General features: G+C 32.7%; 10 protein-coding genes and 3 long non-coding RNA genes across 15 annotated transcripts; 8 read left to right on the forward strand and 5 right to left on the reverse strand.

Annotated features, from left to right (window-relative positions):
* The first annotated feature begins 1,159 nt into the window (after window positions 1–1,159).
* LOC123892748 lies at window positions 1,160–2,200 on the forward strand. Of its 2 annotated transcripts, none has more exons than XR_006803273.1 (3): window positions 1,160–1,242; window positions 1,817–1,885; window positions 2,083–2,200. It is a non-coding gene; the product is annotated as an uncharacterized LOC123892748 (long non-coding RNA). The 2 variants fall into 2 exon arrangements; XR_006803274.1 differs by having other exon boundaries at window positions 2,066–2,115.
* A 7,563-nt stretch (window positions 2,201–9,763) lies between these two features.
* On the reverse strand, window positions 9,764–12,623 carry LOC123890521 (cytochrome b561 and DOMON domain-containing protein At3g25290). Its single transcript, XM_045940146.1, has 3 exons — window positions 11,824–12,623; window positions 11,030–11,284; window positions 9,764–10,253 (listed from the first exon to the last, which is right to left on the reverse strand). Exons 1-3 carry the CDS (start codon window positions 12,436–12,438, stop codon window positions 9,990–9,992), a joined length of 1,134 nt encoding a protein of 377 aa, XP_045796102.1. The 5' UTR covers window positions 12,439–12,623; the 3' UTR covers window positions 9,764–9,989.
* Window positions 12,624–15,741: 3,118 nt separating this feature from the next.
* LOC123892023 (protein NRT1/ PTR FAMILY 4.2-like) lies at window positions 15,742–23,191 on the reverse strand. Its single transcript, XM_045941878.1, has 6 exons — window positions 23,102–23,191; window positions 22,219–22,324; window positions 20,931–21,148; window positions 17,929–18,348; window positions 17,421–17,527; window positions 15,742–16,531 (listed from the first exon to the last, which is right to left on the reverse strand). Exons 1-6 carry the CDS (start codon window positions 23,189–23,191, stop codon window positions 15,784–15,786), a joined length of 1,689 nt encoding a protein of 562 aa, XP_045797834.1. The 3' UTR covers window positions 15,742–15,783.
* A 4,326-nt stretch (window positions 23,192–27,517) lies between these two features.
* On the forward strand, window positions 27,518–32,243 carry LOC123892024 (beta-glucosidase 13-like; the record flags this gene model as incomplete). The annotated part of the gene is made up of 15 exons (XM_045941879.1): window positions 27,518–27,611; window positions 28,092–28,141; window positions 28,265–28,390; window positions 28,519–28,591; window positions 29,213–29,271; window positions 29,526–29,601; window positions 29,883–29,960; window positions 30,081–30,168; window positions 30,296–30,536; window positions 30,636–30,751; window positions 30,884–31,098; window positions 31,300–31,334; window positions 31,429–31,531; window positions 31,669–31,759; window positions 32,057–32,243. Coding segments are annotated over 15 exons (1,632 nt in total), but the record flags the coding sequence as incomplete, so codon positions are not given.
* Window positions 32,244–36,834: 4,591 nt separating this feature from the next.
* LOC123891251 lies at window positions 36,835–38,685 on the reverse strand. The gene is made up of 2 exons (XM_045941093.1): window positions 37,202–38,685; window positions 36,835–36,953 (listed from the first exon to the last, which is right to left on the reverse strand). The coding sequence occupies exons 1-2, from the start codon at window positions 38,397–38,399 to the stop codon at window positions 36,928–36,930; spliced, it is 1,224 nt and encodes a 407-aa protein (XP_045797049.1). The 5' UTR covers window positions 38,400–38,685; the 3' UTR covers window positions 36,835–36,927.
* A 2,995-nt stretch (window positions 38,686–41,680) lies between these two features.
* LOC123891252 lies at window positions 41,681–42,176 on the reverse strand. Its single transcript, XR_006803038.1, has 2 exons — window positions 41,983–42,176; window positions 41,681–41,890 (listed from the first exon to the last, which is right to left on the reverse strand). It is a non-coding gene; the product is annotated as an uncharacterized LOC123891252 (long non-coding RNA).
* Window positions 42,177–49,606: 7,430 nt separating this feature from the next.
* On the reverse strand, window positions 49,607–52,101 carry LOC123891253. Of its 2 annotated transcripts, XR_006803040.1 has the most exons (3): window positions 51,957–52,091; window positions 51,732–51,864; window positions 49,607–49,666 (listed from the first exon to the last, which is right to left on the reverse strand). It is a non-coding gene; the product is annotated as an uncharacterized LOC123891253 (long non-coding RNA). The 2 variants fall into 2 exon arrangements; XR_006803039.1 differs by lacking the exon at window positions 49,607–49,666 and having other exon boundaries at window positions 51,648–51,864; window positions 51,957–52,101.
* A 3,179-nt stretch (window positions 52,102–55,280) lies between these two features.
* Window positions 55,281–70,520, forward strand: LOC123891309 (monocopper oxidase-like protein SKU5). The gene is made up of 9 exons (XM_045941146.1): window positions 55,281–55,614; window positions 57,657–57,766; window positions 57,849–58,119; window positions 58,199–58,337; window positions 67,949–68,309; window positions 68,966–69,331; window positions 69,435–69,513; window positions 69,627–69,823; window positions 70,188–70,520. The coding sequence occupies exons 1-9, from the start codon at window positions 55,477–55,479 to the stop codon at window positions 70,315–70,317; spliced, it is 1,791 nt and encodes a 596-aa protein (XP_045797102.1). The 5' UTR covers window positions 55,281–55,476; the 3' UTR covers window positions 70,318–70,520.
* Window positions 70,521–71,290: 770 nt separating this feature from the next.
* Window positions 71,291–76,990, forward strand: LOC123890008 (serine carboxypeptidase-like 20). Its single transcript, XM_045939547.1, has 14 exons — window positions 71,291–71,521; window positions 72,242–72,387; window positions 72,501–72,577; window positions 72,805–72,927; window positions 73,043–73,145; window positions 73,230–73,267; window positions 73,346–73,447; window positions 74,522–74,602; window positions 74,876–75,121; window positions 75,302–75,367; window positions 75,447–75,571; window positions 75,860–75,973; window positions 76,637–76,682; window positions 76,778–76,990. Exons 1-14 carry the CDS (start codon window positions 71,391–71,393, stop codon window positions 76,859–76,861), a joined length of 1,482 nt encoding a protein of 493 aa, XP_045795503.1. The 5' UTR covers window positions 71,291–71,390; the 3' UTR covers window positions 76,862–76,990.
* Window positions 76,991–77,966: 976 nt separating this feature from the next.
* On the forward strand, window positions 77,967–85,493 carry LOC123890006 (serine carboxypeptidase-like 20). The gene is made up of 14 exons (XM_045939545.1): window positions 77,967–78,097; window positions 78,374–78,519; window positions 80,192–80,268; window positions 80,390–80,512; window positions 80,615–80,717; window positions 80,807–80,844; window positions 81,110–81,232; window positions 81,309–81,389; window positions 81,479–81,727; window positions 82,996–83,061; window positions 83,190–83,311; window positions 83,603–83,716; window positions 85,266–85,311; window positions 85,410–85,493. The coding sequence occupies exons 1-14, from the start codon at window positions 77,967–77,969 to the stop codon at window positions 85,491–85,493; spliced, it is 1,503 nt and encodes a 500-aa protein (XP_045795501.1).
* A 1,204-nt stretch (window positions 85,494–86,697) lies between these two features.
* On the forward strand, window positions 86,698–91,656 carry LOC123890007 (serine carboxypeptidase-like 20). Its single transcript, XM_045939546.1, has 14 exons — window positions 86,698–86,828; window positions 87,254–87,399; window positions 87,844–87,920; window positions 88,186–88,308; window positions 88,409–88,511; window positions 88,596–88,633; window positions 88,721–88,822; window positions 88,942–89,022; window positions 89,115–89,363; window positions 90,260–90,325; window positions 90,445–90,566; window positions 90,842–90,955; window positions 91,429–91,474; window positions 91,573–91,656. The coding sequence occupies exons 1-14, from the start codon at window positions 86,698–86,700 to the stop codon at window positions 91,654–91,656; spliced, it is 1,482 nt and encodes a 493-aa protein (XP_045795502.1).
* Window positions 91,657–93,751: 2,095 nt separating this feature from the next.
* LOC123892479 (poly(A)-specific ribonuclease PARN-like) lies at window positions 93,752–99,565 on the forward strand. The gene is made up of 8 exons (XM_045942266.1): window positions 93,752–94,428; window positions 95,159–95,289; window positions 96,590–96,784; window positions 96,864–96,976; window positions 97,577–97,693; window positions 97,770–97,884; window positions 97,983–98,198; window positions 98,711–99,565. Exons 1-8 carry the CDS (start codon window positions 94,094–94,096, stop codon window positions 99,361–99,363), a joined length of 1,875 nt encoding a protein of 624 aa, XP_045798222.1. The 5' UTR covers window positions 93,752–94,093; the 3' UTR covers window positions 99,364–99,565.
* An 885-nt stretch (window positions 99,566–100,450) lies between these two features.
* LOC123890508 (glycine oxidase) lies at window positions 100,451–105,593 on the forward strand. Its single transcript, XM_045940131.1, has 9 exons — window positions 100,451–100,929; window positions 102,190–102,339; window positions 103,256–103,470; window positions 103,580–103,650; window positions 103,750–103,915; window positions 104,151–104,322; window positions 104,447–104,605; window positions 104,692–104,780; window positions 105,237–105,593. Exons 1-9 carry the CDS (start codon window positions 100,644–100,646, stop codon window positions 105,330–105,332), a joined length of 1,404 nt encoding a protein of 467 aa, XP_045796087.1. The 5' UTR covers window positions 100,451–100,643; the 3' UTR covers window positions 105,333–105,593.
* Window positions 105,594–111,154: the final 5,561 nt, after the last annotated feature.

A 111,154-nucleotide genomic window follows, 5' to 3' on the forward strand; every position in this document is an offset into this window, starting at 1 on the left:
TGGATAATGCTAATTCTGAGCTTTCACTGCAGTCCATTGGTTTTGTTGGTCCTGGACTTAGCCTCATTGGTTTAGCAACAGCAAAAAACCCCTCGGTTGCGTTGCTTCTGTTTGGCTTACATTAACCTTTGGCTTGAAATTGTTATGAACCTTTATTACATCACCCTGTGTGGCAGCCGGTAAAAGATAAATCTGGTAGCTATATGTTTGGTTTAGAATTTGGTAATTCCATTTGCTAGTATAGGAACTAAATTGGTGAGCTTCTATGTTGGACATTTGAACGAACCTATTTGAATATAATTGGCCAAGCTTTACTTTGGTGGTATTATAAACGCTGGCGAAACCCTTCAGTGGAATTTTATGGAACTTGGGCTAATACATACAACACATTGGAATTGACTATTAGATTATATGGAATTTTTACTATTGGTAGTGGTATGTATGACTATGGGTAAAATAGGGTGAAATATGTGCAAAATAGGGTGTATGCATGTGAATTTTTGTTCAATTTTTATATATTTTATTTTTTATGACACAATTTTCACCATAGTAATTATCAATTATATTTCAGTTGAATATAGGTGGTTTGAGGCAACATGTTGGACCGATTGACAAGTATTGCTATATTGTTAGCAACGATAGATGCAAGCTGAAAAAGTGTCGCCAGGAGCGTAAGAAGAGTTGCCCTGTTGTCCGAACCGGTAAGATCCAGTTTTGGCCGAATATTTTCTAAACTTCTAGTTGATGGATGTGGGGTTTACATGATGAGTTTGTTATGCATTGGTGTAGAAATGTCCTTTTGAAGCTATCCAGATTATCAACTTGCCAAAAGATTTGGACAAATATACCACTTACAGATATGGTCCTAATACTTGTAAGCTACACAGGTGTGTCATTTAGCCGTGTTTTCCTCAAAAGTCTGTTAATATGTTTTTCTTTGGCTTTTTATTAATAGAGTTTTAACGTAGGTTGCCGGTTCCAAGGCTGGGACAAGTGCTTGGTTTGGTTGGGACAATTGGAATTGGAAAGTTGAAGCCAAAACTTGGGACGTTTCACCGTAAGAACCAAAATTAGCCCCCTGTTTTTTTTTTCTTTTGTGGACACATGTTCTTGGTTTATTGCATTCATTTTAACTTTGCTTTTCGTTTGCAGAACCCCCCTGATTGGCAGGAAATTTTGACCTATTTTCGAGGATCTGAATTGCAGAGTTACTTTACTCGCATTCTAGAAGATGATTTGAAGGTGATGTCTATGTCCTTATTCAATATCATTATGTATATGTACATATGTAGAGATAGCTGGTGATGTCTATGTCCTTATTCAATATCATTATGTATATGTACATATGTAGAGATAGCTGGTGATGTCTATGTCCTTATTCAATATTATTAAGTACATATTTAGAGATAGCTTAATGATTTAGACTTGGTGACTGGGTGAACGAATGATTACACGTTTCTCTAATCTGTATTTTATACTTGGTATTTTTTTACTAATTGGTTTTTCTGTTTTCTTTTAATTGGACCATCTATCAATTATTATTTGATGTTATAGGTTATGAACCTAGTCTCGTAGAATTTCTTTAATTGAGAAGGGATATACTAATTCATAGTAATAGCATATCATGTTGACACTGACATTAACTGGAATATGATTGTGAATTGTGAGTGTGTATGGCAATGCTATATAGAAGTACCTATTGGTAGGTGATTCATAAGAAACTACAACATAGATACCAGTAATGTAAGTTCATTTTTGGTACTTGGTTATCATTGGATGCATGATTTTTGCTCTGACCTATGTCTATTTCATGCAGGCATTGTGTGCTCAGTCTTCTGTTGTTGGTATGAAAGGTGCTAGTTAGGCAGTGGAAGCTACGAATAAGGTAGCATAGTTTATGAATGTATGAAAGTTAGTTGACAGTATGAAAGCTGCTTGCTCTGTTGCACCAGCAAACATTAAGGAGGACTTGGATAATGACACAGACTCGGTTCAAAAATTGTTATGACTTAGCTGCTGTTTGGATAAATGATTCATTTACCATACATTAATTAACATATTGTAGTTATTTACATATTGTAGGTGTTCAATGATCCCACGGCATTAACAGAGGAGGAGTACGATTTGTGAGACCGTTGAGCAACTTGTTTTCTTGACCTATATAATCCTGAGGTAGATTATGATGATGCCGACGAGAAAGATTAGGAGCTAGCTAGGTTTGTGTGAAGTTACAATGGACTAGTTATGATGATGTTTTAATTTGTATTTTGAATGGATTAGTAGTAATTATTATGATGTTTTGTATTTTGGATTTCACTGGTTGTACTTTAATGACATTATTACAATACGTTGAATGTTGAATGTGGCTATGGATGTTGAATGTTGAATTTTAGTATTATGTTCTTGATGCAAGTTATGTTATATTGTTGGCATTGTGGGTTAGATTTTTTAGATAAAAAAAAAAAGGATTTAAAATATATATAAAAAAGCGCAGATTTTTCAAAAAAAATAAATAAATAAAGTTAAGATTTCACATCTGGTTGACTTGGTCAGATGTAAAAAGTCCAATTTAATTTTAAAAAAATAATATTTGATTTTCGCCTTGGTCAGAGGTAAAAAGTGCTTTTTTACATCTGACTACGCCAGATGTAAAATGTGTATACTTACTAAGTCTCGTGCGCCTACATCTGAAATTGTTCAGATGTAAAAAGTGGTTTTCGCCAGATGTAAAATAGCTTTTTTCTACTAGTGAATGTTACATTTATATCGGAGAACCTATGGTTGTTTTCAACTGGACATACCGTTCATTATGGAAATCGAGGATATACTTGAGAGAATAACAATTACTATACTTGAGAGAATATAATTACTATTATTTTCTAATGTAATCACAAAAAAATAGTTTTATGCATACTATTATTAAAAATTATATAACTTATTTTTGTTTTGTTGCTTAGTGTTTGTGTGTGTATGCACGCATGCATGCGTGGGTGTGTGCGTTAAAATAAATAAGTTATATAGTATGTATATAAAGTGTGTGAACTATTATTCTCGTGAACAAAACTCAGTTAGTAAAAATACTACATATAATATGTAGAGATCGAAATTCGAACATTGATATTATCCATTTTTTTCACTTAAAAAATAAAATTCTAGCAACTAAACAATTTAATATAAAAAAAGTGTGTGAACTATTCATCACAAACTAACAATTTATTAACAAAATTAACAAATTCTAACTAACTCGTAAGTTCGAACTAACTTCTAACTTTCTAAGTGACAAACTAGTCACTAGTCAATCATATTTCTATAAGGACCAACATTCACACTTCACCGTTGGAAGATACCTTAATCCAAATTAAATTAAATTAAATAAAGGACCACATGAAAAGTGGTACATTTGTCCTAAATTGAAAGCATGCTGTTGAATGAAAGGAACAATATATAGACATCGCTACATATATAGCATATAAATAAGTTAAATTAGATTATATACAAAATAATAAATAAATTGAACGAGAATGAGCTAAGAATGACGGAACAATGACTTCAGTGTATAAATATGTACATATGTTATAACTTGGATTTAAGTACAAAATTCTATATTTTGGTTATTTTTTAAGTAAAAAAGATTTACTAAGCATCAAGCGAGACACTCTAAAGTCTAATCCCAATTAGGTGACACCAAAACCTAACTATCCCACCAATCGTCATCAGTTGGTTCAGTGGTGATTGGCGCTGAATTTGGTAGGAAGGACCGCGGTTCGATCCACCGCAACTGCGATCGGGAGGGGTTAGAACCACTGATGCCAGAACTGACCCCCGACCAAATTAAACTGGTGGTGAAAAACCAAAAAAAAAAAAATACTAACTATCCCATATTATAAATTAAACAAAATATATTAGAGAAAACAAAAGAAAAATACAAACATAAGAGACAAACACAAAAACCCCATGAAGAAAAATAAAATCAACCGAACCTAAAGTAAAAAATGATCCTACCTATTTCGGCTAAATTCTTCTAAAATGAAACATGGTGAAAGTCCATGTATAATTTCTTTTTGTATAAATATAATTTTGAAGATGAAATGACTAATAAAAGAGACATTTATGGAAGTGTTTGAAATTTTAATATATTCAAAGACAAATATTACAACAAAGGCTAAATTGCAGTTTTGGCCCCCCACATTTCATAATTGTGCGATTTTGGTCCCCCACGTTTCAAATGTGCGATTTTGGCCCCCCACGTTTCAAATATGCGATTTTGGTCCCCCACATTTGCCCCATTTTGCATTTCTTGGTCCCCGTTGACTATTTTGACCAAAAAATTGATGACATGAAATATTTTTTACACGTGTCTTAATTGTATTGGCCAACCAAAATTTATTATTATTTTTAAAAAAAAAAATAATCAAGGAAAGGTCACGTGATTTTTTTTTTGGGGGGTTAATTTTTTTTTTTCGGCAATGTCCTTTTGTATAATGAATGAATATTTTGAATTTGAAATATTTTGAATTATGATTTTTTTGTTAAACCAATTAATGAGACCAAGTTTTTAGATTCTGGTTTTTCAATATAGCATAATCAATTCTTGAAACCAATTAATGAGAATTTGGTAGAAGCAAGTGCATCAACATAATATTTGTGGTGGAGAATAATGTTCTTGAAAAAGTCATGTGACCTATCCTTTTTTTTTTTAAAAAAAATAATAATAAATTTTGGTTGACCAATACAATTAAGACACGTGTAAAAAATATTCCATGTCATCAATTTTTTGGTCAAAATAGTCAACGGGGACCAAGAAATGCAAAAGAGGGCAAACGTGGGGGACCAAAATCGCACATTTGAAACGTGGGGGGCCAAAATCGCACAATTATGAAACGTGGGGGGCCAAAATCGCACATTTGAAACGTGGGGGGCCAAAATCGCACAATTATGAAACGTGGGGGGACAAAACTGCAATTTAGCCTACAACAAATTATACTTCTGAAAGCTAAAATAGTGGTTTATCCAATCAGAACGAGTTTTCCAATCTACTTTTAAGTCCCCAATAATAGACTCGAATTTTTAAAACTCACCACCACCAAAAAAGGAGTCACATTCAAATTTTTTATTACGTTAATCATGACTGATCGACGTTGTACATTACATTCAATAATATTATTGATTTATTAAATGTATATAATATTTGAATTATTAAAAATTATATGTTTGTATATAATAAATTCTTTAATACGTTAATCATGACTAATCGACGTTGTACATTACATTCAACGTCGATCAGTCATTGATTTATTAAATGTATTTAATATCATTTTTAAAACTCACCACCACCAAAAAAGGAGTCACATTCAAATTTTTTATTACGTTAATCATGACTGATCGACGTTGTACATTACATTCAATAATATTATTGATTTATTAAATGTATATAATATTTGAATTATTCAAAATTATATGTTTGTATATAATAAATTCTTTTGAATTATATGTATTGTATTGATTTATTAAAAATTTAGCCCAATTGTATTAAAATATCTTAAGACTTTAAAATATAATGTCGTGACAACACAATTATTATATATTTTTGTCATATAACTATTCTTTGATGTATTTACTTCATCGTCGTTATTCTTTCATTTCATTGTGGAAAAAGGGAAAACACCAAAAGTGTGACAACATCCTTTACACCCTTTGTGATTGGTATAGTATTGAAAAGACAAATTAAGCATTGCATGTTGTTGTCTATACTCTCGGAGATCATACCATCCATCCGTTATAGCATGAGAATAATTTTTTAAGTTGGTTAGAACCAATCAAAGCACAAACAAGAGTACAAGACCATGAAAGGCCAGATACTAAATACTAATAGATAGAATTCAAAAAAAGTATTCTATTTTTTACTATGGTTTTTGTTTTTTTTTTTGTTTTAAAGCAAATGGAGTGAGTGCAGATGGCAAGTCTACTTAAATTGGGGGATATAAAACACAATCCAACTACAAATAGTGGTTAAAAAATAACTTTATAATAGGTATAATCAGAAGCAAACTCACACTCACCACAAACACTACCTAACGAATCCGTGCACGAACTCGAAACCAGAATAGCAAAAAAATAAAATGTTGAGTACGATTTTACGATCGTAAGAAATGACGAATGAACTGGCCGCCAGCTGAAACAAATACACATATCAACAATCCCGGTGACAATACAACAAGTAGAAAAGGCTCTTTTGAGAGGGGTGACGCGACCCACTTTACCATCTTAAAGTTTATATTAGACAAGGAAAATTCTATGGTACTCTTGCCAAAACTTAATTTACCGCTACTATAAAAGATTTAACCAATGAAAAAGTAATTATTGTCCATATCATCATTTATATATTATATTTTAAAAGTTGATCAAATTAATTGTACATGTACATTATCTACGCAATTTAACCCTTATAAATCATACAAATTGTATTTTAATATTTAGTAATTTTAAAAATAAATTCATCTTATCCGGTAAATTAAAAACACAACCAATTCATCTTCATCTATGAAGAACAAATTGCGGTCGTCGGTGTCGGGTTCATCGTCATCCCGTATGTCAAAAACAACCAATTCAACAATTTATCTTCGACGATTTTGATGAATACTGAAAACACCGAGATAGTCACACATATACACACAATGAGTTTAAGAAAAAATTTAATGAATGGTTGAAGAAATTGGCAGAATATAATATGGTAGCCTACCTTCCCCTTTATAAGAGTAATAGGATTTCCTTAACTTTTTTCATAGGCATTTAAGAAGGGTTATTGTTCTCATTCTACATGTAACAACATATTAGTAACCGTTTTTTTTTTACAACATTAATAGCCATTTTAAATTAGAAACAATGTTTTTTTTTTTGTTGACAAAATTTAGTGTTTTTCTCTATTAGTTTTTGCTTGACTTGGTGCTCTGTTTCTAGAAGAAGAAAATCAAGTTTGATAAATCTATGGGTTTGATGAAGAAGAAAATTAAGCGGTGAAAAGTGCAAAATATAAATGTTTTGTGGTGTTAAATTATAAATTTGGTCAAATTTAATTGTTACAGCTTATCAAATAGGAGTACTATTACAGCATGTCAAGTAATCATTGGTCAATGCATTTTATTGTGTCGGCACATGCTAATCTTTCTATTGTACCGTAGAAGTCCCCGTTAGACAATCCTCAAATGATAAACAACTTTAAATTATTAAAAAAAAATGTTAGTAGTTTCGTGGGAGTGGAGATCAAAATAACCTTCGACCTCTTTATTATCTTTATGTCCTTTTCTTTTGTTTTGTTTTTGAGGTAATCGTTATGTTCCTTAACTCTCCAAACATGAGCCACCACCAAGTCATTATCATTATCAGCCTTTTTGTTAAATTATATTGAAATTTTCAGGGAATGGATTATCTCCATTCTACTTTTCACATTTTTCTCTCCATTCTTAATCCTAAACAATTAAAATAAATCATTTTTACTTTTTATTTATTTTAAGTATGATATTTAGGGTCCAAATTTAACAAGATGAATTTTCATGGGAGACAATCCACTCTCAAATTTTCATGATGATTATTTTTTTGCGTAACATATTTGTAGCTAGCTAGTAATGAGCATGCGTTCATGCATGGATCATATCACATGGGAATCTCATAAAAACTAAGGCTATGATTAAAAAGAAAGCAACAAAAGCAGAAATAATGAAAATTAAAGTATTAGTTGTAGTGATAAGGTACTATCATGATCGAAAGGGTCCATATATAACTAATATCATGGCCACTATAGAAATTATAAATCAACATGGTTCTCAATTATAATATATGGTTTGGTAACCAAATGTTTAACGTTAAGCAAAAGTGTAACACTTTTATTATCAATTTAATAATTATAAGGTCCCATAATATATGACCAAGCCAATACCCTTCATAACTTCCGACATTTCAAGAAAATTCTCAAAGAGCTTAGTTGATTGACATTTTTAATTTGAACTATGTGAGGCTTCATGACTACTCCATATTTAGATTTTTTAGGCTAATCAAGTATGTGAAAGTATTGATAAACATTTGTGATTGATTAGAATAATTACTATTAGCATCATATATAGTGGAGGTCAGTATCACGTAAAAGGATTAGCTTTACCAACTTTTACACAAACTTATAATTAGAATTAATTAGTTTAGAAGAGATAAGGGATTTAGCTAGGTTTGCCTGTTTTAGAAGTTTTTCAACAGAAATTAGTCACCGCTAAATATTGGTGAAAAATTTCGTACATTGAAAAAAAATCACATTGCTTGTGCTACCCTTATCAATTGATATTGTGCTAGTTGTTAAACCAACCACTTGGCTCATAAATCACCATTTTGAAATATTTTGTCAAGTGCGATCGACATTGTTGGTTTTGCCTTGAAAAATGAAGAAATCAGATTTTTGGTTGTTGTTGTTGGTCATCACACCAGGCTTGATGCATCCACGCCAGGTTCAGTGTTTTGCAGGATTTGGTGATGCTCTCTGGCATCTGCGCCAGGCTTGGGTCGGATTCATATATATATATACTCTGTTTCTTGTTCTTCAGCCGCCAGCTTATGATATAGAGAGAAAAATTGATTTTTTCTAGGGTTCTTCAACATCATAAAGGCTAAATAATTAGAGGGCTTCTCTTAGGTATTATCTAGGGATTAATAACTCATCTCTTTCATCTTGTAATCATTATCATTGAATCTCTTGGTCACGGGGAAAAATTCGGGAAAAAAGGTAGAAATAGGTAAAACTCTATTTCTTGTAACTCTTTGAGAGGATCTTTTGTAATCAAGAACAACAAGTTTGATAGTGGATCGGCGAGCTGCTCTCTCCCTAGAGTAGGTCACATTGACCGAACTGGGTAACAATTTTATTGTGTCCGTTTTCTTTCTGGCCGTTTATATTTCGATTTGTGATTATTATTGTCGTTCGCTTATTTGATTGCTTAATCGTAATTGATCCACACATCAAGATTATTGGTGTGATTTAATCGAATTCACGACAGACATGGTTTTAAAATCATTGAAAAAAGTACACATAATAAGACATGGTTTTAAAATCAAAATCAAGATTTTGGAGGTTTTCTCAAGGACATCAGAACCAAAACTTCTGTGGACAATTGACAAATTAACTGTATATGTTTACAATTTATTGCAATATCAACAATCATAATGTAATCTTAACTTTTCTTTTGTCTTAACCTTCTCGTGTTGGTAAATAAAATCTGATAAAAAATTATTGTACTCATAACTCAAATTTAAGTTATTCTGATTTAAATTTCTGTTCATTAACCATTTGATGTCAAAGCGATTGCAATTTAGATTTACTAAATAAAACAATATTAGTGATAGTTTGTTGAGCATGGATAAGGTTCTCATAAAGATAACTTGTAAGTTGTAACTATATCTATCCTACACCATTGCTAAAAAAGATAAATGAAATTCAGCACCACTATGTTTTTTTGTTTTTTACCGTCGGTATCCGGCCCACTGGACCGTCTAATTTGGTTTGAGAGTCAGTTCTGACATCAAGTGGTTCCGGCCCCCTCCCGATCACAGTTGAGGAGATTGAACTGTCGATCACACTTGACAAAATATTTCAAAACTTCAACGTCAATTAATACTGGACCAAAGTAACCATTGGTACCACTATGTTCCTTTTTGTTGCCTATTCCTACCAAAGATGAATTCTATGCGTATTGACATGAAAGACTAGCTTTAAATAAGGGATTAATTGCAATAATTGAACCATGAAAAAAGATTAATTAAGAAGCATAATTATATGCAGAGAAAACATGTTCAATCTTCTTGAAAACACACTCATGATAAAACTTTTCACTATGAGTTGCAAAGATAAAAAACGATCCAATCGAGAGAAAAGTATTACAAAATCAGAATCATATATGAGTTGCAAAGTTAAATTTGTGTCGATTCATTGTCGTTGTATCGATCGATCCATCTTAGGTTTTATTTGTGTTTTTAGATTTTCTCTTCAACACCAAAGTCCATGTTATAACTTCCATCACCACTGCAACTACAGCCAATGCAATAATCACTAGAATGTAAGCTGATCTCCATTTTTGGTCTGGATTCAAGATTTCAAAGCCTCTGAATATGTTTAAAATTCCTAGGAAGAGTATTGCGTATCCAAAACTATGGTGATATATGTTCCAGAAAAATCTGTATTTGTGATCCGGTTTTGGCCTTAGGAACAAAGCAAAAACCTGCGAAATAAAAACAAAGTTCATCAAAACAGAGAATTACTACAGCTAGCAAAATTCAACAATTTCAGTACGTCAGTGGTTACTGGATCGAGATGAAATGGTCCAGATTTTAATGAGCTAAAAATCTGGAACGTCTAATCTCTCGATCCAACTACCACTAACATGTCTAATGCGTGAAATCCAAATCCTTTCTTCACCTTTGGTGGTTAGACTCTTTTAGCCCGAATTTTTTTCATCATACACACATGAAACTTTCATTTTGTAAGACTTGTTTGTGAGTTGATTTTTGAAGAGGAAGTGAATGGATGACTAATTTTTCAATTATTTTAAAAAACATTTTATGGTGTTCTTAGTTTAAAAATGAAAAAATAAATCCGCCCCTCTAAAGCTCAACTCGCAAACAAAGTCTTTTATTTCTTTGATTAGGAACCGAAAAACATGGTTTTAGAAAAAAAAGTTTGCGACCGTGATTTAAGTTGCGAGTAAATTTTTTTATGTCTCACAATTGAGACTACGTTAGCTGCATTTGATTGTTATTTTTCACAAATATAAAAAATTGCATCGGGGAACCTGTGAGCCCATATGGTGAGTTCTCTTCTTTCAACCGAAATTTTCTATACGTATGATCCAGGAATCGAACCTTTTACCACATGCTTAAGAGGATCAAAACTCTTATCACTTGGTAATTTATTGTTGATACGCGACAGTAATTTAAAACTTTGTTGAAAAGTACCTTTTGAATTGTGAACTGTGACTAAATAAATACCATAAATTACCTGTATAGTGGCAAGACAAAAGAGGGTAATTCCAATATTGCGATGAACAGTGAATGTTATCCCTTCTGATTCACTTCCAAGTTTTATGCCAGATCCCCAACCAGCAACTCCAAGAACATAAGCAGTTAATTGACAACCAACATGAAGATAGAACCAAGCTGGATCAGCTGATGGAAAAGCTTTCACATATCTTGCAATGATTACTCCAAGGGGAAACAAAATACCCCAACTCAATGTATTTAGTATTCCATGAATCTGTCATATTTCAACAAAATCACACATTAAAATGTTGTCAAAAGACACATACAACCCAAAATGGTTGTTAGTGAAGGACAAATTTTATTCGAGAAAACTCAATTTAGAATTTTGACTAAAACAATAATTAATCAGACGTTTTTTATATCCCAACTTAATTCTGAATTATCAAAACTTTTTTCCCATAAAAACAGGAAGGCTAAGAAATTGAAATAAAAAAAATACAAGCTTAAGTTTCCAATCAAACTATTTTTTACGAAAGACATCTCAAAACAAGAATTATATTTTCCACCAAAAATAAAACAAGAATTATCAATATTTTCTAAAACCACCTCCTTTTTAAAAAATGACACACATTCATAACAATAATTTAATAATTAAAATAAAATAAAAACTAAAATCCTACACCAAAACAATCATTTTATAAGATTAAACTTCGAATTACCCGGTCAAAAAATATCAAAATTGAAACTAAAAAACATCCATTACTAAAAATAACACAAGAACAGAAAACTTATAAAAAAGAGCTAAAAACTCACATTTTTCTTCTTGGTGATAGGATCAACAGGACCAACACCAGAATCGCTACCTCCATTCAAGCTAAGTCTCCCTTTAGAATTCAAATTCGGCGGTTGAAAATCATGCGGAGCAATAAACCCTCCTGGCATGACGGTGGCACCCACCTGCCAAACATGGTTAACGGCGTCAACATTTACCGGAACCTTAACAGTTGCATAAATCTTCATCAAACCACCATCTTCCTCAGCTTTCATGTCCCAAACATCAAAAGACAATTTCCCAGGAACAATAATTTTATAAGATTTAAGGTCCAATGTTTTCATTGCCATCACGGTGTTATTCTTAAATGCCACAATTACCTGCGCCCCTGCCATTCCTGTGGCGGTTGGATTTATTCCCCAGCCAATCCAACCGCCCAGTGTAGGCGGGACCGCTGTAAAAACCACGGAGAGGGAAGAATTTGTTTTATCATAGGTGTAATGGAGGTAGGAATTGAGCACGGGAAGGTCTAAGCAATTTGCGTAGACCTTCGTTCCTGTTAATTTTTGAGTTGAACATGTTTGAGATGAAACCGTTGTTAAAAAAAGTGATAGAAGAAAAATGAAAATGGGAATGGAATTTGAAGGTGAAACCATTGTTGGGAAGAAAAACTGAGGGAGAACTCAGTTTTTCTTCGGTATTTTGATTAGTTTTTATGGCAATGTGTGCCTTTATATTGTGTTTGTTGGTTATAACAGAATTAAAAGATGAGTTGGTGAAGTTAATTATTATGAGGTTGGAATTGAAGGAAAGGGAATGATATGTAATATAAGGAATATGTGAATATATAGGGAAAAGGGATATATACATACATACACATCGTTACAACTATGCAAGACAAGAGTAATATTTTTGGTTACATTATTATTATTATTATTATTATTTTTTATCGTTCTTTTTCTATTTTAAGGTCTTTCTTTTTCTTTTATATATTTACAATACAGTCTTTAAATATTTGTATTAAAAATATTATTTTTTTCAAAAAAATCTACAAAAAATATTATTTGTAATAAAAGGGGCTAACATTAGACCTTTGAAAAGACAAAAAATGAAGAACAAAATTTTTCTTATCTTGTCATTTTCTTTTGCACTTTTTTTCCTTTACCGGGGTTTATCTCTAGGGTTTTACTGGTAAATTTTTTTGACGTAAATCGGATATCCTCTACACACAACTGCATAGACTAATTCCTCGAGCCTTGTGGGACCCAACTGGGCGACAAACTCTCCCTAAGAGATTTAATACTGATAAAATTGTTAATGAGAAAAATGTTGTCGATAATTATATTTGTACCATTGGGTATTGGCCTAGTCCCCCAAGCAATGTTTTAAAACCCGGACCGGTGATCGACCCGGCCAAGACACTGGGTCACTGGTTCACTGGTCGGACCAGTGGGTCACTGGTCAGACCGCATGACTATTGGCCCGACTTATAATAAAAATTTAAATATATTGACTTCAATTTCATAAAATTAAATTTAATAAAAAACATTTCCTTTGAAACTTGTTTTCAATAAAATTTCATGTATTTAAAAGAAAAAACACGATTATGCTATAATAATATTTTAAATAAATTAAAATATTTTATTGACTAAATTAAAATATTATTATATCATAATTTTGTTAGAACAACATAACAATATATTAGGTTAAAATAAAACGATGAATATATATATGTATGAAAATCAAATTTAAAATAACAAGGAAAAAAATGATCAATGCATTTATTAATACATGTCATGGTGTTTCTTAAATAATATTAAATATAATTCAATGATTTTCCTATGTAAAAGGCTTGAGTTCGATTCCCATGTGTAACATATTTGAAATGTTTTTGAAATTAATGTTTATTCTCTCCCCAAAACCGGTTCGGTTCGCGGGCGGGTTTCAACGGTTCGCGGTTCAACCAATGAACCGGCCGGTTCAAGGCGGGTTACCGCGGGTCATTTGCAGAACCGGTTCTGCAGCTTATCCGGACCGCTCATGCTACCGGTTCCCGGTCGGACCGGTCAGACCGGCCGGTCCGGTCCGGTTTTTAAAACTATGCCCCCAAGTCTCTTGTTTCTTTCTTATTTAATGATATTTTTTGGAGTGTTGTAAATGATTGGTGATGGTTGTGTGGTGTCAATATAGTTGAGATGTCATATCATCCGGGTAATTTCTAGATAAAAATATTTAGTTTAACGATATTAATATCATCAATTGGACAAAACCTTATGAACAATTTTTCATTTATAGGAACTAAAAATAAAAATTTAATATATTTAATACAACTGAACACATTTTTAAACCTTGTTTTTTTACTTATGTCAATTTTATGAATTTTGGTGGGAAAGACATCAAATTTACCTTATGTCAATTTTATGAATTTTATGAATTTTGGTGGGAAAGACATCAAATTTTATGAATTTTATTTTAATTATCAAAAGAATTATTTATCATAAAAAAATGGAGAAAATGAAAAATGAAAACTCACGATCAAAGGCAAGTCATCAAAATGGAAAATGATAATTAAAAACTCATGTTCCATGCGTGAAAGAAGGAAGGAAGGAAGCATATTGTGATTTTATTTGTATATTTATCCTTTTTTTATTTATTTTTTACGATGTTAAAATAATGTTTATATTTGATATATTATACCAAATGAATGAATATTCTGTTCTTAAAAAAAAAAGAATTATAAAAAAATTAAAACAAGTAAATATATAAATAAATATCCGTAACAAACTAACTAACCAATTTGAGTCAAAGAAAAGTAACTAACCAATACGGAAAATCCCATCCAGATAGAATGTTTGGGTGTTTGGACTTTGTCAACAACTCCATGAGAAGTGCTATAGCAACACACTCTTTAACAAATATATTCTAACACACTTTCTTTTATTGATTAAAATTTATATGAGTTTCATAAAAGTTATATGGGTCCACATTTTTTTATGGGACTCATGTGAATTTCAACCAATAAAAGAAAGTGTTAAGCAATACACCCACAGTTAGGAAAATTCTTTCATAGCCAAAAAACTACACACTTTATTGTTTTCATTGAAAAAAAATACGATCAATACACCCACAGCTAGGAAAATTCTTTCATAGCCACAAATATAAATATGAGGGGTTAAGTACATTCTCAAAACAAACAAAAATTAAAGAAAAAAGAAATGAAATGATATTGATTAATGTGATTATATTATTTTTGTTTTAAATTTTTGGATTAGTGTGTGTGCCTAAATAAAATATTATTTGGGTTTGTGCTTATGTAAGTCTTCCTCCCCACAGCTAATCCCATACCTCAATTTTTTTTCCCTTCAAGTTGTCTGGTGGCTAGAACTTCACCTTTTAAGGTGAATAAATAGAGTATCAAGGTTCGAATCCGGTCCCAACAATAATCTACAATGTCTCTTTCAATTGAGCTATGCTCATGGGGATATTTTTTTTTTAAATGCCACAATATATTTTGAAAAGATTTTACTCTCTTAATTTTGTTTTTACATTTTTTGGAATTACTTGTTATAGAAAAATCAAATTTTAAAATTTTTGAGATAAAATAAATTTATTTTGAAAACTAAATTTTGAATTTTCTCAACATAGTTTTTGTTGAAAACTTCAAATTCTGAATATCTAATATGATATATTAATATTTTCTCAAACATAGTTTTTGTCCAATGTATTAACAATACAATCAATCAAGTAAGAAATACAGAAAAACAAAAGGAGGCTAAGATTTTCTGAAATTCATTACAACAAACAAAACATATGAATAAATGAGTAACTCTTACGATATATAATAATCATAAAACACTAAACTATCTTAAGCCCAAATATTTATTCAAAAGGCACATTTACATGATTATAAACCACTAACATATTGTCCAACACAATGAACAATTCACTAAATTATTTTATTCAAAAGTCATTTTACTCCAACCTTAAATTTACCAAGAGATTTAATACCTCTTAGCAAAGTAAACATAAAGCATAAAATTTAAAACATTGATAACACAAAGAAGAGCATAAAAAAGATCCAACCTAGAATGATTCAAATCTTTTCCACCAAACCATTGCATACCAAATTTTCCACTAATTGCATTGCTTAAACTCACCAACAAAGAACTCAAGAACAATCCCATAGAACTTGAACACCAAGACAATGAAGTACAAATACTTCTCATACTTTCAGGTGCTTCCGAGTAGAAAAATTCAAGCATTCCTCCCAATGTAAGTGTATCACCTATTCCCAATAAAATGTATTGAAATGTTAACCAAAACACATGTAGTGTTTTCCCATTCTTGAATGCTTCAAGCCTCATTGATTCAATGATTGATGCCACAAACATTGATATTGATACTAATGCTAATCCAAGACCTATCCTAAAAAGTGGTTTGGAGAATTTGATGTTTGTTGTGTCTTTGTGTTTGTTTATTTTTTTGAATTGTTCAAATAGGATTATGAAAATTAGTGATATAAGGATTGGAATAACTGCTATTGATTGTGTAGGGATTGTTAAATTGTATAATTTTTTGTTCATGAGGTTTCCTTGTTGTACTGAGAATGTTAGGATTTGTGCTACACAACAGTTCATCATTATTGTTGTGACAAATATTGGGAGAAGTCCTAGGAATGTTTTTGTTTCTTTAACTTGTGAAACACTAATGTTGGAATCCATCAATGCTTTGTTTAGCGTGTGTTTGGTTCTGCGGCGGAGAGAATTGATTTTGGCAGAATTGATTCTGTAAAATTGATTCTGGCCAAAATTGATTTTAAGCTTAAGTGGTTTATGTTTGTATATATTCATGAAAAAGTGAGTTGAACAAAAAATTTGAGTGTAAAAATCAATTCTAGAATCAGAAGCTATGATTTCTAGCTTCAAGTAGAATCAATTCTGGAGGCAGAATCAATTCTACTTTTGAAAAACCAAACAAGTCAGAATCAATTCTACACGTCCAGAATCAATTCTGGATGCTCCAGAATTGAAACCAAACATACACTTAGAAACCTGCAAAATTATATCAATGTCATGTCAAAGGAGTCTATCCCTAAATTGTGGTACTCTTTGGATAAACGACTTAAATAATTGTTTATAGCATAATCTATTTCTATAATAAAATAAAATAAAGTTAAACTGTTTTCATATAAGTTCTAAATTGTTTTCATATTTTGTAGAACTTATGAAAATAAGCTGAAAACAACAATTATAAACATGTCACAAGCTGTTTCCAAAAGTTCTATCGCATAGTCTCACATGTACATATGTCATTTCCTAGGATCAAATAAGTCATTCCAATCACTTCAGTATTTCAATTGTGTAATTAACACGATAATCAAAAGATAATATAAAATCAAAGTACTTTCATATAAGCTATAATTTTTTTTATGGTCATTTCCTAGGATCAAATAAGTCAATCCAATCACTTCAGTATTTCAATTGTGTAATAAACACGATAATCAAAAGATAATATAAAGTCAAAGTACTTTCATATAAGCTATAATTTTTTTTACATCGAAGAGCTTATGAAAATAAGTTGTTTTATGAACATGCCATACTAGTATTTCATTTATGTAATCAAAAGATAAAGAGCTTACTTGAATTTATCACGAAATTGCTCTCTTTCAAGCAAATGCTCTGTGACATCATGATTCAAACTTCCAACTGTTGACACCGTTGTATTTCTAACTGAAGAAACTAATACCTAAAAATACAAAAGTACAAGAAATTTAATTTAGCGACTCTGAAAAATGTTAGGAACTCTCATGATTGCAAAATTTATTGGATCAATGAAATTCAATAAGGTCCCACCATTTTGATATATGACCAATTCCAAAAATAGTGAGACCTATATTTATTTCACTAAATAAGAGTGTTAGAAAATAAGTTTTTGTTTTTGGATATGACTCTATTCTAAAAGTTTAAGTTTTTGGATAATCGGTTATTTAAGATGGTATCAGAGCCTATTCATGAATCGTGGATAAGAATCTGATACCATTTTAAATAACCGATTATCCCAAAAATTTAAGCTGTTAAGATAGAGTCATATCAATAATTTTATATTGTTTATAACACGTTAACTTTTTCTTAATTTTTGTATATTGCAAAAATGTACATCACCTGAATGATCCGAGTTAAAGGACTTCCAGAAGGTATTTTATATCTATACAATGGAAAACCAGCCACAAAAGTGCACAATGCTAAACTCATAACAAAAACCATTATCATAAAATTTGTACTCCACCCATATTTTTGTTCAATTGGAACCATAACACTTGTTGACAAAAGTCCCCCTATGCATAAACAAAAGAAATACCAACTAAAGTAAGAGGAAATGAGGCTCTTATTGTTTTCATCAAGTTGATCACCACCATGTGCTGGCAAGGTAGCTCTGACACCACCAACTCCTATGGCTATAGCATAAAGTCCAATGTAAAGAAAAATAGCTTCAATAAATGATGGTGTTTGATTTTCTGGTGGTTGCAAATTAGGGTTTTGAGCTTGGTATGTGAGCATTAGTAGTCCCTGTATTTCAAAGAAAACAAATTGTATAAAATGACTAATGTAAGAATATTGCAACTTAAATTTTTTAATTGGATTTATATATATATATATATATATATATATATATATATATATATATGGGGGCTGCTAACTTAGACCCAGTTGGGTCTAAGTTAGCAAGGTGCACCTTTTCAGTTGGACAAAAATACCCATGTTTTTAATTTTTGAAAGAATAGAGCAACAGGGGCATTTTTGTAATTTACCCAATAGTACACGCGCCCCCACCTTCTTTTCCCACCCCCAGGACACGTGTCACGCTATTATTGGACAAAAATCACGCGCGTGCATCACACGCGCCGACAGGCGCGCGTGGGTGAAGGCCAAACGCGGAGAGAGAAAGCCTTTTGAAAAGGCAGGCCACGTGTCAGCATATGATTGGCTGCGTTAATTTTTTTCCATTTAATACTTTAAACTCGATTATTTCGTCGTAAATTAATTTTTTATTTTTTATTTTTTATACCAAAATTCATAATTTTTTTTTCTCTACAAATAGAGACTTGGTTCGTTTGATTTGGACACAGAAAAAAAAACCCAATTTTTCACTACCTTAATCTCATTTTTCACTACCTTACATCAACTCACTGAAACCATTCTACCAGAAAAATGGTTTCAGAGTACAAATCTCTGAAACCATTCTACAAGCTAAATGGTTTCAGAAGCAAATAACTAATAATCAACTTACTGAAACCATTCTACCAGCAAAATGGTTTCAGATTACAACTCTCTGAAACCATTGTACCAGATAAATGGTTTCAGAAGCAAACACAATTAATAAATTACTCACTGAAACCATTCTACCAGTAAAATGGTTTCAGAATACAACTATGTGAAACCATTCTACAAGCTAAATGGTTTCAGAAGCAAATAACTAATAATCAACTTACTGAAACCATTATACCAGCAAAATGGTTTCAGATTACAACTCTCTGAAACCATTGTACCGAATAAATGGTTTCAGAAGCAAACACAATTAATAAATTACTCATTGAAACTATTCTACCAGTAAAATGGTTTCAGAATACAACTATGTGCAACCATTCTACCAGTAAAATGGTTTCAGAAGCAAACATTAGTTTTTAATTACCGTTTTATCTCATTTAATTAACTAAAAATAGTTTCAGGTCTCCAAAAATTTCATAAAATATACCAAAAGTTCCAGAATATTATCTACTATTTTCCTGGTATAATGGTTTCAGTGAGTTGGTTGAGTGGTGCGTGTTAAATTACAACACACAAGTAACGTATTTAGTAGACAAAAAATGAGATTAAGGTAGTGAAAAATTGCGTTTTTTTTTCGGTGTCCAAATCAAACGAACCAAGTCTCTATTTGTAGACAAAAAAAAATTATGAATTTTGGTATAAAAATAAAAAAATTAAAAATTAATTTACAACGAAATAATTGAGTTCAAATTATTAAATGAACAAAAATCACGCCCAGCCAACCATTGTGTGACACGTGTCCTACTTTTAAAAAGCAAATTTTTCTCTCTCCAGGTTGTAATCCAGTGTGCCGCAGGCACTGGAATCTGATGGATCAGGATGATCTGGGCTGTCTGATTGATCAGACAGTCTTGATGAGATCAGATCTTGGCTGTCTGATGGAAATCAACGGTCTGTAACCATGGTCCTTCGGTACGCGAGCGACACTGGATCCGCGTCTATTAATGGTTTCAGAAGGTGGGGCGCGTGTACTGTTGGTGTAAAATTACAGAAATGCCCCTGTTGCTCTATTCTTTCAGAAATTAAAAGAATGGGTATTTTGGTCCAATTGAAAAGATGCACCTTGCTAACTTAGACCTAACTAGGGTCTATGTTAGAAAACCCCATATATATATATATATATATATATATATATATATATATATATATTTTTAGAGAATCATGAAGTAGATGGATGAACATTGTCACATTATAACAAAATAATTGGTGGGCCAGAGTTTGAACTTATCACTTGTAATTTATGGGTTGAACCCTATTGAAATTCTATATAAACCGGTGATATGGTTGAATTGGTGGTTATAAGTGGTGGGTAATCATCACTGAGCCTATTTTTTGATTTTTTTTTACACAAGCCTATCTTTTGATTGAGTTTGAATTCATCATTCAAATTCGAAGATGATATATATATATATATATATATATATATATATATATATATATATATATATATATATATATATATATATATATATATATATATATATATTGTTGACTATCGTATTTTGGATTATAAGGAAAGGTTGAAATTATTACATGCCAAATTTTCTATGTCTAGTCCGCTTAAGTCATTAGATAGAGATTAAACAACACAACGTAATTATGAAAAATTTAGAAATTAGAATTTCAATTGTCCGATTTTAATCTACAATTGAAATCATAGAGAAAATAATATATTTCTATGATGTATGTGCTATTGTAAGTCTATGATTCATGATTCAGAAGATAAAACATAACAATTTTGTTATTTGAACATCAAAATATCGAAGCACAAGCTACATATTTTTTACTAATTTATTGATCAAGAGAAGATGAGATTTCCATACCATCAACTGTAAGATACCAGAAATGACGAATACAGTGAATCTTGTTAAGTAAGAGTCACTAATAAACCCCCAAAAAATGCTGAGCAAAAAAGCTGTTCCCAAAAAGTTGGTAACCATGTTTGAAGATTCAGCAACTGAATAATGCATTGACTTTAGAAAGTAGTCAACCAAGGTTACTCCATTACATGAGGTAATCAAGCTCAGTAACATCTCTACAACTGCAGTTATAAAAGTGGTCGTTCATTATAAAGTAAATCTAAAATAATTTAGACTTAGAGTACTAATTTAGTCTATCTTTGTATTTTACTAGCCAAATAAGTATCCACTGATCAAGTCATAAAAATGTTAGGCATTTTGAAAAGTAGGAGGCTTGTGAATTAAAAAAATTGAGGAATCAAAATTGAATGTGAAGCGAAATTGGAGAACAATACAAAAAACACGCCCTTTAGCCATAGGCAAAATTGTAGCTAAAGGAGTCATAGATTGTGGCTAATAAACTTTACCACTTTAATTTTGAGGGTGGCTTATTCCGACGTTGTGAAATTTAGTCATGAATAAATTTGGTTTTTGCTGTGAAAATATAAAGCGTGGTAACAATTTTACAACCATAGTTATTTTTCAATTTGTGAGGAAATTTAGCAAAATTGAGAGGAAACTTAGTGAAATTGAGAGTGAAGGTTCAGAAAAATGAGTGAGAACGGAGAACGAAAAAAATCAGTTTACTTTAGCAACGGTTAAAGCTAGTATATTGATATATTTACCTACGGTCAATTTAACCGTGGTTAATATACTGTGGCTAAACATCAATTTTTTTTTGTAGTGGAAGCTTTCAAATTTTTTTAGTCAAAAAAGAAAATTTTTACTATCAAAGCATTTAATTTATTTAGTCAAAAATGAAAAGTTTGTATCAAAAATCAATTTTTTTTTTTGAGTAAAAAAATGATATACCTACTAGCTAAAGTTTTTTAATCTTTTTGAAAAACTTGTTTAATGAAAATATTAAATTTTAAGTCATACTTTTTTTTTTCTTTTCATTTTGATAAAATTTATCACAGATATTACTTAAGCAACATTCATGCCCCCTCTTGAGATTATTATTTAGAATGAAAAATTATGGTTAATAATGGAAACACTAATTGTCATTTGATAATTAATTCAGATTATGTGTCGAATTTTTTTTTATTTCAGATGAAATTCGAACCTTTAAAATTACAAAAATCAAATTTTTATAACTAATTTGACACCTTTTGAACAACTATGAAAATCAACAATGTGAAATTTGGCATACCACATGCAATGGCAGCAGGTCTTAGTCCTCCGTGCTTTCTTGTATCTGCCCTCTTGCCATGGTAGTCGATATATTCCTCACTTTCAATATTGCTAAGCTCCGAATCCTATACACATATTTCAAATTAAGTCAAAAAAAATTAGACAATATTTCACAAATGCAAAAAAAAAAAAAACACTAAGAAACATAAATTTTATATATATCCCAGAACATACACTACATGATAAGACAAATTAAAACTATAGAGCGTAATTATTATTTTTTTGACAAACTATAGTAAAGCATAAACATACCATGGGTGAATGAAAGATTATTATTGTTGTTACTTAATTAATGTGAGTTTTTTTTATCAAAGAACGACTAAAACATACCATGGTATTCTAATTGGAACATAATATATATTGATTCCCCTGCAAAAAGACGAAAGTTTAAATAAGAAAATAATTTATGAAAAACATTATAGCAGGAAAATTCATTGTACCATATCACTACTTCCTATTCCTATACTTATTAGAAGTTTTTTTCCTTTAAAATTTAAATTTTTGCCAAAATAACAAAATGTACATATTTGCTTTACAATTTTAAAGAAGAAACAAACAAGATTATCACAAGGTACTTTTGGACTTCTCCGGTAAAAAAAAATTTGGATCCTCTCATTTAAAAGTCTTTACATTAGGCTATCAAATTTTAATTTTTTTGTCAAGTAATCTAGTGAATAGAAATTTCACTTATAAGTAGATAAGTGGATGATCAGGGTTCGAACCTCACCCCCAGCATTTATAATGCAATATCATGCCAATTAAGTTAAGCTCACAAAACTTCTCTCAAATCTACGTGAATTCTTCCAATTTCTAAAAATCACTAATAGAAAACTGGCGATTACAGACGGAATTTCAGACAGATCTAAGACGAAATTCACACGGATTTGAGACGGAATATTACGTTGGCACGGATTTCGGACGGAATGGCTCATGTCCGAAAAAGCCTAGTGGCAAAATAAAATATTCCGTAGGAAATTCCGTCCCAACTTATTTCAGACGTATTTCGCACAAAATTTCGACAAAAAATCATACACCATATTTGTTTTGTATTGAACTTATTTCAGACGAATTTGAGACAGATTATAAATATGTTTCACACATATTTCACATGGATCAAAAATTTATTTCCACACGCATTTCAGACGGATTACTTATTTGTTTCACACAAAATTCAGACAGACTAAGTGTATTTAATGAGGTTTGATTCTGTGGAAAGATAACTCGATTACGGTAATTAATCTCTCTTTGTAACTCCAAATTTAGTGAGGTTTGATTCTGTGAAAAGATAACTCGATTACGGTCATTTCGGTATACGTTTAGTGAATTATTGATCCAAATTGAGTTGTGTACGACGCTTTGAAGTTGTGACTCGAAAACAGAATTTTAGGGGGGGCAAAATCCAAAAAATTATAAAACAGGGGGTAAAAGTCCGTGTTTTAAAACAAATGGGGTAAAATTCCGATTTAATTAAAACAAGGGGGTAAAACTGCATTTAAGCCTTTATATTATAATTAATCAACTTTTCACACAAATTTGTGAGAGAATATAAAAACATTTTTAGTAAAACAATAGACATAAATAGATTTTATAAATTTATTTATTGATTTTTCAAAATGACAAAATTTTAGTGTCTATTAGGACTAAAAGGAAACAAAAAACGACTTGGATAAAACAGGAAGTGTCTATTATGTTTTTGTTCTTCATTTACACTCAATCAATTCTTGTTCTACGGTATTTGGTGTAGAAAAAAATCAATATATATTGTAATTGAATCTTTGGAAATTAGATGAGTGAATTAATATACATTGCATTTAAGTGTTCCTCTAGCAGTTTGATCCAATCTCCGCGTGTGCTGGTTTTTTGTTGCTGCACATTCAATTCAGCCATTCATTCAAGCTAAGCTATCTATCGGTCTTCTACAAACCGGCGATGTTGACAGAACATATACGGGCTGAAGGGTCATCTTCCTTTCGCGGCGAGGAACGCGATGCCGGTATCCGTTTCTCCAAACGTTATCAAAGATTACTGTTCATCATCCGTGTCCAGATCTAAGTTATTCACGTTTGAGTTTTCTGGGTTGTTAAAAAAATGTGAAGGAAGAAGATTTTTATTTTATTTATTATTTTGATCGAGAAAGAAGAAGATTTTGATGGAGGAAGATTTGAGTTTTCTTCATGTATTAATGGTGAGAATGGGCAAGTGAAATGCAGCAAAAAGAAAAAAAGAAAAAAAAAATCATGTTGTTTGCAGATTTTTTTTAAAAAATAATAGAAAATGAATTAAAAAGTCACATGGACAAATATTTCTATGTGTCATTTATTAAATAAATAAAAGTTGAAATAAAAGCCACCGCATGTCATGTCATAAAAAATAAACAGGTAAATGATCATTTACCTCCCCGCAAAATAAGCAAATTTTCGTTTACCCTCTATGCAGATTTTTTTTCTGTTTACCCCCTGCAAAAAATAGATTCACTCATTTTGCCCCCTGTGTATAAAACAAGACATGTGATTGTGCAAATTTGCTGACGTGGCTTGTACACGTGGAAAAAAACATTTATATTTATTTTTAAATTCCACGTCAGATAATATTTTTTTCAAAAATAAAATTTTCCTACAAAATTAATAAAACGAATTTTTTTTTCCAAAATTAAAAGAAAATCCAACAAATAAAATTTATTTCCCTACAAAATTTTAAAAAATTCCTACAAATAGTTTTTTTTCGTACAAAATTATTATTTTTTTCCTAAAATAAAAAAACGAATTTTCATATTTTTCTCCCAAATAAAGTTTATTTTCAAAATAAAGATTTTAAAAATTTATTTTCAAATCTTTTTGATTTAAAAAACACAGAATCTTCGCCGGTTTGCTTCCACCGTCGTGATCATATTCGTCGTCGTCTTCTTCAATCACCGGAATCGTCTTCTACTTCGTTATTGTCTTCTGCTTCCTTCTATTTTTCTAGTTCTAGGACAAATGATTTTGGTATAAGAGGAAAACACGAATAAAACTTCGTTTTCTATTTTTTTTTAATTCAAAGAGATTAACAAAAAAATAATGTTTTGTTTTTGAAAAATAAAGATCGTGTTTTTTTTTAATTCAAAAAGATTTGAAAATAAATCTTTAAAATTTTTATTTTGAAAATAAACTTTATTTTGGAGTAAATATTTATTTTGGGAGCAAAATAAGAAAATTCATTTTTTTTTTGTTGGAAATTTTTTAAAATTCTTTGTAGGAAAAAAAAAATTATTTTTTTTGCAGGAAATTATTTTGTAGGAAAAAAAATTTATTTGTAGGATTTTTTTGGGAAAAAAAAATCCGCTTTTTTATTTTGTAGGAATTTTTTTTAAAAAAAAAAAATATTATCTGACGTGGAATTTAAAAAATAAATATTAATTATTTTTTCCACGTGTACAAGCTATGTCAGCAGATTTGCACATTCACATGTCCTGCTGTACACACGGGGGGCAAAATGAGTGAATCTATTTTTTGCAGGGGGTAAATGATCATTTACCCAAAATAAACCGTTAACAACTAACATGTGTCATGAGTGTCTAAAAGAGAAAAATCTTGACATTATGTGGAGGAATCCAAAAAATTATTTTTACAAGGGGTAAATTAAAAGTCGTTAACATTACAGGGAAAAGATTGTTAATATACTCATTCTTTTTTTTGGGTACAATATAATGACTTTCATTCTTTCTTAAAGAAGTTATTTTCACATATAGTTAGTTTGTCGATTTAGTGCGCATCATGTTGCTTGTGATCTTTGTGCGGTGTTGTTTTGCTTCCCATTTTGATGCGGTGCTTGTTCGATACAGATTGACAAATTCAACCAAAGACCATTATATACTATTAACACAGATGTTGTGAGTTTGTTCGCAGATTAAAAGTCACCTAGCATGCCATGTCATAAAAAATAAACAGTCAACAACCAACATGTGTCAGGAGGGTCTAAAAGAGAAAAATCTTGAAATTACGAGGGGGCCAGGAATCCAAAAAATTATTTTTACAAGGGTAAATAAAAATTCGCTAACATTACAGGGGGAAAGGATTGTTGCTATACTCATGCTTTTTTTGGGTACAATGACTCTCATTCTTTCTTAAAGAAGTTATTTTCACATATAGTTAATTCGTCGATTTAGTGCGCAGCGTGTTGTTGGTGATTTTTGTGGGGTGTTAATTTGCTTTCCCATTTTGCTGCGGTGTTTGTTCGATTCAGATTGACAAATTCAACCAAATGTCTTTTTATACTATTAACACAGATGTTGTGAGTTTGTTCGCAGATTAATAATTTTCAATTTTCAGCGATTTAGAATTTGTATTATTTGATGTATTCTACTGATTTGAATGAATGTCGGTTTTAGTCAAAAATAAATAAATAATAATTTGGGGGGATTTATATTTGCAAGAGCGAGGCTTAGAAAATAGGCCACAACATTTATTAGTAGAGATATAACAAAATATAGATACCAACTAATAAATATATTATAATAGTAACCGTAAAAAAAAAATATTATAATGGTAATGTAGATTTACTGAAATCTTCTGTGGTGATGATGATGATGATAATAATAGTAATAAGGGTCTTGTTAAGAAATATTTTATTCAAAAAGTTAAACATTATAATTTTCAATGCGTCGAGTTTACGTATTTTCATGATTTGTTTCTAAAAACTTACTATTAAAGGTGCTTAAAAAATGTCTTAAGAGCATTTGTTAGCATTTTTCTAATAATAATAATAATAATAGGGAACTAGCGAATCATACTTACGAATTACCCGAAACATAATAAAATAATGAAATCATTTTATATATGAAAATACACCAGAAACATCGAATTTTTAAAAATAAAAATCAAATAAAATTGACCACCACCACTCTCAAAAAATTGATTATTTTTCCAAAAAAAATCATAAATTCAACTGTATATTATTTTGAAGGAAAAAAATAGTAATGATGTACTTTGTTAACACAAAAAAAAATTTATTTTGATGGAAAGTTGATATATAGCACAATTTTTATTTGCCGAGATAAACAGATTCAAACAATACAATAATAGATTTTTGTTAGAATGATTAAAAATCTAGTCTGTTTTTTTTTTAAAAATAAAAAGTCATCTTATAAGTTGTCATAACCGTAGAAAGCTGTCTATACTTCTTTTTTTTGTTACAAAATGTAGACTCATTCTTTAACCTATATAAATGAAGTAAAATTGTGATTTCATTGCCATCTAATTTTCGTGTTCTCTTCGATACAAAAAATGGTTCAATTATCTTTGAAGATTTCTAAATCAATTCCAGCAATCTTGTTCCTTCTTTTTCTTTCCAACATTCCCGGTGAAGTACAAGGATGTATGTATTTTATTTTTTTGGTTGATGATCTTCTTCAAACTTTACATGAATGAATTTTTTTTTATTAATAAAAAATATAAATGTTTTAATGGTGAATAAATAGTAATATATCTTCAGCAACCCAATTTTGATATTGAAGTTGGAATTATAATATAGGGGACCAGTTGTGTCAAATAGATAATTAAGGAATTATAACTTTTAATTTACATATAAGTTAACTAGTATATATGTTGTTGTTTGGAATATAACTTTAAACTTCTTTATCAATCAATACACCATAAAAGGAGAGCTCATAGTTTTTTTATTTTATTAAGGTTAGTGACATATCTATAATGTGTGTTTATATATAAAAGAGTTAACATAGTATGAACCCTATAAAATGTCCACAAAAAAATGTACCAAAAAAAAAGTATGAACCCTAGCTATAAAAGAGAGTTAGTGTTTCCCACAACAATTAATTGTATTATGTTACTGTTACAGCTATTTTTCTCAAGCATAAACCAATACATCATGACTTCTCAGTTTCACAGGTACTCATGATTAAATTAATTTTAGACAGAGACACAAAATTGTGTCAAAACTCATTGATTTTAGTGTATGTATATATATTAATTAATTAATTAACATGATTTTATTGTTGAATTTATACATAGATTAGAGAAGCAACTACGACTAGTCCATACGATTCTATATTAAAATTTGTAAATTCTTCAAACTTTCCAAATCGGGCATCATTTCCAGATGGGTTTTTGTTTGGCGCCGGATCTTCTGCCCTTCAGGTACATGTTAACAATTGGTAGGCATATATAATGCCTCTTGTAATAAAATTTATAAGATATATAATAGCTTAATTGCTTAGTATTTTATAAGTTAATTTATTGATGATAAGTTTTTGGTAATGTAATAGATCGAAGGAGGATGTCATGAAGGAGGAAGAGGACTTGGTATATGGGATGACATAGTTTTTAACCAAAATAAAGGTTTGAAATATGTACTTATAGATGTTTCAATATGTACTAGGGAAAAAATTTAATCAGCTAAAGAAATTTAAAGATAAAGCCACAAACAAATTAATTTTATGATCATTTTATTATATGATACCTAATTTTAGTGGTTAATTCTATTTTTTCTAAAAAGGTTCTATGGCTCAGCTATAAAAAATACCAGATGTTTTAATTTATTTATTTTCCATAAAACCAAATAATGTTGTAATTAAATTCATAAAACAAAAGTTGAAAAAATTGGTTAAACTTTTGTACATTTACATCTTAAATACTGTTTATACAAATTCTAAATAAATAAAAAAGGTAATGTAAAATAAAATATAGCAAAAAAAAAATTAAAAGTGAATTCAAAAGCCGCAAAAAAAACTAGTTAGTGTTATTTTAATTTAATCTTAGTTTTTCTTAAAAAAAAACTAAAAGGAATGGTTTAATTGATTTTTCAACAAAGAATTGAACCTTACGTGATCATAAGGTCACTGGACCATAGAAGTTCCATTTTTTCATTCATCTTGAATATGTATTGTCTTTTTATTTTTAGATAGTTTATGTTTTAAACTTAATTAATAATTTATTTTTCCCTTTCATTTTAACAAGCAGGTGGATATGGACATTCTAATAAATTTGCAACAAAGATTGAACATTACAAGCGATATAAGGTGAGTTCATCGATTGTATTTTTTTTTTGGCACACGTTACATATTATAGATTTTTTTAGATAAGAATGAGGACTCATCTATCTCAAGCATTTATATCTTGATAGGGAACCAATAGAAAGGAAAATTATATGTGTCATTAAAATCTATATGGTGATTAATTTTATGTGTTTAATTGGTATATTCATTAAAATATCGTGATTATTATAATATCGTGATTAATTTTATGTGTTTAATTGGTATATATGGTCATATAGGAGGATGTGCAACATTTGAAGAGGCTTGGAGTGAATTCTTATAGAATGTCGATATCTTGGAATAGAATAATGCCAGGTAAAAGTTTTGAACTAAAATAATATTTATTCGTTCCTTTTTTTTTTTCAGTACATTATTCGTTCCTTTTTTATTTTGGAATATGTTACTTTATTTTTATTATTAATTAAATAAAATGATAATGTTTAAGTAGCACAAGACACCTCACATTGTCGGCAAGTATTCTTTAAACACTATTTCATATGGACAACAAATAATGTTTAAATATATTATTTTCTTTGCAATATTTGATAATACTAATATATATATTTTTTCTTCAATTTCAACAATCGATCATATAGATGGAACTTTGAATGGAGGTATAAATCAAGAAGGCATCAACTTTTACAACAATTTAATCAATGAGTTACTAAAAAATGGTACGAATTGAAGTATCTCATATTTATTGTAGTAATTAGAATCAATGAGAATTTTGTTTCAAATATATGCTACAAATTTAAGTATATTTTTGCTTACATGATACTTTCTTAAATGTGTAGGCATTGAACCATTTGTGGGTATTATGCACTTTGACTATCCATTGGCTCTTAAACAGAAGTTTGGCGGCTTCTTAAATCGCTCCATCGTGTAAATTTACCTTAATATTATCATATTTTATTTTCAATAAATTGATTTAACTTTAAAGTTAATCTAGACAAAGATTATGGAATTTCAACATACATATGCTTATATTTTTATAAAAATTGAATTTCAGAAAATATTACAAAGAGTATAGTGAATTTCTATTCAAAACCTATGGAGATAGAGTAAAACATTGGACTACATTCAATGAGGCAGAAGTTGTAGCTATATATCAATTCATGTTCAACATTGATCATATATCTACTGATCAGTCATGCCAAAATACTAAAATATGTACACAGTCATATATTATACTTCATAACTTCCTCCTAGCCCATGCTACAACATCAAAGTTATACAGAACAAAATTTCAAGTAAGACATATATTGAAATTTGCATGTTAGTAGTAGTAGTATCAAAAATAAATTAGAAATTTAAATATATATATATTTTCCATTAAATATTTGATATAGGCAATACAAGGGGGGGAAATAGGACTTGTTCTTTCATCGGGAAGATATGTTCCATACAGTTCAAAACCAGAGGATGTGATTGCTACTCAAAGACTAATGGATTTCTATTGGGGATGGTAAGTGAACTATACTTAACCTACAAACCACACACATTTTAGACTTTATCAATATTTTGATGTTACGCTACTTAAATTTTTAAATCATATTTTAAGGTTATATATGTAGCTAAATATTATTCTTACATGCAGGGTTCTAGATCCATTGTTCCGTGGGGATTATCCAAAAATAATGAAAAAGCTAGTGGACAATAGACTACCCAAATTCACTAAAAAGGAAAAACGCATGTTAAAAGGAAGCGCAAATTTTGTTGGGATCAATTATTATACTTCACATTTTGCTAGACATGAACCAAACAGAACCAAGATAATGTCTGACAATTATGATGCCTTAGCTGTTTCAGAAAGTAAGTTTCTTCTATAACTAAATTCTTGCTTTTTAAAAAAATATTAATTGGTATAAACGAACATCACTATAAAAATTGTCCTGGGGAGTTAACATAACACATCTAATAATTAAATTATGCTTATTTCATATGAATGAGAATTACAAGAAATTACAATGATTAATGGTTGATTAATTCTTGGTAATCGTTTCATAATTGCAGCTATTAACGCAGAAGGAAATACCCTTGGTTATAAGGTGATAAAATAGCAATAATAATTTAAAAGAGTGACATTTTCTACGGGAATAACATATTTAGTATATTTTTATTTTTTGTTCAAATATTTTGTAGGATCAATATGGTTGGATCGATGTTTACCCCGAAGGATTATATAATATGCTAGTCTACATTAAGAAAAAGTACAAAAATCCCAAAATTTACATCACTGAAAATGGTTGGTGGTTCATTTGAACATATTTACAGCATTATAACTAATATCAATAATTGTTATAAACAAAAACTAATATCAATAATTCATGTTACAAAATAGTCTAATCGGTATACTTTTTGTTAAATCTTATTTATGTGTAGGTACTCCTTCAAAACTCCCAAATCCATTGAGGGACGAACACCGAATAGCTTATGTTGCCGCACATATAAATGCTACCAAATCAGCAATTGAGTAAGTCTTTTTTAAAAGGAATACAATCGGTAATTCAATCCTGACAAGATAAAGTCTTGACCCAACATCATAAAAATAAAATAAATAAAAAAACCCACCTTTTACGAAGAGTTTCCTCCTTTAAATATTATAATTATTAGTTATAAATATACCCAATATCAAAAGACAGCCAAATTTTATGTGATCAAACCTAATAAATATCAATTTGAAAGAGTGTTGAATATGAAATGATGTGCTTCTATAACTTGTTATCACAAGAAATTAATCTTCAATATTTTTATATGCTTACAATGATAGTGATGGCGTGAACGTACGTGGTTACTTTGTGTGGTCAGCATTTGATACATTTGAATTTCAAGGGGGATATTCAGGAAATTGGGGGCTTTATCATGTTGACTTTAATGACAGTCTCAAGCGTATACCTACTGATACAGCTAAATGGTATAGCAAATATTTGACACACAATTTGATTGAGAAAAACTAACCAAAGAAAGCTCATCAACAAAATGGAGAAAAGGGAAGGACGTCTCAAATGAAAGTTGATTGTTAACAATATAATTTTATTTCATTAATTTTCATTTTGAATTTTAAAATGATTCGCATATGTAATTTGAATTGATATATACTAGTGGAGATACTCTTGCAATACACAAGTAGATATTCAATCATTTATATTTGTATTACATATAATTAATTTTTCAAAGATTGTGTAATGTTGCTTGAAAACATGTGCAAGTAAGTATACAATATAGCAAGTAATAAGAAAGATTATCGTACCTACAAGGATTGTCTAAGAGAGAACTTCAATCCATTTAATATATATACAAAATAGTTCTTAACTTATGAGCAAAAAGGTAACCAACCATCAAACATGCCTCAAGAGCTTTTCACTCATATAGGGGAATCTCACCCTCCATGGAACCCCATAAAACTTTGGTTTCATGAGAGGAACTGCTTTCCCAGGGTGCTCTTCTTCCGAGTACTTTTCATGTAATATTGCATGATTCAAAGTTTTTTTATTTTTTTATTTTTTTTTTATTTTTTATTTTTTTTTGCATGATTCAAAGTTAATAGCACATTAACATGGATGGGAACATATGGAAAATCTAACACAAACATGATTACAAGTGATTTTCATAAAATATTAGGAATCGTTAACATTATTATGCAGTATAGTAAGCAGTTATCGAGTGATTTAAGGGGGAGCCATCTGATTAATTAATTAGCAAGAAAGTTGTGAGCCCTAATGAAGAAAGGTAGTAAAAGTTTAGGGAATTAGGTTTCAAGAATAATCCCTTAGTGGCAGGGACGAATCCAGAAACTAACCAAACGCGAGGCTGACCATTTTTTTAAATAAATATTGCATAATATTTAATTGAAATTTATATAAGTAATTAAGGATTAAATTATACTAATATAAAACTATTTTACATTGATTTATTTATTAGAATTAATTTACACTATGATTATATATAGAAATTATAGTCTATTAATAATAATTTGTATAAAATAACAATTTAAATATATAGTATATACAACATTAAGAATGGGAGGGAGGGGCCAAAGCCCACCCTTGCCACCCCTTGAATCCGTCCCTGCTTAGTGGTTGATAATTATGGCATAAAGAGCAAGTAAAAATTAGGTTCAAACCAAAAAGTGAAATTGTTTCCTCTATGAATGTGATTTCAGGTTTCTCATTTCTATACTAGTAGACTATCAGTAAACATTACAAGTTGTAATTTACAACAGAGAAAAACCGATGAAAATGTCAGTAGTTATTTTTATCATTAACTAACAATAATTAACTTAAGGGTTAAGGCAAGAAAAAGGAACATTTTATTCACACAAGCCTACTTTCATATATATAGAGTACAAGCATGGAAAAAAAATGAAAAATACAGACAGATCTGAATTATTTTCTCGTCATCCCTATTATGTTTGGATAATGAAGTGTACAAAATGGAATACCTTACACTCCAAAATTACAAAATGTATAGAATGATATATAACTCGATGTATACCAAAATAAATAAACCTTTAAACAAAATCCTAAATAAAACTGCATATAACTGAAACCTTGTATTTCCATTTAGAATCTACATTGTGCATTGCAATTCAAGTTTAAACATGTCAAAATCACAAATTTGATGTGTCTCATCTGCAAACATGTTGAAAGGAATTGTTTTCCCGTGTCTTTTCCATTAATCTGTATCAATATAAATACAATGATCATGTGTGACCAACATAGAAGCCTATTAACTATACATCAATGAATTGCTTAAAATAGTTTAGGAAGGTATTGACTATTCTATGAATGGAAGAGATACAGATTTAATTACAAGAATATTCTAACAAATATTCTAGTCTATCACACCTCCGCAGTGGAAGCGGGAGGTTCCCGAACGCTGAGACTGGCCCGAAAATCATCAAAAAGTATGCGCGGCAGTCCTTTAGTAAATATGTCAGCAATCTGATGACGGGATGGGACATGAAGAACTCGAGCTTGACCGCGAGCGACCTTCTCGCGAACAAAGTGAATATCCATCTCGATGTGCTTCGTGCGTTGGTGTTGAACGGGGTTTCCGGAGAGGTATATGGCACTGACATTGTCACAATACACCAATGTGGCTTTTGGGATCGGAAAATGTAGTTCCAGGAGAAGATTTCGAATCCAGCATGACTCGGACACGACGTTGGCTACCCCTCTATATTCAGCTTCAGCACTAGAGCGAGAGAGAGTGGGTTGCCGTTTAGATGACCATGAGATAAGATTATCACCAAGGAAGACACAATAACCAGATGTTGAGCGCCTTGTGTCAGGACAGCCACCCCAATCAGCATCAGTGTAGGAAGTAAGACTAGAGATGGATGAAGGGTACATATGTAAGCCGAAATGCAGCGTACCTTGTAGATAGCGCAGAATGCGTTTTAGAGCATTCATGTGTTCTGTTTTCGGAGCATGCATGTGGAGGCATATCTGCTGGACAGCATATGAAATGTCTGGTCGAGTGAATGTGAGATACTGCAAAGCACCTGCAAGGCTCCGATAAAGAGTAGGGTCCTCAAATGGAACACCTGATGAGGCACTGAGTTTTTGTTTGGTGTCAACAGGTGTGGCGGACGGTTTGCAAGATGACATGCCGGCCCGATCAATGATCTCTGCTGCATAATTTTTCTGACAAAGAAATAGACCACCTGTATGTCTGGTTACTGCAATGCCTAAAAAATAGCTGAGAGGGCCCAAATCCTTCATGGCAAATTCAGAAGCAAGGAGCATCATGATGGACTTCCGAAGATCATCGGTGGATGTGGTGAGAATGATGTCATCTACATAGAGAAGAATGTATGCCATGTCTGTGCCTTTGCGGTAGATGAATAAGGAATGGTCGGTTTTGCTGTGATGAAAGCCTATAGTGGAGACATAGTCAGCAAATCGTTGGTACCACGCTCGAGGAGCCTGTTTGAGGCCGTATAGTGATTTTTTCAAAAGACATACATAGTCTGGATGAGCAGGATCCCGGAAACCCATGGGTTGATGCATATACACTGTCTCATGAAGATTGCCATGTAAAAAGGCATTCTGGACATCTAACTGATGAATGGGCCATGAGTTTGATAAGGCAATGCTGAGAACCGTCCGGATCGTGGCTGGTTTCACCACAGGGCTGAATGTTTCATCGCAATCTACTCCAGCTTTTTGAGACCTGCCATCACCAACAAGACGAGCCTTATAACGCTCAAATGAACCGTTAGATTTCTTTTTATGACGAAAAATCCACATTGAGCGAATAATATTAACATCACAAGGTCGTGGGACCAAATCCCACGTCTTATTTTTAATAAGAGCATCAAATTCTTCTTGCATGGCAGATTTCCAATGTGGGTCGGACAAGGCTAAATATGGATTTTTTGGAATGGGAGAAGGTAAAAGGTGATTGGCCGAGGTAGATAGGTTGAACATGCGTTTGGGTTTTGAAATGCCATGCATGCTGCGTGTCGTTATGGTCCTTGCGGGTTGGTGAGTTGGCTGGTCATTTGATGGAGGGGGGGCAGTGGGACTGATGGGATGTGAAACATGGTTATTGTTGGGGTAAGTAGTTTGGGCTAGGACTGGAGGGTTGGCTGCAATGGGCTGGGAAATTTGATTTTGCCAGTGATGTATGCGGGAAGGATGTAGAGTATCATCTAAAAAATCATATGCAGTATTAGAGGGTAAATGTAACTTGCTAAAGGGAAATTGTGTTTCATCAAATACTACATGCCGTGAAATAATTATTTTTCTGTTTGACAAATCATAACATTTGTATCCTCTGTGATTGGACGGGTAGCCCAAGAAAACACATGGGGTAGAGCGAGCTTGTAATTTATGGATACTGGTAGAAGGAAACAATGGATAGCATAAACAACCAAAAACTCGGAGGTGTGTATAAGTGGGATCCCGGTGATACAAGATCTGAGTAGGTGACTTGTGATTTAGAGATTTATGTGGGAGAATGTTTAACAGATAAGTTGCCATTTGAAGAGCATGATGCCAAAAAGAAGTGGGCATTGAAGAATTGACAAGAAGAGTGCGAATCATGTTATTTATGGTGCGTATTTTTCGTTCCGCTTTACCATTCTGAGAAGAAGTGTGCGGGCAAGAGAAACGAAAAATAAGACCGTTAGCATCGCAGTATTTTCTAAAATACTCATTGTCAAATTCACGTCCATTGTCACATTGAAAACATTTGATGGTTTTATCAAATTGGGTTTTAATGAGAGAACCCAGGGATGAAAAAATAGAGTAGACTTGTGATTTTTTGCTAATAGGAAAAGTCCACAAAAAATTAGAGTAATCATCCAAGAATAAAACATAATATTTATGCCCAGCGGTGCTTAAAATAGGAGAAGTCCATAAATCGCTATGCATAATATCAAATGGCATTAAAGTATGAGATTGAGATGCATAAAATGGCAATTTAACATGTTTCCCAAAAATACAAGAGTCACAAACAGAATTGGAAATGAAATTGTTACAATCAATTAACTTATTTTTGCTAAGAGATCGCAAAACAGATGAACTCGGGTGTCCGAGGCGATGGTGCCATAAACTGGACGTAAGAGCTGCAAAAGTAGATGGAAGGGAAACTGCATAATTATTCGTGATGGGATAAAGATCCCCAATACTATCACACCTCATTAGTGGCATCCCCGTCTGAAAATCATTCACAGAGAATCCAAAAGGGTCAAAAGTAATAGAAACATTATTGTCAATAGTAAGACGTCGCACAGAAATTAAATTTTTAATAATTTGCGGGGCATGTAGGACATTTTGTAGTTTTAAAGGTTTTGTAGATGTGGAAAGGGTTGATTGTCCATAACCACGAATTGGAATTTGTTGTCCACTGCCAACAATAATATTTTGATTTGAATTACTCATATTAGAATAAGACGAGAGATTACCTTGTGATGCCGTCATATGAGAGGTTGCTCCAGTATCCATATACCATTGGCCATCGGGAGAATTGAGGGACATGGTGTGCAAGGCAGCTTCAATATCCGTGGGTGCTAGAGAAGGAGTGCTGGCTGCATAGGCTTGCGGACGTGGACCTAATAGCCCTGGTTGCTTTGGAGGACCACTTGGGCGAGTCCATTGAGAAGAAGGATATGGGCAAGGAGGAAGTGCCCATGGTGGTGACATCCAACCCCATTGATACTGCTGCCAGGGAGCGGGAGGAGACTGCCATGGTGAGGTGTTGGCTTGTTGGGACGGTTGACCACCGCCACGTCCGCCGCCACGTTGACCACGTCCGCCGTTTCTACCGTAATTGCTGCGGTTTTTATGAGCAGAATTCCGGCTGTTATTCTTCTTACCGCCGCGGTTATCATTGTAGGAGGATGGTTCAACAAGGTCCTTTGGTTGTGTCGCAACCATCGCAGCCTGTGCGCCGGTAGCCGCCATCTTAATTAGACCGGCTTCCTCAAGGATAAGCATAGAGCGGGCCTGATAAAATTCTGGAAGAGTTTTGCTTTGCCGAATAAGTGTACCGACCCCTTTGTATGCATCGGTGAGTCCGGAGACAAGTTGGAGAACGAGTCGCTGTTTGGAGACAGGGGCTCCAACATTCTTCAATTGGTCAGACAGCGTTTTGAGTCGCTGACAGTAGGCGGAAGCAGTGGGAAAATCTTCCATGCGAACGGAGGAAAACTCCTGCTCGAGAGTGACTGCGCGAGCGTTTTGATTGTCCTGGAAGATGTTGGTCAATCGATTCCAGGCCTCCATGGCAGTGGAGTCTGGTTCAATGATGGTAGCCAACAGATCGCTGGAGATAGTGGAATAAATCCACTGTAGAACTGTTGCATCAAGAGTTGCCCACAGCTCTTGCTCATCATCAGTTTCAGGTGTCTTCGTTTCCTTGCCTGGTGCGGGAGGAATGATGTGATGAAGGACCTTATGAGAGCGAGCATGAATTTTGAAAAGTTCAACCCAAGTACCAAATTGAACGTTTTCCATCTCAAGAACAATGGGGATGTGGTTCTTGATGTTGGTTACGGCGAGAGCCGGATGGAAGGGGTTCTTTGGTGAAGAAGAGGGCTGCGATGTAGGAATAGCAGCATGGTTTGGGGTTGACATAGTGGGGTCAGGGGTTGGGATTGACATGATAGTGGATGGAGAAAAAGAAACAGAAAGAAAATCGTGTAACAGAAGGTTGAGAGGCTAAATTCTGTAACCTAGGTCTCTTGATACCATGAAAGGAATTGTTTTCCCGTGTCTTTTCCATTAATCTGTATCAATATAAATACAATGATCATGTGTGACCAACATAGAAGCCTATTAACTATACATCAATGAATTGCTTAAAATAGTTTAGGAAGGTATTGACTATTCTATGAATGGAAGAGATACAGATTTAATTACAAGAATATTCTAACAAATATTCTAGTCTATCACATGTTAATCAAGTGTTTCCTCAAAAGGATGAGATTGAGCTGCTAGTTTACCATAATTATTCTCCACCTACTGGAATTGGTTTTGAGCTTGTTTTTCTTGCCACTGTTGGATTGTCCATGCTTTTATATGATCCATGATAGACTAGAATATTTGTTAGAATATTCTTGTAATTAAATCTGTATCTCTTCCATTCATAGAATAGTCAATACCTTCCTAAACTATTTTAAGCAATTCATTGATGTATAGTTAATAGGCTTCTATGTTGGTCACACATGATCATTGTATTTATATTGATACAGATTAATGGAAAAGACACGGGAAAACAATTCCTTTCAATCCATATGTTAACTATACTGGTAGTACTCGTGGTGATCTATCTGAGAGTTATTCTGATTTTGGAAGTATATGCTAACCACATGCTTCCAATTTTGGGGAGGATACTGTTGCCAAGTGCTATTGATTTTAGTATTTGGCTCAAGAGTGATAACTTTAGTGATCAACTAGATGCACTTAATTCCAAACACTATTTTATGGTTGTGCACATTGGAATATATACATTGCTTATGAATTATGACATGAAAAATTGGGGTTTATGGCAAGCTAGTGAGTATTTGCTTATGAAGCAAGACTCTTTTGTCGGCATCTTCCAACTTTATCAACTTGTTGCCGTGACAATGAATGCTTTTAATACCTTCCTCCAGCCAACTAAGCATAGAGGGAGCTTATGCTATTTCATTTACAGTGATATCTACTCTTGTGATTAGACCAGCTTATGCTATTTCATTTACAGTGATATCTACTGAATTCCAATGTAGTAACCTCAACCAACTTCCACTCAACGTGTCATTTTGCATTCCAAATTGTTTATTTCTTCAAGAAATCCATACTTGATTTTGGAGTGGTCCTTGAGTCTGTCTTGACATGTATCATACCATACTTTGATCTTGAGGACAAGATCATTTTTAGAGGGGTTTGTTGTAACACCCAAACCAGTGACGGAGCCAGAAATATTGAGCAGTGGGGGCAATCGAACTATGATTATAGTCCATAAAAGATCGGTGATTATAGTCCATAAAAGTGGGGGCAATCGTAATATATTTTGAACATAAAGATGTTCGACATAATAGATGAACACATCATAAACACAAAAGAGTCACAATATTAACATTAACATGAACATAAATTTATGAATAAAAAATGAAATAGAAATTTTTTTGGAGGATGAAAACAATTTATTTTTATTTTTAAGAACTAAAATAAAATTATTATTTCAAATAATTAATAAGTGGATTTAATTTAGTTATAAAATACTATATTATAGAAGGATGTTTAAAAAATTTGAAGCTAAATAAATAAAAAATAAAATAAGAAACACATGCGGGTATAAAGGTTAATTATGTGGGTGGACATGTATTGTATAAGATGCGGTATCAAGAATTTCAAAAATTAGTGGGGGCTCATGCCTGCATAGGAGCCAACGTAGCTCCGTCCCTGACCCAAACCCATTATTTAAGTAATTCTACTTTTATTAAATCTTTTTCAAAGTACGCAAAGGAAAAGTCGAAAGTTATCTATAAAACATTAGTTCTAGGTATTACACTCATCTAGTCATCTTTACAAAAATACTACTAATGTATTTAATTTAGTAAAACCGTGTTTATACAAAATAAATTCCCTCTATGAAAAGATACATTTTTCCAAATAAATACAATAAGTCCTAAAGACTCTATACACTAAGTACACCTTTTTCCTGTGTCACAATCAGAGTGGAGCTTCGTCGGGGTCTCGACATCGATAAACACATCAAAAAGTATGAGATTTATACATTTTACTCAAACTCACACACACCCACATGTTCTTGAGCAAACATCTACAAATTCTCTCTTTAAACCCCATAAATTCATTCATATCATTTGTTAAGAGTTTGATAAACATGTTAGGATCAACAGATCTCATTTTCTATAAGAAAAAACCCACAACCCAAAACGAAAATGAGTGAAAGAGTTTGGGAATGGGGGAATCGACATCCTCCCCTCTTTATGACAACTCACAAATATGCAATCTATTAATTAAACACTTAAATAGCGAATAATAAAATCGGGTCGTTACATTGGTAATGATAGGATCTATGTTGTGTTGGTTCATTGCTTGATGACAAATGTTTTACAATGAGAGAACTAATGATGAGATCAAGGATGTTAAAGTTGAAAAGCTAAGAAAGACTAAACATGAGAAGATTATGTTGTATTGGGGTACTACCAACATTGGTAATAACAAGCTCTTGGTCCTAGAATTTATCCCAAATAGGATCTTTAATATTATGTTGTATTGGGGTACTACCAAGTATATAATTGCTATTCATGTTGCAGATGGAGTTGCTTATTTGCATCATAATTTTGTCCACAAGCATGTAATATCTAACAAAGTACTTGATGCAGAATTTGAAACAAAGGTAGAAGGTTTTGAAGTTGTCAAAATTGTTACTTCTGTAAGCAAAGGGGTAGAATCTGTGTATGTGACAACGAGATTATATGGCTATGGATGTTGTTATGGCTATGGCTATGGATGTTGTTAAGGTTATATATGTCCGGTTATTGAAAAACTATTTGAGACCGTCAATATGAAAGATCTAGTCATTTTATGTATTAAGATAGATATGATAAACATATTGATGTAAACACAAATAAGAGTGACTTTGCATTTAGCTATACATACTTCTAAGAATTATTTTGTATGAGTATTTGAATATTAAATAAAAGAATTCAATGTTTTTCGAGAAATTAAATTTTTCATAATACAATTAGTTAGACCCAAATTTTAAATTCAACCTTAGACTATCAAAATCTAAGAAACATCCCCTATAATTTGATTTTTTGCAGCGCCTGTTTTTGTTACAGGTCGTTGGCAAAGACTGTCTTTCTAGAAGAAATGTAGTTTTGCCAACGACTTGTAACAAAAACAGGCGTTGCCCAAAATCAAATTTCTTGTAGTGATATATAAAATATGCTTATTCATTATAGGTCTTTGAATATATTAGTATTATATATTCAAAGAATATTTGACGTACATATGCTTTTAAAGATCTATGATAAAATCGGGAATAAAGGTATATTCATAGCAACGTTCTTCCATGCACTTCAGTAATTCAGGAATATCATCTACGTATAGTTTAGCGCAATCTTCATCGGTATCACACTCTTCTGTAATGTACAATAAGAATAAGGAAATATTATCAAAATGGGTGAAATATTGTGCATAAAATAAACAAAAAATAATGTGAGAATAAGCTTACTAAGACCAACGACTACAATGATAAAAAGGGAAACAAAAAGGATCACAATATACGCAAACTTGAGAGTTTCAGCCATCTTTTCATGTTTGTATGTAACAAATATAAACGGGTTTGATTACTTTATATAGTAAAACTTTTTGTTATGTTTACATCAATTAAGTAGTTTTTAATGATTATGTTGTTGCTGTGTCAAAAAAAATGATTATGTTGTTGCTATAAGTCATTTTTAAAATTCGAATAATTCTTAAATGTCTCTAAAGTACCCTGATGAATAATAATTGTCCCTTTATTAGCTCATAGAATATATATTTTTTAACACAAGCTCATAGAATATATATATATATATATATATATATATATATATATATATATATATATATATATATATATGGGGGCTGCTAATTTAGACCCAGTTGGGTCTAAATTAGCAAGGTGCACCTTTTGAGTTGGACAAAAATACCCATTTTTTATTTTTTTGGAAGAATAGAGCAACAGGGGCATTTCTGTAATTTTACGCAACAGTACACGCACCCCCCACTTCTTTTTTCCCCCCCAGGACACGTGGCAGCGCGTTATTTGACAAAAGCCAAGCGCGTGCATCACACGCGCCGACAGGCGCGCGTGGGTGAAGGCCACACGCGGAGAGAGAAAGCTTTTAAAAAGGAAAGGCCACGTGTCACATTTTAATTGGCTGCGTTAATTTTTTTTCATTTTATGCTTTAAACTCGATTATTTCGTCGTAAATTAATTTTTTATTTTTTAATTTTTATACCAAAATTCATAATTTTTTTTTCTCTACAAATAGAGACTTGGTTTGTTTGATTTGGACACCGAAAAAAAAACGCAATTTTTCACTACTTTAAACTCGATTATTTCGTCGTAAATTAATTTTTTATTTTTTATTTTTTATACCAAAATTCATAATTTTTTTTTTCTACAAATAGAGACTTGGTTCGTTTGATTTGGACACAGAAAAAAAAACTCAATTTTTCACTACCTTAATCTCATCAAATAACTAATAATCAACTTACTGAAACCATTTTACCAGCAAAATGGTTTCAGTTTACAACTCTCTGAAACCATTCTACCAGATAAATGGTTTCAGAAGCAAACACAATTAATAAATTACTCACTGAAACCATTCTACCAGTAAAATGGTTTCAGAATACAACTATGTGCAACCATTCTACAAGGTAAATGGTTTCAGAAGCAAATAACTAATAATCTACTTACTGAAACCATTCTACCAGCAAAATGGTTTCAGATTACAACTCTCTGAAACCATTGTACCAGATAAATGGTTTCAGAAGCAAACACAATTAATAAATTACTCACTGAAACCATTCTACCAGTAAAATGGTTTCAGAATACAACTATGTGCAACCATTCTACAAGCTAAATGGTTTCAGAAGCAAATAACTAATAATCAACTTACTGAAACCATTCTACCAGCAAAATGGTTTCAGATTACAACTCTCTGAAACCATTGTACCAGATAAATGGTTTCAGAAGCAAACATTAGTTTTTAATTATCGTTTTATCTCATTTAAGGTAGTGAAAAATTGCGTTTTTTTTTTCGGTGTCCAAATCGAACGAACCAAATCTCTATTTGTAGGAAAAAAAATTATGAATTTTGGTATAAAAAATAAAAAATTAATTTACGACGAAATAATCGAGTTTAAAGTAGTGAAAAATTGCGTTTTTTTTTCGGTGTTCAAATCAAACAAACCAAGTCTCTATTTGTAGAGAAAAAAAAATTATGAATTTTGGTATAAAAATTAATAAATAAAAAATTAATTTACGACGAAATAATCGAGTTTAAAGCATAAAATGGAAAAAATCACGCAGACCCATTCATATGCTGACACGTGGCTGCCTTTTTCAAAAGTAAAATTTTCTCTCTCCAGCTTATAATCTAGTGTGGCGCAGACAAGATGGGAGGATGATCTGGGCTGTCTGATCAATCAGACAGCCTTAATGAGATCACATCTTGGCTGTCTGATGGAAATCAACGGTCTGTAACCATGGTCCTTCCGTACGCGCGCGACACTGGATCCACGTCTATTAATTTTTAAGAAGGTGGGGGCGCGTGTCAGTATTTTTTTTTTATGTAAAATTACAGAAATGCCCCTGTTGCTCTATTCTTTCAAAAATTAAAAGAATGGGTATTTTGGTCCAATTGAAAAGGTGCACCTTGCTAACTTAGACCTAACTAGGGTCTAAGTTAGAAAACCCCTATATATATATATATATGGGGGCTGCTAATTTAGACCCAGTTGGGTCTAAATTAGCAAGGTGCACCTTTTGAGTTGGACAAAAATACCCATTTTTTAATTTTTTGGGAGAATAGAGCAACAGGGGCATTTCTGTAATTTTATGCAACAGTACGCGCGCCCCCACTTCTTTTTCCCCCCCCCAGGACACGTGTCACGCTGTTATTTGCCAAAACCAAAGCGCGTGTACCACACGCGCCGACAGGCGCGAGTGGCTGAAGCCCAATCGCGGAGAGAGAAGCCTTTTTAAAAAGGCAGGCCACGTGTCACTCTTTCATTGGCTGCGTTAATTTTTTTTCATTTAATACTTTAAACTCGATTATTTCGTCGTAAATTAATTTTTTATTTTTTAATTTTTATACCAAAATTCATAATTTTTTTTTCTCTACAAATAGAGACTTGGTTCGTTTGATTTGGACACCGAAAAAAAAACGCGATTTTTCACTACTTTAAACTCGATTATTTCGTCGTAAATTAATTTTTTATTTTTTATTTTTTATACCAAAATTCATAATTTTTTTTTCTCTACAAATAGAGACTTGGTTCGTTTGATTTGGACACAGAAAAAAAAAACCCAATTTTTCACTACCTTAATCTCATCAAATAACTAATAATCAACTTACTGAAACCATCCTACCAGGAAAATGGTTTCAGATTACAACTCTCTGAAACCATTGTACCAGATAAATGGTTTCAGAAGCAAACACAATTAATAAATTACTCACTGAAACCATTCTACCAGTAAAATGGTTTCAGAGTACAACTATGTGCAACCATTCTACAAGCTAAATGGTTTCAGAAGCAAATAACTAATAATCAACTTACTGAAACCATTCTACCAGCAAAATGGTTTCAGATTACAACTCTCTGAAACCATTGTACCAGATAAATGGTTTCAGAAGCAAACACAATTAATAAATTACTCACTGAAACCATTCTACCAGTAAAATGGTTTCAGAATACAACTATGTGCAACCATTCTACAAGCTAAATGGTTTCAGAAGCAAATAACTAATAATCAACTTACTGAAACCATTCTACCAGCAAAATGGTTTCAGATTACAACTCTCTGAAACCATTGTACCAGATAAATGGTTTCAGAAGCAAACACAATTAATAAATTACTCACTGAAACCATTCTACCAGTAAAATGGTTTCAGAGTACAACTATGTGCAACCATTCTACAAGCTAAATGGTTTCAGAAGCAAATAACTAATAATCAACTTACTGAAACCATTCTACCAGCAAAATGGTTTCAGATTACAACTCTCTGAAACCATTGTACCAGATAAATGGTTTCAGAAGCAAACACAATTAATAAATTACTCACTGAAACCATTCTACCAGTAAAATGGTTTCAGAATACAACTATGTGCAACCATTCTACAAGCTAAATGGTTTCAGAAGCAAATAACTAATAATCAACTTACTGAAACCATTCTACCAGCAAAATGGTTTCAGATTACAACTCTCTGAAACCATTGTACCAGATAAATGGTTTCAGAAGCAAACACAATTAATAAATTACTCACTGAAACCATTCTACCAGTAAAATGGTTTCAGAATACAACTATGTGCAACCATTCTACAAGCTAAATGGTTTCAGAAGCAAATAACTAACAATCAACTTACTGAAACCATTCTACCAGCAAAATGGTTTCAGATTACAACTCTCTGAAACCATTGTACCAGATAAATGGTTTCAGAAGCAAACATTAGTTTTTAATTATCGTTTTATCTCATTTAAGGTAGTGAAAAATTGCGTTTTTTTTTTTCGGTGTCCAAATCGAACGAACCAAATCTCTATTTGTAGAGAAAAAAAAATTATGAATTTTGGTATAAAAAATAAAAAATAAAAAATTAATTTACGACGAAATAATCGAGTTTAAAGTAGTGAAAAATTGCGTTTTTTTTTCGGTGTCCAAATCAAACAAACCAAGTCTCTATTTGTAGAGAAAAAAAAATTATGAATTTTGGTATAAAAATTAAAAAATAAAAAATTAATTTACGACGAAATAATCGAGTTTAAAGCATAAAATGGAAAAAATCACGCAGACCCATTCATATGCTGATACGTGGCTGCCTTTTTCAAAAGTAAAATTTTCTCTCTCCAGCTTATAATCTAGTGTGGCGCAGACAAGATGGTAGGATGATCTGGGCTGTCTGATCAATCAGACAGCCTTAATGAGATCACATCTTGGCTGTCTGATGGAAATCAACGGTCTGTAACCATGGTCCTTCCGTACGCGCGCGACACTGGATCCACGTCTATTAATTTTTAAGAAGGTGGGGGCGCGTGTCATTATTTTTTTTTTTATGTAAAATTACAGAAATGCCCCTGTTGCTCTATTCTTTCAAAAATTAAAAGAATGGGTATTTTGGTCCAACTCAAAAGGTGCACCTTGCTAACTTAGACCTAACTAGGGTCTAAGTTAGAAAACCCCTATATATATATATATATATATCACAAAATAATCTTGCTTGTAATTATAGAGTTCATTTTTGTTTTACCAAACTTTCATTATCCTTTAAAAAAAAACCTTTCATTATTATATATTTTTCTTACAAGAATTATTAAAATTTTTTATTTCTTGTCTATCCTTTCATTATAGAGAGTGGAAAACCAAAATTATTTTATGTATTGCAATTAGTGTATGCGTATATCTTGAATGAGAGACTCCATTAAATATTTCCAATAAAATTCTCTTGTCGAATGATAGCAAAACCGCATGCACACGAAATAAATTTGATTGTAATTATAGAGTTCATTTTTTTTACGAACCTTTTATTATTTTTTTTATTTCTTGTCTAGCATTTCATTATATAGAGGAAAATCAATTATTATTTTTTAATTTTGTTTACTTTTTTTTTAGATAAATTAAGAGCGTCTAGATATCAAGTTATAAGTGGACATTCCAACTATGTTGGCACCCCACCTATCCCCCTCCTCTATCTATTAGCTCATATGTATTAATAGAAATAGAAAAAAAGATATATACATGGGGGACTAGACCTTATCCCAGAGAAAAAAGAAAATGATATTAAATAGTACGATACTGAGGGATTCCAAGCATATCCCGCAAGAAGTCATCACGTAGCAAAGATGGTAATGACTCCCACCATTCCAAGTTGTTATAAGCATGTCCCAAGTTGGCAATTTTATCGGCGCACGAATTACCCTCACGATAAATATGTGACCATTGCAAAGTGACTCCACAAGCTAAACAATTTAACCACCGATTACGCAAGTCCCATGGCACAATTTCTATATTACTAAAGGCAAGGAGTGCAACTTTTGAATCACTTTCAAGGCAAAGATAGTTCTATTTCTTGTTGTGTGCAATTTCTATAGCAATGATCAATGCCATGATCTCCGTATGAATGACAGAGAGGCCATGGTTTTCACTTAATTTCTGTGCAAAACAGCCCCTAAACCTTGTCGTGTGGTCGCGAAACAGGCCTCCATAAGCAGCCGAGACATTCGTAACGGATCCATCTGTATTTGCCTTCATCCATCCGAAGATTGGAGACCGCCAAAGCACCAATCTATTTGATGATGTAGCTGTTGGCCTAGGCGCGAGTTGGAACTTCTGCTGCTGCGTTTGACAGCCCGGGAGCTAACGTCGCGCTAAGTTTGCTTGCCGTTAAAATTTTCGATTGTGCAGCGTGCATAGTTATCTTTGCATTGCTGAAATGAATGCCATTTCTTGCCAACCAAATGGAATGGAAAACATGAAGAATTGCGGCTGTAGCAATGTTGGTAAGGAAGGCACTCCAATTGGCGTCGAAGCTTTCAAATAATGAGTAAAAATTGCTGCAATTAAACTGGATATGCAAAATCGACCCTAGCCATTTCCATAAATTATTCGCGAAGCTACACGTGAGAAACAAATGAGGTGTTGTTTCTGATTGCGATAGGCAGAGGTCACAGGCAGAGACCACAACGCATCCCCGCTTTATGAGATTTTCATACGTAGGCATTCGATTTTGAAAGTAGTGCCAAGCTACAAAAGAAGATGCAGGTGGTACAAAGTTATGCCAAATCCAACTTGTCTAATCAAGATTTTGCTGAGTTGGGAATAGCATCACATATGCTTGCTTTGCAGTCAAATTTCCATCATTATAAGCACACCATATCAGTCGATCCTCCATTGGTTGGCGCTAGAGAATAATCTCATGGATGTTGTCTCGAATAGAAACATCATGATTAACAAAAGTAGCTGGTAAGATCCATTCGCCATTCTCAATAAACGATGACACTTTTGCCTTGAGTAAAGGATATACGGTTACCGGAAAATTAAATTTGCCCGTCAGCGGTTCATCTAGCCAATTGTCGAGCCAAAAAGAAACCGAGTAACCTGATCCAGGAAGCCATTTCGTGTTGTCATTTATTGTGTGCACATGTTTCTTGATTCCATTCCAAATGGAGGATTTTAAGTAGGTACCAGTTGGCATTCCAAACCGCAAGTAACGAGATCTACACATTACAGCCCATTGATTATTACTAGAAAGAAGCTTCCAACACAGATGCAAAATGAGAGACTCATTAACTTGAACGAGAGGGCGGATATCCAGACCACCTTCATCATAAGATGTACATATCTTCTGCCATGCCATCGTACAAATTTTCTGAGTGCTAACATCGTCACTCCAAATAAAATTACAGATCCATCGATCAAACTTTTTTAGGAGAGTTTTAGGCCATCAAATTGTGGCACGTTCAGTTTGAGAGAGCGAACAGCGTTACCAGATCCGTGTGATGACCCCTTGGGCTCGGAGCGGAAGTTCGCCACTTTGGAATCTACTTCCAACAAGTGCTGATATGTTAATCCTGTTTCAGATTCTCCATCACAGACAAAACCATGACTAATCGTGGTTATAACAACTTTTATACTTCATATGAGTATGATTCATATCAACGGTGTCCTTTTGTTAATTATGAGCATCAAACTCAACCAAACCGAAATTCAAAGTTTGAAGAGAACATAAACAAGCTCATGGAAATGCAACAGTTCTTGAACCAGAATTAACAAATGCAAGAGTACTAAAGAAACAATCATGCTATAGTAAGGAACCTGGAAAATCAGCAGCAACTATAACACTTAAACTCATTATTTATATAATTCTACCTTTAGTAAAAAATGTTTTTCAAAATACGCAACGAAAAATCACAATTTAATTTATAGAATATCGGTTCGAGTATTACATTTTTCAACCAAAATAATATTAATGTAGTTAATTAGTATAAATGCTTGTTTATACAAATCTTTGAATCAAATAATGTATATTGATTATACAAAACAACCTAGACAATAGACTTTATATACAATATAAAACCCTTTTTCCCGTGTCACAATCAGAGCGGAGCTTCACCGACGACTCAACATCGATATACACAAAACCTGTGAATCTGGACCCCCAAATGTCCAGCACATAACATATAAAAGAGAGTTAGATAACATACTCAAAATATACAAGTGTAAGTAAACGATACTTAAACACTTCATCACATCTCATGTATATTCATAAATCATAAATATACATCATCATTCATACTAATCATAGTATACCAGATATTGAAGCCAATTACATTTATAATCATCGGACTACTATTTTAGCTCGACTTACACATGTTTTGAACTCGATTTCTTAGATTTTGCAATGTTATGCCGGTATTTTGTATTTATTTCAGGTACATGTTGATTAAAAGCCCTTGTGCGTCAAGTGATTAAAAAGGGGTGAAAAAATAATTAAAAAAAGAGAAAAAATACAATTTTGGCCCAGCGATAGCGATCTCAGCCCAACCATGACACCCATCATGGGCTCAACACATCAACCCATCAGCAAAGCAGGGAAATAAGTGATTATTAATTTTCGCCATATTATTTTTCTGCTTTTACGTGGATCTTCTTGTATCAGTATTGAAGCCTCCGATTGGAGCACTTTATTATAATATTCAGTTTTCATATCCAGGTTTCGTTTCTTTTACTTTCGATTTGACTTTCTTCTACTGTGCGTGATTACTTGTTGCTGCTATTCAATATATTTACTTTGTATTATTTGCTACTATTTCATAAGTCACATGCTTTCACGTTTCTTTTTACTTTCTGATTCAAGTAGAATGAATACCATGAATGTTAATTTACTTATTATTACAATTACGAAAATACTAAACAGTGACCCCGGGCACTAGTTAAGGATACAAATATAGAAGTTTTATCTCGTAAATTGTGCATTCAATGTTTTAATGATGTGAAAAGTTATTCTCTCTCATCATTAACATTATCATTTGTTTCCTTTTTTAGTATGCTTAACTAGTGTCCCAGGGGCACTGTTTAGCATGACCCTTATAATTATGTCTGAGTAGTTTCCAAAATGAGAGGACCGTCGTACCGATGGAACTGATATAGATTACGCACTTATTTAACTATGACGACAGTAACTTTATTGTTCTGAAAATTTTGTTTTTAAAACTAATAGTTCGTTGCGAAAGTAGAAACATAGAAATACCGTTTACGCATCGACAGAGCGGCAATGGTATTGGACTTAGAAAATTCAGATTTTTAATTAATCAGGTAGTGAAAGCATCTTTTTAATTAATTAAGAACTTATTAAGTTTTGAAAGAGGATTTTAGCGGGTAGTTGGACGTCGCGAAAGTGAGCGATTACGCGCTAAAATCTGATAAAGTAGTTTATGTTAGTAACTTCGGTCGGAGGAAATCATCGTTTTGGCCTCTCGTTATTATTATTGAATTAAAATTAATATATATATATATATATATATATATATATATATATATATATATATATATATATATATATATATATATATATATACCAATAATAAAATAATAAAGGGAAAACTTCTCTTTTGGTGTAGCCTATTTTCTTTGCAATTTTACCCTTCATTTTATACTAGAAAGTGGTACTTGTGAATTGGTCTCCGTGGATTCGACAACCTCTTTATACTATAACTGATATATCCGTGCACTTGCGGACCTATCAAGTTTTTGGCGCCGTTGTCGGGGACCAATTTTTGCAATATCGTAGTCTGTTATTTTTCACCGTCTAGACTAAGGCACTAATTTATTTTTATTTTTATTCCCTATTGAATTATTTTGTGTAGGAACTGAGATTTTAAATTTGGAATTACTACTTTTGTTTTATAAATTTTAGTTAGTGACAAACATTGTACTTAAAATAGTTTGGACTAATCAATTAGCTTGTCCTGTTTGCTTCGTTGAAATCACTGTCTTTTAATTTCAAAGAGTAGTTATATTTTATTTTTGAAATGATATAACCGACTTCAACTTCCACCATTTAAATTATTATTTTTTTAAAATTTTTGCAATAAATAAAGGGTAAAATTGGAAAGAAAATAGGCTACACCAAAAGAGAAGTTTTCCCTTTATTATTGGTGTATATATATATATATATATATATATATACTCCATTCAAAAGAATGTTTGACGTACATATGCTTTTAAAGATCTATGCCAAAATCGGGATGAAAGCCATGTCCAAAGCAATGATTTTCCATGCACCTCAGTAATTCAGGTTTAATATTTACGTATAATTTAGCGCAATCTTCATCAGTATCACACTCTTCTATAATGTATAATAAGAATAAGGAAATATTATCAAAATGGGTGAAATATTGTGCATAAAATAAACAAAAAATAATGTGAGAATAAGCTTACTAAGACCAACGACTACAATAATAAAAAGAGAAATAAAAAGGATCACAATATACGCAAACTTGAGAGTTTCAGCCATCTTTTCACGTTTGTATGTAACAAATATAAACTGGTTTGATTACTTTATATAGTAAAATTTTTTGTTATGTTTACATCAATTAAGTAGTTTTTAATGATTATGTTGTTGCTATAGGTTACTTTTAAATTTCAAATAATTATTGAATGTCTCTAAAGTATACTGATGAATAATAATTGTCCCTTTATTAGCTCATAGAATATATATCTCACAAAATAACCTTGCTTGTAATCATAGAGTTTATTATATTTTCTTATTTCTTGTCTATCCTTTCATTATAGTGAGTGGAAAACCAAAATTATTTTATGTATTGCAATTAGTGTATATATACGTATATATCTTGAATGAGAGACTCCATTAAATATTTACAATAAAATTCCTAGTTGAATGATAGCAAAACCGCATGCACACAAAATAAATTTGTTTGTAACTATAGAGTTCATTTTTGTTTTACCAACCTTTTATTATTTTTTTTTATTTCTTGTCTAGCCTTCATGAGGAAAATCACTTTTTTTATTATTATTTTTTTTACTTAAAATAAAAGATATTCATAAATTTGAGTATATCGATGTAATATAAATTCAAAGTCGCTAAAAACAAACGGGATAAATCTGCAAACAAACTCACAGTATCCATATTAATAGCATAAATCGGCAAATTGCATATGCCTACAAATTTAAATATGATTATATTGAAGTGTCCGGAATATTCATGCCTCCGGATTTGTAGCGTTGATGACACAAAAGTCGACATTTATTGAATCTGCACTCTATCAAAATTAATCTTTCAACCTGAAATAAATAAACACCTCAAAAAACGGGATAAAACAACACACTGCACAAAGACGGGACAACAAAATACACGTACGAAGATGTGAAATCAAAACAAACAAATATGTGAAAATCACTTATTTAAATTAAAAGAAAAGAAAAAAACAACTTAGAGGGGTCAATTTGGATATAAAAAAAATTGACCAAAAACCACCCATCTTTGGTGGATGAATGATAAGTGTCGAAAACTAGTAAAATTAAATATTCAATTAAGAAACTTATTAACTTATTTTGCAAGTAATTCATATAAAATTCCCCATTGTGATGTAAATAGTTGTTTTATTAGTAACACTACTAGAAAATTCGCTTTTTGCGACCGATTTTCATCAAAATCGGTCTCTAATTCCATTAGCGACCGATTGTGTAACATCTAAAATCGGCATCAACGACCCTGGTCGCTACTCCATTGTGACCAAGCGAGCGACCGATATCGTAGCGACCGAATTAGCGACTGATTTTTGAGACCGAAATAGTGACTGAACTTAGCGACTGACTTAGAGACTGAAATTGCGACGGTGTTTGCATTGCAATATCCGACGCTATAGCGACTGATTTAGTGACTGATACTAGCGACTGATTTTGTGACCAATTTGAAAATAATTATTATGTTTGTTGCGACTGATTTTGCGACCAATTTTGCGACGTTGCATATTAAATTTGGTTTCTATTTCAGTCTCTAAGGAGTTTTTTTATTTAAAAAAAAAATTATTATTATTATTATTATTATTATTAAGACTTTAATGCACTTTTGATCCCCTATTTTAAAAAACATGAACTTTTGATCCCCTATTTTAAAAGCCAACTTTTTGATCCATCTGTTTTGAAAAATCTGAACTTTTGATCCCCTATTTTAAAAGCCAACTTTTTTATCCCCTATTTTGAAAAACCTGAAGTTTTAATCCCTTATTTTAGATTTTTCTGAATTTTAGTCCCCCAGCTCAATTTGGTAAGACTTTTGTTGATGTGTCAAGCTCATTAATGAAGTGACAGTTTTCATGTTGACAAAACATTTTCATGTCATTAATAATTTTTTAAAATCAAATATTTTAAAAGTATTAAAATAATAAAATAATTAATGATAATTATAAAACAATAAAATAAACCTCTTTACATTATATAATATTAACTAAATTAATTGATAAAAAAAAACTAAATTAAAACTCTTTACCTTATTATATAACTAAAAATCAGTAAATTACTCAAAGAAGTCAGAAAAGCAAACGCTGGTTCCCAATCATGACACCCAAAGAAATCAGAAACACTAATAATCACGCTCGTGTTAACATCCTTCGTCTTTGTTCGCTCCCTCTCAATCGTTCATTGACTTTGTTCTCAATCGTTAACTTTTTTTGGATAATTTACTGATTTTTTTATTATATATATATATATAGAGAGAGAGAGAGAGAGATTAATTTTACTGATTTTTTAAATTATTATTAATTAATTATTTTATTGTTTAATACTTTTAAAATATTTTATGTAAAAAAATTAAAGACGTGAAAACGTTTTGTCATCATGGACACTGCCAGTGCAATAATAAGTTTGACACGTCAGCAAAAATTTGACCAAATTAAGTTTGAGGACTAAAATTAAAAAAAATCTAAAATAGGGGAATCAAAACTTCGGGTTTTTCAAAATAGGGGATCAAAAAGTTGGCTTTTAAAATAGGGGATCAAAAGTTCAGATTTTTCAAAAAAGGGGATCAAAAAGTTGGCTTTTAAAATATGGGATCAAAAGTTCAGAATTTTCAAAATAGGGGATTAAAAGTGCATTAAAGCCTATTATTAAATTTACAATCCCTTAAAGCAATTTTTCAAATCTAATTTAAATTATCTCTAAAACAGTATACACAACAAAGAATTAAACATGCACACATGCTCCATAATATTAAACAAGCTAGGCTTTAACTAATGCTTTTTTCTTCAAAGTCAGTATTACAAAATCTCCTATATATAGGTAGTTTAGAAAGAAAACTATCCACTATAAAAAAAACTTATCTGACCTTCCATTAAATAGTAAATACAATTAATAAAAATATTTTAGTAAATAAAATATATTTTAACCAAATAATTGAGTTCAAGTGGTTAATAAATTCACATAAATCGTGTTAAAAAAAATAAATTCACATAAATTGAATTATTAGGAAGAGTTCGAGTTGATGAAACTAATTATTAACCAGAATTTGCTTACTAATCTTGATAAAAAAGAAAAACCTGTGAAATTTTTCTCTCCCAATTAAATTTTTTTTGGTCTTTCAAAAAATAAATTTCTAACACAAAATCCTTACCCTTAAATCAATACTAATTGATTATTAATAGATTAATATTTTCTTTAAAAAAGAAAAAAGAAAAAAGAAAAGGAGATATGTGAAGTCAAAATAAGTAGTAAAGGACTAGCTAGGAGGGCCCCAGGACAGGACATGAAAGTCAGAAAGTGGCTCCCTTCCTCCGTCATTTTTCTCCCATCCCCATGTGATCATCTGATGACGCTGCTTGCTGCACACTCACAAGTCACAACATCACAACTCTCTCTCTCTCTCTCTGTGTCAACTTTCTTTACTTCATTCACCTCACCTCAGCACCTTCTCTCTCTACACAACTTGAGAAGATAACACACGATGCCATCATTTTCTTCTTGGTTCTTCATAACCCTTCTGTGCTTCTTCTTCGATACTGCTTTTTCTGGTGACCCTTTTGTTTACTTTGATTGGACTGTTTCCTACACCACACTCTCCCCACTTGGACTCAAACAGCAGGTTTCTTTTTACATTTCTCTTCTTATTTTTTTGCGCCTAACTTCCTTGCATTGCTTACTATAAGATTAGAGTTGATTTTCCTTCATAACAATAGTTTTGCAATTACTCCCTCCGGTACTTATTATAAGAAAAATTTTGTTTTTTAGGTTTATGTTTGATATATCTAATTCATAATGTGGTCTAGTACATCAAATATTCTACGAATCTAAAAAGCAAACATTTTCTTATAATAAGGACAAAGGAAGTATGTAGCACCGACATTTCAGATTAAATATGTGGCAGGTGTCTGATACGTGTTAGTGTCTAATAATACATGTGCTTACATTTTATAACGTTTATTTTCTTAAATTATTATGTGTGTTAATGTATTAGTGTTGTGTCAGGTGTCCGTGTCTCTGTCTGTTAGTGTTTTATAGGTTCTACCCTATGAACTAAATGTTGCATAACTCAATTTGTTTTTAGTTGTGAATTAGTGATATGAAGTTCTGTCTTTTGCAATTGGATTGAATTTTCTGTTTTCACTTTCACCTAGAAACTAGAAATGCTATTTGTGCATACCAGATTTTGTTCTCAGTGTGGTTAATGTGATTTCTGTTTATAGTTGTTTATAACGGTTGATTATTTTAAATCTTGAACGATAAGTGAAGAGTAAGTGAATTATTAACCTTAATTTTGGCTCCTGTTTTTGGCATTTAGTGAAATTTTGCAGATGAATTTGACTTTCTTTTGTTCTAAAGTATAACCTAACTTAATCATACATATTGATATTTGTGATCGATGGTTTCAATAGGGTTTAAAGTTAGGTTTTAGGGTTTAGGAAAAGGGATGAGGGGTGGATTCTTGTTGTGAATTGGAGAGGGGAAAATTCAATATGCCCTTAATTGCTTTAAATGTCAATTAGGTCCATCACCAAACTCTGAGCTACAAACCATAATGATGCCTAAATGACCATCCTCTGCTGCAATAATTTTACTCCAGACTTCATATCTTGTTGTACTAATTACACATTAATGTAAATTTATATTCTTATATTGTTAAACCCTCATGTTCTGTCCGAGAGTTAGGCCTTGAATGTCCAGGGTATTCGGCCTTCAGCTGGAGAGTTGTAGGACGCTGGTGCCTCTTGGCAGTATATTTGCAAAAGACACTTTGACGCTTAAGTCAGTGTTCTTCTCTAGCAGGGCTATTTGTGTTAAGATACTCTCTTTAAAGTCAGAGGGTTATGCTTTGGGTTGGTATGCTTTGGGTTGGTTCCATAGGTTTAGGATTTGATTTACATCTAGAAGGGTTTTATCCCTTCATTCGGTTATTCCTAGTTATTAGATTCAGTTATGATGCTGCAATTTCAACGTTGTAGAAAGGGAGCTTCCACTAGTGCTAATCTGTTTTGTTAAATGCTGGTCATAGTGCCAGCACGGGGCATGATGTGGTGGATTTTATGACAACTGCCATATGCAATTTACGAAAGGAGGCCCGCCACCATAGGCCCCAATGACATATTTATATGGTAGATTTTTGGGATTCTGCCATATTCCGCACAAACAATCGACAACATTGGTGCAAGTGGGACCTGAGAAAAGCTATTAGGCCTAGTGATCCATCTGACTTAATGTCATGTGCTAATGACATTGCTGGGAATGGTGTCGCCGTCCACTGACTGGACGGCGTCCAGTACATAACACATCCTAAATTTCTATCTTATTTGTCTTTTTACCATACTTTCTGAGACTTTGTGCTCTTGTATAAGCAGGTACGGTGTCCACAAAATGTATCTCTCCTTTCTATTGATAATGTTAGATCATTAACTACCCAAGAATTCAAAAATTGAACTTGTTTGAAGTTTTCTTTTGTAATGTATGTACTAAGCACACTTAATTTGATTCCGTCACTGTTATCAAACTTGTGCATGTCGGAAATGTGGCATGTTTCTTATATACTCTGTAGTTCTTGTTATTGACATTTTTGGTTAATACTTCAGCAATGAATGAGTTACAGTTCTTCCGCTCACCCTATTCTATTTGTAATAAATATTGCTATTTCAGGTAATTGGGATCAATAAGCAATTTCCAGGACCAGTTCTAAACGTTACGACAAACTGGAATGTGGTTGTTAATGTGAAGAATGATCTCGATGAACCCTTACTTCTGACATGGTAGTAAAATTGTGTTTTTTCTAGAATGTAACTAATAATGATAATGATGATGGTAATGATTATTTTGGTTAGTTAAATGCAGGAATGGTGTACAACATAGAAAAGACACTTGGCAAGACGGAGTTTCAGGAACTAATTGTCCAATTCCTGCTGGCTGGAATTGGACATACGAGTTTCAAGTTAAAGATCAGATAGGGAGTTTTTTCTACTTCCCTTCGTTAAACTTCCAGAGAGCTTCTGGAGGATACGGAGGAATTATCATAAACAACCGACCAGTTATTCCTGTTCCCTTCGGGTTGCCTGATGGCGATGTTACGATATTTCTCAGTGACTGGTACACCAAGAGTCATAAGGTCTTACCGCTTTATGTGATTTGCTTGTTTTTTTATATATTTATTTTAGGGGTTTTGACCGTTGTATATAGTGAAACAGGATCTCAGAAAGGATGTGGAAAATGGCATTGACCTTGGAATCCCGGACGGTATTCTTATCAATGGTTATGGTCCTTATCGCTATGATGACACACTTGTTCCAAATGGCATTACTTACCAAATAATAAATGTGGAACCTGGTAAGAATATAGGACATCTTTTCTTTCGTGTTTTATAGGTGCAGGAAAAGTACATGACATATTTGGCAACAATCTTCCGTCTCTTTCAAACTTTTTCTTCCAGTGATATTTGTTGCTAATCTTTATATCGATGAACTTCTATCCATTGTAGTAGTTAAGGATATGCCAATATAGATAGTATCTCCCTCAAAGTTACTAATTCTCTCGTAAATGGTGAAATCTGGCACGCAGTGAACACAATGCTGCACAAGATGCTATAGCACACGTTGCAGCAAGACAGTCGCAGAACACAGTGAATAAATAAATAAATTGCAGAATAATAAATAAGACAGGTAATTGTTAACCCAGTTCAGTGCAACGTCACCTACTCTGGGGGATACCAATCCAGGAATGAATCCACTATAATAGCTCTAGTTCAAAGCCCTCGACCAACACCCGGTACTTGACTTATCACCTAGACACTACCCGTGCAATCCTACCTAAGAACCTCTTAGATAATGAGACCCCGTCCCAAATTCCCTCTAACAACACGTACCATGTTGCTGTCAATAATAATAATCAAGATGGAGACACTCTCCTAGAAACTAGACCACACTCTTGCTTAAAAGCTTATGAGTGAATCACACACACTAACTCCGTGCTTCAAAGCTTAGGAGCAGCTTACAATAAACAACCAAAACACAGTCCTAAACTTGCATCAAATTGACACAAGAAAGGCTGACAAAAGACACAAACTCTAAACCTTAAAAACTCACACTTTGTAAAAAACACGGTTTAGAATACATGAGTAAAATAGCTTGAGGCTTCACATATTTATAGTCTTCAATTGTCTTGATGTCCAAGTTAGGTCTTCAGACATGTACAGCTGTAGGAATTTCGGCCCAACCCTAAATTAATTTCAAAAATATAATTTGTTTGTTTCATGTTGTACCAAACAAAAAAAAACGCCAAAAATATAATATAATTATATTTTTGTTTTAAATAACATTCCTTCAGCCGACTTCAATAAAACTTGCTGAGCAAGGCTCGTTTTGCCCAGACGCACGTGCCTGAATATATAATTGAAGCAAATCTTGACTCAGATTTGAAATAAAAATTCTGCACGAAAACAGAGCTTCAGTATGCTGTACTATAATGCTACAGCATCTCAGTCCAGCATCTGGCTGGTTGGCTTTTGCAAAATGTAGCCAATCAAAACACCAACAATCTCCCCCTTTGGCAAATTTTGGCTAAAACAACCTTAGGCCAGTGCATAGAGAGATACAGTCTAAACTTTCCTTCGAGTCAACTTAAGCACACAACTAGGAAAGAAAGTAGAACGATGCTAAGCTATTTGAACTTTCCTTCGCACACAACTAGGAAAGAAAGTAAAGGAATTCATCAGATGAAAAGAAAGCTAGCACGTAAGCATCAGAGGCATGCAACAGCGGAACATAACACATCTTAGCCTCAAAGTACAGACAGAGAGAAATAAACTCTCACATAGTGGATTCAAGATAGGAGAAATAAACTCCGTAATATTTAAGCAACGCCACAGAGAATAGGAAAAATAAATTCCTATATGAATACTTCAGACATGCATATCATAAGTAGTAGAAAAATAAATTCTACTCCCCCTCAATACATGCGTAAATTCACTCCTCCTCAAAACATGCATCATAAATTCTACTCCCCCTCAATACATGCGTAAATTCACTCCTCCTCAAAACATGCATAAGCTTCACTCCCCCTCAACATATGCATCATAAAACAACATGCTATACTAGATGCTATAGCATTCTTCATCACACCATGCACAACAGATATTACTCCCCCTTTTTAGCCATAAATTCTGACAAATAAAGTCAGTATCACACAGTAGGAGAAGAACTTCCACAGAGTTATCAGATCATAGAGAAACATAGAGTGCAGAGAGCATAAGAACTCATAAAGTGCACATTACAGACCATCAGGGCATAGAAAACCTGGATTATCGGAGCCAAAATACATGGATTGTACATGTTACAAACTAGAGAGCATCAGGGCGTAGCCCACAAATTAAAATCGAAAAGGACATGCAAATAAAGCATAAGCAGGTCACATAGAAGGACTTGCGTCAGAGTCCTCCTCCTCTACCTCAGTATCACCACCTGCAATATCATTAAGAACACCAGGATTGACATTGAAAAAACACCTTGAGGTCAACAATCATTTGCTTCCTAGGCAAAACATCAGTTGACTGATTGACAGATGATGCAGCACAGTCTGCAGCATGTGTACCCTCAAACAGTCTAAAATCAAAGGACAAATCACAACCTCTCTTACTAGAAACACCAGCCTCAGTACAAATGCTAGGATGTTGAGCTAGAATAAAATCACACAATAGTGTAGGGAAAACTATAGGCATTTTCACAGCACATGACTTACCATGCATAACAGTTTCATCAAGAATATGGAAACCAAAGTCAAGAGGTGATCTGGTCCCTACAACATTTATAAACCGAGCCAAACCTGTAGCCACAGTATTGGAATGAGTAGTTGGAGCCCAGTTGCAGTTTTCATCAATCCAGAGCTGCATTAATCAAATCAACAAGCTTTTGGCATTGTAAAAAAAACTTCACTTAAATTCCTTTCCACAGCAAGCCTTCTTTTTATCACAAATTTCCACCTGTCAACATTTTCAAAACGATGAAAGGAAATGTTTTCAATGGGTACAGGGGATACATCTTGAGGGATCATCTTTTTCTTCACAGATTTCTTTGAGGATGCTGCAGGAGATGTTGTAGCATGTTGGTCTTCCTCAAACTCTGAATCACTAGAGGAAATAGTCTTCCTCTTAAAAAGCTTCTTCTTTGGCTCAGAGGACCCAGTAACCTTACTCCACTGTCTTTTAAGACCATATATTTTCTTTTCCGTGGTAGTCTTGACAGGAACACTATAAACCGGCACACTCTTACCAGCATTGCATCTTAACCTCCTAGTACTAGGAGCAGGAGTCCTCTCTGTAAGGGTGAGATTGTCCACATCAATAGCATTGGAATCTGCATTATTATCTTTCTTAGCAGATTCATCATGCACAGACAAAGTATTCAAACTCTCATCAGACTGAGAGATCACAGCAGTGTTACTATCAGAATACTTCCCTTTATCAGGGATAATAACATTATCTGGAGATTGAGGTACAATTATGTTCTCCAAATTTTCCTGTGCTGCAGATGTTGTAGCATCATGTGCAGCATCCTTCTCAGGAACACTCTTCTTTACATGTTCCAACATAAAGTCAATATCATCACCAATAGTAACATCTTCTTCTTTTCCATCTCCTTCCTTAGAATTTGTTAAATACAGCAGGGGAGAACACCACATAACTTTCTCTGACAAATACTTTCTCACCACAAGAAACATCCTTATCATCAACAAGCACACAATTCTTACCAAATCTTCAGATGTTTCAACATTACCCATAACAGCGTGCATTACTAAATAAATTGAAGAGAAAACTGCACGCCACACTTGCAATAACTGCTATAACTCTTCAGATAGGCAAACACCAAGTTTGCCTCGCAATTTTTCAAATTGGACCGCATATAGAGCTTTAGTAAAAATATCAGCCAGTTGTTCTTCAGTGGCAATATGCTCAAGAGTCACAATACCTTCTTCAACTAGATCTCTAATAAAATGGTGTCTAATATCAATATGCTTCGTCCTGCTATGTTGGATAGGATTCTTTGAAATATTGATGGCACTAAGATTGTCACAGTACAATGCCATAGCATCTTGTACCACATTGTACTCCAGCAACATTTGTTTCATCCATAATAGCTGGGAGCAGCTACTACCAGCAGCTATGTACTCAGCTTCAGCTGTAGATAAAGATACACAATTCTGTTTCTTGCTGAACCAAGATATAAGGTTGTTGCCCAAAAAGAAACAAGCTCCTGAGGTGCTTTTTCTATCATCTGCACAACCTGCCCAATCAGCATCACAATACCCTACTAGCATAGAATTCTCACCATGAGTGTATAAGATTCCATAGTCACAAGTACCATTCACATACTTCAAGATTCTTTTTACTTGAGCAAGATGACTCATCTTTGGCTCAGCCTGGTACCTAGCACACACTCCTACAGCAAAAGTAATATCCGGCCTGCTGGCTGTGAGATACAATAAGCTTCCTATCATGCTTCTATAAAGACTTTGATCAACATCAACTCCCTTTTCATCTTTGGTAAGCTTTAAATGGGTTGCTGCAGGTGTTCTTTTATGAGCAGCACTTTCCATCCCAAATTTTTTCACTATATTTCTTGCATACTTACTTTGAGAAATAAAAATAGTGTTTTCCATCTGCTTTACCTGGAGCCCAAGAAAGTAGGTTAGTTCACCTACAAGACTCATCTCAAATTCAGACTGCATTTGCTGCACGAAATGCTGTACCATCTCACTAGACATTCCTCCAAAGACAATGTCATCAACATAGATTTGTGCTATAAGAAATTTGCCTTGATCCTCTTTCACAAATAGAGTCTTGTCATTTCCTCCTTTCCTGTAGCCTTGACTAATAAGGAACTCAGTCAATCTTTCATACCATGCTCGAGGTGCTTGTTTTAATCCATAAAGAGCTTTCTTCACATTTTTTGGCTCAAATTTAGACACAAAACAAGCATTAGTAACTAAGTCAAGTGTCCTTCTAGTAGTAATTCCTTGATTGGGATTACCAATAATCAGGTCTGTAGGGTGATTCTTTTGAGTACGAGTAGAAGGTCCTTTCTTTGGAGTAGCAGAGATTTGTTCAGGTGCAGTAACCTCTGTATCATTCTTGGATTCATTAGTAATTTCACAATCTACACCACCTGTTATAGATGATGTAGCATCTTCTGTATCATCTTCAGCAGTTTCACTTGAGGTGTCATCTATTACCACATTTATAGACTCCATCATGGTTTTGGTTCTATTATTATATACTCTGTAGGCTCTACTATTTGTTGAGTATCCCAAGAATATGCCCTCATCACTTTTAGGGTCCATTTTGGTTCTTGGTTCTCTATCAGACAAGATGTAGCATTTACTACCAAACACATGGAAGTGCTTAACAGTAGGTTTCCTCTCTTTCCATAATTCGTACAGAGTAGTTGTAGTTCCAGATCTCAGGGTGACACGATTATGAATATAGCAGGCAGTATTCATAGCTTCTGCCCAAAAACCATGTGAAAGCCTTTTTGCATGTAACATTACCCTTGCAGACTCTTGTATAGTTTTATTTTTCCTTTCTACTACACCATTTTGTTGTGGTGTAATGGGAGATGAGAATTCATGTATGATGCCTTCAGAGGCACAGAAGTCAGAGAACCTGGAGTTTTCAAACTCCTTACCATGATCACTTCTGATCCTTAATACAACATTGTTTTTCTCCCTTTGAAGTTGAATACATAGATCTTTGAACACATCAAAGGTTTCTGATTTCTTTCTAATAAAATTTATCCAGGTGTATCTAGAAAAGTCATCAACAACAACATATGCGTACCTTTTACCTCCCAAGCTTTCAGTTTGCATAGGACCCATCAAGTCCATGTGTAGAAGTTCAAGAACTCTGGTGGTGGTAAGATGCTGCAGCTTTGGATGTGGCATCTTGGTTTGTTTCCCAATCTGACAGTCTCCACATATGCTACCTTCTTCAATTTTGAGATTTGGCAGTCCTCTGATGGCTTCTTTAGATATTGCTTTCTTCATGCTTCTTAGATTAAGATGACCAAGCTTTTGGTGCCATAGTTTTACTTCATCTTCTTTAGTGATTAAGCATGTTGACATATTTGCTTCTTCTTGGGGAACCCATAGATAGCAGTTGTCTTTTGATCTGACACCTTTCATCAAAATCTCACCTTCGTTATTTGTAACCAAACATTCAGACTTGGTGAAGTTTACTTTCATTCCTTGGTCGCATAGTTGACTAATACTTATCAAATTTGTAGTCAATCCTCTTACTAACAGCACATTGTTTAGTTTAGGCAAGCTATTACTTCTGAGCTCCCCTATCCCAACAATTTCTCCTTTTGCACCATCACCAAAGGTTACAAAGCTGGTTGAAAAAGACTTTATACCAACAAGAAATTTATTTATTCCGGTCATGTGTCTTGAACAGCCACTATCAAAGTACCAGTCTTCCCTTGATGAAGCTCTAAGTGATGTGTGAGCAATCAGAGCAGTAGTCTCTTTTTCAGGTTGAGTTGTATCACTTTTCTTCTCATTTTCACCTTTAGGTTTCCATTCTTGTTGAGTAGAGGCAGTTGTGGAAACAGGTTTATGCTGAGGACGTCTGTTAGGGTACCCATATAGTTTGTAGCAGTAAGGCCTTATGTGCCCTTTTCTACCACAGTAATGACATCTCCACGCATGGTGTTTTCTTCTATTTCTTGACATGGAATGCTGCTGATGATGCTGCGGCTTTTGATAAGGCATCCTTTGCTTTTGAGTTTCTCTAGGATCCATGTACATGAGGTCAGGACTATATTTTTTGAATTTGTTGACATTCTCATAGCTAAGCCCAATATTTCTAGGCTTTCGAACATTTTTCTCTAAGATTTCCTCCAGTTGACCATCAGCCTTATGAAGTTTGTCAAGATGCTCATCATCTTTATACAACATGTCAGAGAATTTTCTCAACCGCCAAATGTCAGCATTTAATTTTTCAATGACTTCCTTAGCTTCTTCAAGATCAGAGGACAGATAATTTACCTTCTTTTGAAGTTCCTCCATCTTTGAGATATTCTCAAATTTTTCTGCTTTTAACTCATTGATGGTTACCTTTTGTTTCTCAATAACCCTGCAGATTTCAAGATCAGAGGATAGATAATTTACCTTCTTTTGAAGTTCCTCCATCTTTGAGATATTCTCAGATTTTTCTGCTTTTAACTCATTGATGGTTATCTTTTGTTTCTCAATAACCCTGCAGATTTCTTCACTCTTAAGACAAAGTTCCTTGTAGGATTCAGCAAGCTCTTCATAGGTTACCTCTCCATCATCAGATTCTGTATCAGATGTAACAATACCTGTTAAGACTGAGATATGTTTAGCAGTTACAGATGCTGTATCATCTTCTGAGTCATCATCCTCAGACCAACTGACAGTTAGCCCTTTCTTTGTTCTCTTCTGATATGTTGGACACTCAGGTCTGATGTGGCCATATCCTTCACATTCATGACATCGAATGTTTCTGTTTAAGCTTGATTTTTCTTCACCTTTTGGTTTTCCTTGATTTTCATTGCTGCGCATAGTTCCTGGAGCATTGTTTTTGAAATTTGATCTGGGTCTCTTATCCATTCGTTTCAGAACTTTGTTGAATTGTTTTCCCAATAACACCATGGCCTCAGAGATACTCTCATTAGATTCTTCTTCATCCTCCAGTTCTTCTTCATTATTTTTAGATGAGAAGACAATGCTCTTATTTTTCTTTTCACTTCTTCCATTTGCAACACTTTCATAAGTTTGGAGTGATCCAACCAGTTCATCCAGCTTCATCTGAGATATGTTTTTGGCTTCTTCCATAGCTGTGACTTTCATATCAAATTTCTTTGGAAGTGATCTAAGCATTTTTCTTACTAACTTTTCTTCGGGAATTTTCTCACCCAAATCATCAAATTGATTATCATAGTCTAGAATAGTCATATGAAAATCTTGAATTGTTTCCTCCTCCTTCATACGTAAATTTTCAAACTGAGTAGTAAGAATCTGTAATTTAGACATTTTTACCTGAGGAGTACCTTCATGAACAGTTTCAAGAATCTTCCAAGCTTCCTTTGCTGAGACACATTTTTTGATCAGTTTGAAGATGTGTTTGTCTACCCCATTGTATAATGCATATAATGCTTTTGAGTTTCCCAAAGCAAGCTCATCCTCTTCTTTAGACCAGTCCTCCTCAGCTTTTAGTTCAAGTGTTGGCTTTCCATCCTTGTCCATGACCACAGGGGGGTCCCATCCTTTCAGAACAGCCTTCCAAGTTTTGCTATCCATAGATTTTAGGAAAGCAATCATGCGTGATTTCCAATAATCATAGTTGGAGACACCAACTAGAAGCGGTGGTCTGCTTACAAGCCCTCCTTCTTTTTCCATGTTGCCAGACATTCTCCCTGGAGCTCACCCTATAACCAGAAAGGGTGCCTGCTCTGATACCAATTGAAATCTGGCACGCAGTGAACACAATGCTGCACAAGATGCTATAGCACACGTTGCAGCAAGACAGTCGCAGAACACAGTGAATAAATAAATAAATTGCAGAATAATAAATAAGACAGGTAATTGTTAACCCAGTTCAGTGCAACGTCACCTACTCTGGGGGATACCAATCCAGGAATGAATCCACTATAATAGCTCTAGTTCAAAGCCCTCGACCAACACCCGGTACTTGACTTATCACCTAGACACTACCCGTGCAATCCTACCTAAGAACCTCTTAGATAATGAGACCCCGTCCCAAATTCCCTCTAACAACACGTACCATGTTGCTGTCAATAATAATAATCAAGATGGAGACACTCTCCTAGAAACTAGACCACACTCTTGCTTAAAAGCTTATGAGTGAATCACACACACTAACTCCGTGCTTCAAAGCTTAGGAGCAGCTTACAATAAACAACCAAAACACAGTCCTAAACTTGCATCAAATTGACACAAGAAAGGCTGACAAAAGACACAAACTCTAAACCTTAAAAACTCACACTTTGTAAAAAACACGGTTTAGAATACATGAGTAAAATAGCTTGAGGCTTCACATATTTATAGTCTTCAATTGTCTTGATGTCCAAGTTAGGTCTTCAGACATGTACAGCTGTAGGAATTTCGGCCCAACCCTAAATTAATTTCAAAAATATAATTTGTTTGTTTCATGTTGTACCAAACAAAAAAAAACGCCAAAAATATAATATAATTATATTTTTGTTTTAAATAACATTCCTTCAGCCGACTTCAATAAAACTTGCTGAGCAAGACTCGTTTTGCCCAGACGCACGTGCCTGAATATATAATTGAAGCAAATCTTGACTCAGATTTGAAATAAAAATTCTGCACGAAAACAGAGCTTCAGTATGCTGTACTATAATGCTACAGCATCTCAGTCCAGCATCTGGCTGGTTGGCTTTTGCAAAATGTAGCCAATCAAAACACCAACAAATGGATAGATAGTATCTCTGACATCCTTCCCTAACAATTTAAACCTAAGAGTCTCCACCTTGATCCAAATTCTATCTTCAACCAACAATCGTCATATTAGGAATAGTCAATCCAACATGATAAAGCAGGTTGATAAGACTGGACCGGAACCATCGAAGAGTTAGTGTTGCTGATGAGTATTTAAAATATTTAACAACGCTTCTCTCTCACACACTATCATTTTTCTAGCTCAAATTATCCTTTTCTGATATCTCCTTTTGTCTATTCGAATGTCTTAACATACATGGTACTATTAATATAATTTGTAGTTATTCAATATTTTTATAGATATAAATATCTATCCCTGAAAGTTGTTTAAAATTGAATACCCAAATTTCATGCTATAAAGAATGCAATTTATGTCTGACATTGTAAGCTATTGACAAAAATTGCACATATTTAAAGTCAACTGTTTATCATATTGTCTTAAACAGGGAAAACATATCGCATACGGGTTCACAATGTCGGTATCTCAACAAGCTTGAATTTCCGGATCCAAAATCACAACTTACTCCTAGTGGAGACCGAAGGATCATACACAGTCCAGCAAAACTACACAAACATGGACATTCATGTCGGTCAGTCATATTCATTCTTGGTAACAATGGATCAAAATGCAAGCACTGATTACTATATTGTTGCGAGTCCTCGGTTTGTTAATTCGTCATGGACTAAAGCTACTGGAGTTTCCATTTTGCACTACTCCAATTCTCAGGGTCCTGCTTCAGGTCCTCTTCCCAGTCTTTCTGATCAAGATGATCCTTCTTTCTCTATAAATCAAGCAAGATCAATAAGGTTATTGTTCAGTACTTTGATTTCTTTCATTGCTTGGAAACATTTTCTATTATAAATGAACAAGTTTATTACTATTATCAAAAAGTAGTTGGAACTTGGAATATACGAAAATATCTTACATTATTTTGTTATTAGGTTTGAGTATCCTAGTTTATTTAGTAGGATTGGTTTCTTATCCTAGAGTATCTTAGGTAACCTCTTAAGACTGGTTATATTTCTTATGGTGTAATATGATTGATAATATTTAAAATATTCCAGCAAAGCCTAATTAAAGATTTGGCTTAAATGCACTATTGGTCCCGCTATTTTAAAAATCACTTTTTTGGTCCCCCAATTTTACTTTTTTTCGGAATTTTGGTTCCCCATCTCATTTTTGGGTCATTTTTTTAAGGCATGGCCATTTATGATGTGACGGTGCTTATTAGACATGTTTTGCTGACATGGATATTCAATGTGGCCTAATAAGCACTGTTGTAAATGCATAGACCACATCATAAAAAATGGCCCTAAAATGAGATCGGGGACCAAAGTTCAGAAAGAAAAAAAAATTAAATGGCGAAGAAAAATGTTTCATAACTTGGTGTTTACGGGACCAAAATTGGATACGGAAGAAGGACCCTTACATGATTTCAATATCTGATAATGGTATTTTATAGGTGGAATGTGTCTGCCGGTGCTGCACGTCCAAACCCGCAAGGTTCATTCAGATATGGTGACATTACCGTCACAGATGTATATGTTATTCTCAATAGACCTCCAGAGCTTATAAATGGAAAATGGAGAACTACCCTTAATGGTATATCATATTTACCGCCTTCAACACCATTGATACTTGCGCAACAATTCAAAATTCTCGGGGTGTACAAGCTTGATTTTCCAAATAGATTTATGAACAGGCCTTCTAAAGTTGATGTGTCTCTCATTAATGGAACTTATAAAGGTTTTATGGAAATAATCTTCCAAAACAATGACACCACAGTTCAGACCTACCATTTGGATGGTTATGCGTTCTTTGTCGTTGGGTGAGAATTTAGGCCTAAAACTTTGTTCTAACTTGTTTATTTTGCATATATGCAACTTTGGATTTAGGGATAAGAGTGAGTAAATTTGTTGTTTGAATTGTAGCATGGATTTTGGAGTATGGACTGAAAATAGCAGAAGTACTTATAATAAGTGGGATGGTGTGGCTCGCTGCACTACACAGGTATTGCTATCTTACTACTACCTCTGTCGCTAGTAAATTGAAACATGAATTTAACTTGATAATGCAAGAGAAGCCATTTCATAACAACTTAGTTCTTTAACCTGTATCTTTAGGTCTTTCCTGGGGCTTGGACAGCCATTTTAGTATCTCTTGACAATGCTGGCATGTGGAACCTTCGTGCCGAGAACCTCAACTCTTGGTATCTGGGCCAAGAAGTTTATCTGCAAGTTGTAAACCCAGAGAATGATAGTAATGAGAATTCTTTGCCTGATAATGCAATATATTGTGGCCTACTTTCCTCCCTTCAAAGGTAAGGTTTCCCTAAACATAGCAACTTTGAGTTGTTTCACAATTTACAAGCAATTACAATGTCTTTTATACACACTTAATATTGTCATAGGAATTTCGACAAAAAAAAAAAAATGACATGATTGACGTTAGCTCAACACATTTTTATTTTCCGTTGTTTTAATCAAACCGGTATCAATTAAGTCATTATTTCAGTTGTAAAAACGAGGATGACCATTAACTAATGCTTCCAAACAACAATGTATGTCGTCATTAAAGTTTTAAATATATTTCAAGTACTGGTCCACAATACACCACTTGCAGAGGTGATCCATATTAGAATTTTCTTACTAATAAAAAATATTATGCTTGTTTCTCTTATGCAGGGACCAGTCTCACAAATTCCAGTTCTCTGTAGGATCACCTTTAAGCAGTAATTCTAGAATGATATTATTCATGTTATTATGTCTAGCTCTAATTGAAAGTTTGTATGACATGTGTAATGTTCAACATTAATGTCATCTAAAACATAGAACAAGGTTATTCTATGTAATATGAGGCTGCCCATTTTAAGATATAGATGTGATTGGCCATTGAATAGAAAATTTTGTGTATTATAATATGTTGGACAAACTTTATATAGTAATGTAATCATAACTGTAAACTAGAACCGTACATTGTTTTGAAGTTTTTTGACCCTCTGGATGCTTTATTTTCAATTATAGGCAACGGTGCAGGCATGACAACAGTCAAAATTGATAATATGAATCAGTTTGAGTTTGAACATCCTAAATGAAACCTATGAGAAAAAGGGAAAACAAGAGGACTATAATGTATTTATAATTTTGAGTTTTCTCCCTCCAAATCTGCCTCATTAAAATTTGCTTCTTTTGTTTTTGTTAGTAGTAATTATATATACATTAATTGCAGTCAAAAAAACTAAATAAGGTATTTTTTGAAATTTTTTCTTTTGACTAAAAAATATTTTTGAATTAAACTCTAAATTTTGTAACATGAGATAGTCTTCTGCAACGTGAGAAAGCAATGTTGTAAGAAGAAAACCACACAATAATTAAAAGAAAACATTAATAATTGTCTTTACAATATTGTTTAAGGATAAAAGAGACAATTTTTATATAAAAAAATGTGTATTTCTTAGTTTGACAAATATTTACTTGTATTTCCAAGACGAAGTTTCTTTTATAGATTCCGTCAACAATGCCCCTAAAACACTCGTTAACGCGGCCAATTAGATACTAGTATCCCAATTTTTGCATGATACATGATGTAATCAGCATAAGCTCGTTTCAGCAGGACATTTGAACTTCTCAATCCCATGTATGTTTCTGTTCATTTTCAATCTAAGTGCACTCAATTACATTTTGTCACTAAACTCGTGACATTCAAGTTAATCAAGTCACAATTGGTCAAATATTAGGAAAAACGTAATATTAATTAACCATAGCACTTTATTATATTCATAATCTTTTTTCATCTATAAAATGATTCTTCTCTTGACAAACAATTCATTTGGTTCAAAGTCCTAATTACATTGTCCCTTCTTTATTTCTTTGCTTTGCACTAGCAAGATGGTCTACTTGTGCTTGGTCTTGCTTCACATTTTTTTTAGCATTGTTCAAATTCATTCAGCACCAAGAGAGTCCCTCATAACCAAGCTTCCTGGCTTCAGTGGTACTATACCTTCCAAGCACTATGCTGGGTATGCTATTAATTTCAACATATACAATTTTTTTATCACAATTTTGCATGATTAGTTTGATTATTGTCTCTGAAATGATTCTAGATTTTGTTTATTATGATTTTTTATTTTATTTTTCGAGATATAGTACTCTCAATTGTTAGATTTTTTCAACGACTTAAATTTGGTTAGAGTGACTATCTCGTTGATTACATTATTCTAGTGCTGGGACTTGGCGGGGGATAGTTCAAGTCGTCTTAGATCTGTTGTTGTTTCTCTAAGAAAAACTATATTGTAGTATGAGTCTTGTGACTCGTGAACGAGATGTAATATACTCTCTACCGTTAGATTGGTCCAATAGTTGGGATTTGGCCTGATAGTCTAGAGATGATATGATCCTTTTCAGCCAAGCCGCAATTGTTACATTAATCTAACGTACATACGGTCTAGATCAATACTCTTAGTTGTTATATTAATTCAACGAGAATGAGATTTGACTGAAACTTGGCTAGAGTGACAATCGATTCTCTCTAGTCACTTTGGCCAAATTTCAGCGGTTACATTAATCTAGTACCGAGATTTTGCTGAAGATTATTCAATCGTCTTATATTTATGATGCGATTTCCATACCATCTACTATATAGTTAGTCTATAAACTAGGCAAGTATGACCTATTGAATTGAATAATGGAAGAATTACAAAATATTCACTGACCTTGGTATTTTGAAATTGAATTTGAAGGTATGTGACAGTGGATGAAAATCATGGAAGAAACTTGTATTACTATTTTGTTGAATCACAAGCTAATCCATCAAAAGACCCTGTGGTTCTATGGCTTAATGGTGGTCCTGCATGTTCTAGCTTTGATGGATTCATATATGAACATGGTAAGGGTAATTAATTAGTTTTTATTAGAAAATGGTTCCTCAAGAATAAGGGTGTGTTTTGGTTTCAATATGTAAATACATAACAATGTGTCCCAATTGGTCATGTGTTTTAGGTCCTTTTAATTTTATTAAATCAAAGACTAAGGGAGCCTTGCCTACATTGCAACTAAATCCATACAGCTGGTCAAAGGTTAGACTCTTTATGGCTCTTATTATTATAAGAAAAAACTATTTTTTAAATTCGTAAAATATTTAATATATTTGGTTTATGATATGTACTTACTAGATACATTAAATATTTTATGAACCTAAAAAAATTAACTTTTTCTTATTATAATAAAGACTTATATGAAAAGAGAAAATTGATTTATAGCTCATCTAACAATGGTTCTATCTTCTCATGGTTTGCATTTATAGGTTTCTAATATTATATATTTGGACTCTCCTGCTGGAACTGGGTTTTCATATTCAAAGAATGTCTCTGATTATAAAACTGGAGATATAAAGACTGCTTCTGATACTCATACTTTTCTACTCAAAGTAAGAGAAATGTCATAAACTTTAACATGAAATATTTCCATCTACAAGTCCTTATATAATATTTTTCTTACAATATTTTACTAACATGTCAACCTTATTTTTGAACAAACTATAGTGGTTTGAATTATACCCTGAGTTCCTTGCCAATCCATTATTCATTGCTGGAGAGTCTTATGCTGGAGTTTATGTGCCTACTCTAGCTGATAAAATAGTGCAAGGTAATTAATGATTATATGCTACGAATTTTTTAGTTAAAATATTTTAGAATAATAATTAAGATGCATTTTCTTGTTGTTCTGTAGGAATTGAAGCTGGTACTAAGCCCAAATTGAATTTTAAGGTATATATATTTTCATTAGGTGATTTAAATTATCTTCCCAAGTTTGTGGCTACAATTTGAAGTCATTTAAATGTGCAGGGTTATATGGTTGGAAATCCAGTTACTGATGATATATTTGATGGCAATGCTCTTGTTCCTTTTGCACATGGAATGGGTCTTATCTCTGATCAAATATTTGAGGTAAAACAAAAAAAATAGTTATAGTTGTTATCAGAAAATTCGTGCAAAAATATCATTTCATTGTGTAAATATAACACTGTCAACAATAGTATTCAATCTCACATCATTATCATCATGAGTTTTAAAATACAATTGGTCACCATAGTCGTGAGTATCACATGATGACTTTGTATGTCTCAATGACTACAATGCGACCACGATTTAGATTGCATTTGTCTATTTAACTGAGATTCTCCGTGTTGTGAATTCTAGCTGAAAACCACACCAATAACCAATAGTAGAACCAACTATCTATAATGTGTGGGATAAATGGATTGAAGCAACCAAATCAAACATCGATGAGCAATTTAAATCAACAAAACTAAAACTACCGAAAGCGATAAAGAACACGGAGAAAATGTTTACCCAGTTCGGTTAAAATCAACCTACTCTGGGGGAGAGGGAGCTCTCCGTTCCACTAGCTATCAATAGAATACTTGATTACAATGAGATTCGCCACAAGAGTTGCAAGATTTAGAGGTATCCTAAATCTACCATTTTCCCAAATCTCTTCTCGTGACCAAGAGATTCAATCAATAAGTGTTTCTAAGGTGTTACAATCACCTTCCCAACCCTAGAGATTACCCAAGAGAAACCCTCTAACACTCTAGCCTTCATGTTGGAGAAAGAACCCTAAAAATCACATTTTTCCTCCCTCTTTATCACCTGGCGGCTGAAGCAAGAATGAAACAGGGGATATATACTCCCGTGGTCACGCCGCGCGTAGGAGGAGGTCACGCCGTGCGTGACCAGCAGACTTCCCAGCCCCAAACGCAAACCGAATGACGCCGCGCGCCACGATGGTCACGCCGCGCGTCGATTCCAGCTTCAGATCCAACAACATCAATTTTCCAAGGCAATTCTTCACACTCCGTAATATCAAGGATCACTGTCAACATGCATTATTTAAGGACGAGTTTTGAACTCGTCCTTAACTAGTCTTCTTCTTCTTACAAGTCTAACTGCTTTGTTACATTTTTTTGTGTTTCTATATTATGTAATATATTATGTAATGACTAATTGTTTGTGCTGTAGGATGTAACAAAAGATTGTAGGGGGAAATTTTATGAGTCAGACAGTCTTGATTGTTCGCATCAGCTGTCAAAAGTTGATAAGGTGATTTAACTAAACGAGTAAATAATCATTTTGTTAGTAATTTTATGAATAAAATTGACTATTAGAAAATACAATATTTGAGAAACAGATTAATTTTTAGGATCAAACTATTAACGAGTGATATATTTAAACATGTTTCAGTAATTTTAATATATTTATGAACTATTTTGAAAGTATCTCATAAACATGAACAAAATAACTATTTACTCACATAAAAATCTTAAGATTTATGTGGTGCTTATTTTATATATATTTTTTTTGAAATCTTATTAGGTACTAAATAAAGTAAACGTATATGACATTTTGGAACCATGTTATCATGGTGGAGAGAAAGAGGAGAATCAAAAATCAAATTCTAAATTGCCATTAAGCTTTAGGCAATTGGGTAAAACCGATAGACCTATTGCTGTGAGGAAAAGAATGTATGGTCGTGCTTGGCCCTACAAAATTTCTGTGAAAGATGGAATTGTACCAACTTGGCCACAACTTACAAGCAACAATATCTATACTCCTTGCACGGTAAGTTTCTTTTCTTTTACTAGTTTGTGCGGTTATATATTTTTTATGTCATGTTATATTTATCGGTTAGATCAATCGTTAATTTTGCTGACATTTCAAATTTAATGTAGTAGCTTATCTTCTATGTGATATAAACTCATCCGCTATTTGCTAGCTTATCTGTTATCCACTAAATTTTAGGATGATGAGGTTTCTGTTATATGGCTGAATAATCGCGACGTCCGAAAAGCTATTCACACTGTGGAGGTAAGAATTCTAAGCAAGAACTTTTTTTTGTGTGTGTGTGGATGTCAAAACACTAAATGTGATCTTTGTGATAAAACAGGAAAGTGTGGTGGAGGAATGGGTCTTATGTACTGGCGACGAAGTTACATACACTCATGATACCGGGAGCATGATTCCGTACCACAAAAACCTAACTTCCAAAGGTTATCGCGCATTAGTATACAGGTAAATAACTAGCTAGGAAATTACATAAACACAGACAAGAGTAACATTAAGATGAGTAGCGATCGATCTTGATATGTTTTAAGAGTGTAAAGGGATTTCATATCGATACCCAACATTCTTCGCAATTGATACGCTCAGAAAACGATCGATGAGTGAATCTTTATATATAATTTCGTCATACAAATGTTCTGGAAGGGACTAATGTTTCTTACTTGAATTGTTATTATCTTTGATGATTCAAACTATTCAAAGAAGGCCTAATCAAGGTTTTTATTATGTCTTTTGCAGTGGTGATCATGACATGTGTGTCCCATATACTGGAACTGAAGCATGGACAAGATCAATTGGATATAAAATTGTTGATGAATGGAGGTCTTGGTCAGTCAATGATCAAGTTGCTGGGTATTGCCTCTTTTTCTTATCCCACATAATTATTTTTCAAATATTTACTCCATGAAATATTTGTTTGAGATCCATGAGTTTTACCTGTTTGACGAGTCACGAGACCAATAAACTAGCTTATAGTTTATGTTTTATAGCTTATTTTATTAGTTTATAACTTATTTTATTAACTTATAGTTTATTGTTAAGCTTATAACTGATTTTATTAGCTTATATCTTATTTTTCAGACACTATTTTAATTAGCATATAATTTTTTCTTCTACTTTTACCCTTATTATTTATGTAAACTCCATTTTTATCCTTTATTATTTATTGTATAATTTTTCTGTACAAATTTTTTATTGTATAATTTAAAATAAAACAAATGCAGCATTATGTTCCAAATTTTTTTTCTTATAAAATGCTCCAAAAATATTTATTGTAGAATCCTAATGACATATATTGATATATTTTTATTTTTCTTAAAAAAATTTATAAAGATGAAAAATTAAGCCCATATAAATCATCTCTCAAGTACTTATATCGATAAATAATTTTTAATAAGTCAATTCAAACAGCAGATATGAAGTACTATAGGCAACACATACGCGACAAATGTTTTAAACATAGTACTGATTTAATTTTGACTAGTAATTGAGTTAGTTTTATTTATTTGGTTGCAGGTTTATACAAGGCTATGCCAACAATTTCACATTTCTAACAGTAAAGGTATTTATATAAAAGTTAATTAATATATTTTCTACAAATTATCTTTAGATTGAATTAGTGATTATACTAATTGATAATATAATATTTATGTGCAGGGGTCTGGGCATACTGTTCCAGAATATAAGCCACAGGAAGCATTGTATTTTTACCAACATTTTATAAATGGGTTGCCTATATAAGAACCAAAAAGGGTTTATACTATAGTGCTTCATTAAGCATTTCAAAAATGTACAAAGAAGATAAGTTATATGTATTCTTTCTTTATATGCCTCTCTATATCAACACCATGTCTATTAAATATTTTAAGGGGTGACTTCGAAAAAGCATCTACATTCATGTCTAAAGAAAAATAAATGAACATCTACGGAAAACTAAAATAAGAAGAACAAGAAGAAAAAAAATCAGTTAAAACGTCTTGGAGTGAATATTTTCCTATGCCGGCGGCATAAAGGCCCAACTACTTACTAATCTCCAACATTTTTCTTGCTTCTTGAAAGTCTTCATCAGAGTTTTTTCGAGATCTTGAGTTAGCATTATATTATCCTTTTTGAGAACTTAACTTTATTTGAGTTTGTCAGTTTTTGTAATTTTATTTTTCATCTGTTTAACTTTCTGCTTCTTTTTTGTATCTTGACATTTTTTAGCACAAGGTGTGCACAATTTAGATGCTAAAAAAAAATGTCAAGTACAAAAAAAGAAGTAGAAAGCTAAACAAATGTAAAATAAAATTATAAAATTGACAAATACAAACAAAGTAAAGGATTAAAAATTCAAAAATTAAACGCACAATCGTAACTTTCACCTTCACCTTTAACCACCACCAAATATGCAATTGAATCTGAAAAATTGTTGAATGTGCATCGAAAATTTTATTGTTAAAATAATACTCCCTCCGGTCCTAAATAGAAGAGAAACTTTACTTTTTAGATTCATTGAGAATCTAATGTATTTAATCTATAATATGGACTAGATACATCAGATTCTCGATGAATTAAAAAATAATGTCTAACCAGAGGGAGTAATCGTTATGAGCCTTCAATATCACCCAGATAGTTGCCAAAATTAGAAGATTTCTTAAACTTCAAAAAAGGAGCCATTTAATCCGCTAAACTTATTTTGTCGGTCTCAAAATGGAATCTTCATGAATCAAGAAATCTTCACTTTAACAGCATTAGTTGCATCACAATTTTACCAAAAAAAATAAAAAAATCTTATGAATCTTTCTCATCTATAAAATAAGTTATATTGTTCTTGACAAATAATTCGTTTAGTTTTTAGTTCAAAATGGCAAACTTCTACTTCGTTTTGCTTCACATTTCTCTAACCTTTGTGTTGACACAATCAGCACCAAGAAAGTCTCTAATAACCAAACTTCCAGGCTTCAATGGCTCTCTACCTTCCAAGCACTATGCAGGGTATGCTACCTATTTCCACAAACACTTTTGTTTCATTTCCAATTTTGATTGTCTCTATTTTTTTAAAATGCACCCGGCCGGTGTATCCATCCGGCATTTAGTTCGTTTTAATAGATAAGAAGATCGTGAGTTCAATTCTCGATAAAAAAAATAACAATTTGACATCTCCTTATAACATATATGGTCGTTTATGCAACAAATTTTGGGACCTGGTTAATTTTTGGTTAATTCTTTATGAAAAAATGTAATTAACTAGCCTTTTTTTTAAAATTGAAGGTATGTGACAGTGGATGAACATCATGGTAAAAACTTGTATTACTATTTTGTTGAATCAGAAGGTAATTCATCAAAGGACCCTGTGGTTCTATGGCTTAACGGTGGACCAGGATGTTCTAGTTTTGATGGCTTTGTATATGAGCATGGTAAGTGTAACTGTTTTGCATCACCATTTTCATTTGTAACCGTTTCTATTACATAGTTTTTTTTTTTTGGTTACAACTGTTTCTTACATAGTTAACCTTAGTAATGTTGTCGAATTTTTAGAAAAATTTAGAGTGAAGATCTAGTTTAATACTCGAGTAAATTAAACAGCGTAATTAAAGTTGATCTATGAAAACATATTTTCCCCATGACTTTTGTCTCGCCTCTGTGGTTGATCTTTTCTTCTCTTTGTGAGGAATCGGATCTCCTTGTGGTTGAGATAATGAGGTGTCTTTTTGTTTTTCGGACTCCGTATATCTGTTGTTGTTTGTTTTTTCTTCAGTCAGTGTAGTTTTGGGTGTGCTTGTTATTTCGGCTGTTTGTGTGTTCACCTTGTTTAATTAGGTGTTGGGTTTCTAAGTGTGTGTACTTCTGGTACCTATTTCTACTTTGAACATTTTTGTTTAATGCCAAATATGGGGGGTGGACAAAATCTCTACCACTCAGCCATGCAGACAAAATGATACAGAACCCAATAAAATATGGTGGTGGGGGTGGACAAAATCTCTACCACTCGGCCATGCTGCCAAAATGATACAAAAAATTATATAAGAATATCCCTCCTCTCAAAAAATCAAAAGGGTTTCTTGGTTGGTAAACCCAACCGACGATTGATTTACATTACAACAAGTCTTTGCTAAAAGAAAGCAAAACGGATCACTTTTACTGTTCATATATAATCATGCCAAGCCCCAAGCTGAAAAAACAAAGTACAAAAAACTCCGAAATAGAACACGTATGAAGAAGCCTCCAGAAAATATGGGGTGGGGGGAACAAAATCTCTAGGAAAAAGCAAAGTACAAAAAACTCCCAAACAGAACACTTATGAAGAAGCCTCTGGCTATGCAGGGACCACCCTGCCTCTAGATCACCAGGCTAATAGAGAAGAGAGAAATTGAAGAGATCAACAAGAAAGGAGAACAAAAAGGTTACACACATCCCACACCTAGACTTCCAAGACCCATGACCACAAACACACAAGACTTTAATGGCTCCTTCACCAAATAAGTTGCACCTTCCACTCATAAAAGGAGTCGGGGTTGCCAAGTGTTTTTGACCAAATACCACTTTCAGTTGATGAAGATTCACCTTCAAAGATGAAGTCATTTTGGGATTTGCATATTGACCAAATAACATGGCAAATTAACAACAATCTTAAGTAACCCTCGTACCCACACCCATCTCTCTAGAAAAAACTCAAACATTCCTGGAAACCCCTTGACGATACACACTCAAAACCTAACCACGGAAAAATAGAGTACTTTTGTACTCTAAACAATTTCTTATTGTTCTCGTATTATCGTATATATAATATTATATTTGTCATTAAAAAAATTAACCACCATAAAAAAAAATTGATTTTTTAGTTTAATTTCAAAAGGACAAACCCACTTGGGTTGGTGCATTGGTATTGGCTTGGGACCTGGGAGTGTGCTCCTCTTGAGGTCTGAGGTTCGATTCTCTCTGGCGCCAATTTGGGTGGGCTAATTTAGCTTCTTCAAAAAAAAAATTTCAAAAGGACAATTAGTGACTATGAAGAATACATTTTAATTTAATAATATAAAATATTTAATCTAGTATATGAATAATGTGTACAATTGGTAATGTATTTAGGTCCTTTTAATTTTGAAAAACCTGTCACCAAGGAAGCTCTACCTAAGTTGCATGTCAATCCATATAGCTGGTCAAAGGTTAGTGATTTTTCATCTTATGAGACAGATAAAATTTATTTATTAGAGTTACGCTTAAGTATGCAAATGATAAAAGTTTTATGAGTTTTGGTTTTAATTGCTGTAAAAATAATTTTTGTAGGTTTCCAATGTTATATATTTGGACTCTCCTGTTGGAGTAGGATTTTCATACTCAAAAAATGTATCTGATTACAACACTGGAGATGCTAAAACTGCCTCTGATACACATACTTTTCTCCTTAGAGTAAGATTTTTTTTGGCAACTTTGACATATTGCTAACAAGTCCTTCATTATCATTTTTACCATATTGCTAAAATATCTACTTTATGTTTTTTAACAAACAAGTGGTTTGAATTATACCCTGAGTTCCTTGCCAATCCATTATTCATTGCTGGAGAGTCTTATGCTGGAGTTTATGTGCCTACTCTTGCTGATAAAATAGTGCAAGGTAATTAATGATTATGCTATTAAATTGTTGAATTAAAAGCTAGTGTTAGAATAATAATAACTAAGATGCATTTGCTTGATGTTCATTAGGAATTGAAGCTGAAACCAAACCCAAGTTGAATTTCAAGGTATATTTTGTTATTAAGTAATTAATATTACATTATTATGTGTTTTAAATTTGTAATTTTAACCGATATATTGAGTTCAAGTGACTAATAAGTTTCTCCAAGAACGAATTTTACGTTCAGGAGAATTCGAGTTGGATTTCTGGTGGGAACATAATCTTTGTCGGACTTTACCAAACTCTTGATTATTGAAACCCTCTTCTCCTGAGATCTTGAGGATTAACAAAAAAAAATTGTTGCTATAATCTAAAGTCATTTCAATTTGTAGGGATATTTGGTTGGAAATCCAGTTGCTGATGAAATATTTGATGGCAATGCTCTTGTTCCTTTTGCACACGGGATGGGTCTTATCTCCGATGAAACATTTGAGGTAAAATTAAGATATTTAACGGTCTCATATTGAACGCGATATGAAAAAATGTTTGCTTTTTTTAACATGTTTCCTATAATCAATGGTGGTATTATAGGACACAACAAAAGAATGCAACGGAACTTTTTATGAAACATCCAGCGTTAAATGCGAGAATTTGTTGAATAAAATTGAACAGGTGATTCAACTATATGCTATATCATTGAGACGTGAAAATCCTTAATATTATATTGCACTTAATAATGATTTTTTTTTTTTTTTGGTTAGGTAATACAAAATATAGACATATATAACATTTTGGAACCATGTTATCACAATGGAGGGGAAGAGGAAAACAAAAAATCAGATTCTAAGTTGCCATTAAGCTTTAGGCAATTGGGTAAGACTGAAAAATCTTTGCCTGTGAGGAAAAGAATGTTTGGTCGTGCTTGGCCCTATAAAGCTATTGTGAGAGATGGTTATGTACCAAGTTGGCCACAGCTTACAAGCAATAGTAATAGTGGTCCTCCTTGTGTTGTAAGTTACTTTGTTACTTTACTTCTTTACAATTCAATTTTTTATGTCAAATTTCATGGTATGGGTTGGGACAGGACACGGAATAAGTATAAGGGTCCGTTTGGCCCTGTTTTTTTTAAGCTTATACAAACAGCTTATGCAATATAAATTAAGTTTTATGGTATTTTATAAGTTCACACTAGTGAAAATTGTAATTTTATAAGCTATTTTATCATAAACTACCTTGACAAACTTATAATAATATATAAAAATTGCATAAGTTGTTTGCATAAGCTCTAAATAAGAGGAAAAAATGTCAGGCCAAACGATACCTAAGGGTCTGTTTTGATTGACTTATTCGAATTTATCTACTAACATATGGTGATACTGTTTAGAGAACTTATGAAAATAATTAATGACAATTTTTATATGTTTTATTAAAATATCTCCAATATCTTATGAAAATACCTCGTAGCATATGAAAATAACATATACAAACTTATATATATAAGCGGTTGATATGAAAATACATATACAGTATATAAATGTTTATCATGATAAGCGCTTGTTTTATAAGCTGCAAATAAGTTGTTTATCCAAACAAGCACTAAGTGTTATATAAGAGGACTAAGTTTATTTTTTATATAATCTATAACAAACATACCTTCGAAATATTTTCTTGAGGTACTGACCTTGTTTCTGCCGGAACAATTAGTCACCAACAAAATTAAATAGTAAGGTTTTGGGGTCGTTTGGCCCAACTTATTTTAGAGTTTACGCAATAGCTTATGCAACTTTTATATATTATTATAAGTTTGTCAATGTAATTTATGATAAAATAGCTTATAAAATTACAATTTTCACTAGTGTGAACTTATAAAATAGCATAAAACCTAATTTATATTGCATAAGTTGTTTGCATAAGCTCTTAAAAAAGGTTGAGCCAAACGGACCCTTAGTCTCCTTAAACGTGTGATCAGGGCTTTGATTTCTGAGTTATGTATATGAGAAAATTCGGTTAAAATGAGAGAACCTACATTATGTGCCCCACATGTTTCTTGGCGGAGATTAGTCATCATTAACGACGGTGGAAACTTCGTACCAATATCATGCCGACAAAATTCAATTAGTCAATGATTTTCACTCAAGTAGATAGTGACATTATACTTAAAGCAAGATTATGTGAATAAATCACATTTTATCAAGAAAATTAGTACACATTGATTTTCTTAATATGTATGCACAACCAGTGTATGAGATTGATCATCAATATTGTTATTTATATTTAGGACGATGAGGTTGCTAATGTATGGCTGAACAATCATAAGGTCAGGAAAGCTATTCACACTGTGAAGGTGAGGATTACCAATATATTTTTGGTTTACCAATATTTTATCTTATACTATATCATTATCAAACTCTCTTAATCATTTATATCTTGGTTTTCAAACAATGTCTAATTTTGATCTTTGTGATAAAACAGAAAAATGTGATCCCCAGGTGGAACTTATGTACTGGTCAACTTAAATACATTCATGATCTTGGGAGTATGATTCCATACCACAAGAAACTTACTTCCAAAGGATATAGAGCATTAATATACAGGTTCATTATTATTAATCTAATTCAAACATATAACAACGTTGTTCTATATTTATGCGTTAAATAAAAAGTGTCACAAGCACGTAAACATACACCGAAACCGAAAAGAAACACGACACGGATATTGACACGTTAACACCGATAATAATTTAAGAAAATGACATAATTCAAATATAATCATAAATGGTAGTGTCAAACACTGACACATGCCTGATACCGAGACACGTCTAATTAACCTGGAAAATGTTTGTGCTTTAAATGTCACAAAATTCTAAAACATCATATTTTTTGCAGTGGTGATCATGACATGTGTGTCCCATTTACTGGAACCGAAGCATGGACAAGATCAATTGGATATAAAATTGTTGATGAATGGAGGTCTTGGTCAGTCAATGATCAAGTTGCTGGGTATTGCTTCTTTTTCTTATCCCACAGAATGATTTTTCAAACCAATATTTTAATCCATGGAATATTTGTCACAAAAGTATTTATATCAATATATCAATATCGATAAATAAACTCAAGTAAATCAACACAAACATGACACAAGTAGTAAATACTAGAAAAAACCAAACCATTTGGGCCGAAGGTGAGGAGGAGCTCAAGAGGACTTCAAGTGCTACGGCTCCGAGTTTTCTCGTGCGCTCTTTAAAATTATCAAATTATCTCTTCCGTTATTTAACTCGCGAACTGAGATCGCTACTTAACTAGCCGACACCCTTATACATAAAATTTTCAAGATTTTATATGTTCGATACTTAAGTACAAAACTGAGTTCGCTACTTATCTATCTAATACCCCCTATATATGAAATTTTTGGGATTTTACATTGTTCTCTATTTAAGTAGAGAACTATGTTAGTTGCTTAATTAGGTAACACATCATATACATGAATTTTCCAGGTGCGTGAAACTTATTTTTACTGCGACTGTTTCGTATTCTTGAGTTATTAACGCTTTTTCAGATATTAATGTTCCTCAAAATTATTTAGCTGATGTGAAGGTAGACATTGCAACAATATTTGAAGGAACATCAATATCGAACGCATAAAAACTAGAAAAATTCTTGTATATAGGGTGTTAGCTAGTTAAGTAGATAATGCAGTTCACTACTTAAGTAGAAAATAAGATAAAATCCTAAAAAATTTATGTATAGGGAGTGTTAGCTAGTTAAGTAGTAAATTTAGTTCTCTACTTAAGCAGCGAATATGTAAAATCTTAAAATTTTCATGTATAGGGAGGGGTTGTCAGCTAGTTAAGTAGATACTCAAATCACTACTTAAGTATTGAACGGTGTTTTTTTTATCAAATTTTTCATTTTTATAATATTTGGTACTTAAGTAACAAAAGGATAAAATTAAAAATTAGAAAAATGCGCGAAAAACATGGAGGCGACAAAAGAACTTTTTCAAATGAGCAAAACACAACAGGGTAAGGCCCAAGTGGTTGAGGGACTGCTATCACTAGATTAGACCCATTAGTCATCATAGCTTCTGATCTTTCTAATTTTCTATAACTCATCAACCCTAATAAAAAGGACAAAATAAGCTTGCATATGTGCTCTCTTGAAATTGAGGAATACCGTTAGTAGGTTTTATATTAGAAATTAAGTATTAAGCATGACGAATTAAGCATTTTCATTGAATAAAAGCATGATGAATTATGAATATAATTAAGTATTTAGATATGGCAAATGCTAAATAGTGCCCCCGGGGCACTTTTTAAGCCTTTAAATAGTAAGTTTTTTATAGAATTTTTATGGAAATGCGTAAAGTCAATACATTGAAAATTGAAGTGTTTAATTTTTTGAATAAAAAATTTCTTTTAATAGAATGTTTAAAGAGTGCCCCGAGGACACTCGTTAGCGAGACCCTTTAGATATTAGATATAGCTTAGTGTAGCAGCTCATTTAATCTTGACTAGAAATAGATTTGAGTTAGTTTTCATTTTGGTTGCAGGTTTATACAAGGCTATGCCAACAATTTCACATTTCTGACCGTAAAGGTATATTTATATAAAAATTAATGTAATATATTTTCTACAAATTATTTGTGGATTGAATTAGTGTTGATACTAATTGGTAATATAATATTTATGTGCAGGGGTCTGGGCATACTGTTCCAGAATATAAACCACAGGAATCATTGTATTTTTACCAACATTTTATAAATGGGCTGCCTATATAAGAACCAAAAAGGGTTTATAAGTATTTCAAAATTAAAATGTCCAAACAAATACAGAGACTCAATCTAAAAGAACTCTATCCTTTTTTTTTTTTTTTGGTAGAAAAAGAACTCTATCCTATGCGTAGAGATAATGCAAATAATGAATTCAATGATAACAGATAAGTATAGGAATAACAAACCAAAATTATTTGCGACCGATAAGTCTTTACAAAAATTCTCTCCGAAATTAATTTCATTACTTTGTTATCCGTCTAATATATACAACCATTTACTCCATAAAAAGTTGAACACTTGCTATTTTAATTTACTCCAAGCCCATAATCCACATATAGAGATGTAAATTGTATATGTAAGTGGAGATCCCTACTATTTGGGGGATGTCCTGCGGTGATGGGAATGGGAAAAAGTCCCCAAGTGCTTTATACACTGTATTTAAGTCTGTGTAGGTTGCGGGGTGAACGGGTCAGTCACGGACTTTGGTCCATATATATACCGAGCTCTAATAAGGATGGATTTTAAATAGTATTCTCTGCTTATTTCCCGCCCTGTGGACAATGAACTCCCAATCCACATAACTCAACCAATTAATAAACCATAATTGTCTTTTGATATTTTCTTAATTAAAAATTCTATAAATCTTGTTATGCTTAAATTGTGTGTGTATATATATATATATATATATATATATATATTGGTACAATTTATATATTATATTAATTTAAATGTAACCGTAATTAATTTTGATGGATAATTATAAAGTATTTATTTAAATACCACTTTTTTCCTCTTACCAAAAATAAAATATTTCTTAATAAAATAAAAAATAACAAATTTCATCTAGTTAATATTATAACCAATTTTTTTATATATATATTCATTGAAAAACATATGTATTTAATCTATATTATAGACCAAATACATCAATTTTTTAATGAACTTAAAAAATTATTTTTTTATTATAATAATGACCAGATAAGTAGTACCACTTTTTCATGTAAATAAAATAAAAATAAAATACCAATCTTTCTTGTTTTTCAAAAAAGAATACTTATTTTTAATTGGTAATGAATTAATAATGCAATAAAAAAAAAATCAACTGGTGATGATATACATCTATAAAAATAAACTACTTTATGGATCTCTCTCATCTATAAAATAATCTACAAGTTATATTGTTCTTGACAAATAATTCGTTTAGCTCATAATGGCAAACTTATACTTAGTTTTGCTTCACATTTCTCTAACCTTTGTGTTGACACAGTCAGCACCAAGAAATTCTCTAGTAACAAACCTTCCAGGATTCAATGGCTCTCTACATTCTAAACACTATGCAGGGTATGCTACCTAGCTATTTCCACAAACACTTTTATTTCATTTCCAATTTATGATTGTCTATTTTTTAAAAATGCACCAGCCCGGTGTATCCATCCGTCAACATTTAGTTCGCCGTAATAGATAAGAACACAAGTTCAACTTTCGATAAAAAAAAATAACACGTTGACATCTCCCAACATATGGTCGTTTATATAACAAATTTAGGGATCTAATTATTTATCAACCGTACTGTGGTTTACATTGTCTATATATTTTGATCGAGTCTAAAGAGATTCTAACACAAAATTCATAAAGAATTTATACAAATTCTTTTATTTTTTGTTCTTACTTTTAATTTTTTGTATATTTAATTTTAAAAGTATTAGCCCTGGTTTTTTTAATTATAAAGTGTATGATTCACTAATCTTGGTTTTTTGAAATTGAAGGTATGTGACAGTGGATGAACAACATGGTAAAAACTTGTATTACTATTTTGTTGAATCAGAAGGTAATTCATCAAAGGACCCTGTACTTCTATGGCTTAATGGTGGACCTGGATGTTCTAGTTTTGATGGCTTCGTATATGAGCATGGTATGTGTAATTGTTTCTTACATAGGTAACTTTAATAATTTTGTTTAATTTTGTCCGTAAAAAAATTAGAGTGAAGATCTATTTTAATACTCGAGTAAATTAAAAGGTGAAATTAAATTTGATCTATGAAACTATTTTTTTATTTTTTTTTTTTATAAATTGATCTATGAAAACTTTTTTTCTATTTGAACCACCATAAAAAAAAATTGATTTTTCATTTTATGATGTATAATTTCAAAAGGGACAATTAATGACAACACAAGAATGAATAGTATATTTTAATTTCAATAATCTAAATATGTGATCTAATATATATATATATATATATATATATATATATATATATATATATATATATATATATATATATATATATATATATATATATATATATATATATATATATATATATGAATAAAAGTGTACAATTGGTGATGTATTTAGGTCCATTTAATTTTGAAAAACCTGCCACCAAGGGAGCCCTGCCTAAGTTGCAAGTCAATCCATATAGCTGGTCAAAGGTTAGTGATTTTTTATCTTATGAGAAAGATAAAATTTATTTATTTACTTAAGTATGCAAATGATAAAAGTTTTATGAGTTTTTATTATAAAAAAAAAAATTATGAGTTTTGGTTTTAATTGCTGTAAAAATAATGTTTTGTTTAATAATTTATTTATATTGGAATTTGTCATATTGTGTAGTATGTAGCATATTTTGATTTTAATCCTTCAAAATAAAATATAAAACAATATATTAAATCTAACAACAATTGTGTGTTTTTTTAGGTTTCCAATATTATATATTTGGACTCTCCTGTTGGAGTAGGATTTTCATACTCAAAAAATGTATCTGATTACAACACTGGAGATGCTCAAACTGCACTTGATACACATACTTTTCTCTTCAAAGTAAGAATTTTTTTGGGAACTTTGACATATTGCTAACAAGTCCTTCATTATTATTCTTACCATATTGCTAAAATATCTAATTTATTTTTTAACAAACAAGTGGTTTGAATTATACCCTGAGTTCCTTGCCAATCCATTATTCATTGCTGGAGAGTCTTATGCTGGAGTTTATGTGCCTACTCTTGCTGATAAAATAGTGCAAGGTAATTAATGATTATATGCTACGAATTTTTTAGTTAAAATATTTTAGAATAATAATTAAGATGCATTTTCTTCATGTTCTTTAGGAATTGAAGCTGGTACTAAGCCCAAATTGAATTTCAAGGTATATTGTGTCATTAAGTAATTTTTACATCATGATGTGTTTTAAATTTTGTTGCTAGCTTTAATATAAAGCGAGTTCAATTTGTAGGGTTATATGGTTGGAAATCCAGTTGCTGATGAGAAATTCGATGGCAATGCTCTTGTTCCTTTTGCTCACGGGATGGGTCTTATCTCCGATGAAATATTTGAGGTAAAGTTATGATATTCACATATCACAAGTTTTATAATGAATGTGATGTGATACGAAAAAAAATGTTCGTTTTATTTTCTTAACATGTTTCCTATAATCAATGGTATATGGTATTATAGGACACAACAAGAGAGTGCAATGGGACTTTCTATGAAACATCCAGCGTTAAATGCGAGAATTTGTTGAATAAAGTTGAAAAGGTGATTTAACTATATACTATATCATTGAGAGATGAAAAACCTTAAATTATATTAAACTTAATACTGAATTTTTTTTAATTTTTTTTGGTTAGGTAATTCAAAAATTAGACATATATAACATTTTGGAACCATGTTATCACAATGGAGGGGAAGAGGAAAACAAAAAATCAGATTCTAAGTTGCCATTAAGCTTTAGGCAATTGGGTAAGACTGAAAAATCTTTGCCTGTGAGGAAAAGAATGTTTGGTCGTGCTTGGCCCTATAAAGCTATTGTGAGAGATGGTTATGTACCAAGTTGGCCACAACTTACAAGCAATATTGGTGGTGCTCCTCGTTGTTATGTAAGTTACTTTGTTACTTTACTTCTTTATAATTCATTTTTTTATGTCAAATTCATGGTAAGGGTTTGGACGGGATACCTAATAAGTATAAGAATTTGTTTCTTTTGATTTATCTGTGTTTATCTACTCCCATGTGGTGATACTATTTGTAGAACATATAAAAATGATTTATGACAATTTTTATATGTTTTTTCATAAGCTCTCCAATATCTTATAAAGATAGCTCGTAGCATATATAAATTTATATACGAGCGTTTAATATGAAAATAGCATATACACACTTATATCTAAGCAATTATTATGATAAACCCATGTAATATAAGCTACAAATAAGTTGTTTATCCAAACAGGCACTTAGTTATATAGGTTTAGGTTTATTTTTTATATATAATTTGTAACAAAGAGAACTTGGATATAGTTTTTTGAGGCATGGACATTATATATATATAAAATAAACTTTTTGTGTGGGGCCTAAAAGAACTAGAAAGATTGTTTGTGTTAGTTGGGACAAAATGTGTAAGGTAAAAAGTGAAGGTGGATTGGGGATTAGAGATCTTCGGTCAATGAATCTACCGCTACTTGGAAAATGGAGATGACGATTAATTTCAAGTGGGGTAGATATCAGAAGAGAGATAATTTTTGTGAGATATGACCTGTTATTCTCTTCCGCTCATCTTGGAGGGAGGCTTGAGAGTCTTAGGAAGGCCTCAGGCTGATAGATGAACGTGCCCTTACTGAACGGCCCGTAAATGCTATTTGAGATTGACATTTAAATTTAAACAAGATTTTGTCAATAAATCACATCTTATCAAGAAAATTAGTACACATTGATTTTCTTAATATGTATGCATAACCAGTGTTTGAGATTGATCATAAATATTGTTATATATATTTAGGACGATGAGGTTGCTAATGTATGGCTGAACAATGGTAAGGTCAGGAAAGCTATTCACACTGTGCAGGTAAGGATTACCAATATTAATTATATCTTACTATATCATTATTATCAAACTCTCTTAATCATATACTTCATATATCTTGATTATCAAACAATCTCTAATTTTGATTTGTGATAAAACAGAAAAATGTGGTCCCCAGTTGGTACCTATGTACTGGTCAACTTAAATACAAACATGATCTTGGGAGTATGATTTCATACCACAAGAAACTTACCTCCAAAGGATATAGAGCATTAATATACAGGTTAATTATTAATCTAATTCAAACATAACAATTTTTGTTTTACATTTATGCTTTTAAAGTGTCACAAATTATGAAGCACGAACACCACACAAATACTAACATGTTAACACTGATAATAATTTAAGAAAATGAATGATATAACTAAATGTAATTATAAATATTAATGTTGTATCGATGTCAGACACCGACATAAATGTCCAATACCATCCTAATCTAAAAATTGTTTGTACTTAGTAGATCACAAAATCCTAAAACTTCTTTTTTTTTTTTGTCAGTGGAGATCATGACATGTGTATCCCATATACTGGGACCCAAGCATGGACAAGATCAATTGGATATAAGATTGTTGATGAATGGAGGCCTTGGTTAGTCAATGATCAAGTTGCAGGGTAATTCTAGAGCTATTTCCTTCTTCTTCTTATTTTTTTTTTTATTTTTTATAACGTTCTGGTTCCAAGGGAAAAAAGGGCCCTAGTAGTTTAGAGTTCGGCCGCGAGATAAGTAAAGTCTGGCCAAGAAATGGTGAAGCTCGTTAACCACTTGAGCTCAATGACTTGGTTCTTTTTCTTATCCTACATAATGAATTTTCAAATATATTAATTCATTAAATGTATATTTGTTTAAAATTAAATGTATATTTTTATTTTAAGATATATGAAGTATATAATTAAGAGAGTTTGATAGAATTATAATGATGTCTCAACTCTCTTAGTTGTTCAATTAGTCAGTTGCAATACTCTCCTTCATTGTTTGATGTCAAAGAATTAATTTTTTTCATCACTAAAGTTGTAGCCACGATCGATATTGCTCTGATACCATATTTTTATTAGATATTGAGTTACCTTTCTTTATATATTTTCAGATATATACAAGGATATGCCAACAATTTCACATTTCTGACCGTAAAGGTATGTAAATAAAAATGTAACATATAGTTTATACAAATTAACATAGATTGGTTTGGTTTTGATATATATATATATACTAATATTAAATATATCTACAGGGATCTGGGCATACTGTTCCAGAATATAAACCACAAGAGTCATTATATTTTTACAAACAATTTGTGAATGGATTGCGTATATAGGAAACAAAGTGATCAGAAAGAAGAAAGAAATTAAAGAGATGGAGGAGTTATATGGCCTTAGATTTGTTATATACTTCAAGAAGTACTCAAAAGTGTATGAAGAAAATATTTGATGATTTAATCTTGGTTTAATTGAAAATGATTTGGTTGATAAATTGGTTTGGCTAAAATTTAAGTTTAATTGTATTTTTTATTGCGTTATTTTATCATGCTATGTATTATATATACAATAAGGCGCAGATGAAGTACATGTAGTACTCTACCAAAAACAAGTAAAACAAAATAAGAACACATTGTCCTATAAAGAGCACTATACCAAACCCCAAAACATACGAAGTATCCAATTCGCAGGGTTGAGACATCATTCATAAAGTAAACGTAGCAAAGTCAACTTCTTTGCGAACAACCATTTCCACGAGACAAGTTGGATCTTGTAAAAATTGTCGTCCACCATTACTGTTTTTGCAATGAAAATTCTATCAAAAGTATATGGAGAAAAGAAGTTATTTTGTATTTTTTTCTACCTTCCAAACAATGCTTTGATATTAAAATTTTGACATAATTGTTTTTTTTTTTTTTGTCTTTCTATTTGTCTCTACTCACAAATCTAGTTCTCTATTTTCTAAAATTCATTATTTTTTTTTCAAATAGTCTAATGATTAAAAATTCACCTCTTAAAATGAATGAATTTATATACTTTGTAAATTGGCTATTGCCATGAGCATAGCTCAATTATTAAGGATAATAGGGACATCAAATTTACAAAGTATATAATTGTTTGAGGCTAATAGGGACATTTGTTAAAGATAAAAGGAACATCTATCTTCTGCAGAATTGGATATGATTGTGAGCTATGGCAAAGTATTTTCACAATTGAGCTAGCTCACAATCATGTAATATCAAATTTAGGCTATCATATCCAAATTTAGGCTATCAATTGTTAAGGATAATAGGGACATCAAATCTATCTTTATTTTAATATGATAGTACATCAATTGTTAAGGATAATAGAGACATCTATCTTTTATCATATTTTCACCACCATCAAAGTTTGAGGCTAAAAGTGGAGTCGTTTATGTATCTAATCTATAATATAAATTAATTAGATAAATCAATTTTTCAATAAACCTAAAAAGTTAACTATTTTTTATAAAAAAAAAAAAATCGGAGATAACATATGTTTGGAACAGTGTTGCACTTTGCAAAATTGCATCGTGAAAATTTTCAGTATCATAATGGTTTGCTTCGCTACATAAACAATGAACTACCTACAATGTGAAGTGAGTTCAGTACCTAACATGTGCAATTTAGGGATGGCAATGAGTGTCTATGGGTGCGAATTTGATACTATCCAAAGCCACATCCGAAATCACCACCCAAACCCAAACCCAAATCCAAATCCAAAGGTTGCACGGGTGGGAAAATAAAACTCACACCCACACTCGTTGGGGTTTTTTCCCCAAACCCGAAACCCTCAACAAGAACACGCATAATTAATTACCGACTCAAACCCAACCTGGATTATATTTGATAAAATGCAAAATGTAACATAATATGGTAATATAGTTTGCAAATCAAGCACCCACAACACAAACATCCTTAGCAAATTGCGACTATGAATTAGTTGGCAAACAAGTATATAAAGAGTCAAATCGCTTGAAGCTCAACTGAATAAATACATCCTTGTACTCTATGGGCTATGACAATATCAAGCATCTTTATGTGCTATTCCATCTTACACTTATATATAAGCATAATTAGGTAATTTAATATATATATTTGTGGGTGAATGAGTTTCGAGTGTGAGTTAAATACTACCCAAACCCACACTCATATATTCGGGTGTCACCTGAACCCAACCCAAACTCAAACACGGTCAACTCGAGTTTTGCCCGTTGACTTGAGTTTGGGTTCGGGTGAATCTATTGGGTTTGATTTTTCCAGCCAACCCTAACAAAAATGGTTTTTATAAGATCCGACCCACGAAACAAAGAATTTTGCATAGCTTGTTTTTGAAAGAGTCCGGGTATCCTCCATTTATTGAACTCCATTTACCCAGTTACTTTCACTTATATGCAACACGTGGCAGTGAAAATTTTGAAAGGTCCGGATTAAAAGTTTAAAATTCATCTTCTTTATGCTAGTTCCATAGTCTTCATCCCATCATCTTCACCTGTCGCCGCCGGCGCCGCCTCTCCCTCTCTGTGGCAACGACGCTCTTCCATATATACACAACGACGCTCAATCTCACTAAAATTTCACTCTCTTATTGCAAGAACAAAGAGGATCAAGAACAATAGCAGCAACATTAGACTGATTCGTGATGACGGCGGCGGGACGGTGAGGTTCGCTCATGACATCAACGACGAAGTAAGGGAGAACGTTTGTGGATAAGAGTTTATTGAAAGGGAAAACCCAGAACCATTTCAATGTGACAATGGCTTCACTCTTTCAACTACTACTACTGAATCAAAAACGTTCCCTCTGCACCAAAGTTTCCACTTCAAAATGGAAAGTGAAGCAAGTCACAACTTCAAACTTCAACGAATCGTTGGAAGAAATAAAAACTCACATCTCTTCTTCCGACTTTATCGCTATATCAATGGAAAAAACGGGTTCTTCATCGACGACTCCGTGGCACCGTGTTCAACCCTTTGATACGGCGGAAACGGCTTATCTTAAGGCTAGTCAGTCCGCCCAACGGTTTCAGCTTCTTCAGTTTGCTGTCTGCCCGTTTTCTGTTACAGACTCTAACAACTTTGTTGCTCATCCGTGAGTTCATTTCGCAACTTCAATAATTATAACCATTTTTTATTTTTATTATGCTTATTAGAAAGTGTGAAATATCATATTATATAATAAAGTGTCTCTGTGTCCAACACCGACGCTTATGATTAAATTGAATTTGAATTATGTCATTCTCTTAAACGTGTCGATGTTGATGTCCATGTCTTGTCCGATGTCTGTGTCTGTGCTTCGTGGAGCTTAAGTGATTAATGAACTCCTTTAGGAATCTTAGTTCGATGATTTCTGGAGTAACATTTCTTGGTTAGATTTTTACTTACCTTACGGCTGAATTCTGGATTAGCAGATTATTAGCCCCTCCCCATGGGAACCGGAGGGTTAACACCAAAAAAATGTTAGTTAGGATATGCTAGTTTTCTTTTGGTGTTATACATTTTTGAGTAAACTTGAAAAAATGGGGCAAATCAGAGACATTATTTTTGGAGTTTAAAATGCCATATATCATGATTAAATTAGTTTTACACTTAAATAGAAGCTATCTATTTTTTCATATGATACTGTCAATTTTATAATGGTAGTCACAAGAGTGGAATGATATGAATCACTAGACACATTAGTTCCTGATATAAGTTAATACCATGGACTATTTGTTGTTTTAACTTTTAAGGGATCAAAGTGCAGTTCTTTTGCATTCTTTAGAATTAACTTATTGTTGTCAAATTTTCTAGTACTTAATTTGTGCCTTGTTATTGTGCAGGTATAATTTCCTTTTGTTTCCAAGGGATGAGTTGAAGTTGGGCATGCCTGCTTACAGTTTTTTGTGCCAGACGTCTCAGCTTGCATCCATGGCTCGCCAGGGTTTTGATTTCAATGCTTGCATATATGAAGGTGTGAGGTTTTGTTGTACTTTGTGTTTCTGTTCTCCGTTCTGTGTTTCTAATGGGATGCTTTTAAATTTTGAAGTAACTATTACTAGGAATTTGTGTCTGAGTCAGTGTTGTCGATGGCGGATGGCAGAGAGCCAAAAATCCGCCATACCGTCGACAAGTGCCACCGCCATCCTTCATAAAATTGGCCGTGGCAGAAATCCAAAAGCCAGCCACCGACATCCGCCATGGCCAATATTTAACAATCTAGGTTTGTTGTTTGCCGTTGTAGGCATGGTTGTCAAGATCGGGAGTTAACTCCTGAGATCTTACGATCTTACGAATTGGCCGTCATCCACCGTGCCGGAGCGGTTTGAAACTCCTAAGATATGCTGAAACAGTGAAAGCGCAGAGGAAGAGCGTGAAATCGCAGGATCAGCGATCTTCCACGCGTCGTTTCATACCGGGTTAATAAAGTTCCAATCTGTTTCGCACCGACCCGACCCGGTTGCTCTGTTTTGACCCGGTTCATATTGCACTGCCCCGGCCCGAAGAGTTTATATAGACTTAAGACATAAATATTTGTATCAGTGTTCAGAAGAACTTGTGATAAATCCTTAAGCTGTTGTCAGCTAATTTTCATAAGCTTCATAGAATAATTTTTAGAAACAACTTAGAGCTTATGAGAGTTTCCCCTCATCCTTTTTTCCATTGCAGAAACAACTTATCGATAAGCACTTATACAATAAGTGTAATTAAGTTTTCTACTCAAGCTCATCTTTAGACTTATTAACTATTAACATTTATCTCCTAGACTCCTAGAGTAAACAAAATAAACCCTTACATTCATGTGTTTTCAAATGTAACTTGTTTCAAATTTTGATACTTTGGAGAAAGGAGTTAGATTTGTGTAGGTACTTTGTTGCTGTAATGTCTGATTGCATGTTAATATACATGCTATTTTTGTTGCTTATGTGAAGTAAGACACTAAAAACTAAATTGGAAGTTTGTTCTGTCTTTTCTTGTATAAGTGTTGAGGCAAGGTGAATGAGTAATATTTGGCAATACTCTTGAAAGTATGAATAGAAGAAAAAAAAAAGGATTACCATTGTATCAATTTCTTATCCTTTTTTGCCATTAATTTGAAGTAGGCATTTTGCAATTGCTAGATACCCGAATAGATAATCTCTTCAACGGCATTCCAAAAATGTTTTAGAAATATTATATTACATAAAAAAGTATGCTATTCTATGTGAATTGAGAATCTATGGTTTTGTTATGTATCTCCAGAGACTTATGTACCATTTCAATTCGTGCAACAGGCATATCATATTTGTCCAGAGCACAAGAGTCAGTGGCTAAAATTCGTTTAGGGACTGGTTCTCCATCTCTTGCTGCGATGAAATCTTCTTCACCCCCTACTGTCGCGGATACAGTTTTTGTCGAGAGGATTAGATCAAGGATTAAACATTGGAGAAATACATGTAAAAATTCTGGCGCAAAGACAAGCAAAGATGGTGAGAAAATCTTTAGTAAATTTTGAACAAGATTTTTCTTAGGTCATCCTTTTCTTCTTTAAGAATTGTTTTTGTGCAGAAGAAATTATCAACTCTATTAGGAATATTGTCCTGGGTAATGACCAGTTTAAATCAAGACCATGCTTGAATATAGATGTTTGCAGTGAACGTCAAGTGCAACTAATTCTGCAGGTATATTGAACTTAATGAATTCGTAGTACTTTCTTTAATTTGATTGATGCAGTCTTGGGTCCTATTTGTTGGATAAACAACTTAATTAAGGGCTCATTTGGATTGACTTATTTTTGAGCTTATGCCAAACAATTTATACAAATAAATAGGTTTTTATGTATTATTCATAAGCTTGTCAAGGTAGTTTATGTAAAAACAACTTATGAGGATACAATTTTTGTTAGTGAGAACTTATGAATTAACATAAAAACTTATTTATTTTCATAAGCTAAAAAATAAGCCAATCCAAATGGACCCTAAGTGCATATAGCATAAGTGTTTATCGTATACATGCTATAAACTAATTTTATAATAAAAGATAAAATAAAATCAAACTATTTCATATAACCTATAAGTGTTTTTTCATAGGCTATTATGGAGATCTTATGAACATGTCATAAGTTATTTTGACATGCTCTCTCAAACAGTGTCGCAGGTGCTTATGCTAGTTGATAAGCTCAAATAAGTCAATCCAAATAAGCCTTTGATATCTCCACAATTGGTGGAATTGAATTAACTTTTTTCCTTCTTTCTTTTGTACTCTGGTTTGTCTGTATGTAGATGATAGTAGACTTCCAAGATGACTTCCTTCCCTTAGTCATCCCTACAAAGAGTGGGACCACTCAGGCAGTACGTATTGTTTTGGCGAACTCAAGAGAAGATAAGGAATTGTTGGAGGTAATAAGAGTATTTTTCTCTTTGTCGGTTCCTCATTAGGTTTTACTTCGGGTATAATTCTGGATTTTCACTGCAGAGAGAGCTTCATAGTATTGAAGAGGAGGAGGGCAAGAAAATTCGTGGATTTCGAGAGGTGATCGATTTGATTTCCGCTTCACAGAAACCTGTTATCTCCCACAATTGCATTAATGGTGTTTCTCTTAAATGGAATTTTCTCAACTTAGTTCTAGTATACTGACCTGGTTTACTCTCTTCCGTTTACTAACCCTTTATTGATTTATTTATGTAGACTGTACGCTTGTTCATTCAAAATTCATTGCGCCACTTCCATCAGAAATAGATGATTTTGTGAGCTCCTTGTGCAAGTCTTTTCCCAAAGTACTCGACGTGAGTTATCTGATGAAGAAAAGTGGAACCATGAAAAAAGTGGCCAACATACGTAATGCTTTATCTTACGTGAATACTCATTTCTTTGCACCAGTTGATATGGAAATTCCTGACCAAGGTCAGTCACTCCCTCTTGAACGATGTTCCATGCAAAATATAGAAGTTTGGTTATTTGATTGTTTTGTCCATGTCATGCAAAATTTGTGGAAATCTTTAAGATCAACCCTTTATAACTTGCATGCCGTCAATATTTAGAGATATGCCTAGTTTTGTTTTTGGCTCCTGTTTGGATAAACGAGTTAATTAAGCGCACCAAACCTTATCATATATGTACTTACGTATAAGTTATTCTATAGCAAAAGATAAAATAAAGTCAACTGCTTTCATATAAGAATCTATAAGCTGTTTTCAAAAGCAATCATGGAGAGTTTATGAAAATAAGTTGAAAATTTCTTATAGACATGTCATAAGTAGTTATCATAAGCTTTCCTAAACACTCTCACAAGTGCTTATGTTAGTATATAAACTCATATAAGTCAATCAAAATAGACTCTAATAACTATCGTAAACAAAAACGTAATATACAAAGCTAATTTGGCTAGCTTTCTTTCTGTTCTTTTTTGTTTACAGATACAGAGTACAAAGGCAATGTTGATGGACTTGATGCATTAAGGCTATCCTATCTATTTACGAAGCTCTGCTCAATATTGAAAATTTCCCCTATTGTTCCTGAATTTGGAGATAGGCGATTGGCTTCAGAGCTTGAAGACTTCACTAATGTATTTCATCCATGCTCAGACGATATCCAAGAATCATCGTGTAATGAGGATGTTAGTGTATGGACCAATAATACAAGAAAAATCAACTGTGAACATTTGGTTTTCTTATGGGGATTTAAATTTGGTATGACGGCTGGCATGCTGAAGAGTGCTCTTCGCGCATCACATGACATCTTTTCAGGAGAGTTTGATGTAAGATTCGTGGATAAGAGTTGTGCCATTGTTGTTTTCTGGCAACCTGGGTTGTCGAGAGATTTTATAAATGTAATGAATGGTGACGGAATTAGTGGAGGCTTAAAGGAGTTAGTATCAGATGGCTTGAGGGTAACATGTTATGAGACCTATAGAACAATGTGTAGGCTAGGTTTGTGGGAGATGGATCTTGCAGAGTCTTTAGAAAAAGCCTTGGAGTGTTCCCTCAGCGATAAAGAGATAAATTGTGAGAGAAAATCTTCTGAGATTCATTGGTGTAATGACAATGTAATTAACTTTGCTGATCTTTAATGTTGTAGTTAACCTATTCTTTGAAGTTAGTTCTATTATTTGCTGATTTGCATTGCAAAGAACATGGCAATATTTGATGTCATACTGAACTTGTCATTACAATTTTGGAAGGTAGGAGTTGTAATATTGTTGTATAAAGTAGTTTATAATGTGACATTACGATTTATTTTTATTTTTTTTTGAAAGGATGTGACATTACGAATTAGTTCTTGTATTTCTTGGTTAAAATTCTAAATGCTATTCAAAGAATGAGGTGACTCAAATAATTGATTACTTAGACAGGAATCTTTCTGTCAATTTCTTAATGTTAGGGATTAATTTAAAGCACCGTGCAATTTTCAGAACTAAAATGATGCTTCACATCAATAAAGCTAGTGCAATAACTTCGAAGCCTACTTCCAAATTTTGCTTATACATTAGTTGAATTAGAAACTCGTCTAATTCATGATTAGGAATAAAAGATGAGGCAACTCATATTTCTACTTTTGAGGGAAAATGAGAGGAGATGAAACCCTGGTTTATTTTTTTTAACAGTAAAGTTAGTAATTAGTTGGTACAGTAAGTTTTTTTATCTAATCGGGACTTAATCCTAATCCTTTACTCCTTAATTGTTTTCACCTTTAACTCAAATTAGTTGAGCTACTGATACCATCAATGAAACTCTTTGTTTACACCTACAAAGTTGGCAAAATAACCACTAGTATCGGAAATACCCCATTTATGTTGCAGTTCTAAAGCTGCTAGAGATTTCGCTTTTTTGGTCAAGTAGTCCGGTGACTAGAAATTTCAACCTTAAGTGGATAAGTGGAATGACCTTGACCGGAGTTGGAATCTCAACCTCTACATATATAATACAATATCTCTGGCAACTGAATTAAGCTCACGGAACATAAACATAAGATTCTTGCACCTTATACAACTATGAAAATCTTATAATTAATCAACATAGATAGATTATGAAATTGTTTATCCACAAACTTTTAAAATTAACAAGAAAAAACATATAATATGCGAATCCCACGTGTCATGCAGACGAGTCTAAGGGAAACAAATATTTATTCCCAAATTGCAATTAAAAATGTGAGAATGACATTGATTATCACCAACATATTCTTTGTTTATGGTCCCTTGGATGCAGTTCTGAGCAAAGACAAAGTTCATACAAGACTTTTCGGGTTTTAAAAACAAGAAATCGCATCTTCTTCAATTTTAAAACAAAGACTTTGCATCCTCTTGCAAATTGTTTATCATTTTTTTTTATTGATCGATAGAGGAAGAAAATGAATATGGCTATTCTTCATCAGAGTCATTGCAGCATCAACTTCTCTTCCACTCATCACTCTTCATCACTTACCAAGAGAAGATCTTCTCTTTCCTACAAATACAAATTCTCTGCAACAGGAAACAGGATGGCTCTGTCATCTTCTGATGATAAGGTTTTTGATGTTGTGATAGTGGGTGCTGGCATCATTGGTTTGAGTGTTGCTCGACAGTTTCTCATGGATTCGGACCTGTCAGTTGCTATAGTTGATAAAGGTCTTTCTTGTTCTGGTGCCACTGGCGCAGGTATACCATAGATTCGGAGGACTATCCTCAAATGTCTTTCATTTGGTTGTTTATTGTGCCTTTAGTTAGTTAGTTTGTTAGCTGGTGATTAAATGTGTTTTTGGTTAGTTAGTTTGTTTAAGGGTGCGTTTAATCCGTTAAAAAAAAATGGAACTGAACAAGACAACTCTAGTTGAACTGTGTTTAATTTTAAAGTTGTAGTAAAAAAACTGAAATTCTTGTCCTTGCAAAATCACAGGACAACTTTTTGTCCCAAGTACAAACCGTCTAAAATATCAAAATAACATTTTGTCAGGCAAACATCATACAAGACAACAAGTTGTTCAATACCTTAAAAGTTTGTCCTGTGCTATTTTGTCTTGTACTTATCTTTTTGAAAATCAAATAGACCTTAAATGTTTTAATCGTGTATCACAAAAAATAGGTTTTTGGTTAGATAGTATGGTCATTAAATGTATTATTGGTTAGTTAGTTTGTTTAAGGGTGCACTTGATCTGTTAAGAAACAAAGGACTGAACAGAACAACTCAAGTTGTATTGTGTTGAATTTTAAAACTTTTCTTGAGACTGGACAAATTAAGAGGCAAAGGACGGGACAAAAGCTGAAATTATTGTCCTCACAAAACCACAATACAACTTTTTGTCCCGATTACAAGTTGTCTAAAATACCAAAATATCATTTTTCCTGACAAACATCGTACAAGACAACAAACCTTAAAAGTTTGTCTTGTGTTGTTCTGTTTAGTACTTATCTTTTGCAAATCAAACAGACCCTAAGTGTATCATAGAAAATAGATGTTTGTTCAAATTCTACTACGCTTTAATGATATAGCCACTAATTGACAATATTTTGTGCTAAATTGTGTATCCCTCTGAACAATAGTAGTGATTTGTTCAAATTCTGCTATGCTATAGTGCCGTTATGAGTTATGACCACTATTTGACAACACCGGTTTGTTTCATCCCTAAAGTCACTAACAAAATATACAGTTTGTGATGCTTTTGTTATACAATTTCATGCTTTTATTATATGAAATTGTAGGATGGTCGAAATTACGAAATGGTTCATAAATTAAAAATGATCAATCACATTAGTCTTTCATTGCATAACATAATTTCGGAGAGATTGTCTATTTCAGTGAAATCTTGTTGATTTTTCCCCGTTCTGTGTTAATGAATTAAAAAAACTATATAGTTTCATGCTGAATTTTGATTAATTGTAGGATCTCTTCCTTTGTTTTGGAATTTGAGGTGGTTCTAGGACAGGGATATCTGTGGATGACACACAAAACACCTGGGAGTCCTACATGGGATCTTTCTATGAGAAGCCACCAACTTTGGACGACGATGGCAGATAACCTACAAGAGCAAGGCTTGGATCCTATGGTGGAGTTGGGATGGAAAAAAACAGGTATAGTAGCTATAGTTCCATCTTTCTACAACTTCTCTTTGTATGTACTGCAATTTCGGGTGGATTCAAATCAACGTGTCTCAAAAATTGAAGCTGCATTAACCACTGCATCTTTAGATTTTAAGCCATCGCATCACTGTGTGTAGACATAAGGTGCAAGTGGGATGAGTAGAACGGCGTGCCCTGCACCTAGGCATACCTTAGCATCTATCTTTTGATGCCATAATGCTTTAAATATTTCTGACAGCACTTTTTGACAGTTGAGAGTATGTTTGGATTGAAGTTTGCAAAATTGCATTTGATTGAACCTCATTTTGCAAAACTAAGTTTGATTAAAATGAGTTTACGTCAACTTGATTTGTGTTTGGGTAACTTTTGTCAAACATATGTCCTAAAATGTATTTTACTTTAGATTATACTCCCTCCGGTCCTTTTTATAAGAAACAATTTGGAAAAAAATTTTGGTCCTTTTTATAAGAAACAATCATTAAATTTATTCTTGCAATTCCATTTTTACCCTTATTAAATTGTATCAATTCCAAAGTTATGCATTAATTAGAGTGATATATTCCCTAAGGATAAATTAATACACCAAGGTTAATTTTGGAATAGATTGTAAAATTTTAGAATTTTTATTAAGAAAGATAAGGTTTCTTGGTATGTGTGTTTTTTCCAAATTGTTTCTTATAATAAGGACCGGAGGGAGTATTTATCAAAAGTACGTTCGAATGAGTAATGCATGAAAAATTGTAAGCCTTTTATAAGGTACTATAAGACATTTGAAGCAAAATGTTAAACAACACTTCTCAAATGACTAAAAGAGATTGCAACATATTCTTGAAGCCAAACATGGTTTGACTAACAGGCTTAAAGGAATGCATCAAGTATAAAGCCAAACGACTTTTATGATTTACAGGGAGCTTATTAGTCGGTAGAACTCGTGCAGAGTCAGACATGCTAAAAGTGAGAGCAAAACAGCTTAGTGAGGCTGGGTTGATAGCAGAGTACCTGTCTAGCAGTGATTTATCTAAACGGGAACCTGATCTGTTGGTGGATAAAGACACCTCGGCTGCATTTCTACCAGATGATTGCCAATTGGATGCTCATCGTACTGTTGCATATATTGAAAAGGTTTGCATTCTTGGTCCATTTTTCTTTGCATGTCTTCTACCTTTATTAATGTCATGGCGCTGTTATATGACTGCAGACATATGATAACAATTTCATTATGAACATGTAGGGTAACAGGAATTTTGCATCAAAAGGAAGATATGCAGAATTTTATGATGATCCAGTGAAATGCTTCATCAGGTTTAATTTTCTTTTCACTTCTGTGTCTATCACACTGAAAGTAAGGTGGTAGAGAAATAAATCTTGTTGAGTATATGCTATTTTCCTATTTGCGTTCAGGTCAGAAGATAGCAATGGAGGTGTCGAAGCAGTTCAGACTTCCAAAACTACGTTATACAGCAAGAAGGCGATTATAGTTGCTGCTGGTTGTTGGACTGGTTCTTTAATGAAAGATTTGTTTAGAAATTGGGGAATGGAGTTTCATGTTCCTGTGAGGCCTAGAAAGGTGTGTCTTTATACAGCTTGAACTGACTCAATCTTGCACGCCTTAGTATTCCTTCATCGTTTTTCCAAACAATGTCATTTACCTAGCATTATGGTATTCTTTACCGTGTAGTTGTTGGTTGCACTTGCACTCTTTCAAGCCTTAGTTTTGTTCGTTTTCATAGAGTTTTATTAACGTCTCTCTTGTTTGATTGATTCCTATATCTTTTTATTTGTTCTTTCTTTTTGGTGTGAAGGGTCACTTGCTTGCGCTTCAGAATTTCAATTCTCTTCAATTGAACCATGGCCTAATGGAAGCAGGTTATGTTGATCATCCATCTATTTCTGGTTTGGAATCATCAGATCATGGACGGGACTTATCTGTTTCAATGACTGCAACAATAGATGCCGCAGGAAATCTTCTTATTGGTAAGCTTTCTCTTTTATGGCTAGTGTGAGTGTGAATCAAAATATTATATTTGACAAATGCTCCTTTTATCTTCTAGAATTCTGACAAAATATTGTAAAAAACAAAATATTTTCTCTGTTAAAGGGAGCAGCCGCGAATTTGTTGGGTTCAACACTGATTTGGATGAGTCTGTTATTAGTCACATTTGGAAGCGTGTTGGAGAATACTTCCCGAAATTGAGAAGTCTTTCCCTTTCAGATCTCAGCGAAAGTAGAAAAGTCCGAATAGGATTACGACCTTACAGTGAGTTAAACTCTTGCAATCTTTTGTTTGGAAAATGTATCTATACAATATGCTATATTTGACTATCACAATGTTTACCCTGTCAGTGCCTGATGGTAAGCCAGTGATTGGGCCTGTGCCTGGCTTGTCAAATGTTTATCTTGCGGCTGGACATGAAGGGGGTGGACTTTCAATGGTTAGTTGAAGTTTCAGATACTCGTTATTTATTTTTTATTATAAAAAGGAGAAATGGACATGCTTTCTCCCTTTTTATTTTGCTGAGGGATGAAATGCGCTTTCTTGACATATGCTTAAATGACACATATGAAAGACAATGCCCCCCTCAAATCTCAATGCACGGGCCCAGTCACCCTGATTTGTTGGAGAAATGACAGTCACCTCCCTCGTTTAATCTGATATGAGTTAGGTGAGTGTCATTTCTCCAACAAATCAGGGGTGGTTAGTGTTTAGTTAAAAAGTAGGAGTGAAGTGAGTTGAATTTTACCGAAAAAAAACTTTATATATTGCCTTAAACTATGAAATGGCAGTACACCTGCACTCTGAATGCACATTGTTTTGAGGAAATGCAACTTTTTTTAAAATTTGTTGGCCTTCGAATTGATAAGTGTTCTAATTATGGACGAATTTACAGGCTTTGGGGACTGCTGAAATGGTTGTTGATGTGGTGTTGGGCCGACCAGGAAATGTCGATAGCGCACCTTTTGTTGTTGATCGAGGTGTTGAGTAAATGCGAGCGATTCATGAGTACTGTAAGTAGTGGCCTAGGATTTGAAAGCACACACATGCTCGCTTGGAATTATCATGCATCAGTTCTTAGTGAGTTATGTCCATGTTGAAGTCTCTCTTTGTTCGACCAAAAAAGAAAAGTCTATTTGTTTTGTGACTTGTTTTTCAGTGAATTTGGTTCTCATGTAATCCCTTTCTTATATTATCTTAACAGTGGCTTTTCTTTTTTGAGTAATAATCTTATGAAAGAATTGATAAACCATGCTTAACTTTGGCAATTTTAGCGACTCGTCAATTGTGCTAGCATTTAAGATATGTTGGTTTTAGATTTGATAGAATTGATTCTGAGAGGAAATTACAAGCCACAGTCAAGGGAGGCCAACAGGGCACAACGACTAAAGGCTACGAAAGAAAACCCACCAAACAAGCCACAAATCACACCTGAAACTACTCCTCTACACCTTAAAAAACAGTAAGCAAAACAAAGTAGCAGAACAGCAAAAACAGAAAAACTAGGAACTCAAATAACTCAAAACACCAATTATACCCAACACCAAACATGAACAATCACCACGCGATCAACTACAGAGACACACCAGCATGCAAAGGGACCAGACAAACAGCACATCAAGTTCTAGCTGTAACTGCAGTAAAGACAAGGGCTGGGGCATAGGAAGCAGAGGAAAACCATGACAGTAGCAGTGTGGCCCAAGAAAACAGGAAGCCGTTATCTATCAAAACAATTTTGGGGCTCCCAAGACCGTTCGTAGTATAGGCACCGCGTAATTTTCAACCTCTCCACACTCCATTTCCATGTCAACACCTTAATCTCATCTATTATTTCAATAGGATTCTTGACCACATTATTGATAATATGATTGTGCCTCAGGTTCCAAATAACCCATAACATTTTGTGTCACACCAATTGCTACGAGAAAACAATTACTTTTGACGGAGCTGGACTCTTTCAAATACTCTTGAAATTTTTTGTTTCAAAGTGAGACACACTTGCCTCCCCTATCAATTCTTTTGAAAGCAAAGCATACGACGACTTCACCAAAAAAACACCTTATGGATCAGGGTTCCAAATCCAACAACCCATCTTCAACCGACAATCTCACACCTTCTAATAAATCTTCAAGTTGTGAAGCTTAGTCCTCTTTCCATTGGAAAAGTCTTCTTCTCCGAGGAAAATCCCAATGCCACCGCTCTCCATAGAAAACTCCATACTCGAAAACACACATCTCTTTTTGGAGTGATAATAAAGAGAACAACCAGGGGAACCCAACACCGAGAGAGGAATCACCCAACCAACTATCCTTGCAAAAAAAGAGCATTACCTACATTAGCAAGCTTTGGAGACTTGGCTTCCGAAAACCAATTATTAGGCTCCACACAATCATCAATTGCACAAATATGCTTCCACTGAGGGGCATAATAAGGCAACAACTCATTCCCCTAATCTACATTATGGATACAACACTCTCCATATGTTGCCATTAAAACTTGCTCCCGCAAAGGCATGTCATCATTTGAAGAAGACGCCATCACGCCACCATCATTTAGCTAGAACACTTAAATTCATTACTTGGATATCCCTCACACCTAGTCCACCATTAATCTTCTCCAAACACAGTCACCCTAGGGTTAGTGGAGCACTATATGCACAAAATCCCAACTCAACTGTATTTACCCTAGTCGTAAAGAATACCATAATGCTAGGAAAATGTCACTTAACTGTACGCCGGAACAAACACAGTCACAACTCAACTCGCAAACCTTGCGGACACAATAACAAAGGTTTAAGTACCTATATTTTAAGTACCCGAACCGAAACATATACTCCCTCCCTTACCATCAAATTGGTTCAACCGACAAGCGTCTTAAGCATGTGGTCACAAGTTTGATTTTTGACTATGGTTATAGAGAAAAATTAGTTGGGAGGGGGAGAAGTCACCTTATGTGCTCTAAAGATTCTCCGATGGAGATTAATCATCGCTAATAGTGGTGAAATTTTTTGTACCAATAGCACGGTAATAATACGAAAAAAATAAAAATTGATATGTTTATAGAACAAATACATTAATTATTCAATATTACATAGTAAATATATTGATCGATTATTTATTTATGATATATATTTGGAGAAAAATGCTATCTACCAATGCTCTGACACACGCCAAGGAACACACGCTTGTGTGTTAAGCCACGTCACTCTTTTTTAAAGTTAGTAACTTGTTTACCAGCTCAGTAAGTTGAGTCATTTTTAACATCTTTATTATTTAAAAAATATTAATATTGATATAATCGCATCTGGATTTCAAAGACGGTCACCGTCGTAGGTTGAACATCTAACATCACTGCATCGACAAACACCACCTAAAGTTCAAATAACTCATTATCCTCATTGTTAACATTGTAAACCAAAAAAAAAACTCAATTTAAAATATATATATATATATATATATATATATATATATATATATATATATATATATATGCATCCTTGAAGGATTGTACAAAAGATCATTATTCTTAAGTTATAGTTCTTGAAGAAACTTATATATAAAATGTACTAAATCAGTTTGATATGAACAAATATAATTTGTTGTGTACTAGAATGATTATAATGCCACTTGATGTGAACAAAGATAATTTAATGTATCGAGAAAATGATTCGTTACATGAATTGGTCTTGAAGTACCATATTTTAGTTCCTTTGACAACACTATTGCATTTTACTAATTATGTATGTGATGATATCAATAAATTTAAATATATTTGAACAAAATCAAGTATATAATTTGTATCTTAGAGATACAACAATATCATCCAATTATGTGGAAGTTTTAGCACTAAATCCAGAAAGTTCAGAATGTGGTTTTGTTGAGGTTTGTGATTCTACACATACAATAAATTTGAAGAAAATAGTATCGCATCTACGGTTAATGAAAAGAAAAGTATATTAAAGGAGAAGAATTAGATATTTCTATAGAGTCATTATCAAGTAAAACTTTTGATCAACTATAAAGAAGATTGATTGATCTTTTTCTTCTCAGATATAATTGTCCTTATGAGGGGAAGATATAATTATGTTCTGCATTATTTTTACGTTAAACATTGTTTATAACATACATACAAACACAATAAAATGTTATTGTTTAAAATACAAAAAAATAAAAAAAAAATGCTATTGTTTATTAACAAGGAACTTCAACGTACGTTATCATGATCATACAAGTTTAAACTACACGACAATTTTTTTTTTTTAAAAAAAAACAATACAACCAAAATATAGTTTAAATAACGCTCTTTTTCACCCAAGGGAAATTGTTGTTTGCCCGTCAATGCATACACAAACCATGTCTTGCTCAGTTTGCTAAACCTTTTAAGGATGTCCTCGATGAAAGGTTCTGTTTCAATCCTAAGATTGAAGTTTATAGGCCCGTTTACTTTCACACGAGAGTGCACATCACAGTTGTTTTTATTAGAAAGAAAAGACACTTACTCATCTTGAAACGGTCGCATAGGAACCATCCTTATGAGGCAAAAGACTTTTGCAAATCATTGATTCTATATCTCGTAAAGTCTTGCAGCCTCGCTCGAATGAACGAAAAAAACCTCAGATGATTTCGTGTATTTAATAATTGTACGACCTTCGGAGCGTATTAACCGCATCAATCATATGCAAAGACCCCATCATTTCCAAGGTTCACTTTTGTACCACCCATCATATGATTTTAGGCTTTGACAATTATCAATCGAAAAACCACACTTGTCATATTGCATCCATTTGTCGTCTGCATAAAAAGCTACGAAATACAGATCTCCACTAGAAATTAGGAATTTGGATGATACTTGTTGTGGAGTAAAAACTTCAATCTCCACCAAAGGATAACCCATTTAGCTACGTTCAAATCACAGATATTCAAATACACTCTCATTCAAACATGTTATTGATCTCAACCAGCTAATTATCTAGATATATTTCTTCATGCTATGACAATTATCATTAATATAAAACTTTTTCTTAAAACTGAGAGGCATGTCGGCATAACAAACGTTCTCACTTTTCATCGGCAGTGACAAAGATCGAGGCAATGAGCCGGGGATTTTTATTCCTTTTTGTCCTTCTTGTCCTTTATGTCTCTTTTTGTCCTTTTCTCGCATCCTAGAGTAATCACTAGAATGATTATAATGTCGCTTGATGTAAACAAAGATAATTTCATGTCTCAAGAAAATGATTAGTTACTTGAATTGGTCTTGAAGTACCATATTTTAGTTCCGTTGAGAACACTATTGCAATTTGCTAATTATGTATGTGACGGTATCAATAAACTCAATATATTTGAACAAACTTGAGTATATAATTTGTATCTTAGAGATACAACAATATCATCCAATTATGTGGAAGTTTTAGCACTAAATTCAGAAAGTTCAGAATGTGGTTTTGTTGAGGTTTGTGATTCTAAACATACAATAAATTTGAAGAAAATAGTATCGCATCTACGGCTAATGAAAAGAAAAGTATATTAAAGGAGAAGAATTAAATATTTCTACAGAGTCATTATCAAGTAAAACTTTTGATCAACAATAAAGAAGATTGATTGATCTTTTTCATCTCAGATATAATTGTCCTTATGAGGGGAAGATATAATTATGTTCTGCACTATTTTTACGTTAAACATTATTTATAACATACATACAAACACAATAAAATGCTATTGTTTAAGATAAAAAAAATAGAAAAAAATGCTATTGTTTATTAACAAGGAACTTCAACGTACGTTATCATGATCATACAAGATTAAACTACACGACAATTTTATATATATTTTTTTAAAAAAACAATACAACCAGAATATAGTTTAAATAACGGTCTTTTTCACCCCAGGGAAATTATTGTTTGCCCGTCAATGCATACACAAACCATGCATTGCTCAGCTTGCTAAACCTTTTAAGGATGTCCTCGATGAAAGGTTCTGTTTCAACCCTAAGATCGAAGTTTATAGGCCCGTTTTCTTTCACACGAGAGTGCACATCACAGTTGTTTTTACTAGGAATAAAAGACACCTCCTCATCTTGAAACGGTCTAATAGCATAAGAACCATCCTTATGAGGCAAAAGACTTTTGCAAATCATTGATTATATCTCATAAAGTGTTGCAGCCTCGCTCAAATGAATGAAAAAACCCTCAGATGATTTCATGTATTCAAAAATTGTATGACCTTCGGAAGCAAGCGTATTAACCGCATCAATCATATGCAAAGGCTCCATCGTTTCCAAGGTTCGTAAGTAAGTGACCATTCACTATATTTTCTTCTTCTCTATAAACTTTTAAAAATTATTAATTGATCGTAAAACCTAAAATTAGCCGAAAAACCTAAAATCGACGTTAAACGCTAAATTGGCCGAAAATCCAAAAAATTGGCAGAAAAAACCTAAAATTAGCCAAAAGCCCAAAAATTGACTATAAACCATAAAATCGGCCGAAAACCCAAAAAATTGGCAGAAAAATCTAAAATCGGCCAAAATTCCAAAAATCGACTATAACCCCTAAAATCGGCTGAAAACCCAAAAAATCGCCGGAAAAACCAAAAATCGACCGAAAACCCAAAAAATCGGCCGAAAACCTAAAATTGGCCAAAATCCAAAAAATCGACTATAAACCCTAAAATACGCAAAAAAACCTAAAATCGGCAAAAAACCTAAAATCGGCCAAAATTCTAAAAATCGACTATAAACCCTAAAATCGGCCGAAAACCCAAAAAATCGGCCGAAAAACCAAAAATCGACCGAAAAACCAAAATCGGCCAACATACA

This window comes from Trifolium pratense, linkage group LG6 (assembly GCF_020283565.1).
Source record: "Trifolium pratense cultivar HEN17-A07 linkage group LG6, ARS_RC_1.1, whole genome shotgun sequence".
Taxonomy (NCBI): Eukaryota; Viridiplantae; Streptophyta; class Magnoliopsida; order Fabales; family Fabaceae; genus Trifolium; species Trifolium pratense.

Excerpts from the sequence above, each read along its gene's own strand:
- LOC123890007 (XM_045939546.1), top strand. The coding sequence starts at position 86,698 with ATGGCAAACTTATACTTAGTTTTGCTTCACATTTCTCTAACCTTTGTG. Across the intron at positions 90,326-90,444 it reads AAGCTATTCACACTGTGCAG|AAAAATGTGGTCCCCAGTTG; the intron begins GTAAGGATTACC and ends GTGATAAAACAG. Across the intron at positions 91,475-91,572 it reads TCACATTTCTGACCGTAAAG|GGATCTGGGCATACTGTTCC; the intron begins GTATGTAAATAA and ends ATATATCTACAG.
- LOC123891251 (XM_045941093.1), bottom strand. The coding sequence starts at position 38,399 with ATGTCAATCCCAACCCCTGACCCCACTATGTCAACCCCAAACCATGCT. Across the intron at positions 36,954-37,201 it reads TCATATGACGGCATCACAAG|ACGGGGATGCCACTAATGAG; the intron begins GTAATCTCTCGT and ends AATGATTTTCAG.
- LOC123892023 (XM_045941878.1), bottom strand. The coding sequence starts at position 23,191 with ATGAGCCATTCCGTCCGAAATCCGTGCCAACGTAATATTCCGTCTCAA. Across the intron at positions 22,325-23,101 it reads ATCTGTCTGAAATTCCGTCT|GATTCGGAGCTTAGCAATAT; the intron begins GTAATCGCCAGT and ends ATATGTGTATAG. Across the intron at positions 18,349-20,930 it reads CTGGTATCTTACAGTTGATG|GGACTACTAATGCTCACATA; the intron begins GTATGGAAATCT and ends TTTGAAATACAG.
- LOC123890006 (XM_045939545.1), top strand. The coding sequence starts at position 77,967 with ATGGCAAACTTCTACTTCGTTTTGCTTCACATTTCTCTAACCTTTGTG. Across the intron at positions 78,520-80,191 it reads TGGCTTTGTATATGAGCATG|GTCCTTTTAATTTTGAAAAA; the intron begins GTAAGTGTAACT and ends TAATGTATTTAG. Across the intron at positions 80,513-80,614 it reads CACATACTTTTCTCCTTAGA|TGGTTTGAATTATACCCTGA; the intron begins GTAAGATTTTTT and ends TTAACAAACAAG.
- LOC123890508 (XM_045940131.1), top strand. The coding sequence starts at position 100,644 with ATGAATATGGCTATTCTTCATCAGAGTCATTGCAGCATCAACTTCTCT. Across the intron at positions 103,916-104,150 it reads TTCCTGTGAGGCCTAGAAAG|GGTCACTTGCTTGCGCTTCA; the intron begins GTGTGTCTTTAT and ends TTTGGTGTGAAG. Across the intron at positions 104,781-105,236 it reads AAGGGGGTGGACTTTCAATG|GCTTTGGGGACTGCTGAAAT; the intron begins GTTAGTTGAAGT and ends ACGAATTTACAG.
- LOC123891309 (XM_045941146.1), top strand. The coding sequence starts at position 55,477 with ATGCCATCATTTTCTTCTTGGTTCTTCATAACCCTTCTGTGCTTCTTC. Across the intron at positions 68,310-68,965 it reads AATCAAGCAAGATCAATAAG|GTGGAATGTGTCTGCCGGTG; the intron begins GTTATTGTTCAG and ends GGTATTTTATAG. Across the intron at positions 69,824-70,187 it reads CTACTTTCCTCCCTTCAAAG|GGACCAGTCTCACAAATTCC; the intron begins GTAAGGTTTCCC and ends TCTCTTATGCAG.
- LOC123890521 (XM_045940146.1), bottom strand. The coding sequence starts at position 12,438 with ATGGTTTCACCTTCAAATTCCATTCCCATTTTCATTTTTCTTCTATCA. Across the intron at positions 11,285-11,823 it reads CTATCACCAAGAAGAAAAAT|ATTCATGGAATACTAAATAC; the intron begins GTGAGTTTTTAG and ends GAAATATGACAG. Across the intron at positions 10,254-11,029 it reads TTTGTCTTGCCACTATACAG|GTTTTTGCTTTGTTCCTAAG; the intron begins GTAATTTATGGT and ends TTTATTTCGCAG.
- LOC123890008 (XM_045939547.1), top strand. The coding sequence starts at position 71,391 with ATGGTCTACTTGTGCTTGGTCTTGCTTCACATTTTTTTTAGCATTGTT. Across the intron at positions 71,522-72,241 it reads CCTTCCAAGCACTATGCTGG|GTATGTGACAGTGGATGAAA; the intron begins GTATGCTATTAA and ends TTGAATTTGAAG. Across the intron at positions 73,146-73,229 it reads AGCTGATAAAATAGTGCAAG|GAATTGAAGCTGGTACTAAG; the intron begins GTAATTAATGAT and ends GTTGTTCTGTAG.
- LOC123892479 (XM_045942266.1), top strand. The coding sequence starts at position 94,094 with ATGGCTTCACTCTTTCAACTACTACTACTGAATCAAAAACGTTCCCTC. Across the intron at positions 96,977-97,576 it reads AAGTGCAACTAATTCTGCAG|ATGATAGTAGACTTCCAAGA; the intron begins GTATATTGAACT and ends GTCTGTATGTAG. Across the intron at positions 97,885-97,982 it reads CTCCCACAATTGCATTAATG|ACTGTACGCTTGTTCATTCA; the intron begins GTGTTTCTCTTA and ends TTATTTATGTAG.